Source organism: Alnus glutinosa, chromosome 2 (genome assembly GCF_958979055.1).
Source record: "Alnus glutinosa chromosome 2, dhAlnGlut1.1, whole genome shotgun sequence".
Taxonomy (NCBI): Eukaryota; Viridiplantae; Streptophyta; class Magnoliopsida; order Fagales; family Betulaceae; genus Alnus; species Alnus glutinosa.
This window is the reverse complement of record NC_084887.1, coordinates 30,724,843-30,828,450: the sequence shown is the minus strand read 5'-3', so window position 1 is coordinate 30,828,450 and position 103,608 is coordinate 30,724,843. Positions and strand designations below refer to the sequence as shown.

The 103,608-nt window shown below is 36.1% G+C and overlaps 9 protein-coding genes and 1 non-coding gene across 14 annotated transcripts; 2 read left to right on the top strand and 8 right to left on the bottom strand.

The window, feature by feature from the left end:
* Positions 1 to 1,689: 1,689 nt before the first annotated feature.
* On the top strand, positions 1,690 to 16,031 carry LOC133859395 (DNA repair protein RAD4). Its single transcript, XM_062294790.1, has 14 exons — positions 1,690 to 1,839; positions 2,579 to 2,650; positions 2,784 to 2,905; positions 3,129 to 3,434; positions 3,536 to 3,628; positions 4,435 to 4,527; positions 4,643 to 4,744; positions 7,557 to 7,606; positions 9,097 to 9,870; positions 11,875 to 12,247; positions 12,338 to 12,532; positions 12,639 to 12,791; positions 14,536 to 14,745; positions 15,502 to 16,031. The coding sequence occupies exons 1-14, from the start codon at positions 1,797 to 1,799 to the stop codon at positions 15,898 to 15,900; spliced, it is 2,985 nt and encodes a 994-aa protein (XP_062150774.1). The 5' UTR covers positions 1,690 to 1,796; the 3' UTR covers positions 15,901 to 16,031.
* A 1,956-nt stretch (positions 16,032 to 17,987) lies between these two features.
* On the bottom strand, positions 17,988 to 20,230 carry LOC133859394 (HMG-Y-related protein A-like). Its single transcript, XM_062294788.1, has 2 exons — positions 20,057 to 20,230; positions 17,988 to 18,668 (listed from the first exon to the last, which is right to left on the bottom strand). The coding sequence occupies exons 1-2, from the start codon at positions 20,105 to 20,107 to the stop codon at positions 18,165 to 18,167; spliced, it is 555 nt and encodes a 184-aa protein (XP_062150772.1). The 5' UTR covers positions 20,108 to 20,230; the 3' UTR covers positions 17,988 to 18,164.
* Positions 20,231 to 26,599: 6,369 nt separating this feature from the next.
* LOC133859392 (myosin-binding protein 2-like) lies at positions 26,600 to 30,425 on the bottom strand. 2 transcript variants are annotated; one of them, XM_062294786.1, is made up of 4 exons: positions 29,132 to 30,425; positions 28,842 to 28,982; positions 27,306 to 28,760; positions 26,600 to 27,201 (listed from the first exon to the last, which is right to left on the bottom strand). In XM_062294786.1, the coding sequence occupies exons 1-3, from the start codon at positions 30,204 to 30,206 to the stop codon at positions 27,343 to 27,345; spliced, it is 2,634 nt and encodes an 877-aa protein (XP_062150770.1). In that variant the 5' UTR covers positions 30,207 to 30,425; the 3' UTR covers positions 26,600 to 27,201; positions 27,306 to 27,342. The 2 variants fall into 2 exon arrangements, with proteins under 2 accessions (XP_062150770.1, XP_062150771.1); XM_062294787.1 differs by having other exon boundaries at positions 28,842 to 28,967; positions 29,132 to 30,424.
* A 5,359-nt stretch (positions 30,426 to 35,784) lies between these two features.
* Positions 35,785 to 45,257, bottom strand: LOC133859391 (senescence-associated protein SPA15, chloroplastic). 4 transcript variants are annotated; one of them, XM_062294785.1, is made up of 14 exons: positions 44,988 to 45,255; positions 44,820 to 44,867; positions 42,098 to 42,499; positions 40,689 to 40,838; positions 40,224 to 40,297; positions 39,788 to 39,864; positions 39,610 to 39,681; positions 37,827 to 37,895; positions 37,592 to 37,638; positions 37,360 to 37,489; positions 37,204 to 37,272; positions 37,002 to 37,105; positions 36,427 to 36,502; positions 35,785 to 36,098 (listed from the first exon to the last, which is right to left on the bottom strand). In XM_062294785.1, exons 3-14 carry the CDS (start codon positions 42,433 to 42,435, stop codon positions 35,925 to 35,927), a joined length of 1,380 nt encoding a protein of 459 aa, XP_062150769.1. In that variant the 5' UTR covers positions 42,436 to 42,499; positions 44,820 to 44,867; positions 44,988 to 45,255; the 3' UTR covers positions 35,785 to 35,924. The 4 variants fall into 4 exon arrangements, 3 of the variants coding, with proteins under 3 accessions (XP_062150769.1, XP_062150767.1, XP_062150768.1); XM_062294783.1 differs by having other exon boundaries at positions 45,072 to 45,255; XR_009898740.1 differs by having other exon boundaries at positions 36,025 to 36,098; positions 37,002 to 37,077; positions 45,072 to 45,257.
* A 1,303-nt stretch (positions 45,258 to 46,560) lies between these two features.
* On the bottom strand, positions 46,561 to 47,505 carry LOC133859390 (protein RSI-1-like). Its single transcript, XM_062294781.1, has 3 exons — positions 47,334 to 47,505; positions 47,072 to 47,102; positions 46,561 to 46,935 (listed from the first exon to the last, which is right to left on the bottom strand). The coding sequence occupies exons 1-3, from the start codon at positions 47,409 to 47,411 to the stop codon at positions 46,754 to 46,756; spliced, it is 291 nt and encodes a 96-aa protein (XP_062150765.1). The 5' UTR covers positions 47,412 to 47,505; the 3' UTR covers positions 46,561 to 46,753.
* Positions 47,506 to 51,614: 4,109 nt separating this feature from the next.
* LOC133859389 (uncharacterized) lies at positions 51,615 to 59,696 on the bottom strand. Its single transcript, XM_062294780.1, has 10 exons — positions 59,029 to 59,696; positions 58,735 to 58,872; positions 57,955 to 58,143; positions 54,126 to 54,263; positions 53,890 to 54,011; positions 53,590 to 53,722; positions 53,369 to 53,498; positions 53,121 to 53,200; positions 52,647 to 52,781; positions 51,615 to 52,180 (listed from the first exon to the last, which is right to left on the bottom strand). The coding sequence occupies exons 1-10, from the start codon at positions 59,527 to 59,529 to the stop codon at positions 51,956 to 51,958; spliced, it is 1,791 nt and encodes a 596-aa protein (XP_062150764.1). The 5' UTR covers positions 59,530 to 59,696; the 3' UTR covers positions 51,615 to 51,955.
* On the bottom strand, positions 52,868 to 53,011 carry LOC133862157 (small nucleolar RNA snoR136). Its single transcript, XR_009899177.1, has one exon. It is a non-coding gene; the product is annotated as a small nucleolar RNA snoR136 (small nucleolar RNA).
* A 6,872-nt stretch (positions 59,697 to 66,568) lies between the features above and the next one.
* Positions 66,569 to 67,462, bottom strand: LOC133860498 (probable transcription factor At5g28040). Its single transcript, XM_062296089.1, has one exon. The coding sequence runs from the start codon at positions 67,460 to 67,462 to the stop codon at positions 66,569 to 66,571; it is 894 nt and encodes a 297-aa protein (XP_062152073.1).
* Positions 67,463 to 69,929: 2,467 nt separating this feature from the next.
* LOC133859388 (heterodimeric geranylgeranyl pyrophosphate synthase large subunit 1, chloroplastic-like) lies at positions 69,930 to 71,130 on the top strand. Its single transcript, XM_062294779.1, has one exon. The coding sequence runs from the start codon at positions 69,996 to 69,998 to the stop codon at positions 71,046 to 71,048; it is 1,053 nt and encodes a 350-aa protein (XP_062150763.1). The 5' UTR covers positions 69,930 to 69,995; the 3' UTR covers positions 71,049 to 71,130.
* Positions 71,131 to 83,706: 12,576 nt separating this feature from the next.
* LOC133859386 (glutathione S-transferase DHAR3, chloroplastic) lies at positions 83,707 to 97,471 on the bottom strand. The gene is made up of 6 exons (XM_062294778.1): positions 97,099 to 97,471; positions 96,110 to 96,200; positions 95,743 to 95,886; positions 90,215 to 90,332; positions 85,229 to 85,369; positions 83,707 to 84,000 (listed from the first exon to the last, which is right to left on the bottom strand). The coding sequence occupies exons 1-6, from the start codon at positions 97,334 to 97,336 to the stop codon at positions 83,914 to 83,916; spliced, it is 819 nt and encodes a 272-aa protein (XP_062150762.1). The 5' UTR covers positions 97,337 to 97,471; the 3' UTR covers positions 83,707 to 83,913.
* Positions 97,472 to 103,608: the final 6,137 nt, after the last annotated feature.

Below are 103,608 nucleotides of genomic sequence, written 5' to 3'. Positions count from 1 at the left end.
ATGTCCCCGCCTATAAAATTGATATGTATACACATATGTACATGTATACTCATACATTTCACGTCCCTTTTAGTGTATTTTGATGCCGTGGGCGTTACTCATTCAGTTTAGAGTAACGTTAATGTTATTTTGTTATGTGAATAATTTCTCAAACAAATAACAGGATAAATTGTCAAGTTCTGATAAAATTTAGATCTTAGATTCTAAGAGAACTTAAACCTTTTCAAATACCAGGCTTGAGATTAATTTTCTGTTTTCTTTTTTTATTATTCATTCAATGGCATCGTTTAAATATAAATAATATAAGACTTAGACTTGGAGTATAACTCATTAATAACACCTACTTCGAGATAACTCACATTCGGTTAGGAGATAACTCGTACACAACTTACAGTTTTACTCCCTTACATACAAATAAATGCATTGTAGTGTTACAACCCAATTGACTATAACATTTAATTATAATACCTCACCGACACTAATAATAAAGATAAAGCAAGCTACAAGACTATGATATGTAATTAACTACGTGACTACCATATGCAATCTGATTGCAACATTGACATGTAAGAATATATACTAAGTACTCCTAATGAAACACTAACTTCACAACAAAAATAGTTACTATGACATGCTAATCCCTTGCACTTTATTATCATAACACATTCCTCTTGGGCTACCCACTGCTATGCGTCTTGTATTTTATTACATTTTTTACTTATGTTCATATTGACAAATAGACAAGGCGACCACTAAGCATATCTGCAGAAAAAATTGGAAGCAATGTACAAAATTTTGTAAGCACTAACATAGCAACATCTTTATATAAGTATCTCATTATGCCCTGACTCATTTTGTCATATCAGATTAAGCACCTTTAATCCATATTGAGTCCAATATATTAGAGCAATTCATAGCCTCACAAGTCCCAAAGGAGTAGTCCAATCAGTTGGGGACCATATTTCATGAAGCGGAAGTCACTAGTTCGAATCCCCCATACCTTTCTTGTGTGGACATGTAAAAAAATAAAAAATAAATAAAAAAAATCCTGACCTCACAAAGCACGGTGTACCCACAATTATAAAGCAATACAACTTGGAAAGAGTAAGTACAAACATAATTAATGTGTTATCAAATAGTATTTCATTCGGAAACGGATCCTCTCCATTTCAGTTGAAATGGAAAGGAGCCGTTTCCTTGTAAACAAGGGACAAAATTACAAAATTGTTATTTTAAAGAAGGGACAGGCTCCTTGCCATTTAAGTTGAAATAGAGAGGATCTATTTGCACTTATTTCGCCCTTATGCAAGTCGGTTTTGGTCGAGTTGCTTCCCTGCTTTAGGTCTCTTAAGGGAAATTTTGGTCCACATATTTTACCCAAAAAGAAGAACAAAATTTTTTATAATGTATAAAATTTTACACGACCGACATATAAGATTGACATGTATCACTTAGTATGTGAGAATCACATATTGTTTTAATAACATATAATTCTCACAAGCTTTTTTTAATAGTATTAATAAAAAAAATATGTGATTCTTACATGTCTAAAGAACACATATTTTTTTTTTTATGTGAGATGAATGTAATTTACTAAAAATCGATTTGGAAATTTTTGTCCAAAAAAAAAATTACTTTGACCATCATGCCTTAATTGGTGTTTATGCATGGTTGCAAACAACCTCTTCGCGGTTGCACGTGGGTCTTACAGGCTCACACGCGACTCATTTTGCGCATGATTGTTATTTTGGGCGCGCCTCTCTCTCTCTCTCTCTGCGCTCAACAGTTCAGAAAAAATGCGAACAAGGGACGGGTCCAAGCGACCGAAACAATCTTCAGGTACTTCACTTTCTTAAGCTCTAACAATATCGTAGTTTCTTTTTTGATGAATATATCGTAGTTTTCTGTCGTTGTGCTTTCTTTTCAGGGATATGTTTGTTTTCCAAGGAAACAAGAGGAAATAGAAGAAATAAAAAGGAAATTTACATATATATTTGATGTCTGATTCTGGTTTGGTTTCCAGAAAGTGAAGAGACCCCACTTCACCTGAAGCAAATTGATGTATCATGATGTCCTGAATTTGAGACTTGAGAAGTTAATTTCTTTATTTCCCACACTTTATAGGCATCCAAAAAGAGATATAATGCTTGCATTTTTGTGGTTAAATTTGAGTGTAAAAGAATTGCTGGAGTGAGGCAAAGAGATTAAAAACTCCTGGGGTTGCTTGAGATTGCTTTATAATGTTACTGAGTGATTGTATCTTTTTAGTAATGTTATTTGTGGTGGCTGAGAAAATGGGGAGAAAGAAGAGAAACTGAAAATTTGAATTTTGCAATATTGATGGTATGAAACAGGAGAAACAGTATTCTGTACTTAACCTAGCTTCAAAAATTAAGTTGGGTCTGTTGAGTTGTAAAGTTCATCGTCTTTTCCTCACTCTGAAATTAGATGGTTAAACATATTGTTTTTAAGAAATGATAGCTGCATGTGCATTGAGATTTATGTACACTTTCATGGTAAATCCTTTTCCTCTTTATACAGTGACTTTGTCACGTGGTTGTTTGTGCAATTTGAGCAGGTATGAAAAATGCAAAGAAAGCTCTTCATGATTCAGATAGCAGAAGCCGTTCCGAGTTGCTCAATGACAGTGGTATATCTATATATATATATATATATATATATCCTTAAAGCTTTTGTTAGTTCAAGTGTAATGCATCTCAGGCAAGGGTTGCAAAAGCACACCGTGTCATTGAAGTGTAATTGACATTTGTACTTGATTTCAGGAACTCTTGCTGACATATCACAGGAGGCTGTTGGCAGACTTCTAAGACGTGCCAATAACCGCAACTCTTCTGGGAAAAAGAAACGTGATAATAACCCCAGACAACATGATTCAATTGGCACAGTTGGTCCTGTTAACTTCTTTTGTTTCTTGGATATAGTAACGATTTGACTTGATATAATCCCATATGGAACCTTCGGCGTAATGAGTGTGCATATACATCTTCATTCTTCGGAGTTTGATTTGCTGTTTGCGTAGTTTATAGCCATTAGAGAAATTGAATCTTCTCTCAATTTCTAAAATTTAATACTTGTTTATATTTTGTTTTATTATATTTTTATTTCAGCCAGAGAGTGGGCAAAAAAAAAATGACAAACTAGATGTGGATCCAGGAGCCATATTGAGTACTTCAAAGGCTGAAGGTTGCGGTAGAGATGCAATTGGAAAGACTGCAGGGGAAGAGAGATTTGACAGGGGAAGTTTACAGAATACTCTTTCAGAAAATAGGGAAGAATTGAATGACTCAGATTGGGAAGATGGTTCAATTCCTAATTTGGATTCCACAGACAATCTTCCAGTTACTATTGAATTTAGTGAGACAGCAAATTCTGATAGAAGGAAACCTGTGCGTCGATCTTCTGCTGAGGATAAGGTGAATTACACATTTAAAATAGTGTTGGACATGGGATTGTCTCATGAAAACTTTCTCCCACTAAGGATAATTAAGTTTTCAGTTCCCCCCTACTGGTGCAGGAATTGGCTGAGCTTGTGCATAAGGTTCATTTGCTTTGTTTGCTTGCACGAGGCAGATTAATTGACAGGGCTTGTGATGATCCTCTTATTCAGGTTGTCTCTTGTTTATTTTAATGATCGACATCAGCATTGTCATTTTGTATAACTACATTTAAGGTTCTCAGAAGTCCATTTCCATCTGCATATATCTTATTTCTCATTCTACTGTAATTATGTTACTATTACATCTGGACAAGGACCCATGTTTCTTATGTTTTATGCTAATTATTATTCATTGTTGTTGTTGTTGTTATTGTTTTGTATCGGAGTTCATAATACATTGCATCATGGAAGGCAGCGAAACCCTTCCCAAAATTTACCTCTCCCATGGTTGAAACCAAAGCCTCTGTTTATAAGATGTACAGATACTAGTTTGGTTCAAGGGCCAGTTATTCCAAATAATGCTTGTTAGATATGTATGGTCTATAACATTCATAAAAAAAGAAGATATGGATGATCTATAATATTTTTTTTATGTTTTCAGTCTGTTTACTTTTTTTGGATTAGTACTTATTTTTGCCATATCAAGTGTTTACTGTCTTGAGCAGGAAACTGCTTGAAAAGTTGTACTTTTCTTGTAATCGTTAGGAGAACTTTTATACACACTCAGCGTACTTAAGAATTCTACTCTTTTCAATAAAATTCTTATTACTTAATAAAAAAGGACTTGTTTCTTCATTGTTTTTAACGTGTTGCTGTCACCTATCAAGTTTTTTTTTTAACGTGTTGCTGTCTAGAGCTGAGAGTCTCTTCGTTCTTCTCTCTCTCTCTCTCCCCACTTCCAAGTATTAGTTCTCTTATCTTTTTTCATTTTGTGGTCACCCTTTGTTATTTCTGAATAAATCTACTTATTGTGGCAGGCTTCTTTATTTTCTCTTCTACCAACACACTTGCTGAACATATCAAAGTCCACACATCTTACTGCAAATGCTTTGCATCCCCTTCTCCTTTGGGTATGCTTTTGTTCACTCATTCTGTATTTCATTTTCTTGTATAGTATTGGCTGTCTTAGGTTGTACTTTCATGACATGTCACTTGCTCTGTCTTGTTTGATGCCTAAACTTGCAGTTTCAAAATAACTTCCGTGTTAGAAGCCCAACCAGTGCAGAGAGGTCATTTGACTTGGCTTTGGCCTTTGCTCTTGAAACTCGAGAAGGGACTCCGGAGGAGGTAGTTTCTTAATCTCTTATGACAAAAATCTTTTTGAAAGTCTATTGGTTTCTCCTGAATTTTATTTTTTCCTTTGTAGAGTAATCTTCTTGTGTTAATGGAAATTAGTGTTGGTGAAGTACTGGAGTTTATCATCAAGTGCCTATTTAGTAGTTTTTTAATTACTTCTATGGCTGTTTGTTTCTTTTCTTGGCCGCTTTTGCGAGAAAGTATTAAACTTTAGACGTTTGTAAACTGATTTCCTGGAACAAAGTTTGATCAAATTTATCTTGAGGTTTTGAATAAAGATGGATTTATCATGATGTGTGTAAATTGTGAACAATATCATACATGTGTGTAAATTGTGAACAAAGAGCCTGTAGTTTATGAGATTATATTGCAGACAAACTGAGGGCTTAATGACATTAATTAATTTCTTTGAATTCAATTCCTGGTGAAGTACAAATTGGAGAGTTGTCAAGTGCAAATCCTTTTTTGATAAGTAATTGTAATTCAATTTATTAAAAGCGCGGAGGGGCGTAACCCTTATACACGAGAAGTATACAAGAGAGCCCCTAAATGGGACGAGAAGACAATAAATTTAAAAAGTCTACATAAGTAAAATCATTCAAGTAATGATGTGACGCTATCCAAATATATAACATATTAAGCAAATGCTTCTGTAGCTCCACCATTGATGTATCTACATCTTCAAAGAGCCGCGCATTCCGTTCCTGCCAAATACACCACAATAAACACAATGGAGCTAATCATCATGCTTCTTTAGCACGACCATACCCAACTGACGCACCTCAACTAGTCAACAACTCCAACACCGTTCGTGGCATAACCCACTCTACCCCAAATAAGATAAGAATGTAACTCCAAAGATCACGGGCGACTTCGCAGTAAAAGTAACAGATGATCAATAGACTCCTCATTCTTCTTACACATACAATACCACTCAATCACCACGACATTCCTCTTACGCAAGTTATCATGCGTCAAAATTTTACCCAAAGCTGCTGAACATACAAAAAAAGCCACCCTAGTCGGAGCCTTAACACGCGAAATACTCTTCCACGGAAATGAAGGGTCATATTTCCTAAAAAGCACTCCATAATAGGATCTCACCTAAAAAAAACCCCTTTTAGAGGGGTTCCAAACTAACATGTCGCCCTCTCCATGTCGAATCGAAGTGGAGTAAAGCTGTTCGAAGAAAGAAAGAACCATCTTTATCTCCCAATTCTGGATATGCCTCGTAAAAAGAACATTCCATTGAATAACTCCGTTATGAACGACCAAGTTATCCACCACTATCGCATCTTTGTTCCTCACAATACTAAATAGAACTGGAAAGCACTGCTTCAAAGATTTATCCCTACACCACCAATCATGCCAGAAACTAATATGTGACCTATCCCCCACCTCAAAACGAACAAAATTATAAAACTTCTCCCATCCCCTCCTAATATGTTTCTACACACCCACTCCAAAGGAACTCGACACCTCTTTCGAACACCACCCACCCTTTAGGCTCTCAAATTTTGCGTCAATCACCAATCGCCATAAAGCCTCTCTCTCCCTACCATATTTCCACAACCATTTACCCAGAAGAGCTTGATTAAACTGGATGGAGTTGTGAACTCCCAACCTACCTGAATGCAAAGGAGTACAAATCCTGTTCCATTTCACTAAATGAAATTTGGCCTCATCTCCAATACCACCCCAAAGAAAAGCCTTTTGAATATTATCAAGATGATTAGCCACCCTCACTGGAATAGGAAACAGCGACAAGAGATATGTAGGAAGATTGAAGAGCGTACTTTTAAGAAGAGTTAGCCGCCCACCCTTTGACAAATACATTTGCTTCCATCCAGCCAACCTCCTTTCCATTTTCTCAATAACACCATTCCAAATAGACATGGATTTGTAAGAAGCACCCAATGGCAAGCCCAAGTATGTCAAAGGCAAAGAAGCGACCCGACATTCAAGTAGGTGAGCCAACCTATCAACATCCTCTACCGCACCAATAGGAACAACTTATGATTTTCCTAAGTTAATCCTTAAGCCCGAAGCTGCCTCAAAGCATTGAAAGATACACCTCAGATGTCGAAACTATTCTTCTTGCGCACCACAAATAATAACGTGTCATCAACAAACAATAAATGATTCACAACTAAAGCCTTGGACTCCCTGGATCCCACTGAAAACCCTGTCAAATTGCCCTGATCCAAAGCGGCAATTAGCATCCGGCTCAAAGCCTCCGTAACCACCACAAACAATAAAGGAGAAAGAGGATCTCCTTGTCGCAAACCACGAAATCCTTGTGACAGCCTTACCCAAAAAAATAAAGGGGGGGGGGGGGGGGGGTTGTGGAAGACTAACACGATATAGAAAGTTGGCTTAAAATATGTGGTGGATAAATTTTCAGCTAAATCCCAGAAGAGTTTTCCAGTTACCAGCCAATTCTTTGGCATTGGCGTTACTTTGCTTTTTCTTGATTTATTTTATTCTTAGTTAAATAAAATGTTGGAGTCAATTTTCTTGCTTCTTTTTTAGGCAGTGTATGTGCTGTTGGATCTGATGCATCGTTAACTGTTTGCATAGCAGTTGTGAGGTATTCTCACTTTTGTTTGCTTGGATGATTCTTCTATTTTCTGTGCACTTGGATATTGGGAGAAGGGCTTATATATGATAAACTCTACCTTTCACATAATTAGCAATGCCATTTAGATTGGGTTAACTATGCTGTTGGAAGAAGGAAATTTCAGTTTATGTACAGTTAATTCTCTAAAGAAAAGTTACAGGGTCATTTTTTTCTTTCTTGCAGATTGTTGCACTATCTGTGGCACTATTTAGAGCTTTGAATCTTACAACCCGGTATGGCATTTGTTATAATAAAAATCAAAAGAATATATCATGCTTTCTATTATAGATGCTTTTGAAGAATGAATATAACATTGTTTTTATCTGCATTTGAAGAATGAATTTAACATTTTTTTAACTTCTTGATGTGTGAAACTTTAACCTGGAGGTTGTTCCAGGAAAAAAGAAGAAGAAGAAGAAAACATAGCATATTAGACATCCTCTGCACATACCGACCTTGAGATGTCATTTCAGCATCACTTACTCTCCAAAATGCCGATTTCATCAAAAGATGAGGTCCTTGTAGCCATTAATTGAGCCTAACATTTTTAATATGTTAGGGTCACGTTTATTATTCATATAGGATTCATTGCGGAAAAACCCTAACCAGAGACATGATTAATTTTAACCATAACTCTAGTGTAACAATCTAAGTTTGTTTTGATTCAAACCTGTTTTAATACGTACATGTTTTTGAAGAGAGAAGATCTATCTACAACATTTTGATAATTATTGTTGAATAGTTTAATTATGCACTGTATTGGTATTGATTTGAAGAAGCAATTTTGGGGAAGTTAGGAAGTTAATTATGATTTATTATTAACTTCAGATTCCTTAACTATTTAGAACAGTTTCATGCACATGTTTCTTAGTCATAATGCTTCTCATGTAATGAAGACATTGTTTGCTGAAGTATTGAAAGCATGACATGAACCAAAGAGATGAAATGAAGTTTAGGTTATGTCATGCTTGGTTGCTGATTGAGATATATATGTAAGATATTAGAGGTAAGTCTTAAGATATGAGTTTTCCACCTCGTATACATTTCAGATGTTGAGGCCTATTCCCTTATAATATTTTGCTTAAGCTGCACTTAAGAAGCCTTTCAGGCGTAGAGTGCAAAAGTCATGGAGTAAGACCTAATGGATGTGTGTGTAACTTACCAATTAGAAAAAGAAGTGATGTTGATGATTTAAAGATCATGAATTTAATGTTTTAGCTTTTGATTCCATAGATGAACTGGCCAATTGGTTGTCAACAGCCAATAAAAATTAAGCCACTTGTACTTGACTCTCAATGTCACTAACTCTTCCATTAAATTCTGTAGGTGTGTATTTGCTTGATTATCTTGATCTAGATATGTTATTAACCCATGGGCTTGTAAATTTGCTTCTGTGTCTCCATTTGGATTACATATCAAAGGAGTGCTGCAAAACTACTCCTAGTTCAACTTTGTTAAGCAATATTTGTACATTAAGACATAGTAGAGATCTACGCTGTTGTAAGTCCTATTAAAGCTCAGGATGACGTTTTTTTCTATCTCTTGACGTGTGTTGGTTACTTTTCAATAATGATAGTTAGTGAAAAAAAATTTTGTTAGGTTAACTTCTTTTCAATCTTTCCTATTATTTTCTGGATTTTTGATTCTTGGAAAACTTCATCTCTTATGTTAGTTTGATATGTGAAGGGTGTATCTTGTACTGAGTGCATACATTTGTTTTCAGGTTTGTGTCCATTTTGGATGTTTCTTCATTAAAACCAGATGCTGACGAGTCTGAAACTTTCAGTCAAGATGCTAGCAGATCGAGTAAGGGGATATTCAAGACTTCAACCCCAATGGTAGCTAGGCCACAACAGGATTCTGTCTCTCCCATTAAATCATTTTCATGCAATGAGAGAGGCAATATCTGTGAAACTTCTCATAGGGGTTCATGCAAAAGTATGGACCGCTGCTCAACAAGCAACATCACTCAATCCAAAGATTCTCCTGTTATTAGTGAGTTGGATGATAAGATGTCAGATTCATTAGCTTGTGAGGCAGGACATGGTATCTCTGAAACATGCCTTACCAAGAAATCCAAGAGACCAAAGAGGAAAGGAGATCTTGAGTTTGAGATGCAGTTGGAATTGGCTCTTTCTGCGACAACAGTTGTGACTGGGGAGAGCAAAATAGAGCCGATTGCGAGAGATTTGAACAGTAACTCGTTGAATTTCTCTTCTCCTCTGAAAAGAATGAAAAGAATTGTAAGTGAAGAATCTCCAACTTCTTCCCAGGCGATTTCTACTGCAGTTGGCTCAAGAAAAGTAGGATCTCCTTTGTATTGGGCAGAAGTATACTGCAATGGGGAAAACTTGACAGGAAAGTGGGTGCATGTTGATGTTGTCAATGCAGTTATTGATGGGGAGCAGAAGGTTGAAGCTATGTCTGCTGCATGCAAAACATCTTTGAGATATGTAGTTGCTTTTGCTGGGCAAGGGGCTAAAGACGTGACGCGCAGGTTTTGCCTCCTTATGTTTGCAGTTGTAGAGTAGAATTGCTTTCTGATTCAGTTGTATCCTGCTTACCTTTCTTGATACCATCAGCTTTTATAGGAAGTTTTTTGCTGATTGCATTATTTTTCAGTATGATGTTGGTCATGTATCATGCCAGAAAATAAATAAATAAATAAATATATATATATATATATATATATATATATATATATACAAAGGAGAAAAATAGTATGAAAAACAGAAACTACAAAAGTAAATAAAAAAGAGCAGAGGATTTTAGCTGGAAAATTTCAAGTTCTCATAATATAGCAGAATGTGCATGGGTAATTTCAAATTACTGTTGTGCTTAAATCTATGCATTTTGCCAAATAATGTCCATACTTAAGTTTAGAGGTCTCCAGTAGAATGTGGAGATTCATACTTATTTTACAACAATGCCTATTGCCGTAATTTTGAGAAAACATGGGATATTTTTTTGATGAAATCCTCCAAAAAAGAAAAAAGAAAAAAAATCTGTTTATAATGCCTATCAAACACTTAGGTCTTCAGTGAACATTTTAGCTTGGAGACACCAGAAATTATATTATATTAAAATGTTAGCTCTAACGTATTTAGTAACTTGATCTAGAGCCAAATGCAACATTCATTTTTTAAACTATGTACCTATACTGATGTGGCTTAATTGAGCTGCAAGAAGTAAAATGAAAATCTGATTACTGTTTATGTTGCTGTTGACTAAATGACTCTTTTGCATGTATTCTACCGATCCTGAATGTTATAGACAACTGCAATTGGTGGCAGGGATGAACATCAAAAAAGAGTGAAAGAGAGAGCAGGAGGATGGGCTGGAAGCATCTGATTCCTAAAAGAGTTAGTATAGGCATGAATTTGGTAGTTTAGGCACTATTGTGGTGTACGACTTCCATCCTAATGGGTTTTTCACAAATTTCTGGGGTGGAGTAGAATCTGTATTCACGAGGCTTCTATCTAAATTACCACGGAAATCCAAAATCCTTGAACCTGATGATAACTCTGCATTTAATTTACTTGCGAATTCAGGGCATGGTGTCCTAATTGACTTCAGGTAGAAGTAATGTTTACCAAAATATTATTTGCTACCCAACGAAGCTAATTGTTATTTGTGTTCAATACAGGGTTGACAAATCTAAGATGTTAGGTAGCTCTAAGGAATTAATGAAAATAATTTCTTTATCTGCAAACTTTTATTTGAGGTCCAACTCCAAATAGTGTGTTGATTATGTAAAAAAATTTGTTGTGGTGAGCTGGGACTGATCCAAGATGCCATGGTAGGGTTTAGACAGTAAGTTTTCTATGGTGGTTGCAAGTTACAGTAAACCAAGAAACCTGTGATTCCCTGATGAGCAGAGTTACTTGTGAATTTTTGTTTTTATTCCCTCGTGGACTGGATATTTGGTCATCTTTAATTGCCAATTACAATTACCTTTTCTTTCTCTTTTTTTGGTGACAAGAACAAGTCATTCGCAAAATTTAGATTACAAAGGCACTTAATGTTTGTGTTTTACCTCACGTCAATGCCCCAGTGTTTGTCATTGATGATTCTTGAGCTTTCTTTATCAGATACTAGTGTCTCTGCTTATTAACACACACATACGTATGTACCTGTTATACCTCACTTGCCAACATGTGCTATATGCCTGATTCTTGCCACGTAAATGACTAACAGCATAAAAAAGGGTTTGGTTAAGACTTGCTTCAGTCATGCTCATACTGGAATGCTCATTTTCGGAATTTTTATGCATGACTAGTTTCCTGTAGTGTTTACAAAAAACAACACATAAAATTTTTATGAGGAATAATGTCCATGATTGTGACATTATGAGTGCAAATAGCATTACAAGATTCTCTTTTAATCCCTTTACTTAAGTTTATCAAATTGCTGTAATAGTTTTCGGTACAGGTGAAATTGCTTTAAGCAATAGTAATCATCTCATTACCCAGAGGTGGTACTAAATATGAGCATATTACAGGTATTGTTTGAAGTGGTACAAAATAGCATCACGGCGAGTTAATTCATTTTGGTGGGATGCGGTGTTGGCACGTCTGAAAGAGTTAGAGGCTGGAGCCACTGGAGGAATGGTCCATATGGAAAAGCAACAAATTGAGGCTTCAACTGAGCATGAGAAAGTAAAAGCATCAAGAAAGTTGGATAATCCAACTCTGGATGATGTTCCAGGCAATGCCATATTTGGGAAGTCAAGCCTGGAAATCTCAAAAGAGTATGGCAAGAAGATTGGTGTAGAATCTTCTCTTAGCAATTCTTTTGTTGCTACCAGGAGCGCTCTTGAAGACATGGAGTTGGAAACTAGGGCATTAACTGAGCCTCTTCCGACCAATCAGCAGGTAGAGTGAACTGCTATGGTTGGACTGACATGGTGGTAAAGTTTCAAAATTTTGATTTTTTCTTAGTAAAATTTGTTTTACCATTTGCAGGCCTACAAAAACCATCAACTTTATTGTATTGAAAGATGGCTTACTAAGTATCAGATACTTCATCCAAAGGGTCCCATTCTCGGTTTTTGTTCTGGTCATCCAGTTTACCCACGGAATTGTGTGCAAACACTCAAGACTAAAGAAAGATGGCTGCGGGAAGGGCTGCAAATTAAAGCTAATGAGCTTCCTGTAAAGGTTGATTATGGCTTATAGGATTCTACTATTTTTTCTTTGTTAGAGTTTTGAGCTCTTATTCTAGTTAGTTTATATGTTAATTTATTAATTTATTCTCTCTGGCTAGGAGTTAAAACGTTCTATAAAGCTTCAGAAAGTACAGGTTCCTGAAGATGATGAGTGTGGTGGGGTCAACTATGAAGGAACTATTGAACTTTATGGAAAGTGGCAACTAGAACCATTGCATCTGCCTCGTGCGGTTAATGGCATTGTGCCAAAGGTGAATTGCTATTCCACAGAATTGGTTGTTATTGAAAAATGCAAATCTTGTGGAAAAAATATTGAAGTAATATTTTCTGCTTTATAAGCAGTTGGCAATTCTTATCTTGCCCAATTATTTTCTGAAAATTGTTGTTTCATAGCCTTTAGTTTGGATGGGGGTACAATTGCATGTAGACATGCTTTGATATGTCGTGCAGACTTTGAAATGCCAAACCAGAATCAAAATGTAGTTTAATCTCTTCATAATAGCTTATTAGATAATTCTCATATTCATTATAGGAACTCAAACCTGTTTTGCTACAATAACAAACTTAGATTTGTCTAAAAATATAGAAATGGTATCCATTTTGCATTGCCACGGACTTCTTTTTTGGTGATTACAGCCTCTGTTTTGTTATTGGGGTCTTGTAGGCGTAATAGCTTTTATAATAATCCTTGATTAAGTTTGGACTCCCATCAGTATCTAGGGGCAATATGTGGAGGGTGGTTTCTCAAATTAGAATCCTGATAGCTAAGCCTTATGCTTACTGCACAGTGCCAAATCCGTTTTTTTTTTTTTGCCATGCACCTATTCTGAATTTTGTTTTGCTCCCCCTTGTTAGAAACAGTATATACCTTACAGAAGGAAGTTGCTTAGTTGGGTTGTTGTCCCTTTAGACTTGGATTTAGTTCATGGTCAACCAGAACATTAGTTCTTTTTCTCTTATTCGTTCTTTTTTATTTTATAAGCAGAGAACAATTGTATTTCTGTGTTATTTTGGACAATATATTGACGTGACTAGGTTTTTCCAATTGCATAGTCCCAAGTACACTCAAACGGTAATAAATGGTCAACAAGATTATCTGCAGGCTCTACTAGTTTACTATTAGTGCAAATTTGTGAACTAACGTAGTATAGACACCTGAATAAGTTAGGCTTGTGATATGTTGTATTGGCGGGATTGGTTTGGATATTATTCTCAGTTGTCCGGTGTCTAGCCTTTCTTCATTTGTTGCATACGTTTCTGTTGGTGCTATATTTTTTAGTAGGTCCGTTATAGAAACTTATTTTTTTCACTCACTGGCATTAGGCTTTCCCCCCTCTATCCTTTGTTGTTTGTTTTCCCCTTTTTGTTGGTACACTTTTTTATGAGTTATGTACATTAACTTAGCTTTTAAGGGCCCCCCTTCTTGTATATGGGCTGCAGGATCGATTCTTTAGGTTCATGATCGGGTTATAACTTATAAGCATATTTCTGTAGGTGATCTAACTATGACTAACTGAGCAGACATAGTATAGTTTTTCGTTTGGGATGCATCAGACTAAAGTATTTTAAGATGTACTTGATGTGTTTACTTGGGAATTTTGCTGTTGACTTTTATGATATTGGGCAAGGGAGGATATATATTGGTGTCAATTTTAAATCTGATTAGATAAGAATTCTCTGCTGCCTATGTTCTTAGTTGAAAAACAAGATCTAAGGCGTGAAGATTTGTGCTTGAGATTATACGTTGGCTTGCCAAGATTCTCTACCAGTTTATATGTGGCAAAAGTATTTGTATCCTATAATGGAGAATTAGCAGTAGAACATTTTTTTCCTTTCCTATCCCTCTGCCTTTCTCTGATTATCCAAGTTTTTGACTTATGAAATGCTACTTTTGTATGGACCAGCTTCATAAAGCGGATCCATTTCTGCTTGATTCTCCAGCTCTTTATGAAGCTCTATTATCACTTACAGCTAATTTCTGTATTGAACACCTAGAATGAACGTGGTCAAGTGGAAGTTTGGTCTGAGAAGTGCCTCCCTCCTGGGACGGTGCACTTGAGGTTACCGAGGGTGTTTTCTGTTGCCAAGAGACTGGAGATCGATTATGCGCCTGCCATGGTTGGTTTTGAATTCAGAAACGGACACTCGCATCCCGTCTTCGATGGTATTGTGGTGTGTGCTGAGTTCAAGGATGCAATATTAGAGGTAAATATTCATATTGCAGTTTTATGGATTGGGTTAGGGCGCTTGAGAGGACTTAGAAACTTCTAGGATTTATTTTATATTGTGGTGATTAATACTGTTCTCTTTTCCCTTTTCCTCTGTAAAATTCCATGGCATACATTTTTGTTTTTCCGTGAAATATGTTAGTCCAGAGTTTTTAACATATTTGATGGCATGCAAGTTGTTAAATAAACTTATCAAAAAAAAAAAAAAAAGAAGTTAAATAATGTTATGAATTCTGTGTGGAAGATGGTACATTCGTGCCTTTTGTGGTATCTTTGGATGGAAATAAATAATAGAAGTTTTGAAGATCGTGACAGAATTTTAGAGGAGATTAAGTCTTTCTTTTTCTCCTTTGGTGATTATTTTTCAGGATTTTATAGTTCTCTTTGCTCCTAGTAGTTAGGTAGCTTTTCTTGTATATTCCATGTGTACTTTAGGCAATTTACGCTTTTAATGATATCTTGAGTGCTAATCAAAAGACGAGTCCTGCTGATAATATCAACTTTTTTTTGGGACTTAAGACAAATAATTTAGAAGGAAGAGTTCGTACTTGTACATACTCAAAAGATGCTTTTTATTTTTCTTCATTTTCTTCCACTCAAGAGATTTCTTCCTGAATTGCCCGAGAACTTCTCATAACATCCTTACATTTTGTTCCTGAATTCCAAGTTACTAACTCATTTTATCTAATAAGAGGTCTTGAATCTTAATATTTATTGGGTATCTTTTCTGCAGGCATATGCAGAGGAAGAAGAAAGAAGAGAGGCCGAAGAGAAGAAAAGGAATGAAACACAAGCCACTTGTAGGTGGTATCAGCTTCTCTGTTCCATCGTAACTAGGCAAAGGTTGAACAACCGTTATGGCGACAGCTTGTCATCACAAACATCCACTGACATCCATGATATGAATAAAAAATTAAATGCATCAGTCGGTGGATGTCAGGAAGACAAGCAATCTATTGTATGCCAGCAGCAAGAAGACATACATCAAGCTAAGGTGGATGCTCCATCGGCTGCCCTGCCTGAAGAGCATAAGCACGTATTCTTGACAGAGGACCAGATTTTCGATGAGGAGAGTTTGGTGATGATAAAGCGATGTCATTGTGGATTTTCCGTCCAAGTGGAAGAATTGTAAAGCTGTTCTACGTAATTAGTGTTATGTTTGTTTCCATATAAAAAGAATTTATTTCAGCATTATCACCCCACCAACAAACCTCCATTTAAGTTGCTTATGAAATGGGAAAAACGAATTATTTATATCTTAAATTGATGGAAAAAAATGAAATTGGTGAATTGCCTTCAAATTCTAATTCAAAAAATGATGATAGGCATAATGATAAATTATGTACTAGTTGTTACACAAAATAGAAGAATAGGGAGCTACTCAAAGTGATAAAAGAAACATGAATTTTAAAATTGCAGAAGAATTTTGATAGAGATAGAAGAAAAGAGACTTTCATGTGTTTTAAACTGGTCTAAAGTGGGCTATATAAAGTGTCAATTTAGTAGTTTGTGTATATATTCATTAATGGACATGCAACTATCAAAATGTTAAATGTTACATACACGTCTAAGTGAATATTCCTTAACGTATCAGTAAAAATCACAATTAAATTTTGGATGAATCACTATTGAATTTTGGATCCAATGTGATTTTTATAGTCACGTTGAGGAGTGTACAATTGGGAGTAAGTTCTTAGAAGTGGATGTAGCAAAAAATTACTGTTAATTCAACGACCATTAAAATCTGATCATTGATGTTAACATACACTTAATCTTGACTATTATAATAAATTTATAATTAACCGTTATTTAATTATTATCGTTAGATCATAATTGTCAGTAATGATTAGATCAAATTTACTTTAATCTTACAGTTAACTTTACTAACAGTTAAGTAAATTTAATAATTTATTTTTAAAAACAAAAAAAAGAAAGAGAAGAAGAGAATTTAGTGGTTGTTAATTAACTCTTAATCTGTACAGTAGCAGAAGGTTTAAAGGGACTGGAGGGCCAAATTGAAATTAGCTGAAAATAGGCCTGATGCAAATTGAAATTAACCCTTGTCATTCGGTAGGCGGCTAAAACGTACGATTGGAGTTGTGACAAATGGTCAGGCACTTTTGCCTCCAAAAGACGTTTAAAAACTCTCAAGCCCGCAAGTTGCCTCGAGTTCTCTCTCGTTCACCTTGTTAGATATAAAATTAAGCAAAAAATTTCATGATCCAAATTATGGCTGCATTTGCATTGCCTTATTTAGAATATTTAAACGTCATCAAGAAAGAATAGACAATCGAAAGTAGAATGCATTTGAAAAACCTTTAGCTAAAATAGAAAAAAATAACGTGAATTAACTGTTTTATATCAAAATTAGAGAAGCGGATGAGCAGGTCATGAAAATAGCCATTGTATTCGATATCCTATCCGGACAGTTCTCTTCCAAATTGGATCGGAAGAAATTACTTTACCAATCTATTAAACTGATATATGCCAAAAATATATATGATTCTCAAGTGCATTTTTTAAAACACGCATCGAATATCTCAGAGGCCAAGAGAGAGAAGACTTGCATCAAGCTAAGTTGCAACATCTATAAGACTATGCACTATTCCACGAATTGCCTTAAAACGTATACAACGATGAGCTTTCAGACAATGACAAATCTGCAATGGATATAGCAAGTTGTGGGTCAACGCTCGTAGGAGTTGAGAGCGTTCATTCATGGCTGAAATCCAAATTTCCAGGGTCCATAATGCACGTTGAAAGCATGATGGTAAGAAGTTAATTCAAGCGAACTATGCAAAGGTTTATATTGACAGAAACCATTTTCAACCACCTCCGGCCCCCACATGAAGTCACGAATGCACAAGTGAGCCAAAGACCCTTTGACAAAGACACACACACAAACACACCTACGGCAATGGATAAAGACAAGACCCTCACCCTATTAAAGAGGCGGATTCTTCAATTCGTACAAGATTTGGAAAAGGTCCCGTACGTGGTTCTTTCAGTTTCAGATAAATCTCCAACCTTTTTAATTCATTAAAAAAAAAAAAAAAAAAAAAAAACCTGCAACCTTCCAAACCCAGCACCAAAGAGCAAGAACACCATTTATTAGCAAACAAAACTCACTTGCACATTCTCAAATTCTAGCCCAATTAAATGAAGAAATGCATGCAGAATGATAAAAAAAAAAACACAAGTAGACAAATAGCTCGAGCATCATTAGAACCAGCCATATCTTCAATTAAGATTAGAAACCAACAAAGCCTCAACAGCAGCTACATCACATTGTACATGCAATTACACAAAGCGCATAGACTAGAACACACACCAACCCAATTCTACAAGGGAGGAGGACATAAGGGCGTACAACACCACTAACACCATTAAAGAGTCTTATTGTTGAACACTCACTTCAGTCATTGGAGCCTTCACCTTTGGAGGCCGACCCCTTGGCTTCCCAGTAGCCGTCGAAGCTGGCGTTGTTGCTGTCGACCCTCCCAATCCTCCACTAGGCCTTGCCATCTTTCTTGGCCGCCCTCTCGGCTTCCCGCTACCTGTTGAGACCTTCACCTTGGGTGGCTTTGGAGGTGCATTTGGGTCCTTAGGTGGGCGACCCCTAGGCCTTGCCGGACCCAAATCGATGCCCAGTGGCAGCGGAACCTTTGGCTTTGGCGGCCTGCCACGGCCCCGCTTAGGAGGCGCATTTGGGTCTGGCTTCATGTAGTTGTTTTTCAAAAATACCAGATCTCCACTGTCTTTCAATTTGTTGAGGTGGTGTGTCAGGAGTGTTGAGTGCCCAGCAGGCAAGTCCCCATATGTCGACTCAATGTGCTTCGATATCGATGATTTATTCGAGCCATTCTTCTCGTTTAATTCTTCAATTGCTTTCAAAATAATCTGGAATTCCAAAACCCAAGCATTATCAGAACTGGTTATCATTCATTTTTTTTGTTTCTCTTTTGTCTTGCGTGATAAAAAGTTTTTTAAGTGTTGTTGGTATAAAAAACCAAGTGTGCTTCAATATTGACGATTTATTAGAACCATTCTTGTCATTCAATGCATCAAAATTGCTTTGAAAATCATCTGGAATTCCAAATCTCAAGCATTATTGGAAACGATTATTCTTTGTTTCTTTTATCTTTTTTGCCTGGGTGATAAAAAAAAGAAAAAGAAAAAGAAAAAAAGGTGGTGTTATTAGCTTAAGGGTTGGTATCAAAAACCAAGTATGACAAAATTCATTTCACTGCTTCAACTACTTTCAAAATCATCTGGAATTCCAGTACTGAAACTGTCAAACATCATAATAAATTATTAGTCATTCTTAGTACTTTCTTCTCCTCTTGGATGGGTAATTCTAAAAGGTGGAATTATTAGTTTGAGAGTCGGTATCAATTGCCAAAAAGTACGATGCAAATTCAGATTGATGGGGAAAAATTATGAAATCGAGCATGAGATGTGCTAAGAAAATAGCGTTAGTTAAAAAAGACGTTGGATTCTTGAGCAGCAAAGTTTGTTTTTTTTTTCTTGGGAATAACGAAAAATTGAACTAAAGTAACAAGAACGAAAGCATTTAAAGATAAAGAATTTGAACGAACAGTAGCTCAATTATGATCAAGAAAATTTAAATTGAGGGTCTAAAGGGAAAAAGAAAAAGAAAAAGAAAAAGAAAGGATCTTTTATTTATTTATTTTATTTTTCAACTTCATCAAGAACTCCAATTTTCTCTTCAATAATACCCAAGATTGGAAAGAAGTCGCATGAAACAAAGAAATATAGATCAACTGGAGCACATTATGATGAGAACTAGTAGAAAATGAGGGTTAAAAAGAAAAAGGAAAGAAAAAAAGAAAAAAAGAAAAAAGAAAAAAAAAAAAAACGGGAACTTTTTTGAATTCTTCAGGAAACCCATTTCAAAAAAAATAAAATTCAAAGATTAAGCACAAGTAGCAAAACCCAAATCAATGGAAAACCAAGAAAATTTAGATCCTCTAGAGCCCACTCTTGACAAAGAAGATGAAAAACAAGGATTAAAAGGACAATTATTTTTTAAAAAACTCTTCCAAAATCTCCATTTTTTTTAAAAAAAAATTAAACCAAAACCCAAATCATTGAAATCCAAACCAATTTAAATAAACCAGAGCTCAACCCAGATGAGAAAAGTAAAGAACTATAAGTGTCAAAATGAAAAAAAAAAAAAATAATAATAATAAAAAAAAAAAAAATAATAATAATAATAAATAATTTTTTTTTTTTTTTGAAAGATTTGTGGGAGTAGATTGGTGTACCTCTGGGTAAGGAGGGAGTGATTTAGGTTTATTAACCTCTTCAGCCGCCATGAAAATTGAGAGAAGCTTTTGCTTTTGGAGGCTTCACAGAGTCCTACCCCCAACTCAAAGCACAGAGAGCTACAGCTACAAACAACACAGCCTTTGTTCAAAACCCACAACCCAACTGTTTGATTTGAAGGTTGGATTTAAAGCAATAATTGCAAAAAAAACAATTAAAAACAGTTATTTTTTTAATGGACGGCTGAGAATACCAAAGTGGATGACGATCGGACGGCTACGGGTATATCAGTAGAGGTACGCACGGATCGATGACGTGGGGGTTACTTTATTGTTAATTAATTTGAATTTCGTTAAACTTTGAAATGACCGGGCTGTCCTTCTTTAGTTCTTTTCGTTTATGGATGAGGTTTTTGGGTAGCTATCGTGTGGTCCCCTGCTCACCAACAAAGATATTAGGATCGGAAATTTTTGTGATCCTATGCATGTAGGGTCCGAAAATGGACCAATTGGTAAACAGATTTGAAACTGACCCTCGTAAGTTCGAAACTCGTACCTGAACATCTCCACACGTGCGGATTGTTGGGGTTTAGGACCTGTATGGTCGGTCGAGACGTGATTTATAGGGGACGAGAACCCGTCCCCCACCCGCCACTTTTCATTAAATTTTTTTTTTTTTTTTTTTTTTTTTTTTTTTTTTTTTAATTTATTTATTTAAAAGTAACTTCTGATGTACTTTTGATGTTACATCATAAATTACTTTTTGATTAAAAAATTATCTTTTAATCAAAAGTGCCGATTGGAGGACGGAAAAACGTCCCTCCCAAATCATTTTCCATGGTCGATCACATAGATTTTTATCATTATGCTTTTTTATTCTTTTTTTTTTTTTTTTAACAAAATAACCGGAACTACCATACATAAATCTAAAGAGACCCGAAGGCAAATGCAGTGAATGGAGACACATCGACACCCTATCCACTAAGCCAGAAAAATCTGACTTGAGTGCTGCCTACAAATAAACAAATATTACAATGACAGATATTTGAGCTACTCTTTAACAGTAAAGCACCCATAACAAAGAAAAGATGGCTGATTTAATTAACAAGCTATAAAAAGTTCAGTAAAATCTGTAAATTTAATAGACAGATTTTCAAAAACTACTCTAAAAAAACAGAGAAAAAAATAACTACATAAAGCACCCAACACAAGTCGACGTCGAAAGAGAAACTGCGCGTCTTTCAGGAACCGGCGAAAAAACATAGATTTGGCCTCAAAAGTAGATGTAGGAGAAGAAAGCTCAGCCAAACTTTCGCCGATACATTAGTCGTAACAAAAAACGACCGTCTATATTTTAAATATAAAGTAAAATTGACAGTATTTATTAAGATTTTAAATTGATGTATTTAATAGTGTATATTATATTATATTATTTAAAATTTTCAATAAACACTTCAATATTACCGTTGTGTACACACCAAAAAATGAATATTTCTCATTTTTATTTGAACTAGAGATGATCTTTATCCATTGCGAAGATAAATTGTTTATATTTTTTGGGTGAATTATAAAGATACTCATAAATGTTATTAAGTGAAATTACTAATTAGTTTTTATAATTTTATTTTAAAGAACTTTAATTATAACCTGATTAGTCATTTTAAAAGAATAACACTTTTTAATTCTTAAAAAAAAAATGGCTTGAAAAACAAACATGCGCAAATCAAGAAATAGTCCAATCGGATGTACTTGGGTGATATTTATGCTCTGTTTGTTTCGACGTATAATGATTTCTGAAAAATAATTTTGGTATTTTCCGGTGTTTGGTAGGGGCAAAAATAATAGTCAACCGGAAAATAATAGTCAACCATCACCGAAATTCGACAGCATCCGATCAATGTCGCCAGATTCCGACGACGGAATCCGGCCATCTTTGCCAGAATCCAGTCAGCCCAGATTCATGCGACCGTATTCCGGCCATCTGGCCGGAATTTGCCAGAAAGGTCAGATTCCGGCCGACTGGCCGGATCTACCCAGAACAACCGGCCGGCCGGATCTGGCCAGAACGGTCGAATTCCAGCGGTTCTGGCAGATTCCGGCTAGTATGCCGGAGTCCGGCCGTTCTGTGTCGGAATCCGACAGTTTTGGCCTAAATCCAATAACTTTTGGCCAGAATCCGGCCAACCCAAATTCCGACAAAACTGTTCGGATTCCGGCCTTTATCTTGGATTCTGGCTATAGTAGTCGGAATGGCGGAATCTAGTAAAAGTGGTCGGAATCCTGTCGGTCAGTGACGAAATCTCGTCTTCGGTAATTTTTATATTATTTTAGATTAATATTTATATGTTTTGAATAAAAATTGATTTTTATAAGTTAATATGATTGAATAAAAATATTAAAAATATTTGTAATTTTTCATACGCGTCAAACACCAAAAAATGCTTTTGGCGAAAAATATTTTACAGAAAAATGAGTTTCCTGAAATCATTTTACGACGGAAACCATTTTATGTTGAAACAAATGGAGCATTAATTGGACTCCTAGAATGATATCTATGCCCATATTTTGCCTTTAAACTTGTATAGCGGAGGAGAAAATACAAATGTGATCACAATGATATGCAATAAGCTTTATTTGATATAAAAATGTTACAAGAGTTCTTTGTGGTATGCAAAAATAATAATGTTCCGTTTGTTTTGACGTAAAATGATTTCCGTCGTAAAATATTTTCGACGAAATCATTTTAAAAAAAAAAAATTTCTCAAAAAAATTTTCCGGCATTTGGTTCGCACGAAAAAATTATGAAAAGAGAAAATGCAACTGTTGCCGAAATCCAGCAACGTCCGGTCGCCGTTGCCGAATTTCGGCGAGACCGTTTGGCCAGATCCCGGCCATATTCCGGTCGGAATCTGGTCCGCTGGCATCCAGTGACGATGGCCGGATGTCGCCGGATTTTGGCGCCGGTAATATTCCGGTGGCCCGATGTTGCCGGATTTCGGTGCCACCTGGATTCCGACGATCGACCATTGTCAGATTCCGACAATCGGATATTAAACGTGTGTGTAAGGACGAAGAGTTTAATTTCGGAAAACAATTTACTGTTTTTAAAACCGTAAATCGAAAATAATTTTCGTTGACCATTATTTTCGCTCCTACTAAACACCGTAAAATATCGAAATCATTTTTCAGAAATCATTTTACGCTGAAACAAACTGAATATAAATATGTCATTGCACCCAACTTTCTTCTAATTTTTTTTTATTAAATTATTACACGGGTCAGCCCAAATAATCAATGGTGGTTCAGTCGCTCCAAGGCGGCTCCAAGAAGTGGTTTGAGATAATAGCAACTAAACAAGCAATCCACTGCTTTTGAAGGAGGAGAATGTTCAAGCTGATGACACATGTCAACCCAAGTGGTCAAATGATGGTTCAGTCACCCCAAAAAGGCAGCTCCAAGAAGTGGTTTGAGAATCTACTGCTTTTAGTTGTTTGGTTTGAGAAGGACGAGATTGTTCCAGATGAGGCTGTTGAAGGTGGCCACGTGTAATCTGAACCAGTGGGCTATGGATTTCGATTGCTACTTGAAGAATATCAAAGGAATCCATAGCCATGGCTAAGCAAACCGGCGTTGTGATTAGAGTACTCGGACCCCAAGCTCGGTACCGTCACTCATCCGTAAGTTTTCTCTACTTTGTTGCTGTTATAATATTTGTTTTGTTTTTGGTTTCTCAATTGTTGTTTGGAAAAGATGTAAACTTGGAGCTCAATATATAAATTTTTAATTTTTATACATTTACATATTTATAAATTTTTTATTATGAGTGACACGTGTTATAATCTGATTGGTGATGACATGGCATTTAATAGTTTCTATTAAAACGTTAGATGAAAGTTTTGGTGTAGCGACCTATTTGTTATATTTGCATACCACTTGAATCTTTTAGAACATTTTTAAGAAATGCTATAGGTACTTAAACTTTTATAAATAGAGCCTTACTAAATAATGTGTACCTTATTCATTGGAGATGATCAAAACAATTAATAAAAATAAATGCTACGGATACCAATTAATAAATATTTCCATATCATCTTAGTGCCCATCTCTTTTGATACGAAAGTGAAACTTTCATTAATCTCCCATCAATAGATACAATTAACCTCTAAAAGTTTACACAGAACAACACCCTTAAGGTGTGAACTCCAAGCTGAGCAAGAAAGCTCAGACAATACATTAATAAACAAGAAAACATCCAACCAGAGCTACAAACAGAGAAGACACCCCACCAACAAGTTAGCCACCAAAACTACTTGGCGCCACCGAACCACGGCGAAAGGGAACAGAGTGTGGTCCTCACGCGCCTCCTATAAAGACAAGAAAAACTTGGCGCATGATGACTAAGCGCCGAACACAGACCATCGAATCGGCCGTAGCAACCGGCAGCTAACCTAGAAGGCAGCGGAGTTTCATAGATCTGGTCCTCACTACATGCTTGTTTCGCTAGAACCGGCCAGGACCGCCACCGATGACACAAGCGGAGCACCACTTCTCCTTCGGCACCTCATTGGGTGTTTTCCTGCCATGATCCAAAGAAAAACAACAAAATCAAAACCATCATAGTCCAAAATGACTTAAAGGGACATAAACAACCACCAGATCTAAGCCGGGAAAATAAAACACCACACAACCCTAATGATTGGGGGACTCTAGCCTCCACTGGAAAAGCCAGGGAGGAAAACAAAACCCCTTTAGCCCTACAAGGCTAAGAGGAAGAAAAACAATCGGGAGGAAAGCTTAAGGCCTCCTCTCGACAAGAAAGACCAACGGAGAAGAAGAAACTTTCTTACTTAGAGAGAGAAGCTCCGGAATGAATGACGAAAAATTATTCCTTAGTGTCCATCTCTTAGTAAAAAAATTTAGTACCTCTAGCATTTTTCAACATTTTTATATCACATAGAACTTAATACAAATTGATGTAACTATAATGACCGATTTTACATTTTTCATAGCAATTTAATTAGTTTGACGAGGTCCCCAAGGGCCAAGGGACAGCTCAATCGATTGGAGACCACGTCTCATAAAGCGGAAGTCACTAGTTCGAATCGCCCTTCCCCTTTTGTGTGGACATGTAAAAAAAAATTAGTTTGACATTTTTCAATAAATCTTTCATAAGTTTTAATATATCCCTGGTAAAACTGACACATTACTCAATAGTCCATATATAATATTATTACTTTTTTTTTTTTTTAAGTATTGTTTACATTCTTTGGCGATATTTTACTAATAAATATGGTGTATAACAACGTCGGATTTACATTCCTTACATTGTACATCTATATGACATATAAATAGGCATTTTCACTGTATTATCAAACAAGTCAACATAATCAATCGGACATTATAAATGCCTACTTTAATTTCACATTTTTTCATGTAGGACTCTCTTCTTCGAACTCTTTTAAAAACCTTTATTCAAAATATTCCCACTCCATAAACATAGGTATATATATAATTATACTAATTTTCAAAACTCTATTAATAAAGGATTAGTTAAAAAACAAAAAAAAAAGGTAATAAAAGAGATACAAATTGATATTAGTCATCGAGTTATCTGTGGTGTATAATAAAATATGGACACAAATTTTCTAAAAACCGATTTGTAGGAAATTTTATATAATCCACATATAAGATTGATATGTGTCCCTTCATATGTGAGAAACACATGTTGTTTTAATAGCATGTATTTCTCACATGCTTTTTTAATATCATTAATAAAAAAACATGTGATTCTCACATGTTTAAAGGACACGTCATTTTTATATGTGGGTTGTATAAAAGTTTGTAGGAAATTTTTGTCCATAAAATATTATAACCATAGCATATTATTATCATACTGGTTATAACAAGAGCGCTGTTGGCACGTTAGAGGCATTAACATCAAAATATTCAAACTTTATGATCCAAAATATTGGCTCCGCTACTGTTCCTAGTGCTTCACTTGTTCTAGTCAAAGTCCATTGACACATAAAAGTTGGTAATTGTAATTTCAAATAGTCTCCAGTTCCATGGTCTTATCAATCTAGTTTCTAAACTTTGTTGCTTAATATAACAGAAAGTGCACAAGCAGTAATGCTACTTCAAGTCTATTAGATTGATCTGTAGTATACTTTTTCTTCCACTAGTTTTGTGTGTCTTGAATCATGGTTATATCTCTGAACAGTTTGGTTTATACTGTTGATTCATCTAAGCCAAAAGGGGAAAAAAAAGAGAAAGAAAGTGAAAGCACAAAAGATAAAGATATGCATTGGATTCTTCTGGTTTTTGGCCTTATTAAACAAGACTTACTGGACAGACTGCTATTGTGAACTTTGAAGTGAAAAAGATAAGAATTCCAAAGTATAATCACCTTTATTATTAGCATAAAAAATTAACCTTAGCTGCTTAACTACCAAGAACTTTTCATTGTCCAATTAAATATTGTGGAATTACAACTTGATTTCTTCTACATATGATGCAAAGCTTTTGTCCATGCCATGAAACAAATTGAAGGATATAAGCAACTAGAACATTAATGACAACCCTCACTCAAAAATATAGACAGCTGATACATTTGGTATACAAATAACTCTGGCTTCCAGACACTGGAAGCCTATATAACAACAGAAGAGGAGGAGAAGAATTTTCTCTTCTCTTTAAGTTCTTTCCTCCCACATCCTCTAAGAAAGAAACAGGAATAAAACTATAAAAGAGAAGAAAAAAGAAAAAGAAAAAGAAAAGTTGAGGCCCAAGTGTCCTGACCTACACACTAAGCCTAAGGTCAGGCAGAGAAGAAGCTCCTCTACATCTTTCACAGTTGCTTAGGAAAAAGTGGTAATGAGGAGGTCCTGCAAAATCTTAGGCTTCTCACCAAACTTGTAGTAGGCCCAATTCCAAAAGACAAAAAATTGAGGCAGGCTTCAATTCTGAACCCTGCATCTCATGCACCAATTCAAACAAACCATATCAGGAATGTCCCTCTCCATCAAGAGACTTCCTAGCCCTAGAAGGCATAGATTTTGATGAGCTTTTTGTCGTGCTCAGTATGAAGTGGTTTTGCTAACCACTTACATCTGAAGAGCCATCTTACAAACCTCTGAGAAAGCAATCTGCATTTGTCAAACAAATTTATCATATACAAATTCAAATCTGATATTATATGGAGTACAATTTCATTGCAGTTCAAATTCAGAAAGAAAAATAAAGACATTACCTCTTGTCATTCTCATTTGTGGCAGTCATCTGCAACTTCAATCTAGATGATCATCAGTCATGTTCTTCACGCGAATTTCCACAGCCTTGAGATCTCGAAGATGTTGTAAGATTTCTTGAAGAAGATCCACTCCCTTGTCTCCCTTCTTTATGGAGCTCATACAATGCTTGAGAAACTCCCTATCTGCTTCAAGAGCTTGTAGCCGCTCATAAACATGATCTACCTCATCTTCAATGGCTAGTTTTTTGCCATCCAGTTCAAAATTGGATACCAAGGAGTTTTGCATTTCAACATATTCAGATTCACTTTTTTCTTCAAATAATAACCCTTCTTCGTTTTCATTACTGGTAGCATCCAAGAGAGGAAGGAGTCTCTTTGCCATTGAATTCATAGTTTTTCCATCTGGATAATGTTTATCCTTCAAAAATCCATCTGAAATCCCATTTTCTTCTGGACTAGTAAAATCATGATCTTCAAACTCTTTGACACCATACAATGAGGAATTCCCAACTGACTTCCCATCCTCAAGAAATCCTTCATCATCACCTAATGTGATTAGCTTCTCCTCCAGTGCTTTGAGCTGATCCAGAATGGATAGCCTCTCTTCCTCGTATTCTGCCAAGGATTCATCAAGAGAACTCATATGCTTCACACAGTCCAGTGCAATTTCCTCCAAATTCAAGACTGCATTATCAGGACTAGTGTTTTGACTGCTATCTTGATGGCCGGAATAGCTACTGTCTTCATCCTTTGCTTCGCGATTCAGATCAATTGATAATTCATCACTGTCGTCCACATTGCTGCAAGAAGCAGAAGAGTTTCTACTTCTTAAACTTCCATCTTTAATTCTTCTCATCATTCTCATCTTCTCTTTCGTCTCATAATCCAAGACCCTCTTACGAAATATTTCCAACTCTTTCTCAAGTTCTTGCTTCTCCTTCTCTCTCTTGATCATCAGCTCATTCAAAAGTTGCAAGGCTTCCTGGTCATATTCAGCTTGTTCTTCCATCATCCTCTGGTATTGGAACGCTTCCATCTGCATTGCTGCTTTCTCTTCTTGAAGCCTTGTTATCATAGCCATTGTCTGGTTGGCAGCTATTGCTGATGCACTCCTCTCTTCTTCTAGTTCTGCATATAAAGCACTTAAAGCTTTTCGTTCAGATTTTAGTGCTGCTTTCAGCCGTTCAATGGTATTGACTGCATCTCCGCCTTCCATTTCACTCACCACACTTCCATCTAAAGATTCTTCAGCTCCTGGTTCTCTCTTTTCAAATAGTAATAGTTTCTTCTGCAAGTAATGGAGACTGTCAGCCGAAGTTGGTGTATCAGGAAATTTCTCTTCCTCTATTTCGTTAGGCTCTGAAGGCATGGATAAATGATTGTTTATCCCTTCTTGAGTCTTTTCAACCAAAATTGTCTTCTCTTGCAGGGTAGATTTCCCCATGGACTTCAAACCTAGCAAAACCAATTTTGTGTAAGAACCTATCTTTCTTGTGATAGATTACCAATTAATTGGAGAGAAGATGTGAGGCTTACCAAGGTCATTCTGAGCCATAAATACATCAGGGGAAGTAGAAATTTCAGTAACATCATTTTTAGTGGAAGACTGATCTTCTTGTCGGCATGACAACGAAGAAACTGTTTCTTCACACACTTCTTTACCTATCAAGGTGTTGGCTGAAGTTTGATCAGATGACAGATTTAAGCTGTTTATATCTTTCCCAGATGCTTCTTTTTTATCAACAAATTGAAACGCATGACATGAAAAGAGAAGCAATGTTGGGGAAAAAAAATAGATTTCATTAACAACAAGAGTTTGTGTGTACCTGGTAGATCATCTGGTTCTTCCATGGCTACTACTACTTCTTCTTGAGTAATAGCAACTTGTCTACATGCCTCACCGACCATATCTTGTTTTCTTTCTACCACCTCTAGAGTTGAATGATTGTCATTGTCACCCTCACTGATCTCCAAGCTTTCAAGTTGTCCTTCAGCTGCCCTCTCTGCTAAGACATTGAGTTCTGTTTCAATCTGTGCCTCAGAATCAGACGGTCTATTTCGATGATCATGCTCATGCTCTCTCAGATCTTCCTCTTTCAGGTTGTATGATTCTTGGTTTGCAGTAGTTGAAGAATCAATCAACTCAACAGGGATTAAACGATTCAACTCACATGCAGCATAATTCTTGAAATGCATATTTATTATTTCAAGCGACTCATCTTCCTTTGCCACTTCTTTGAAGCTAAAACCTCCAACATCAGAAAGTATCTGATGCTCATTTTCTTCCCTGTTGTCTTCATGGATCTCATTGTCGTTTTCCTTGTGATTTGATGGAGACTCACCTTCACTGTTGTCATCATCCACCGCTTCTATGACAAAATTGTCTTTCTGGGTATGATCCAAAGCTCCCCAAGAAGGTTTTAATAGCCAAAAAGGAGGATACAATTTGCAGCTCAAGCTCTCGTTGCAGCATGAACACCTGAAAATCTTTTCACCATTTTCAATATGGTTATCACTCACCAATGAGATAAAAGCAATCCTCTGCGTCCTTCTTATGGAGCTGTCGGCCAAGCATTCCTCACACATATTATGCGGTTCAGCCAATTTGTGATGAGTTGAACAGTAGCTCAAGTTGGAAATTTCTGTGGCGTGAGTGTCACATACAAGATCTCTGTAAGAGTTTCTGATCTTGTTAGGCTCCAAGAAGTGATCAACTCTAGAACACCATAGGCAGGGTGGTTTAAGGCCAAAGTAAATGGAAAACTTTTTTATCAAATAACTGAACAAAGAGTTGAGGAGGAGGAGGATTATCAAGACCCATTCAAGGAATGCATAGACTAGGGCTACAATGATTTTGTTGGTGTTTCTATGCAACATGGTTGCAAACTTGTTGGTTGCCATGGATTTGCTATCTTTTCTTGTTATTTACACACAAATGCATACACATGGAGAGAGAGAGAGAGAGAGCAACGTAAGAGTGTTTTTGAAGTTTTGAGAGAACAACAAAAACTGAGTGGGAGCAAGAGAAGCAGGGACGCTTCTCAGGATTGTGTATGAGTTACTCTACCAGCATATTGTTAATTAACTTATGGCAATCTGAGTTGTGACTGTAATTATACCACACTGCCATTAAAGTATACATCTTTATCCATGGTCGATATCATGATTATGAAAATATAACATAACCCAAAAATGACGTGAGGAAAAAAAACACAATTGTGAAGCAATGGAATGCAATTTACCCTTGAATACTTAAATTACGAGCCAAACATTCGCTGGTTTGTTACTTCAAATACTTCATTATATTACACCAAAACATGTTTTCTAATGAGGGAAATAAGGTTACTGTTGAAACCAAACATACCCTTGTCCTTGTGCCACATGGGTCCACCCAACTTTATTTGGGCTACACCACGCGCATGAGTTTGGCCCACCACCATCCCTAAAAATGAGTTGGTGGGCCACGAATGTGAAATGTAAAGTAACGAGTGGGCCCTCCTGCAAAGCCACAATTAGACAGACGCTCTATACCAATTAAGCTTTGGGGATTATTTATACAACCCATGTACTCCATTTTCTACTCTGCATTGCTGTCCTCAAACTTGATTTTCTCCCAAAAAAAATTCAATTTTTTTTTTGAATATTTTAATGAGTGTAGAACTACATCAATCATATACAACTTTGGGATACTAATTCAAAATTGAAGTGACTGGCAGGGAATGATGAAGTATGGTTGTCAAAACAATGGCAGCCATGATGGAAAGGCTAGGAAGAGAGAAAAAGTGAGGGAAAAAGGGGAGAGGATTGGATCAAATTGGGAGACCGTGATAGTGATTTGAGACCCTTTGTATGAATAAAGCTGATAATGATGTTTGTGGGATCAAGCTCTCCCTTGTTGCTTTTACTTTTTAGGCTCAGCTTTGGGTTTTGAAAAGTTCCATTCCTGGGTTTAAGAAGCAAAGAGAATATTAATCAAAGAATCTAGCTTAAGCTTATAATAAGCCTTAATTAAAGGAGCGGGAAAAGGCAAAAATAGAGACAATTACTGAATGTTAGCGAGCACCATGAGTGGATGATTTTTAAGACATTTAGATTGGAGTAGCAGTCCCATATGTTAGAGAATATATTCTTCATATATTAGGGGATTTCATTGTCGATGGCGATGAGTGGCCGGAGGTGATCGGGGACAGTGATTAGAGATGCGGCTTAAACTTTAATAGGCTAATTATGAGCCAAAATCAAAGTCAAATATGGGCCAAACAAGGCATGGGTTTTAAACAATACCACAAATGCCAAAAAGTGGGCCAATTATGGGCCAAAATGATAGCCAACTATAAACTGAAATTAGCCTGAATTTTTAATAATACCACAAAAGCTATGTATGTGTATTTAAACAGTACTACAAAGGCCAAAAAAAAAAGCCAATGACCAAAATAATGAGCCAATAAAGGGCAAAAAAAAAAAAAAATATGGGCAATTGGGCCTCTATTTTTTTCTTGAACGAGAATTTTTTTTTTTTTTTCTTCTCACTTTCTTGAGAGAAAGTACACAATACAAATACAGAGATTCAGACTTGCATGAGCGAATCTGGAGAGGTGTAAAGCACGGCCTGAGATGGTGTCTTATGGGCAACAGGCTGACGGAGGGCTGCTGGGGTCTGGAGAGAGATCTGCTGGAGGAGAGGAAATCAAATCTGCCGGAGGAGACGAATCTGCTGGGATTTTAATTTTTTTTTTCTTCGATCTGGTAGCAAGTCCAACCAGAACTTCTTTCTCTCGCTCGGAGATTCGAACTTGCAATTTCCTGGTTGGTGGAACAAAGAAAGTGAAACCCCACAAAAATCCACACACCATTCTTAAAATGTATTGACTATCAAGAAAAAGATAGAAATAAAAGAAATGAAAAAAATTCACAGAATCATTGGATCGAACACTAATATTAGCCTATAGCTCTGATACCATAAATGAAAAGATAAACACATAGAAAAATAAAGATAATAGCAGAAATAATAAAATAAGAACACAAGAGATTTTACATAGTTTGGTTTATAACCTACGTTCATAGGGTTAAGTTCAAAGGGTTACATTATTCTTTTATTGCTTGATATTTTCACAATACAATAGATTTCTATTTATAGGAGGGTTTTGAAAGATAAGTATGGTAATCAAATCATATTGATTGATTAAAAACAAATCAATCAGATTTGATTGATTATAATTACAATAAATTACTCAAATTAAATCCCCTAATATATAGAGAGTATATTCTCTAACATCATATGCGCCTACACATGAAACACAAAGGTTCTATAGTAGGAAAGGAAGATGAATAGCTCACATAGAGTGGGTAGTTTATAAAAACACTCATGGGTGTTAAAGTCTCATATAGCTTACTTACTAGGTGAAACTTAGCTTTATATAATTTTAGAAAAAATTTTAATTAACTAATCTTTTTGAAATGATAATGTAAATATGGTTAGCGCTAATTTCCTTAAGTCGTTACAACAACTCATGTATACTTAGTGACTCACTATTGACAGTTGAGAAATGCCTTAAGCCTAGTCCATGACTAGCATATATGAGTTTAAATTAAGAGAGGAGGTTGGTTCTGTAGTGTCTGGTTCTTTGTCTAGTCTGTTCCTTAATTTACAAATGAATGAGAAAAAAAAAAGAAAAAGAAAAAAAAAAGACCTTTCAACCTAATTTAGGTGAGGAATTTTTTTAACTGGTGTTATTTCAAGAACCATTTGGTTGCCGAAATAACTAAGTTTTTTTTTTTTTTTTTTTTTTTGGTGATGCAATCAAATAATAAAAAGAACAAAGAAAAATGATATGAGCTACTTCGAGAGAGCCGTGATATCCAATGGCTACTTCGAGGGAGTCGTGACCTCCAAGATACCAACAAAGATTCTAAGTTTTCATAATATTCAGCCTCATATTTTATTGATTAGGGTTACACTTATATAGAAGACAACTAGGTCATAAGACATAACCATTAGGTCTAACCATCATTACATCATGCAGGAAAATAATTAGGAATGAAATAAACTAATAGAAAATGCATTCCTTATTAGCTAAAACACTTATAGAAATAATATATGGAGATTATACCCCTTATTCTCTGCCGACTTGAACTTTAGGATTGCCACGTGTGCTGTCACATAAGCCCTAAAAATCTGAATGTATCATCCCTATCCCCTAACATCTTCCTTGTCCCCAAGGAAGAACTGTGGTTTTGCAAAATTCACTCCATGCCCTTCCAACCTTGGCTCCATCTCTTCTTCCTTCTTATTCCATTCGGTTTCAGTTCTGGTTTTGTAAAAATTACCCCATGCTCTTCCAACCCATGCTTCCTCTCTTCTTCTTTCTTCTTCACATTCTGCTCCAGCCTCTCCTTGTCAAGAACATCGTGAAGAACAACCCCATATATATATAACTAACCTGACTTCTAGTATCAATGCAGCTCAAGTGTGAGTTTATGGTTGTATTCCAGAAACGAATACATCGGTCTGCAATTCCTCCCCCAGGTGCAAGAAGTCCATGAACATGGGAAGACCATGCAATAGCTTTTACTGCTGCTGTATGCTCTCAGAGTATCTCAGCACAGGCTGAGTTGAATTTTGATTCCAAACGAAAAGTCTATTGTCCTTGCCGCTGGATGCTAATTCACGATCATCATAAGCCACTTTAATCCACAAACCTCTGACTTGCGTCCAGAGAGTTTACTAGGGACAAAATCTTCTAGAGCACACATATCCCTTAAGAAAATACTCTTGTCCCTTACCTTCTTACAGCGAGATGCATCCTAAAGCTCGGCTTTCTTGTTTATGGTTCGTGTCTCTAACACCGCTTGGGGTGTTGGCATCGTCCGGTCACTTTTTGTTGTCGGTGGGATAGGTTGTATGGGTGGGGCTTGGCTCGCTGGAGAGGTGCGTGGTGGAGAAAAGCTTTCAATTTTGCTTGATCTCCTCCATCCATTTGCTCGATTTCTCTTTCCAGACGAGGAATTCTAACCGCATCTTTTCTATCCTTGCTTGTTCTTCTTCATTCCAGAAAAATCGAGAAGACATGATGATGATGTGGATTGGAGATTATTGTAGAAAACAATCAACCTTTGCTCGGATACCACTAGATGCAATCAAATAATAAAAAGAACAAAGAAAAAGGATATGAGCTACTTAGAAAGAGTTGTGATCTCTAATGATTACTTCAAGGGGGCCGTGACCTCCAAGATACCAACAAAGATTCTAGGTTTTCATAATATTTTTCAGCCTCATATTTTAATGATTAGGGTTACACTTATATAGAAGTTGGCTAGGTCATAAAATATAACTATTAGGTCTAGCTGTCATTACATCATGCAGGAAAATAACTATGAATAAAATAAACTAATGGAAAATACATTTCTTATTAGCTTGAACACTTAGAGAAATAATATATGGAGATTTATACTCTTTATTATCTGTCGACTTGGGCTTTAGGATTGCCAGGTGTGATGCCAAATAAGTCATGAAAATCTGAATGTATAAGAGGGGGTGGGGGTGTTCTCCGGAGAAGTAGTGACTTTTATTCTATGGCAAGGGTACCTCTATTTCCTAGCAAAGATATATAATATAGTTGAAAGAAAAAAGTTACCCTCCAAAGAGTACCAGAATTGTGATCTTTTGCTCATCCAAATAGAAATTATTTAAATTTCTATTAATAGGAACATGATTACTTACTTAAGGGCATTCCTAATGACTTAACCATATTCTATCTGACATAGCTAATCAAAATCTGCTTTATTTATTTTAGCTAATGACTTTTAAAATGCATCTACATCCGATTATCTATTCTTTCTTTATATATATATAATTTTTTTATTTCTTTTCTAATAATCATATTTTTCCGACGGTCATTTTTTTTTTTCAAACAATCATTTTTCTAATGGGGTTTTTTTTCTTTTCAAACTGTCATTTTTTCCGAGGGACATATTTTTCAAATGTCTGTTCTTCACTAAAGAGAGAGAAAGGAGAAAAATCTTAAAGAAATAGAGAGAGAAACTAATAAAAAAATTGTGCATTGGTAAGTAGTGTCAACCCACACGCAGAGTGACTGTTCGTTCACCAATGCATGAAAAATGCAACTTGCACTTTTATTTTATTTTTTTAATTTTTGCATGATTCAATAGAGACGGTTTTTGAAGGAATGGTTAGCTATTTTAACTAAAGCCATGGGGAATGCTGGAAAGGTCTTCAATCTTTCATCTTGGTTAAGGCTTGTTTGCCTTTCTTTAAATGGGGTAAGATACACAATATCTAACTTGGTAGGCAATGGTCATTCTGATTAATCAAACCATTCATCGCATCATATTATGTATGGCTGTACACGTCAGGCCCAAGTTTGCTTCTACTTCAACTTTGTCTCTGTATCATTAAATACAAGGTCACATGCAAGGACAAGCAGATTTGTATGCATAGAGCATGAACTTGGAAAATAAATTGAAGAAAGAAAGGCTAATATAAAATATGACTTAATTTTCCTCTACATCAGCACTAATCACTTTGTGGTTATCAGAGTCTATCCTACAACTATTGAGACCTTCATGTAAATATCTACAGTTAATTGTCTTTTAAGTATTTCAACTTGTATCTGCATCATCATCTTCAACTTCTTGGCTATCTTTCTGCATGGTCAATTGGTTCATCATAAACCTCCAGCTGTCTCCTTCCTCTATCTCCCACTGTTTCTTCAGTTCATAGATAGCTTTGGATGCCGCAGCAGCAATTGCTGGATTACTATCTTCTGCGAGCCTCTGAAGAAAAAAAAGAAAGAAAGAAAGAAATATCAGTTTCTACGATTTTGGTTAAGAAACTTTAAAAGTATGTTTGGGATTGCATTGAGAAGCTTGAAAAGAACTTTTACTACATAAAAAGCTGTGTAAAGCAAAAATGGGTTTGTTTGGTAAAAACTTTAAAAAGTACTTTTGACTTTTTTTGTTCTAAAAACTATGAAAACGCACTTTTGGAAAAAACTTGAAAATGAAGATTTCTCTCGATAGCTATTTTTTACTATAAAAGCTCTATTTTCAAACACAATCCAAGTCATCTATTGTGTTTCTTTAAAAGTTTAGAATCGACTACCTGTAATGCTCCCATGCCGGCATTTCCAAGAGTCCACATGGACGGGGCTGCAGCCAATGCATTGGCTAATGCTTTTCTATACAACAGACGATAACAAGAATATATCATCCAAAGAAAATTATATATATCAACCAGGAAAGATTAAGTGTTGTGACTAAAAAGATTTGGGCTTCTGTTTTGGCGTAATTTGCATATAATCAGAAGTCCCTTCAGAATTTGGTTAGACGCATTATCATTGATTGATATGGATATTAAATTTGTGCTTATCTAAGTAGTGCTACTTCATAGCCATTGGTATGGTTGTTCTTCATATAATGGGATGATAAACATATGTTCAAAAAAGCAAACGAGACAGTGCCTATACATAACAATACAATCTAGTGTTGCTGATCTAGGTGCAGAATCATATACAATCTTACAAGAAGCTGTGATGGGCTAAAAAGGTACTTCCCCTAAAGGAAAATACGTAACTTTTTCACCTAAACCATGCACATAAGATGGACGAATTAAGTATATAACACAATTTGATTGAATTGTTACAATAAAACTTAAAAAACCAAACTTAAATAGCTTACCTAGTATTGACATCGGGAGAACTTGAACACTCTGCCAATAGCGATACACTACTTTTACCATCCATTGCATCAAGATCTATAAGAGTTGCAATCAACAGCTCGAGCTGCTCAGATAGTAAAGAGTGGTAAATAGACAGACACTGAAACATAATAACATTAATGGCTCACTCAATCAGGAGCATGAACACGTGGAAATTTCAACCTCTTCAGGATCAGTATAGTCAATCCCATCAGCTTCAGAGAGAGCTGATGCCATACTCCAGTAAGCTTCCTGCATATAATCAAAGAGAGCACTATGAATATTAAGATTCCTGGTGCAACTGAGAAGTATATAGTTTTAAACAACAAAAAGAAGGACCTGAATAGCAGTAATGCGATCAGCAGACACTTCCCCAGGGAAGTAATCAAAAGTTTTCCCATTTTTTTCGAGCGTTATACTGCCCATCGCATAATTTGCTGACAGAGAGCTTTTTTCCCTACGCAGAGGACTGAATTGCAACGTATCAGAAATTAAGGTTTAAATACTGCTTACTTTTCCCCTCCACTGGGGGTGGGGGGAAGAAGGATACAGAAAGCAAGAATAACCTTACAATTTGTACATCTTGCTCACCATCATGTCATGGATATTTCTGACAAACTGCATACTCACGAAGAGAAAAGACCATAAATTCTAAGAAGCATCATTAAGAGAACATTCAAAAGGGAAGCAAGTGAAGAGTGAATACAAGCAAGTTGTGCATTACTATACATGATTAGAATACAAAGAAGAGATTATCCAACAAATTATGCGATTAATTATCAGGGTCACAGAATAGATCAGTTCACCTCCAAAGCCATGAGGGCGTCTTCCACTGCACGTTGTTTTGCACGGAAGTCGGCAAGGCGCAAATCAGCCTGAAAATAAGTCAAAAGGTAGCATAAATACGCATCATAAACCATGTATTACTTGCGACAGAAGTCCAAAAACAAGGCTGCATCGTAATGTAGTTGTATCACTCACAACAGGTAAAATTTGGTTACATGAGAACACATAGATATGCAGGTATTCTGCTTGCAACAGAAGTTTAACTTTATGAATGTCTTTCCCATTATTGTCTTTCTTACCCAGACCCAGCTATTTCTCTGTATCTCATTCACCTTTAGCCCCTCATCCAAACCAAGTCACATTGATGCTTCTTAAGGCGCTATGTAACAACATTAGAGACTTGCCAGACTTTGACACCCCACATCTTTAAACTAGTAAAACTTCTCTCTCAGTTTCAAGTCATTAATTAGAATCCACAGTAGAATAAAAATTTACGACCTCTTTCTCTTGATCAAAAGCATGGATTATTAAGGAAAAATTGCAAAATTAGTCCGTGTGGTTTGACCTAGTAACAAATAAATTTTTGTAGTTTCAAAATGAACTTATAAATCCCTATATTATGCATCTATAACAAAATGATCACTCTTCATAAATTCCAGTCATTTTTCCGGCAATTCCCTTATAAAATTATAATTTTACCCTCAAAACAAAAAATTAAAAAAAAAAAACAAAAAAACAAAAAAGATGAAGAACTTTCTATCCACCCCCTTTGGCCCGTTCTGGAGGTGGTCCAAGGACCATTGAGGGTAATTTAGCCACCCTCGAACGTCGGTTATGGGGTGGCCAAACCATCCGCAACGCCTTGGGGGTGGTCTGACCACCACCTCAAGTCGATTTTGGGGATGGCCGAACAACCCCTATAGCCCTTGGGGGTGGCGGCCTGACCACCCCTTTAGTTAATTCTAGGGGAGGCTGTACCACCCCCATCTCCCTTGGAGGTGGAGCCACCTCCTTGACCACCCTCAACGATTGGTTCTGAGGGTGGTTTGGCCACCCCCCATCAATTGGTTTTAAGGGTGGCCGAACCATCCCCTTAGCCTTGGGGGTGGTTTGGTCACCCCTGGCGGTCAATTCTGAGGGTGGCCAAACCACCCGTAGCCTTAGGAATGGTTTGACTACCCCAACGATCAATTTTAGGGGTGACCCCACCCAAGAGCTTGGGTGTGGTTCAGCCACCCCTAGCATCGGCCTTCAAGGGGGGTCAAACCACCCCCCTTGGGTGTGGTCGACCACCCTCAACAGCCTATGGGGGTGGTTCGGCCACCCTCAAACCATTTATTTTTGTAAACATATAATTTTTTATTTGAGGTTATAATTTATAATTCATACGGATTCTATCATAAAGATGCTTGAAATTTGTACAGAGAGATCATTATGTTACAAAGGCATACCGAAGAAATTTAGACGTTCATTTTGAAACCACAAAGATCAAACCACATGGACCAATTTAGCAATTTTCCCAATTATTAACAATATATGTAAAAAAAAAATGTAAGATGTACTTTCATTTAACACTTGTGTTCAAAACTATTTAATTTCACCCTTTTCAACCAACTAGAAGAACATAAGCTTTACCGAGCTCAGAATAATGTTAAAATTTATTTAGCTTGCACATTCAATTACATGCATCAAATGAAGCAATAATCACAAGATAATTTATTTTTTTGACAAGATAATTAAATGTTATAATGTAATTGATAAGTTTACTTATTACTTATCAAAAAAATTAAATAGTAGAGGCACCTCTAGGGCTCCATCACTCCAATGCTTATCAGCAGCCTTTTTTAGTCTAGACTGGGCTTTGTCTGTCAAGCTCTGCAAGGGGATACAAAGATCACCAAAAATACTAACCACAAAGAAGCCAGTAATTCATTCATCATCCCAAAGTAAACCAATATTCAAAAATCTAGCAATCGCATACAGCAGCAATATGACTAAGGCGTTCAGCTTTTTCTTTCACACGGCGGTCAATTTTCTCAGTATCCTCTCTTGCCCGAGCTACACGACAAAAGCACAAGGAAAAGCAATAAGTCAGATAAAACCCAATAAACAAATAATTGAACGTTCAGGAATCATGTAAAACGAAATGATTCCATTTTTGTTTGGAAAAAAGCCTCCCCCCCCCCCCCCCCACAAAAAAAGAAAAGAAAACAAAAGAAACAAAAGAAGAAGAAAAAAATAAATCAAGTGATGGTATTATTCTACAAACGCAAGAAAAACAAAGTCCTGTGACGCTACAAATTGGGCTCATGACACATGCTTTGCAGTACAATCTTAAATTATTTCACTAAATTCTAGAAAACAGATATTTAGCATTTAAAAAGCTAGTGAAAGTGGACAGAAAGGTTAAATTTTACCATCAAGCTTAAGGAACTCTGACCCAAGAATAGCTACACCTTGACGTGCTCGGGCGTCCAACCTCATTATCCCACTGTGAAAGAGTGGCACATGATGAGCAATAATCTCCATGTATTTAGAACCAAATAGTTAAAAGGCATGTGTTTATATCATATATTTAACACTTCTAGCTAAGCTAATACCAAAAACCATATAAAGCCATCCAAACAGAACCATTGTGGCTTATTTCTATGATTTTATGAGACAGGTTCAATTTATATATATTTTTTACGAAACCTTACTCAACCTGAATTTGTTGCGTGTAATTCAATAAATAGTGAATCATTCATTGTAAGTGCACATTTTTGCTATCTTTTGCAAGTTGTTCACAAAATTTCTTATACATTGACAAGGCATGGGATTCACGATCATTGCAAGCTTTGTGAACAAATAATCATGCCCAACATTAGAGTGCTGAATATTACCGAGAAAGCAAGAAAATGTCATTACGAGCCCTTTCATTTACGAACTTTGCGTCATTGTAGACAAATTTACAAGCTTCAGCCAAGCCTTGACTGGAGTGAGTACTCTTAGGCATGACTAGATGCTCATCTTCTTCAACTCCAATTTGTGCACTGATTTACAATAGAATTTCAGAAACATAAATAAAATACATCAAAAGCTCAACACAAGTCATTGTCAGAAAGCATGAAATCCCATAATTATTTGGTAAAGAGGCATGGGTGCTTCTCCAAGTTACAACTGGAGTAATTTCAAAAATATAATAAACCATTGTAAAAGATCCAATAAAAGCAAAACGAGCAGGGATTAAATTACAGAAGACAAACTGAAAAGGAAAAAATACAGTGAATGACCTCACTTCATAAGGTGGAACAACAAAAATTTGAGAAAAAAATTTTACATTATAGAAGTGAAGTTTAGGAAAATAAATCTGAGCACACATATATCGCAAAGGAGAAAAAAATGGTAGAGGCGATTTACATTAACAATAGCCATAGTGAAATGCACGTGCCCATGTTCCCTACTCTTGTTACACGAGTGAATTCATTATCTTCTTATCAATAGATAATTACCCTTTCATTTTTTGCTAGTCCTCCAGTAACCATGGAAATGCATTGATGATACTTTTTCCAATTCCTAGCTTTTTAGATAAAAATAATCATTACTGGTCCTTCAGAAAACAGCCAAAATCACAAGCATCATATTAAGCAAACCTAGGAGATTACCTAGATGCATACAGATCATAATGTCCAATTTAGTTATATGTCTTTATTATTTGGCAATCTAAGAAGCCTGCAGACTGAAACGCTTGCATGTTTTAAACAAGGGCGAAATGCTTCAGTCCAATAGCTCATATTAACAACTAGTGGTGCACACCACTAATCCCCATGGATGATCGGTATTCGGACATGTGTTGAGAAGACAACAATGATGCCCACCTGACACATATTGCTTTTACCTTTGAAAAGGCAAAATAATAACTATTATGCTTTTTGCTTAGCAAAACTGTGACTTCAAAATTCTTCACATTTATGTTTCATGGTTGTTGCACATACAAATGCAGTTATATCCATTTCAACACAGTGAAATAAGAAACAGTGACAGATAAAACTGTCTCCCCATGTCTAGATGTCAAGGATTTCCGATCTCCAACACCATTTATGTTAAATACAGTGCCCTTTTCTGTGTTTATGTATCATGGTAAATCATATTCCTTTCAGGCTACTTAACAATACATGCACCATGGTCAAATTTAAAACAAAAAAAGAAGGTTTAAAGTATGTAAAATATTGATATGATAAGTAAGAATTTCAATGTAAGTTCTGCATGTCTAGTCAATTAGAATTGATCATCGGTACTTCCTCGTTATTACCTCGTTACGTCTTCACAATCACCATAGGTTCTAACACATTCCTTTGCTTCAGTCTTATGTGTTCCTGTGGACCGGCATAATAGAGAAGAACCCCGCGAGACAATGAAACTAAGAGGTTTTCGACATATGCGCCACAAACCCACATCAGAAAACCTTGATTTCGCTCCCAAGATATGTCCATGGCTCCGTTGCCTATGTTCAATTCCATGACTTGTAAAATGTGTTTTATCGTGTTGTGGTGACATGGCAAAAGAATATGCAGTTCGAGGTGATCTTAAGACATTTGTCCTCTCAGTCACTACAGGACCACTTGAAACCTTGCTTGCAGTAAGTGCCATGGAAAGGATCAACACAGGAATGAAATGACCTAAACCAGCATCTCCCTTACAGAAGCTCAAAGATCTAGTAAAACCAAAATGGAATTATCAGGCAGTGTTACATATTCATATGAAGTTTTAGGTAAAGGTTCTTGTAGAAAATGAATATCTAACTGCCAAATCATTTTCACATAGCAACTATGATTGCATTGGAAATGGAACATGACAAGAAAAATGAAAAAAAAAAATAAAAAAAATAGAAGTTAACGTCCATATGGTCAACACACTACAAAATAGTAAATTGATGATAAATATAGCACTCTGTCTGACCTTATTGACTGAAAAAAAAGTTATTACTTTCAAGTACAGGTCACTTTTATGGAGAAATACCAACAAATATCCCAGAGAAGTTGTTCATGGCACATATCCACCCTTTAAATTTTTGCAATGGCCATTGAGTTTTAACACGTTTAACAGGAAAAAAAAAATATATCTTGGATATAAGCATTATTAATTCAACCACATATGGCTCGCGCCTCAGGGGAATCTTATAATACTTTTATGTAATTTTACCCAAAATATCTTGCCATCCTGAATCTGAATCTGTATTGAAGCACGACAATCATGTCTGTACCCATAAATCATACCCCAAAAGTGTTTGATCCACTCTGGTGACACTTCCAGATGTTCAAGTTAGCACCACAACAAATATAATGAAGCTTGGTTTATATCAAAGCTGGATTAAGCAAGTAAATCTAGAAAAATGACATGTCTACAATCTTTATAAACCATAGATATCTCTTCCATGGGCTTATAGTCAATTGTGGGGAAAAAATGTGCGTGTCTAAAATATTTTTATAGGTTGGGAAAAGCCTTATTGATACATTTCCAGCAATTTGTAACTCGCTCATCCTTAGCCCCGTTATCGCTACTCAACACAGAAAAATAATGCTTAAGTGGCTACTCTCCACACCAGACACACTGTTTCATCAAGCACCTCAATGAGACGCACATCTCTAGCTGTCCAAGTCTGAATACCTCACCATATTGCACCACAACCCACCTTGTTTTAAGAGAGATTTTATCAGACTTCATACCATCAGATCTACCACCCACTAAATTGTCTCTCACATTGCAACTTTTTTTTTTTGATAGGTAATTAAAGTTTTATTAAGAAAAGAAGCGTAAGGCGCCCCTAAGTACATAGCTGGTATACAAAGGAGAACCAAAGCTAACCCAAAAACCCAACAAACAACCAAAACAACACGAAAAGTAAACCCAAGGACCCAAGAAACAAACCACAAAAACCCCCAAGGCATACAACCCTACATCAAGTGGGTCTTACCCTTACTACGCCTAGAAGAAGTTTTAGAATCGCCATAATTAACGGAGCTTTGCAGATTCAGCAACTCCTTTTTGCCCTTAGTCTTCTGACGCTTAATCATTTCATCCGAAATAGCCCTAATCCTCTCGCCATGCTCCTCAGACACCGTCCATACAAACTCTTGGGACAACATCTCCCAAATCCCAGCAGCCTTCTTCCTGACATCTAACTCCCACTCTGATGTCAACTTCTCATCCACCCCAGATTCTGACCCCAAAGAAATCTCTGACAAAGTCTCCGGCTGAATCTCCGTCGGACCCGAGCCCACATCTCCGTCTGGATCAACGTGCTGACAGCTAGGCCCACCCCCGGAAGAAGACAAACCCAAAATAACTATGTCCCACATAGACCCCTCATTGGGGTTACTATCTGCCTAAGATGTTCTAGCCATAATTTTGATTTCAAATTATAAACTCATTAGAGAATCATACTGTGTCCTGTTTTATGTATCTTTTGCCATATGATAGGTTTAAAATCTGATGAAATTTAACCAAGGCAAAAAGAATAGTTATATACAAACCAAAAATAATATATAGACATGACAATCAAACGTGACATGTTATATTCATCGTCTCCATCACTATTCTTGATGGCAGCCATGCATCAGGTCGAAATCTAACATTTAAATAAGGATCGGATGAGCTATTATTTAAACAACAGTTATGCATTTTTTTTTTTTTTAGAATCACCATCGTTGCGACAATATTTTGCCAGTATCTCCATGTCCCGATTCTTGAAGATCACTTTATCAAGCACCTCAATTAATCTGGTAACCAGCATTTCACTCTTATAGTTTATTACCCAGGAAACGATCTACCTTATAAGTTTAAAATGAAGGGACCATACGTGCCGGTTGAAAATCATTCCACACTTTCTCTCATGAATGGCAATGGCTCAATAGTTAAGAACTTAATTGAAAAGGGCTCCTATTCACCACTCACACGGTTGCCCATGAAACAAACCACAGTGATGAATTGCTCCTGAAACTATAATTCAATGTACTCTAATACTATTTACTTACCATGCATCATCACTTCAGAAGTATCGAAATAAAAGTTGAAGCGGGTTCCTATGCACAAATTACAGCAAACAAAACCTAGAAGCATCAGAATCGTGCCACATAAAGGAAAAGTTTTGCACCTCAATCTCACTAACTAAAGCTTAAACAAAGAAAATAAAGAATACCCACTAAGTAAAAGTGTAGAACAACAGCATAAGCCAATTGAAAAGCCAGTCCAGAAAGCAAGAAAAGCAATGAGACTGAGTGAATAACCTGTGGAATGCAGCACTCACTTTCCACAGAGAGAGAGAGAGAGAGAGGGGAAGAGAACTGTGAAGAAAGCTGGTATATTTCTAATCTAATGAGAGAGAGGGAGCCAAGAAACTTTGAGAAGAGAATTTGCAACCACAAGCTCAGCCTGTGGCCCCGTGAAGGCCAACGCTACCAGACAAGGAGTGGGAAATTGGTAATGGAGAGACATATATCAGCTCCTCTGCATTTATTGGTTTGCAGTAGCTTACAGTTACCACATCTCATGGAGATAAGCGCGCCACGTCGCTTATTAATTATTTCGGTCGGTTTTCTTTTCTTTGTTTCCCATTTTTCTTGCTAAGCGACGGAAAAGCCCATCCATTGTGGATAAATATGTCTGAGAGTACGTGTTTGGCATGTGGATTAGCGTACTCCGCTGTTTGTAAGGTCAAGCTTAGGGCACATTGTTTCATTTCATTCACAAATTGTGTGATTGGAGTGGCGCTTCAAACAAACATGAGCTTTTTATATAAAACTAAATGAGAAGTTCATGTATCGAATTTTTAGAAAGAATATATTTAAACTTCAAATTGTCTTAATTTAGGATATTTATTTTTTAAAAAGTTTCAATTAGAGGTCATTCGTTAGGATTTCCGTTAAATTCTATCAAATTTTTCAAAATACCCTTCATTTTTTTAAGGAAAAAAAGAAAGAAAAAAATTGCTAAGATTTAAGAATTGGTTAGAATTTAACGAAATTTACAAAAATACCCACACATGAATCTTTGAAAAATTTTATTTTCTGAAAAAAAAAAATAAACACATGGGTATTTTGAGAATTTTGATAAGATTTAACGAAAAATCTTAACGGATGACTCCTAATTGAGGCGATTTGAAATTCATGTATCTTCTCTAAAAAATGGTGAAAAGTACCCTTAAGTGAAGTTATATAAACCACCCTTTCAAGTTTCAACCAATCCATTAAAAAGAACAATTTCTCAAACCACATAAAATTTCTACAAATTTGATTATAGAAAAATAATTTTAATCCATTTTTTAAAACTTAAAAGTGTCATGTATATCTTGAATATGTGAGAAGTACATATTTTATTTTTTTTTATTAATACCGTTAAAAAAAAAAATATGAGAAGCACGTACTATTATTGATTAATATGTAGAAATTTTTTTTCCTATTACTCAATTTGTCGGAAACTTTTGTCCTGGCCTCTCTCGAATGGCCAGCTTGTAATTGATGGCATAAAAATATATATGGAACTGACTAAAGACATTTTAAAGGTAGGATTTATAAATTCAATTTCTCTTAATTATTTTACGAATTATTAATTATTACGCATTAATTATCAGCTAGATTTTTATAATGCGAAATCAAAAATCAATATAAGTAATATATATATATATATATATATATATATATATATATATATATATATATATATATATATATTTGATCGAAGTGTACGTCCGCAACGCAACCTAAAAAACATGGCATATATAGAAGTACTATCCCTTCACAAGGGATGAAGGGAACAAGTAGATTGATCATGTGGGGCTTAAGGAAAACTGCGAATAGAGAAGCATATATATACTGTCTCTTATGAAATTAAATTGCTGCCATTAATGCTACACAGTAGCATAACATGGATTGCAGCTGGCTTATTACAAATGTGGAAAGAATATATAGTTTTAAGGGCATTTGGGTCCTCCTTGCTGGGTCTTCCAGTTGTTGTAGCAAGGGCACACTTGCTTGTTGCCGTAAGTGCCAGGAGGAACACACAGACACTTGGAGCAACACTTTAGGCAGAAGAACATGCATGGCTTCTTGTGAGATGTCGCCGAGCAACGATAGGTACACTTTGGTTTGCAATCTGTATGCATATATATATATATGCCACATTCATCATATCACCAAATTTCTTAACATGAAAATGGAGCCAGCACATATAAATCATGCTCTTGATCACAATTATGAGCAAAAAAATATTGTGCACACAAATTATGTACCTGAAGGACGAAGCTTTCCACTACTAGAAGCCTGTTCCAAGAATTAAAGACAGAGAGAAGTTAAGTCAGATTCACATAGATTCACATGAAGCATTGGGTATAAGGTTCTCGAAAAGTCGAGCTTTACCCAACCCGCGCTTGTGGAAAGAGCGCTTAATTTGCACGGTGTACGTCTCGGGGATCTAGTCGGGATGAAGCCCTAGATATCCCAGTTATTAAAAGAAAAAAAAACAAAAAGAGAGTAAAGTAGAGCCTCTTATACCTCAGCAATAGTAGAGAATGTGAGTAAAAGAAGCAGAGAGAACAGCAACAAGAGGGAGGTGTACGAACGTCCTTCCATATCTAATCCAAATAAAATACCTCTCTCTCACGAAGCACAAGGAGATGGATGTTGTGGAAGTGATGATGAAGGGTTGTTTATATATAAAGGGGATCGTGGCCGGGGATGACCAAATGCAATCATGCATACAATTAGGAGTAGACTGGCGGGCTTTGAGGCGAGAAAAATGGGGGTGGGATTAAATCTCCATGTGGGGACTTCACGAGGACATGATCATGATGATGGAGCGCTATAACCGGCGTGTCCATTGCATTGTTTGTTTTGCGTTTTGTCAACTTTGTCAAGCTGGTTAAGATCTTTCTTAACTGTTATCTTCCCTTTTTAGATACACTTGTAAAAGGTGGTTAATTATATTTTTTGTTTTGAAGATTGTAATAGGACGTGATGTGATCTCTTATGTCCTGATATATGGTACGGTTGGTTTGGTGTGACATGTGAGAGAGCACATGGCCTTCGTTTTCTTGGAGGAGTGAGAACATGGCTTTCATCATCGATCGATCCTTTACGCAATTGATATACTAATTAATCGCAAACCATAAGTTTTCTCTAATTAACTTGTATCGTCGATCTGCTCGATGATCGATCTCAAGTCTTATGTTTCACGTACAAGGACAACCAATATTGTATTCCTATGAACGTACAAGATAACATTTAGTTAGTACATAACAACTGGCTTGAAGATAGGGTTGTCGATTTCTGACGAGATCCGTAAACTTAACACAAACCTAATCCGAAATTAATAGGTTAGAGTTGAGGAGTTTGATCGATCTGTTTAATTAAATTAGTCGGATTAAGTTGACCTATATATATAGTCTTATACTTATGCTTCGATACGACTCGAACCTAACATGCGACATTTAAGATTGTCAATTTTTTACACGACTCGCGAATCTAAAACAAACTCAACACAAAATAGTGGGTGGTTGAGGGGTCTAACCCATTTAATTAAATGAGTCGAGTTATCTAAGGCCCCCAATTAATTAAAAAACATTAATGGAGATTTGTTTCCGAAAAAAAAAAATATTAAGGTCTTAATTACCATCAATATTTATTAATTAAGGCCCCAAATTATGGTAAAAAAATATTTATAAATATTAATGATATTTATGGTAGAAAATTAAGGCCTTAATTAATGTCAATATTAATTAATTAAGTAAGATTTTAATATCATTGCAGGAGATATAGGTTTTTTCTTTTCTCTCTCTTACATGTGTTACTTCAGTACACACACAATGTTAAAAAATAGTACATTTATGATTGGAGTCCATCGTTCAAAATAGAAGGGACAAAAAAAATAAAAATGAAGTAAATGTTAAGAAGATAGAAAGTTTTTAAATATTTTATTCAATTACAAACCACTCTCTTTATAAATTTTCATTTTTTTTCTTTCAATTTCTCTATTCAAGTCTTATTCAAATTTGAATTCCTTTCTTCTTTTCCAATTTCATTACTTCTCAATAACTTACTATTCAAGTCCTTCAAATTATTCCATATTTGATTAGTGATAAAAAAAAAAAAAAAAAAAAAAAAAAGAAAAAAGAAAAAAGAAAAAAGAAGAGGTTAGTTACCAAAAACTCAATCAGTCAATTACATTAATTTTTTTTTTATTCGATTTTAGGAAATATTTTTACACTAATTTGCCTTTTCTTGTGCAAGTTAAAAGTACTAGATAATCCTATCATAAAGATTAAAGAGAATTCGAAAATAGTTATTTTGACAAATCATGTTTTATTGTTCAATTTTAAAATTTATTTATTCTAGTCATAATATACATTTCTTATTATAAACCGTGTTTATTTAATTTGTAAATATTTTTAGTTATAGATTCTACTAGAAAATATGCTTCTAGATATGAAAAACTTAAAATAATAATAATAATAATAAATGTATCTTAATCAATTGTTTCAAATATTTATGACCGAGGTTAATGAAAAAAATATTGATGCAAAATTTATTAATAGAAAAGGGTCTAATAAGAGATAGCAATATAAATTTTCCTAAAAATGAGAATTATAGACATTTTTTTAGTACATTTTATATACGAAAATTATTAAATGGAGAGAAGCATGATAGAACATGGCTAGTCTATTCAAAAGATTTAGATATAATATTTTGTGTCCCTAAGGGGGTAGCTCAATCGGCTGGGCCTCATAAAGCGAAGGTCACTAGCTTGAATTTTTCCTTCCCCCTCTTGTGTGGACATGTCAAAAAAAAAAAAAAGATAAAATATTTTGTTTTTGTTGCAAGTTGTAAAAAAAGAAATGCTAAAAAAACTTAAATATAAAAACGTAAGCAGTAATTTTACATCCCAAAAAGCGAGAAGAATGAATTTTAAATAAAAATATAATATTTAATTTTAAATAAAATACATCACTTAAACTTTTCGTCTTAAGCCTCAAAATTTTGATTGGCGGTCGTGTGTGCATGGCCTACTTCAATTTCGGAGGTGCCTACTGCCTAAAAGTAGTCTTTCCAAAAGTTGGAAAAATAAATAAATATAGGTAAGCAAAAATTGGCGTTTTCTTGGGTTTCCTTTATTTATTTTTCTGTGGGCAAGTAGAGAAAACAACCAAAACAGAAAAAGGAACACAAAGGAATCGAAATAGTTTGGATCAGATGTAATATTAAGAAATTGCGTAATTCTTCATCCAATACAAACGAAGGTCTGTCCGGATGAGAAGTAACTTTGGTTGCCATTCGACATACAAACAGAAGATGCCTGCACCTGTTGCCTGTTGCCTGTTGCCTGTTGCTGTTACCCAACCAAACTCATTTACTCTCAAAAGTTTTTACCTTTTGTTCCGTCATTTTAGGATTAGCTGCTCCTAGAAATTTAATACTATTACACGGAATGGAACCCTCGACAAGATCCATGAAAAATTAATCTTCTTCGAAATCTTTCTCGTCTTTTTGATAAAATTTCCCGTTAAATCAACTTTGACGGAGCAATATATATATATATATATATATATATATATATATATATATATATATATATATATATATATATATATGTTGGTAGCTAGGAAAGAGCCAAGTGAAGTGGGTCACCATTTTCAAAGACTCGTGGGAAAACTTCTTGCTAGTTGCAAAGATTTGATGCTGCTACCATGAGATGAGGCCCTAGCTTGGGCCGTCCCGTAATTCAAGGATGATAAGATGCTCTTATTTAATTACTAAAACAAAAGTACCCGAGTGAGGGAGTGAGTGTAGTGCTCGATCTACAGGGTTTCCCATCAATCAATTGGAAGATTTTGACATCTGATTGAGCATTTGATTCTAACGGGCTTGATATTTATCAATTAGCACAAATGACGTGCCTATGACCTATGGCACCTGCACCGCTAAGCAAGAAAAGCGTCCAGGCCCCACTGCAAACTGTCTCCCATTATAAAGCAGGTCGATTGGGAGACTGCCCTGAGCAGCTGAGCTCATGGATGGCTCTAGTTTTGCTGCCGATAAAACTTGACCTGCCTGTAGAGTGTAGGCTCACCTATTTGTTGCAGCGAGCATCCTAGAAGCCGAAATTTCTTTTGGTGAAATGCTATTTAGTATTATTTCGTCATTCTTCTATCATTCATTCTTGAGAATTAACTATAAAATCTCTACGACCCAAATAGGTGAATGTGTAAGTTCTAATCTTTTGAAACAGTAGGTCCAGCTTTTGCGTCGTCAATCCATGGAAGTAGGAACCTCGGCCTGGTCTAGTAAATGTTTGTATAATTTGAAAGTAGTAAAAAGTGATGATGTGGTATAAAGTAAAAAAAAGTTGTATAAAAAAGTAAAAAAAATTTGTATTGTAGTAAATTTTTTTATTTGAATAATAATAAAAAATTATTGATGTGATATAAAAAGTAAAAATGTTTAGCTTGCTTATGCGAGCAAAAATCAAGATAGTCAGGAATTGTGTCTTTGAATAATAATATATAATATCTCAAGCTAAAATTAGCCCATTCGACGCTTCTTTCATTGTATAGCCCCTCCATCCTTCGGAGGTGGGCATAGCTGCTGGCCTGAAGAGTGAGGCTGATCCGTAACATCAACAGCAGAAGAATGAGGTTCGAGTTGAGAGAACATAAATTAGTGGCAGGAATTAGAAAAGGTCGCATTAAAAAGAGCGCATTCATTTGGAACTTCCTTTGAAGCATTTATTGATCTCAACATTCGTTTCCATCTCTGTGTAGTCATCATGCACGTTAAAAATTTAACATAAAAACAACCCACTATAGATTAACCATTATGAAAGGAAAACAAGTCATTGACCCGACCCACAAATGAAAACCAGGCACAACACCACTCCGTAAATGGTCAGCCCATGCACTTTGGGCTGCAGGTGCTGCTGCTGCTCCTCATCCTATTCTAATTTCACTAAAACCCAATAGAATTTGGTCACAGTATTGGAATAAATTACTCATCCTCGGCCCATTTAGTTACAGGGCTTCCTGCAGAACTGACCTATGCCGGACATAATTAAACCTATATGGCAATAGAGTGCGCCACTTAACTGCGGCCAATCCTCTGCACGAGACTAAACTCGGAATGTTTCAGGGGAAGTTCAACAATTCTGAAAGTTTCTTGTAGTCCCAAGAATGCATGTTTTGGGACGTAATAACAGCACCTACAGCCAGGGCAAGAGACACAATGACCATGCTCTTCATGCATCCATGGCCCTGCGACAAATGCCTCGAAATCACCTTGCAGTACTTGTCCGCGTCCTTCAATGATGCATAGTGTGCACCGTCATCTCCCTTTGCCAATGCTTTCTCATTCTAAATGACCACAAAAGTGAAACATGTGAGCAAGAGTAGTACACTTCCATTTACACATGATAGTAGGTACAGTGAACTTCAAGTTTGGATCAGATACATCCCAAAGTCGGCATATTTTTCCGGTAAAAAATACACCAGATGAATTCTATGTAAGGAATCATTTGGCAAAGGACATTCAGAACTATTCAAGAGAATCCTTAAGATGCAAATCACAAAACAAAAGTTGACGAGCTTAAAGTGCTTTTCACTTCCCACACCCCCTTGGTAAAAAGGGTAGGGGGAGTGGTGGGAGAGGTGTGCTTGGTGGTTAAGGAGAAGAAGACAAGGGACATGCTGGCATGCTGCTGTTCTAGGGCCACGTTTCTGAGCAGTTTTCTATGAGAAGGAAGCATAGAATTATGTAACAGGGTTTCAATGTGCTTAAACCAATATATTATCTTGTCTAGAATATCTGAGAAAGGCTTACCTTCTGCTTGAAACTCTGAAGAGTTTCCCTCAAAGTGTCCAGAGTAGGATGTTTGGCAGAGTGCTCCTTCCATTCATGAGACAGCTTTCTCAGAATAATTACACTTGCTTCAAGATTATCCATGTAAAGCATGTCCTGTTTCCAAATCAAAGACAAAACTCAATGATGTGAACATAATTGGATATACTATTTAATTGAAAGATAATTGGAATTAAAACAAGGAATGTAGTTCCCCAACGTCCTAATGCAACATAAAGGAAGCATTGGATAGCGAGGAGAACAAATATCTTGGGCTTCACATCAACACAGCCTCATACAAACAAATTTTAGTGCAAGCCAAAGAAAAAAAAAGGATTTGAAGCCCTCAGGCCTCAAAATAGGGAAATTAAAAAAAAAAAACAAAAATATGTTGGGAGTGCTAAAATTCTCAAATTGGAAAATAAAATAATGTAATAATGAGTTTCAAATGCTCACCCATTGCCTGTAACATTCAGGGTTTTGAGTCAAACACCAAACAGAAATGTCACTTGCTTCCCTTGATAGGTCAGTGATGCCTGCAAGTGAGTTTTAAAGTCAAACTCTGATACAAAGTCACAACCATACACTCCTGTATTGCGAAAGTAGTCTATATGTCGTAAAACAAGAGAAATACCCCCCCGCCAAAAAAAAAGAAAAGGAAAAGAAGATTTAGAGTGGAGTGTCTACTATGAGTTTGCCACTACCTTCTCCAACAGCTTTGATTGTAATGTCCAAAATCTGTTGTGTAAGTTGCCTCATTGCTTTGCTTCCCGGGGAACCAGCAAGGGCAACCTCTTTCAAGGTCGGATATACAACTTCAAACCTTTCAGTTGCCTAAGCAAAAGATAGATTACAAGTAAACTTTTTTAAAAAAAAATACATACCATATTGGAAATATATAGCAGATACTCCAAAAAATACCCACCTTTAGCCGAGCTGATGGTGCTGGGAAGGTGAATCTCATCAAAAGCTCAAGAGCTGATGGTGGCACCACGCGCTCCCCCTTTCTGACAGCACCGTTTAATAGAATAGGGCGAGCTTTTGGGGAAGCTAAAATTCTGATTTCAAGGGATGACAATAATAATGATAAAAAAAATTAAGTGAGAAAGAGGAGATGATAAAGTTCCAGAATTAGGAACTAAGCTATAGTTTAGATCCAAAAAGTACAAGAAAAAATGTATAAGATAACAAATAAAACTTATGTTCAATCTCAAAAATGTCTAACCTCTCAACCAACTGTAAAATCAAGTCTCTGGATAGCGGATTACAGCCTGACTTGCTAGCCAGTATAGGCAAGAGACAATAAACCCACATGTACAACCCAACAACTAAATCTCCTTGAGATGCCTATACAAATCAAAATCCAATTTCTGGCTTTAAATTCATATTATATTACTTATTTTATATTATTTGAAATGACCATACTGGGAAGATTAGATTATCACTGAAACCAAAATTCACCTGAGCAATCACCCAAATAGTGACTGGAAGCTTATCCTGTCCTTGATATTTCGGGTTTTCCTTAATTGTAGGCAATAAACTGATCAACGCATCAGGCTTTCGTCGTAGTGCCATTGCTAAAACGACAAATATGGCAACCTGCAGATCCAACATTATACCATTTCCAAATTATTGACTCACTTGGCTGACCAGAAGATAGGAAACTCATGAATTACCAATTCCATTCACAATTCCAATTTTTTTAACAAATATTCTCGTAATATACAATAATTATTAGTGTTATTAAAAATTCTTGGTACATCAAAATGTTTTGCTGTAGTATGATGATATAGACAATCATGACAATCAGATTGAAAGGAATCAATCTGATAACCATACTTTTTTTTTAGTAAGTAATAAAACCAATCTTATTTAAAGCGTAAGGTGCTTCTAAGTGCAATCCGATTACCATACTAACCTAATACTCCTGTAAGGGTGGTCTAAAATCTAAATTGATCTCAAATCCATGAACTGCAAGGTTGGGAGAATAAATACTCTTAATCCACGGATCAATATTGATTCACTTTCCACAAGGTAGTTTCATCAAACGCTTTTAGTATTCCTTTGAAAACTCTAGTGACTTATGGACTTCTGGGGTCGTGTATTCCTGAACACAAGCAAGTTAACCACTCTACTTTCACACTATATATGCTTACTTGTGAACCTTTTATTTATTGATCTGAAATATTTTCATGTATAAATATTTTATTTATATACTGACAGGCACTCTTTGACACCGTGTGCCTCAATGTTTACTTCAATCACAAGTTTTGAAAACCCTTGAGCTACAGCAATAAGCCAAGGAAGGTCAAAGAACATAAGGATAACGACCTGTGGGAATGGTGCCAAAGCTTGAACTGCTGAAGTTGGCACATAGAGCACGACAGTGTGCACCAAATGATTGTGCTGAAAGGATGGGAGAGAGAGAGAGAGGAACCTCTCTCTCTCTCTCTCTCTCTCTCTCTCTACAATTGGGTTTACTTAGATAATGAATTTAATGACATGAGGTCAATCTTTGCACCTTTATGGGTTAAATAACTAATATTTAGACGTTCAAATTAAAATTCCTCATTTATTATCAAGATAGTTGTAATGTGATTTACTAAATCAAAGTCAACAAAAATGCAGTTTCTATTCCTCCAAAAAAAAAATGTGGTTTCTATTATCAGCATGTCTAGTGAAAGTTGGCAGCTTCTTTTTTCTTTTTTCTTATGGCAACTTCAGCTAAAGCAATCAAAGTAAAAAAAGACCAAAAGATTAACATAAAAACAGCCGTTTTCTTACATAGTAAGTGCATGTGCACCGCAACTGTCTAAAGCCATGTATGGCCAAGTAATGTCATTTAGCCTAGCACTTGATATGACAATATTCAACACAGAATTCAAATGAAGGAAAACTATGAAGTGAGAAAGGAATCCCGATCCCCTCTTTATGGTCTTTTTGGAGTTCCCATTAAACCCTAAACTATCTTCAATGGTTATAGCCCCAAAATTTCGAAAACACAAGGACAAGCCTTTTTATAAAAAAATTTAACATGCTAAAAAAGTTATGGGTGGCAATTAATATTCACGTGTCGGATTCGAGTTGAGTTGAAGCATGGGTATATGACTATATAAATCAACCCTAACTTAACCCATTTAATTAAATGGGTCAGATCCCTCAACTCTAATACGCAAATGTTGTATTGGGTTTGTATCAGGTTTACAAGTTGTATCAAAAATTGTTAGTCTTGAATATTGCGAGTCGGGTTTGTGTCATGTCAAGTCATTATTATAAGACTATATAGGTCAACCCTAACCCGACTTACTTAATTAAACAGGTCAAACCCTTCAACCCTAAGGGCCCGTTTGGTTCGTCGAATAGGTCTTTGGAATGGAATGGCTATTCCATGGAATCAGGGCCGGCTCAACCGTAAGGCGAGTTAAGCGGTCGCTTAAGGCCCCCTAAGACAGGTTTGTTAAAAAAAAAAAAGAAATCAGTGGAATAAGGCCCCAAAACAAGTTTGTTTGAAAAAAGAAAAAAAAAGCCTAATCATAAGCTAAAACAGTTTTTTTTCCAATGGAATAAGGCCCCCAAATATGGGTTTGTTTGAAAAAAAAAAAAAAAGCCTAATCATAATCTGGAATGGTCTTGAAAAAATAAAAGAAGCATGATTTCTTATTTGGAGACTTTTTAACTTCGATAGAAAAATAAATAGTTAAAGGTCCAAGAACACAACAATTAATACCAACAAAAAAACAGTACATTTTCTCTCCTATTAAGAGACTCAACTAAAATGATGTAGACTACAAGAAAGCCAATGAAGAGAGTGGGACTCACAGAAAAAGACTCGTTGAAATACAAGTCATAACTCTACAAAAACAACAATCATTGAGAGTGGGGCCCACGAAAAAAGGTCTCGTTTAAAATTCTCGCCTTAGGTCCCAAAATATATCGAGCCGGCCTTACATGGAATATCTGTTATTTTGTTTGATTGCACTTCATTCCTAGGAATAGCTATTCCCATGGGAATAACTCTCCTATGAAGATGAATAGCTATTCCCAGATGAATAAACTATAGTGTCCAAAACAAATCCCACATCATTTTCCTTTTTCAAAAAAAATAAATTAATTAAAAATTAAAATTGAAGGAATCATTTTTCTCGGCATTCCAAACCCAGAATGCAAAACATGAGAATCAGAATCCTACACCCCTGGCTTCTTCATCTTGAAAGACGTCACAAGCAAAAATTTCATCCTCATTATCATTGGCAATTCGCTTCTCCAGCAACTCTATTACATCATTAGATGATCAATTCTGGATTGGGGACATCAAACAATTACAAAACAGTGCACCAGTGGCCTCTGCAGCCGCTCAACCAGCACCCTGATCTGTCACCGTACCTTACCTCATAGCACACCTCTCTCGCTCCAAGTTCACTTATGTATTCCCACGGGTCACTGCAGGCAAAAAATTCATCCGACTATGCTTCTACCCTACTACATACCAAAACTTTGAGCAGTCTAAAGCCCTCTTCTTTGTCAAAGTCGGTCCCTCTTCCGGCAAGATTCTTGGTGGGTTTGGTGCCTTCATCTCTGTGGGGTTTTTTTTCAATTCAGTTTTTTTTTTTTTAATTTGGGTATTTTAGTAATTTTGATTCAATTCTACTAAGAACATAAGTGTTATCACCAAACTGAAGAATAAGAATAACTATTTCATTCTACTATCCTCCATTCCCAGTACTAGCTATTCCTTTTTCTAATGGAATACCTATTCCGTATACCAAACAAGGTCTAACTTGCTAATTTTGTGTTGGATTTGTATCAAGTTCGCAGGCCGTACCAAAAATTGTAAGCCCTCTAAAAGTTGTTCAGCCGCTTATAATGGTCTCCACCACCAACTATCTTTTCAAAATTTAGAACAAGAAGCTTCATGTGTTTTAGAAGAGCATCCATTATAGCACATAATGCTCACAAATTGATGACCAAATGATGCCTACGGAAACATGTCATATATGTATAATGGGCAAACGTCAATGGTTCATCTAATAGAAATTCTCTAAGTTTTCAGATTTGTCTTATCCAATGCTTCATTTATTTGTGAAGAGATGACTCCCATGTCTGTGTCCATGAATCTCAATGAACACTAGCTCTTTGCACTTTGACTGTACTCTAACTTTTAGTACTTTGTTTGTCGTACAATTTTGTGCGAACCAAAGCATCGGATATGCAGGAGTAAACTACAGAACACCAAGCTCTCATACCAAACCAACATCATGGAATCACAAAACAAGATCCAATGGAAAGCTACCTGAGACTTTGAAGATGCTTGCTGAACCACCTTTTTGGATCCCTTGGCAGCTGCTTGGTGACTGGCAAGGTCAGCGAGAATGCTATCTAATGACCATAACATAAAGGAGCTAAGTGCTTCAGAAGACCGCTTGCCCATCCAGTCAACAGATGTCTTATAAACGTCTTCAGGTATACTGGAAAGAGGAATCTGTTGGAGAATCAAATAATGATTAAGAATGAAGACATTCGCTACAATTTAAAAATTGAATTCCAATTTGAACAAAAGATAAAATAAATAATGATTAGACATTACAAAAGTAAAAAATCAGTAAACGAGAGACCATGGAAACAGAATCGTAAATGGATAAAGAATAATTAGACAGCATACCCAAGATCAAGCTAAATGAATCATGTAAAATCAATTTGTCGAACATCAAAACATATCAAGGAGCAGACATCATAACTTTGCTGAAAAGGCTTACAATTTGACAGAAAACAAAGTCACAGAATCACAAGGTACACTTCACATTCTAACCTAAAACCCACATGCATGCACATAAATTCATCATAGCATACATCATTTCCATCATTGAATCAATCTCGCACGAAAAATGCATACATCCACATATTATACGCCTTAAATCGAAAACTGCTATCTCTACAGTCCTTTTGCCCTGAACTCTCTTTTCAACTATAAATATCTCTATCAATTTCAAGCTACAGATCCATACGTTCAACATTTTTCTCATCGCACAAATTCAAAGCGAATTAGAAAATTAAAATTGCAGCGAAAACTTACATCAACCATCTTTGCAACACTGGACTCTTTGAATGTCTTCAACCACGGAAATTGAGCCGCACCCACCGACGCGAATCCGCGGCCAAAATAATCCGCGAATCGCGTTAGCTGTATATCTTGTTGAGATTCGTACGAAGCCTAAGCAAAACACCGAAAACGAAATCAAAAGCTAAAATTGCTTTCTTTTATCACATCATAAACGAAATTGAATCCGAATTTTATGAAAACGACCAGATCAGAATTTGTGGATGGGAAATTCGATATTGTTTTTTTGGAAGAATAGGTGGCGCTTACGGTGATATCAATTAGAAAAGCACCGAGATCAGCGGCGTCGATCTTCGAAGCTGCTTCAGCGACGGTCACCTTCGGCTTCTTCGGCTTCTTCGGCTTCTTAGGCTTCACCTCGCCATTCTCGACGGCGCCGGGGGCGCCGGCGGCCTCCGCGTCGCTATTCTCATCGTCGTCAGAATGCCGCTTCGATCCCTCTCCGGATGCGGCCGCTTCGGCGGCGAGCTGAACCTCGAGCGCGCGCCGGAGGCGCTCCTCAGAGTGCTGCTCGATCGGGCGGAAGATATCTGTTTTGGCGGCTCCGTTGGGCCGGCGGCTCAGCGGATCCGCCGAATTCTCCCGCGGCGGAGGCTTGGACGCCTTTCTGTTGCGCTTCTGATACGACACCGTTTGCCATCCGATTTCGCTGACCTTTTGGGCGTCCTTGTTCTTGTTCTTGTTCTCTGCCAGTTCTACCTCCTCCTGCTCTCTCAGAATCGCTTCGATGACTGCTGAATTCTCGTCCATAGCTTCAAAGCCGCACAAAACGATGAAGATTCCGCTCTCCGAAACGGCGCGTTCGGTTTGGTGGGGTTTCTCGTTCTCACGTTGACGAGAGTGAGAGAGTGCGAGCTAGAGATCACAGAGACACAAATGGGAGTGCGAGTCGGGTTTTGAAGGAGATCACTGGCACAGGGACTCTCCGTGTAAATCGACACGTGCGTTGCTGAGTTTCTTTGGTTCCGTTTTGTGACTTTTGTCCTTATCATTTCATTTAAATAACGGAAATGCCATTTATGCGATAATATTTGTAATCCTAATCATTTAATGCTCCCTTGATTCGACGTAAAAATATTTTTTTGATATTTAGAGCGTAAGAAAAATTATAAATATTTTTTATATTTTCATCTCAACTATATTAATTTATAAAAATTAAGTTTTATTCACAACATAATAATATTAATGTAAAATAATATAAAAATCATAAGTGATGAGATTTCGTCATTAACCAATAGGATTCCAGCCACTTTTATTAGGTTCTAGCTATTGTTGTTGGAATTCTGACAGTTTTATCGAAATCTGATTTGGCCGAAATCTGGCGACAATGACCGGACATTGTTGGATTTCGGCGCTGGCCAGATTTCGGTGGTGGTCAACTGCTTGAACATGAAGGTCCATCATTTAGAAGATGGACAAATGCGCTTGCCGTATGGGAAAAATTATTTACACATTTAAAAAGCGTAAATCATTTTTCCAAAGTTACTAAGTATTTTTTGTCAAATGAAAATCATTTTTCAGTTGACTATAAAAGGGATTATAGATATTATAGAATATCTTCTTTTTTTTTTCGTGTAATTTTCTAGATTGAAGCTTGTTATGATAATAAAGTGCAAGGGATTAACATGTTATAGTATTTGCTTTTGTTGTGAAGTCAATGTTGCATTAAGAGTATTTAGTAAGTATATATTCTTATAATTTTTTATATGTCAGTGTTACAGTCGGATTACATATGATAGTCATGTAATTGATTACATATTGTAGTATTGTAATTTGCTTTATTTTTATTATTAGTGTCAGTGTGGTATTAGAATTAAATGTTAGAGTTAATTGGATTGTAGCATTACGATGCATTTATTTGTGTGTAAGGGGTGAAACTCTAACTCCTAGCCAAATGTGAGTTGTCTCCAAGTATGTGTCATTAATGAGTTCTATTCCAAGTCTAAATCTTGTATTATTTCTATTTAAACGATATCATTAAATGAATAAAGAGAGGAAGAAAAAAAAAAAAAAATCTCAAACTTTGTGTTTGGAAATATTTAGGTTGGCTCAGAATCTAAAAGGTATAGATTCTTTCATAATTTAAAATTTAAGTTCTCTTGAAACTTTACAATTTCAATTTATTGTGTTATCGAGAAATCACTCGCATATCAAAGCTATGAAAAATTGGATTACTTGTAAATTGGTATAAATATTTTGGGTATTTGGGGCAATAGCATTCAGATAAAGGTAACATTTAGTGCAGTACAAACTGCGTGAAATTTAAGTTCGATTTTCTTTTTTTCCCTTAAATTCTTTCATTTGCTATTCATTTTGAAAGTGAGTGTAGGGAGGATCTAGTCTCTAGATCCATATATTGTTCAATGGCTATGACTCTTCCCTAAAATAAATATTCACAATGCAAGCAAATATTTGATTTTAAGTTTGTAATTGGTATATGACAAACAAAAACTTATCATCAAAACTTGTATTCCTAGATTTAGCTTAGGTGATGTAAAAAAAATAAAAAAATAAATAACATGAGATTTCTTGTAAAAATAATGAATGGACAAGATTAAATTTTACAATATTTACACATTCTGAGACAAAAAAAAAGGGTTTGCACAATGTCGAGTACCGTTCCAAATTCCAATGGTGTAGACTGTTTCAATAACTCTCGAGAAACGTTCGAACGTTTTTAGGGTAGAATGTATAAATTGAGTTTTTTTTTTTTAAGCATAGATTAGGGTTTTGCATAGAACTTTAGGTAATATTATAGTGTAATGCAAAGTAAGGAGCTAATAACTTTGCGAGAAGCTCATGTGTGGAGTTGTGGCGCTCGAGATAAGTAATCGCCCCTAAAAATGCTAAAATAAATTATCATTAAACATGAATATTTTCACATATAAATTGTATATATTTTTGTGTACACGTTTCTCTTGAAAATATATTGTGAACACTAATAATTTTACAGTTTACTTTATTAATAGTCAAGTAAATCCAACCATTGGATCTACCTTACAAGCATCATATGATCCAAATCAAATCACTAGATCGTATGATAATGATCTTCAAAAAATAAACGGTTATGATCTAATTGCTTCGAGCAAGTGTACCATTAGAGCTAACTATCTCACACACATGCACACGTGGGTTCGTTTCTTCACATCGTGCTAAAGCATACACACAAACATTGCTTGCTTTAAAACAATAATTTGGTGTAAATTGGGCCTTATAAATGCATGTTTTAATTTCTTTTTGTTTCATGTGAGACTCTTGTTTCAAGACTCTTTAAAAACTTTTCATTTCAAAATACTCCTAAATTGTAAGATACTAATTTCTAAAATGCTTTTAACAAAAAATAGATGAAAATTATAAATATCATTAATGAAATAAAATAAACAAATATTAATCTTTTTCGGATTAAAAAACAAAAAAAAAATCTCTAATTTTAAACTAACTACTTTTTGTTCTACCGTAATTGTCATTTTCAATTTCCAGTACGACAACTACAAAGTCAAAGGCGGCTATTTCCCTAGCGGAATTGTGACTGGGTTGATACACGTAATTTGAAGGAGCTTGAAGGGTAAAATTGGAATGGAACTATTCCCGATATGAACGAGGATTTCTTTCCCTGGTTTTCTATTGGGACCCAACGCCAACGGAGCCAAATGGCGAGACTATTTCTGTTGGCTCATGCTGATCACCCATCACTTTCTTAATTCCATTCCTGGGCCCACAGAAGATACCACCTATGCAATACCACTCAATCCACTTGCCGTCCGATCTCCAAATTATGACGTCACCCGTACGTAGCCCCAGTGCCATGATATTCAATCCCTCGGTTTAAAAAGAGAGATTTTTATTTATTTATTTATTTATTTTGAAAGGAAAAAGAGAGATTTTAATGTTATTATCTTACATATATTTTTTAGGTATCTTTAACAAATTTATTATTAATTCAGTTTTACATATTCGGTGATAAATTGGTATATTTCTTATACGAAAAATGGGCAAAAAAAGAAAAAAGAAAAAAAGAAATATTTACCGTTTAAAAATGAGTGCCACTTTATGGCATGCGATGGTGTCATTTTCTTTAATTTAGGAAGAGATATGGAGACAAATGGTTGGTGTTTTTTAAATTTATTCTCCAAATGATGTATTACAATTTTATGAAATGATGATATATTTTTTAAAATAATAATTTACTTAAGATAATGACATTATTTGGAAAGTAAATTTGATAGAAATTTTTTGAAAAGTGTAGCATTTTTAGGGAAAAAAATGAATTTTGAGAAAATGTTTTATATATTAGAAAAAAGTTTTCTGCTTTGGCAGTTGTATATTTTGGATGTTATCTACAGCTTTGGGAAACACAATAAACTTTTTCTAACCAAAAAAAAAAAAAAAAAAAAAAGAGTCCAAGTTTGAGGTCCACACACGTAATGTGAACTGGAACCCCTTTGGGCATGTGAAACAAGTGGCAAATATTTGTGTTTTGTAGTCGTTTTGTTTCTTATGCATTGCTTTTTGTTTTTGTTTTGTTTTTTTTTTTAAAAAAATAAAAAATAAAATAAAATTTTGACTTGAAGTAAATGTAAAAATAGTTTTGTGTTTTGGATTATTTGTTAATTTTTTTGTTTCCAAGAAAAGAAAAGAAAAATGTTAGAAGACAAAGTCTTAGTACAATGTCAATAACCTGTTTCATCTTCTCTTTGTGGGTATGATATTGTGATTGGTTTAAAGTTAGGGATGTAAGATTTAAACATGAGACATATTAGATATTCATCTCCTAGTTATTTTTTATTTATCTCTATTCAATTAAGTTTTAAATTCACTATTGAAATTGTAGGATTCAGTGTGAGTCTTACAAATTCAATGATAAGAAATGGATAAAAAATAGATTTGTATCATTTTTTTTTAAAACATGGATTAAATAAAAAAGAGAAGAGAGGGAGTGATGAAGACACTTTCCATATGCATTGCGGTTAAGCTTTGATCCACAAAGTAAATAAAAGATTACCAAAAGAAAACAAAGAAACTTCCATATGTACAAATAAGCATATGATCTCCCTACCAAAATTGGAGATCCTACTTTTCAACCATTTCCAACAATAGAAATATTTTATATATTAAAATTTTAGAAATATGAGATTAAAAAAATATTTTATTATATATTAAAATTTTATATATTTGATGCCCTAATTAAATAATTGAGTCTACATTCAACTCGGGTGGGAGCTTAAGTCCACAAAGAATCTTAACTAAAGATAAATGTCAACCAATATCCAATGAGGTCGATGCATGCACCCATCTGAAATAGTGAAAGGAGAAAGGGAAACAGGGAAGAAAGTCAACCTCCAGGACAATCGATCTGTCTGATTCCCAATCACTGCTCTCAGTCCCATATATATATATGAAAGGACATCTCTCCCCTAAATAGGGTGCGTTTGACAAAGTCTTATGATGTAATATAAATGTGAAATGTGTTTTAATTTTTTTTTTTAATTTTTTTTTTTTATTTTGAGAGACTTTTTAGATTACGAGAGAACCTAAACATTTTCAAACACAAAGTTTGAGATTAATGCTCCGTTTGTTTTGACGTAAAATGGTTTCCGTCGTAAAATGATTTCAAGGAAGTCATTTTTCTGAAAAATATTTTTCGCCGAAAGTATTTTTCGGTGTTTGGCACGTACGGAAAAAAAAATCACAAATATTTTTAATATTCTTATTCAATCATATTAACCTATAAAAATCAATTTTTATTCAAAACATATAAATATTAATGAAAACTAATATAAAAATTACTGAAGACGAGATTCTGTCACTTACCGACAGGATTTCGGCCACTTTTACCGAATTCCGCAATTTCGGCTACTATTGCCAGAATCCAAGATGAAGGTTGGAATCCGAACAATTTCGTCGGAATCTGGATTGGCCAGATTCCAGCATACTGGCAGGAATCTGCCAGAATCGTCGGAATCTAGATTGGCCGGATTTCGGCATACTGGCAGGAATCTGCCAGAATTGCCGAAATTCGGCCGTTCTGGCCTGATCCGGCCAGCCAGCAGATCTGGCCTGATCTATCCGGCCAGTCGACCGTTCTGGCCGGGATGTTCTGGCCAGATCCGGCCAGCCGGCAGGAATCCATATATTTCGGTACTAGCAAGATTTCGGTGACGGTCGACTGCTTGAAGTGAAGGTCGACTGTGTCGTTTAATAGGGGTCGAATGCGTTTGGTGTCTTCGAAAAATGATTTATGATTTTAAAAAGCGTAAATCATTTTCCTAAATTTACTAAGCATTTTTGGTCAAACAGAAATCATTTTCCGATTAACTATTATTTTTGCCCCTACCAAACACCGAAAAATGCCGAAATCATTTTACGTCGAAACAAACGGAGCATAATTCTCCTTTTATTTTTATTAATTGATCACCATTTAAATAAATGACTACATGACTACACAACTCACACTAAACCAAACTAAAAACTATCATTATTTAATTAAACTATTTATACCCAAAAATAAGAGCAAATATAACTTTTTATGAGATATTTTTTCATGATAAAGTTATCTAACATGCAAATTCTAATACCATCAGTTTTGTGATGAAAGTTAGTTTTTATTGTTTCGACTTTTTTGGTAGAAAGAAAAAGAAAAAGAAAAAGGAAAAAAGGCATTAGCAAAAGGGGAACTTCTTATTTAAGAAATCTCCAAATATATTCTCTCGTGTTTCCAACAGATGTTCAACTTATAATTGCCCTTTGTTTGTTTGAATGAAAGAAAGAACCGAGGAAAGTAAAGGAAAATTATCAAAATGTTTTCCTTACAAAACCAATTATTTTCAAATGCAATTTTATGATTTGTATATTTTCTTGGATAAAGCATTGCTTTAGTTTGTTCGGTGGGCATATTTTCAACTTTTGATGAAGTAAGAGTCTAGTTAGGAAAAATTATTATTATTGTTGTCGGTGTTATTATTTCTATTATTATTCTGACATAATCTATTAAATGAGACACTGCCTCAAGATTGTTGATATTTTTATTTCTATTTTTCTGTTGTAACTTTGAATAATAATAATAATAATAATAATAATTAAAAACCAATCTATCTACCCCGGCCACTTTTGTGTAAGAGCATGGCCCATACATACTTTAAAATCTACGCTAATAAATAATGGGCTATTGAGTATTGAAAAAGTCTATCAAAGCCTAGAGGAATTTATTCCACCAATCTTAAATCGCCGGTGACCCATGTCACTGCACCTTTTTCAACAAATTTTAGGCTGTTGTTGGTAAAATAAGTGGGAAGGGCCTATCCACGTAATGACTAGTTGTTAGGACAACTACAAGGATTAATGCTATATGTCACCTTTTTTTTTTTTTTTTTTTAATTTCTTTTCATTCCAAGCAGCTTAGATTTTTCAATTAAAAAATCAATTTTCATGTAGTAAATATTATGAAGAACCACGTTACATAAGCGTTTGGAGGATCAAAAAAATTATTCAAATTTTAAACACGCGAGTGTATCAAGCATCCCTTCACACGTGTGAGTCACTCACACTCTCTTTGTGGGTGTGAGTCTAACACATTTTTAGATATGGATTGAATTAGTATAATTGTGACCTTTGATATAAATATGTGTATGTATATACATATGAATGGGTTTATTAATCTGTTGGCCTTCATATATGATTGTGCCTATCATATTACAAGTGCCAGCATACCGTGGCTTCAAGCTACACAAAAATGTTCGTCAAACTACACAATATCTACATGGGCCATGGCCCATTTTCCTGTACAAGTGAATCATAGTGATTGGACATGAAGAGAGTTGTCGAGAACCAACCTCAAGCGTCGTGCCAAGACCTCCAATTCCGCCACCCGTTGCTCGTGCCACCGCAGTGCCTTGGAAGACCCGACAACAACCATCCGAACCTCCTTCAAACACTCATCAAACACATCCAACGCGGCTTTCGCTGCCACCCCACCAAGCCCACCGCTTCTCCGCCTATCAAACCCCTCTTCCTCCTCATACTCAGCATTCACACCACCAGCGTCATCATCATCATCGAATTCCTGGAAACGATGGTTTTGATTCGAGTGAGAACTCAAAGTAGGCAGGGCCGGCAAGAAACTAACCCTAACCCCGACCAAACTGCTCTCGCCCTTCTTCTTCACATTGCTACCGTAATCGCTGGAATTGTTACCAAACGGCGACGAGGACGATAACTCGGGGCTCCAGAGCTTCTCGGAGAGCTCGTAGAGCGCCTGATCGTGCTGCGAGAGCCACGACGGACTGAGCCCTCCGGCGAGCCGCGATGAGATGTCCCGGAATTTCTTCCTCAGGCGGCGGAGCTTCTCGGAGAGCTGGGACTTGGCGTAGGGCTGCGACATCGTCCCGGAGAAGCGGTCGTAGAAGACTTGGAGGTCTCTGGGGAAGGAGAGCCCCCGGGACGCGCAGTCCAGGAGGCCCTGCAGGAACCGAGTCTCGTCGGGCTCGGTCCAGATCCGGGGGAACTTGAACGGCGGTGGCTTCGCGACGGCGTTGCTTTGGTCGAGGGTGGACTGTAGCTTGGAGGAGAGGAAATTAGGGTTAGGGTTGGTCTTGCGTTTGATGGGGAGCTTGCTAGGAGAGGATTTGATGGAGACGAGAGAGGGACCTTCGGGTTGGCGTTGGGGGCTGGTTGGGGTGGAGTCCATGGCTACGGTGCGGGTGCGTGTGTGCGGGTGGGTCTGTGACTTTGGTGCTTCAAGGGTGAAACAGTTTTTGGATTTCGCTTAATTGCTGGGAAAAAAAGAAAGATTTATTTATTTTAGTTTTTTAAATGGTCTAGATTTAATCTTAAGATTTTTTTTAATAGAAAAAGAAAAGAAAAGAAATTTATTAAGGGTGCGTTTGGGAATGCGATTTCATAGATAATAAGTGCGATTTTAAACCAAATCGCAGAACATAGATCGTTTGGAAACTGTGTTTTTAAAAATTGCGATTTGAAAACGCAGAAAATCTGCTTTTTCAAATCGCAGATAAGATGGTGCTTTTTTGAAAATGCATAATTTTAAAGGTAAATTCACGATTTTAAAGGCTAAACTGCGATTTTGCCAAATGCTTAATTGTGTTTTTAAAAATCATTTTTTTCAAATCGTACATTTTAAAATCGTTATTTTAAATCACACTTTTTCAAAATCGCAAACACAAACAGACCCTAAGAAACCATTCATTAATAACATCAAAAAGAAGCTGTAAAAGACGGTAAATAAGAGCTAAAAGCCTAAAACAGGTTAAAACAAAAATAAGGCCGGCAAAAATATTACTAAAAATAAAATAAAATGAAAGCACTCGATCATGTCTCAATGTTATCCTTAATTCCTCTAATGAATTAAAGTTAAGAAGCACAAAATCACTCGCCCAAGACCCAACCTTTCTATAACTTAGATGTAAATACTAAATAATTTAGTGTCAAATTTTTCTAACAATTTCACAACAAAGATATATATATTTTCTAAGTTTCTAGTGTTCTTTCTTTAGAATCCATGCTAAGTATGCTTGTCGGGCCTTTGGGAGGGTTTGTAAAGGACAATTGGGATGCGGCTGTGGACAAAAACAACCGGAAGATGAGTATTGGAAAAGTATCTCAAGATTGTCAGGGTGAGGTCTTTGCTATTTTGTCTGCTCTATAGGACTATATTATTGACCTCTTATTGTTGAAGCCACAACCGCTCGGCGAGCCATTTTGTTATGTTGTGAACTGGGACATCAACAAGTGAAGTTGGAAGGAGATACTTTCAAGGATGTGCAAGCTCTGCGGAAAGAAGATTTTAATTGGAGTAAATATGATCATCTAATTGAGGAGGTTCGTAAGGTTTTAAGCGGTCTCCAATAATGAAAAGTCACTCATGTCAGACGAATCGCCAATAAGACTGTCCACAATCTTGCGAATGAAGCTCTTTCTTAGAGGAACGGGTTTTCATTGAAAATATTCCTTATTTTATTGCTAATTTTATCTCTATAGAGCACTATGCTTAATTTGTCTTAATTTAGGGTTAAATGCAATTTACCCCTCAAAGTTGTCACTTGTTTTCAATTTGGCTACCAAAGTTTTAAAATTTGCAATGTGCACCCACAAAATTTTTAGAATTTTCAATGTCGCCATTCGATCTACCTTATCAAGGCTTTTGTGCCACCAATGACAAATTGACACGTCATCTCAGAACAAAAAATCAAGTGTTATTGAAATAGCGTATCATAGCAAATGTCCCATCCATTTTTCGTGAAAACATTGTTTTATCCCCATTTCCCTCTCAGACAAGTTGAGAGAAAAGAGACCACCGCCCCTGCCCAAATCCGCACTACCACAGCCAGGCTGGACGCTGCCGGACCACACCGCCACTGCCCGGGTCAAAACACACCACCACAGCCAGACCAAACCCCAACACTACCGAACGTTGCTCCTCCTACGGTTCAACCGCTGCTCTCCACCTGTAAGTTCTTAATCTACTTTCTCGAACTTTCAATATTTTTCTCTGTGTCTCTCTCGAAATTGTTTTGCCAATTTTCTCTAATTTTCCTTCACTTTCCCTCATTTTCTCGCTCTCCAAACAAAAATCGTTGGGATGGTATTTTGTATTCAAATTCTAAGCTTTACTCACATTTTTTAGTCACCCATTGGTAATCATTCTTGCTCTTCGTGCAAAAAGAAATAGCCATTGGAGATGACATTTAGACTCAGGTATTGGAACCTATTGCCACCGAATGTTGCTCCTCTAACGTGGTTCGGCCTAGGCGGTGCCAGCAACCTTTGGCTTGGTTGTGGTGGTGCGAATTTGGGCAAAGGCGGCGATCAATTTTCTCTCAAGTGCTCTTAGAGGGGAAATGGGGTAAAACAAGATTTTCATGAAAAATGGGTGGGACCTACGATATGGTGTTTTAGCAATATTTAAGTTTTTTTTATAAGTTTTTTTTGTTCTAAAATGACTTGTCAACTTTTTATTGGCAGGCAAAAAGAGGCCTTATTTTATGCCATGATCTAACTGAATTTATACTCAAAGGGAAGGCAAAATATGCTTGAAGAATAAGACAACGGGCGCACTAGAGTCCGAGTCATATGGAAGGAATAACCATAAGCTATAGGTTTGGACAGCCAAAATAGCATCTCCAATCACCTTTATTAATTACTACTACAGTCTACAATCAAGGCTGGCCACCAACATCAATCACGTACCAAACCTCATTCCAATGGCCTTCTCTTCAACCATCTCACCTTTTCACGCTTCAGCCCATCTCAGCAACCCCAACAATGGCTTCAAAAATCACACAAGAACCCCATTTAGAGCAAAATCATCTTTGTTCCAACCATTCCTTACTGAAGAAGTGATGACCAAGTCACTCCAGAACCCTTTATCCACATTTCAATTCGAAGAATACATGGAAACGAAGGCGAAAACTGTGAACAAAGCTCTGGATGCCGCCGTGCCCTTGCGACCTCCATTGAAAATTCATGAGGCAATGAGATACTCACTCCTTGCCGGTGGAAAGCGTGTCCGTCCGATTTTGTGCATTGCTTCATGTGAGTTGGTAGGAGGGGATGAGTCTTCAGCGATTCCAGTTGCTTGTGCTGTTGAGATGATCCACACAATGTCACTAATTCATGATGATCTCCCTTGCATGGACAACGACGATTTTAGGCGCGGCAAGCCGACGAACCACCGGGTTTTCGGCGAAGAAACTGCCGTCCTAGCCGGCGATGCCCTCCTCTCCCTTGCCTTCGAGTATGTAGCGGCCAAGACCGCGAAAGTTTCTCCTGAACGTGTCATCCAAGCCATTGCTGAGCTTGGTTCCGCCGTCGGCTCGGAAGGGGTTGTGGCGGGGCAAATTACGGACAAATGCAGTGAGGGAGCACAAGTGAGTTTGAGTGAATTGGAGTACATTCATCTCCATAAAACAGCAAAGCTCCTAGAGGCTTCAGCGGTTTGTGGGGTGATTATGGGAGGTGGGAATGCGATTGAGATAGAGAAGGTGAGGGCTTATGCAAGGTGTATAGGATTGTTGTTGCAGGTGGTGGATGATGTTTTGGATGTGACTAAGTCGTCGGAGGAGCTCGGAAAGACGGCCGGGAAGGATTTGGCAAGCGACAAGGCCACATATCCTAAGCTTATGGGCGTTCACAAGGCTATGGAGTTAGCCGGCAAGCTGGCGGATCATGCAATGCAGGAGCTTGCCTATTTTGAACCTGCAAGAGCTGCCCCGTTATTCTATTTAGCTGACTACATTGCCAATCGACAGTATTAATGTGGACTTTGACGGCTCCTTTGCATGTTATTTGCTCTCTTTTTTGAGCACTCCTCTGCAAAAATCTTGTGGATTTGATTTATATATTTATTATTCGTTAGACCATATAAATATATTATGCCCAACTAACATGCACAACGAAAAATAAAAGATAAGGATCTAGGCTTATCTCTAGCCATCTTTGCTCAAGCGTTTTCACGATCTATCTGAAGAACGAAAAAATGTTATTTGAGGGATCTTCTAACCTATGTCTTACTATTTTGTTGTAATGATGGTGTACACAGACTATATATTTATAGGCTATGTCAGAGACCCTCAAATATGGTAAACACTGTATTGTTCCTCCCATCAAAGAAATAATATTATTAATTGATTTTAAAATCCAATTAAACGATTTCATAACGGCAATTTAAATTAATAGAAATTACCATAACCGTAATATTGTATATTATATTTATTTATTAAATATAATAAATATCGTATATGTGGCATATAGGCCATATATGGAGATAATATCTTACATTCCCCCACTTGGCCTTTATGAAACATGACCTTAAGGTATTAGGTTCTTTAGTTTGGCCAATTACTTATGGAATCCTCCTACTCAGATAAGAAATGTTTTACGTGAATCATGACGGTAAAACCATTATAAAATTAGGTTGTCTCTTCCATGTATCACAATGTAAAACACTTCTTACATGAGCACTTTATGGATAGTAAAGCTTTATGAATAAACTTCTTATAAGTCATTCGGGTCCAACTTTATTTATCCTCATGAATAAAATAACAAATGTGCACAAAATTTTTATTATAATAACTTCATGTCTATATACCAAAAAGAGACAAACCAACTTAACCAAGCAAAAAATGAATTAATGAGTTTCATATACTCCGCATGACTTTATACTTTCTTTATCGGTAAACTTTTGTCATGGGATCCGCAATCATCAATTTAGTACTTATATGCTCAATAGATCATTTATGTCTCTTAATGTTATCTCTCGTACTGAAACACTTGATGTCGATTTACTTTTGCTTCTACTATTTATTCTCATAAAAGAAAGTTATAGTAGAATTACCACAGAGTATCTTTATGGTCTAACTGTAAAATCAACAATATTGGGACTTTTAACAAAATGTCTCATCCATCATGCTTGTGTACTAAATTCATAGCATACAAGAATTTTAGCTTTCTTGGTAGACGTAGCAATTATAGTCTGCTTTCTGCATCTCTAGGATATATCCCTCAATAAGAAAATATGTACCCTAAAATAGACTTTCTACTATTTACACAATCAGCAAAACTCAAATCTAAACAACTAACCACCTCCAAATGGAAAGTGTATCTTCTTTTTAGTTCCTTGTGTATACCGCAAGACTTTATTTGCAGCACTTTATTGACCTAGTATTCTTATTGTCAGTCCAATAGTTAAGTCTAGTGCAAGTCTATACTTGCATTAGGTTGCATAATGTAGATGCTTATAAAAGACTTTTCATCTGCCCTTGTTCCAATACATTAATGTCCCTCTTAGTTGCTACTGAAGGTGCAAAATCCTTCATTCCAAATCTTCTCAAACATTTTCTTTTTGATTGTAGGCATTTTGAGACAATGTTAATGTACTTTATGTCTCTGTGAATCTTTATATCAAAGACATAAGAGGTTTCACCCAAATCCTTCATCTCAAAGTTTTGTGAAAGGAACTTCATGTAGCAAACCTAAATCACCACTTGCAAAAATAATATCTACATATGAGTTTAGAATGATTAATTTTCTCCCACTGACCTTAAGGTGTATATACTAATTAACAAGGTTTCCAATAAACAATGAAGCAATAACCTTGTAAAAAGTATACCACCGATAAGAGATCTGTCACAGCCCATAAATAGAATTATTTAATTTGCAAACATTCTGACTATTATTTATAAAACCTTTTGATTGTTTCATGTAAACCTCTTACTTAAGATCCTCATTTCGGAAAGTTGTTCTCACATCTATTTGATGTAGCTCTAGGTCAAAATGAGCTACTAATTCTATGATTATTTTAATGAACCATTCTTAAGCATTGGAGAGAATATTTCATGATAATCAGGCCTTCCTTATGAGTAAAACAATTGACTACGAGTCTAGCTTGACTTTTTAACCATGGATTTATCTCTTACATCATGACATTGAACCACAATGTGGAGTTATCTCCACTAATGGTGTAACGACCCAAGGAAAAACGCAAGCCAAATCTGCACTATCACCTAAAAAGCACTAGTCAATTTTATGTGAGTTATTTATCTATTCCCAATATGGGACCTGGGTGTTACAAATGACTTGTGAAAACAATTTGGATCATTTTTAGGTCCGCATCAAAATCAGACTTTTAAGGTATACAACATAATCACTAGAGATTGTTGATCTTCTTATTCTATAGGATTTTCTTAATTCTACTTCCTCTGCATTTTGCAAAGTCTAAGTAGATTCAAGCTAAACTTATTCTTCATGAGTTGACAATTCTAAAACTGATTGTATCAATTTGGTTTTCCGTACGTACAATCAAACATATTTCATATGAATGAGCTTCAGTCAACTCTCGTGTTTCCTCTAAATAAAACCTTTTGAGGATAAACACTCTTACTAGGTTCAACATCCTCCAGAAATTTTATAATCAACAACTCTAAGATTATATGAAGGATAATAAAACATAAAAACCTCTTAGAGTTTACTGGATAGCCTATAAAAGATCCGTTAGTTGTCATTGAATCTAATTTCCTTAGGCGATGATTCTAAATCCCATCTTTAGCAAGGCAACCCTATATGTGTAAATAATTTAAACTTGGCTTCCATCTATTTCATAAAATGTGTCTTAAAGACAACCTTAAATGGAATCATGTTTAATATATACACAACGGTCTTCAAGGCATTACTCTATAAGAGCAATAGCATATTAGTATTACTAATCATTTCTCTTTTGTGTGTACCTATCATAATACTGTTTGCCTATATTAGATCTTATGATCTTCATGTTGTTTCTCTTCTCTTCCTTATAAGTATTGAAAGCATTTATTACCTCAGATTTATTATTTAGAAGGTAGAGATACATAAACCTTATATGGTCATCACTAAAAGAGAAAAAATATCTTTGACCATCTAGACAATGAGTATGAAAAGGTCAACACCTATCAATGTACATGATCTCAAGAATCTCAAAAGGCTCTCTTTTGCACCGTTAATAGTCTTGTTGGTATGCTTTCTCTTATGCAGTCCACACAAGTACCAAAGTCAGTAAATTATTATTTATTGACTTTTATTTTCTGTATGGAGATATATTTCAATCTCCAATGCCATAACAAAAGCATTTTTAAATTCACAAAGACTACACTTTATGTTAACATCAATATGCAAAAATAATTTTTATTTCAGAAATTGGGATATAGGACAATTTTAAATAGACTTTAAATAGACCCTCAACCAATATTCCACCCAAAATAAGAAAAAATTTCAAGTTTAAAATTGAAATTTTTAACTAACTAAACTAGAAAATAAATTTTGAAAAGATTATGGAATATAAAATATTTTTTAGGTCAAAATAATAACTGAATTTTAAAATTAACCTATAGATCCCAACAACCTCCAATTATAAAAACACTTGTTCTGCATTTGTGTTGACAATGTGGATTGTTATACCATAATCAATCCACAACATATTTGAATGAGTCATTAAAAGAGATTCACGATACACTATATATATGAGATTATATTTATTTTAAGTTATTTATTATACTTCATGCAATCTTTCTTTATATGCCCTTAATTTTTCTTATTGCAAGAGAAATAGATATCTTGATTGCCATAATACTTTATTGGCACCTTATTCTCATGCTTATCTGTTGGGCATGATTACATTTATCGATCTTTTCCTTAACATGAATAATCATGTAAATACTTTATGGATTCTCTCATCTTCTTGAACATATATGGTCAGAAGTTTATTTACTAACAAATTATCCTTATGTATGCCTCAAGATAAAATTTCATATTTAAAAGAGATAATTCAAAAAATGAAATAGACCAATAATGACTCAAAATCTCAATCTTTAGGGACTTAAACTAAGTTATAATATTCTTTATTCCCATAATGGGATTAGAAACACTCAAATGAAAAAAGCATATTAATCTTTTTCCAGTCAGAAAAAATATTACCATAAAATATTAGAACATAAAACTATCAAAAGGTATAGTAATAAGAATAGCTGCAATCATCAAGAAAATTAAAATAATAATACTTTAATACTATGAAGTAACTTTATTTTAAATTAGCCAATGAAAATTTAAACAGTAAATTTCATGTTACCTTTGGGTAAAGGTTGCATCACGAACGGAATTTACTCTTTATTAATAAGACTAATAAATTTAAATATTAATAAATAAAATTCTCCGTACCTTTGGGCAACCGAGAGAAATTTTACTTTTAATACTAAATTTGTTATCTTATTCTAATTAAGCCATAAAAATAAAAACTTCCCTTTGGGTATAAGTAATTAAATTTATGAATTAATTACAACACGATATTAATTTTTCTATATGAAGTTCATATGTACGATCTTTATGCAATTATTATAAAATTATGATGCTTTGGCTCTTCCAAAATCATAATAATCACGCTGCAATTCATAAACATCTAATAAAATTCTTTATGAGGTTCATTCGTGTAATCTTGATGTAATTGTCATTAAATATGGGATGCTTTGGCTTTCCTAGAATTATTATGATAATTATGTATGTGTAATCTTGATGTAATTATCATTCAAAAATTGGGATGCTTTGGCTCTCCCAAAATATTTAATAATAATTGTGACTTTATTAACATCTAATAACTTTATAAATGCCCACAAATGGTCCCAATAATATAACAAGTCAATACCTAAATGGGGTAAACAACATTTTTTAAGGTGCAACCAGGTGAGTTCCCTGGAAAGTAAGGGGATTCACTTGGCACTCTTAAATCTTAAGACTTTTATAGCCAGAACTTTTTTAAACATTGCATTCTTGGATATTACTGTAAACACGCTATCATATATGGTATTGTTAATTATTCTTAGGTCTAGGCATCAAGCAATTTATATATAAATAATATAAATTAAACAATCAAATATATATCCAAGATCATTTATTAAAGAAACAATAATTTTAATACACAACATTGTTAATAATAAAGGGAGTAAAATCTTAATGTGAAAGCATAAAATTAAGCCTAACTTAATGTTTTGAAACTTGTCACTTAATGAATTCAAATGTCACAAGTTCAAATCTCCACCTAAGCCTAATTTTTCTTTATTTTCACAAAATCAAAATGGGCCACTGTATTGGGTTGATCCAATCGAGTCAACCCACGTAATCGGGTCGGGTCAGTACATTTAAGGCAAACCAGATTGGGTTGAGTTTCTGGGTCTCTGTATAGGGCTGCCCAAACCGGATCAGCCCACTTACATGGGCATTTTTTTTTTTTTTTTAATATTGGATCGTTTCTCATTGGGCTGGCCCATTCAGGTTAGCCCACTTAATGGCCCAAAACTTGTATGGGTTTTTAAAAAACCCTACTCGGATTCCAACCTATTAACTCGATTTATGACCCGAAAACTGAAAAATCCTAACCCGAAATTCCTTTATCCCTATGTCGCCACCCTCTTCCTCTTCCTCTTCCCAGGTTTTGGTCGCCACCGTCATTCCTCATGCGCCGGCCACAAAAGGCCGTCGCCCACTGTATGCGACATCACGTCGCTGTACCAGCTAGCCAACATGCAGCTTGTATAGGGCTGCCGTTGCCGTCCAAATTGGTGGCCCCAATGAAACCCTAAATGTCGCGCCACCGCCTCCCGTAACTTCATGCGGCGGCCATGAGAGGCCGCCACTCAGCAGGCCACAGCGACCCATGGGGTCGCCGTTTACGGGCCGTCATTATCAATGACACTGGCCTCTCCCACATTGAATGGCACTGGCCACGATGGGCCGGCTCTCCCACGCGGACGACGCCGCCTACAGCGAGCCGACGTGTGCTGGCTGCTTGGGTTGACGAGATATCCTGCTGGTGGAGGGAAAAGGGGAGGAGAACGGCCACTGATTTGTTGTGTTCATCCATGGATCTCTCGGGTATACAGTAGGTTTCAAGGGCAAACCAGTAAATAGCGAATTGAAAATGCCCATATCAAATTTCACAGCAATTTGAAATAGACCATATATCACAATATTGACAGAATATTGGTAAAAAAAAAAAAAAAAATACTTGTATCAAATTTTCATGGTTTTTCAACGGTGTCTCCAGAATGTGTGAAAAAAGAAGAAGAAGAAGCTATTTTTCACAAATATTTACTAGATTCAATGCAAACCAAGAATCAACAAAAGCTTAATGTTGAACAAAATAGCATAGAGACAGGCTCTGATACCACATGTTAGAACGTATAAACATATTATGCTCAACTAACATGTGCAGCGAAAAATAAAAGATAAAAATCTAAGCTTACCTCTAGTCATCTTTACTCAAGCGTTTCCACGATCCATCTAAAGAACAAGAAAATATTATCTGAGAGATCTTCTAACCTATGCTTTATTGTATTGCCATACTGATGGTGTACACATGCTGTATATTTATAAGTTAAGTTAGGGACCCTCAAATATGGTAAACACCGTATTGTTTCTTACATCAAGAAAATAATATTATTAATTGATTTTAAAATCAATTAAACGATTCTATAACGGTAATTTAAATTAATAGAAATTACCATAACCATAATACTGTATATTATATTTATTTATTAAATATAATAAATATCGTATATGTGGCATATATGTCATATATAGAGATAATATCTTACATTATTGCCATAGAAAAATGTTTTTTTTTTTGCACAATATAAAGGTGCACAACAAGGCAAATTGGTGGGACCCATGCATGTAGGTCCATATTTTTTTTAATAAAATTTCTTTCAACTTTGTCTCTATTATCAAAAAAGCATGTAATTTTCATATGCTCAAAGAACACCTGTCATATTTATAGATTGGGTTAGAGAGACTTTCTCTAGCCCAATTTGAATAAAAACTTTATCATTTCAAAAGGAATGATGTTTAGAGACGAGTCTCATTTTTTATTAGCACCACCAAATTATTAACCCTTATCAACAAAGCATATATGTAACGACTTAGAGAAAAACATTAGCTACATCTGGGCTATCACTTCAAAAGGATTAGTCAATTTGGATCTTTTATACAATCCCTTATAAAGCTCAGTTTCACGTAGTAACTAGGTAATGTGAGACTTAGTACCCATGAGTATCTTTAAAAATCACTCACTCTATGTGAGCTATTCATCTTTTTCCAATATGAGACTAGGGTGTTATAAACTCTCCCCTTAAACCTCTGATATCTTCATCAGGGCCATGTCATGTGGTGCTCCAATACCTGATAAGCGTCGAATGTTGCACATTCAAGCCCTTTAACTTATATATGTTAATTCCTTAGCATTGTTATTTATTTGATTTTGTGTTGTTTTATTGTTTTCAGGTTTTAAATAAAGATGTAATTAATTTCATTGATTTTAGGCTTAAAGCACACTTTGAGAAGACTTGGAAGATATGTTTAAGCTTAACCAATCATAATAAAAGACCTATATGATGTGGTTAAGTTTAATCAAATCAAGTGAAGGATTAAATCGAAATTTCTCCACTAAGAGTCAAAATCGGATTGGATTTAAATTTGGATTCTGCACATGTCTCAGTGTTTTAATCATAACTTTTGCATCAGATATTGGATTACGATGAAATTAGTGGCGTTGGAAAGCTAACAAAAAAATCCAACAAATATATCAGAAATAGCTTTTCCCAAATTCGGACGTTTACTATATCAAAATCGCCTCGCAATAAAGGACCGCAATTCTGGCCGAATTTGGAATCCTTTTCCTAGTTGGATTGAAGTTTCAATCTCCTACATGGACAAGAAGACTCAAAAAACGATTTTTTCTGGAATTACAAGAGCTTCTAGGCCTCTCCTAATCTCTATAAATAGGCCTCTAAACATTGAAGAAAGACACACTGCTACCTAGAGCAAATTCAGAGAAAAACTTCTTGAAGGCTTGAAGAGTTGAAGAGAAGTAATCATGGCAGGAGGCCATTGCAGCAACTTCATGAGCGGCTAAAAACCTTTGTAGAGTATTGATGTAGCCCTTTTCCAAGTAACAATGGTTTAGTTGTATTTTAGTTTGAGATTTTCTCTATGCATGATGGTTGTATAACTGTGAGAATTGATTTTAATGTTTATATTCAATCATTATGAATTTCTTATCTTATCTTAGAAAGTCTTTTATATTGATTGAACTCAATCTTTCATATTTTCTGTGATTATGTGAATGATTGTTATACAACTGTTTTAATTGATATATGATCAAGAGGATTCAATAGACCATGCCTAGGGAAGACGAATTGTACTACACCCTAGTTTAGTGTAATTTAGGTAGACAGTCCGTGCCAACCGAAGATGGGTTATACTATTCCATTGATTGTGTGTATATCCTATTAAAGACGTAGCTAGTTCATGCCTAGGGAAGACGGGTCGTACCGCATCTTAGTGGTTAGGTGGACGGTCCATGCCAACCAAAGATGGATTATACTTATTCTTTAGAGGTAATTTCTTGACTACTCGAGTGAGACGAGCCCTTTATCATGCATAGTATGAATTTTCCTTGTTAATTTATGATTAACCATTGTTATGCGGTGAGTGGTAAAATCAATCTCCTATTCTTAATCTCATCCCTACTATCTTTACTTTTATGTCTTTTACTTTTATGTATTTCTTTTTATAAAACAAAAAACCAAATCAAACATCTTTTTAATTAAGTTATATTTAATCTTGAAAAACTTGATAGTAATACCCCTACAGTCCTTGAGGTTCGACACCCTCTCTATAGCCTTATCCTACAAGGATTCGTCCTATTGCGAGTGGTTATTTATTATTGATATATTTTGGTAAACAAAAGACCACATCAGTACCACATGACCTTGTGTTACTAGGTGGTTCTGATACCATTTGTAACGACTAAGGAAAAAACGCTAAACACATCTGCGCTATCACCTCAAAGGACTAGTCAATTTGGAGTTTCCTAGAATCCCTTATAAAGCCTAGTTACGTTTCACCTAATAACTAGACAATGTGAGACTTAGCACCCATTAATATTTTTATAAACCACTCACTTTATGTGAGCTATTAATCTCTTACCAATACGGGACTGATTTGTTACAGTATTTACCACCTCTCACCTCCCACTTATTAACAAAAACATAAAAAGATGAAGCCTACTTTTCCGCAAGTTCAGCTGCCCGTTGTTAGGGGTTGGTATCCCAAATCAGTAATGGTAGGGGGTATTCCTCCTACCATTCCGATAAAGTTGGTGAAGTTGGCAATTTCACTGACTCCATTTTGATAAGGGCATTCTAGACCACTATCGTCACTGCCAAGTTGGTAAGCGGTGGCGGTCAATAGACTGAGTCGCAAACCAGGAGAGAAGATGAAGGTGGCACTAGCGGCAACTTTCAGTCTTCGATGGGTCATCAAGTTCAATAACATCAATAAAATAAACCAATCATTAAAACTTACTCACACCAAAGCCATCAATATCCAATACCAACAAGACAAAATCAATCATGAACAACACTAGCAACCAATTAGAAAAAAGAAAAAACACTAACAACCAAAACTGAAACAAAAACCCAAATGAACCAGTAAGAACAAAGACGTGGTTACACCCACCGGATTGCTTCCGAGAGAGAGAGAGAGAGAGAGAGAGACGGGCTAACTCCGAGAAGTGAGAGAACGGTAGAGTTAGGGAAGAAAGAGATGAATATATACTGGGTTCAAAACGATGTCATCTCATGTCAAATAAAACGACGTTGTTCGGTTTAAAAACTGACTTTTCAATTTTCATTTTTGACTACCTAACATAACCGACTTCGGTAGAGATTTTTTCTACCGCCTATCGGTCTCCCAAAGTTAGTTGCAGGCTAGTGACGATTGAACGTGGGAAATGATTTGTGGGGGACCGGACCGTCCCCAGTAGCCTATTTTGATTAAACAAATTGATTTTAATTAAAAAGTTATTTATGATGTCACGACGATTGAACGAGGGAAATGATTTGTAGGGGACAGTAACACTTCATTTATATTATAAAATTTGATTTTAATTAAAATAGGTTGCTGGGGACGGCTTCCCATCCCCTATATATTAGGCCTAATTGAATGATGGTCAGTGGGTGGCTAGTAGGCAATGAATGGCCATAAAGCTAAATCCCAACTCTTAGATGTATTATCTAAATCTGAAGAATTATTACAAATTAATAATAGCAATATTATATCTCAAAATGATGAATATTTTAATAGTAAAATAAGATTATGTTTCTACAATAATAAGAATGCGTGTAGAAAAGATCCAATCCTCTCCGTTGTCATCTTTATAATGTTTCAGTAAACCTCGTTTCTTTTCTTTTCTTTTTTTTTTTTTAAAAAAAAAATCTAAAGTCAAAATCTACACAGGACACCTTCTTCTTCTTCCTTTTTTTTTTTTTTTTTTTTTTTTTTTTCACACCTAGGACACGGGCCCCAAGAATGTTGGGAAATATATTCCGACTGGACCACTTTGGGATGCAACTTGAATTATTTTTGTATTTAGTCGGTGGAAGTTTCACCAACAACCATAAAGTATGGTGCTACAAGAAAGTCGATGATAATTTTGGAATTTTTTTTTATGCAAACATTCCGTCTTGCCAAACCTAGCATTTTGAAAGCCCAAGTGAAGGATTTTTTATTTATTTATTTTTAGATAAGTGAAGGATCTTTTGTTGTGGATGCTTTCTTCCATTTGGGTGGAAATCCGAGACTGGGAAATAGACTCTAATTTGATGGCAGAAAATTGTAATGAATAAACTATTGCCCCCATAGCCTATTTATAGGCCCCCTTGCATCTCTTTATGAAGGGTTGCAATCCCACGAAGGGGTTGTTTTTTTTTTTTTGAAATGACGTCGTTTGGTTTGTTGATGGACGCGAATCCAAGGTGTGAAATGACATTATTCATTTTAAGTGAAATGATGTCGTTTTGATCTTGAAGAAATACACCTATTTGACTATTTGTTTTATTTTATTTGTCAAAACATCGTTTTCACCAATATGAATGTCTTCATTCTCAATGCGCACGAATGAACCAGCAACATAGGGACTATTAGAGCTGTAAATAAACAAGTCCATTCGACGATGCACTCGTATAAACTTGACTCGAATTCTGTTTGTTTAATGAATGAGTCGATCATAAATACAAAATTAAATTCAATTATTAAATAAGTTATACTCTTATAAATTCGGCACAACTTGTATAACCACTCACCATGATTTGCAGAGGTTTTTCATCCAGTTTGGCAATGGATTGATGAAGATAATAAAATGCTATGGTGGAGGTCGAATCAAGGGTTTGTCTGTTAATGGTCTTTTCAATCTGTTGCAGGACGTCCCTGTAATGCTCTTCACGTTCTTCTTAACTTCCCCCTCCAACCTAGCTATTATACCAATTGAAAGATCTTTAAATGTTTTTGTTGTGGATAGTTTCTCTCATTAGGGTGGAAATCCACGAGGAAAATTGGCTTACAAGAACGAATAAACCACTATCGCCCATAGCCTATTTATAGGCCCCATGCATCTCTTCACGAAGAGTTGCAACCCCATGAAGGGTGATTTCTTTCATAAAGAGATGCACCTCCTCAGCCTATAACTTTCATGGAAGTTATTACCATCTATGTAGATTATAGAGTGCATGGATGACTACCATTGTTATTGTTGATGCAGTTTTCTGGTATATGACGTGCCACTTTGTCATTCATCTTGTTCTTCTCTTCTCTACAAAATAAAAATAGATGAGTCGGAGGATGCTGACAATCCCACTCCAATGCTTAAATCAGTGGGCAATTCCAGAGAGTATTCAATATAATTTCAAATAGACCAAAATATAGCCTCAGTTTGATACCTGGTGTTCTCCTATATTTTTAAATGTTTTGGTGCGGTTAAATTGCTTCGGGGATCCCGATTTTCTCGGGATTTGCAGTTGAGGGTGAGGTGATCTCAGGTGTACGGATCTTCCGGGATCCGTAACTCGTCGATGTGATCTTGGCTGCACTAGGTAGAGCGAAGAATCTGGGATTCATATCCTGGGTATTCTGGTTGGTTCCGTGATATCCATTGGTCTTAGATATGACGATGTGCCCGAGCGATCTTCCCAGTCGGTTGGCCGACTGGGCCCAAAATTCAGAGATGGGCTTATTGACCGAGAGGAATGATAATTTCTCCGACAGTTATAATGTAACAACCCCTTTACACTATCACAAGTAGCTGATAACCTTTTAACATTCTTCCTTCATGGTCATGTTCATAGCAACACTGACATGACTGCATCTTTACATCATGAATTAAACCACAACTGCATGAGCCCCTACATCTCCATACACTCCTCTTTATGCCTTCCTCCCACACGGTAATGAGGAAAGTCATACGCAAGAGTCGACCAATTGCTTTTGTATGTATATTTAGTGTAAGAAATCTATAATAAGTCCATTCCTAGAAAATGCACGATTTTTTAAACTTTAGAAGGCCTGCAATACTTTCAACTTTCATATGCATGATCCATTGTCACTAAATTCCAGTACCCTCTACATTTGGGCAACGTAAATGGAAAATAGAATCTGACAGTCAATAATAAAGGAAGTGTTTTAATCGCATTCAAGTATATAATACATAAAGAAGGTTACGAGTGTAGACCTGTAGAGCCCTCCTATACAGAAGAAGCTAAAGAAAATTTAACCCACGACTTTTGGACGCCAACCGGCAATTACATCCTCTGGCTGTGCACGTGTTTTAATAAACGAATCCCTTGAGAAAATAGCCTGCATGTCCAACTCCACAATATTATGAATAAAGAACTTACAATCAACCTAAACAAGAAATTTTACCAATAAATTAGTGGTCGTAAGACTTTCTAAACATGGGAAAATTATGGATTTAAAAGAAACTAGCATTCGTGCGAGTTTAAGACAAAAAGCTGCCACGTATGGAAGGCAAGAAAGCGATAGGGCGAGGATCTTAATAGGGTTGCTAAAAGGATCATTTGAGGTCACATTCAAAGGCAGAAAAAGTACTTCATATAGAAAGGACATTGTAATTTTGATATAAGGCCAGTGACTGCATCTGATCCAATGAGGCTACCATTGGAAAGGCTAGGGAATATTTTTTTTCTTTTTCTTGGGAAACTTTTGAAATATATACATGCATACAGACACACAGGAAAAGGGTGGACAGTTAAGGGCTAAGGCATCAATCTAAGAAGAGTTAACACAACATTGTCAGAATCATTGGAAGGTGAACACGAGTAATACCTAGCACAAATCTGGTCATATTATTTTCAGAGTTATTACAATAGAAATTGGAATTCTGAGGAACTAAGAATTTCCAGTTTGAGCTGGAGAAAATTTACTTTCTATTTTGAATCGGAGATGTCTTCCAACTTGAAATTTTTTAAGTCTAAACATTCATAATTGGCTTATATATTTGTGAGTGTGTTGTGTGAAATTTTGTAAGCTTGAGCATTTATAATTGGTGCTTGTGTGACAAAGTTTAAGCGCTGTGTAGAAGTGTAAGAGCAATTCAGTTTCAAACTTGCTTGAATAAGTGGTCCGATGTTGAAACATAATCAAGCCTATTCTAAGATTCCTAAAGTTTTGATTTAATAAGAATAAATCACTCCTTTGGAAAACCTTTAATCTGAAATCATATATTTCTGATAGAGAAACACAAATTTACCATTCTGGGGATCTTATTTCAATTTTAGTTGGAATCAAGCACATTATGACCAGTTTCTGGGCTATTCATACCCTCAGAGCTCTCCCCACCCTCCCTACTCCCCAACAGAAAAAAATAAGGTCAAAGAATTTTAAAATGAACTAAACAAAATAGATAGTAATTTTAGCTGCCTTTGGAGACAAGTTTTACTTCTTCCTCCAAAGGTGCAGGACTGCAGGTCCTCGGTTCAAGCCATTGCAGGAGTTGGGAATTGTGAAAAAGCTATGAAGCACAATTACTAGCTAAATAATAACAACTTAAAGTTTGCTCACATACCTTCATGTAAGACTTTACATGGGGAAGAGACTCTGGAACTGACCAATTCTTGTAATGCCCCAAAGCAATCTCTAGATGATGCAGCTTGGGTCCAAGTGACAAGTCCACAGCAGAAACCTCTTTTCCATTGATAAAAGGACCCTTCATGGGCGAAAACAATCACAATAAAGTGTCATGAGATATCATTTATTAATTAAATTTGGTTTATGTACACATGCCACCAAAACAAGTGATCAAATTTCACAATTGAGATTGCATCAAAGGGGTTCCTCTACACAGAAACCGTGTGTTGTGCGGAATGAAATTCTTCCGCTGGTAAAAAAGTTCTGCTTAAATTTTCAGGCATGTTTGAAAGTGACTAAGCTTGATTTTGACTACTGAAAATTGGGAAGCCATTAATATCCATGGAAGTGAAGCTATCCTCCTTTGATTTTCATACCAATTGGTAATCCCATTTGGGTTTCATATAAATCGAAAAAAGTCATTTCCATAGTATGCATAGATTCAGTTTTAGTGATGTAGGATTTAGAAGTCTTTAAACAGGGAAAAAAAATGAAGAAACCAAATTTAGTGAAAATTGGACTTTCGTTGTGGCAACAAAGCATGCAACACCCTAGACCCACCCAAGGGTAATTGTAACATTGTTTGCTTCTTCTTTTCTTTTTTTTTCTTTTTTCAAATTTGTTGTGTGGTGGTTGTTTGTTTAATTGTTTCTTTTAATTTCTTTTAAGACTTATAAAGGACTAAAAAGGTTAAAAAAAAATAAAAAATAAAAAAGGAGATTCAGTTTCACAAACTAAACCCTGCACTTGCTGCCAGTCTTACAGCCCCCAAAATAACCCTAAGTTAGTTTGAAAACTCATCTCTCTCTCTCTCTCTCTCTTTCTCCAAACCAAGACCTAAAAACTACATCACTTTGCATAAAACATTCTCCCTCAGAGCTGTACCAAGAAACAGGAAGGATTCTCCAGATTTTTCTCAAACTTATCTATTGAAAACTTTGCATATAGCCTGCCTAAAATTTCTGTATTGTTTCTATGCAAAATTAGTTGCAAATTGAACTCCAAAACTGATTCCTAGAAGCTGTCACTCGCTGTACAACTTCTAGTCAAGATTGTGGTGAGTATTCTCAACGATTCTTTCAAGTTTTTGTGAATTCCTTTGCAAGAAATCTGAGATAAACTACGCCTTTGTGTTTTTCCTAATCCCTATGTTCTAAATCTTACAAAAACAGTAAGAACCTTATTCTTGCACAGAGAACTCTTGGTGCCCCAAAGAACAGACTCTGTCTCTTGGATTTCTTCTAGTTCACGGCCAGATTTTGCTTAGGTATGGTCACTAATAAGCCTTGTAATTGATGCTTAGTTATGCTATTATGAGAATCATAATAGCCTTGTCTCTGCTGTAAGGATTCTCCTTTGCCTATTGTCCTGACAGTATGGCCCTTTGCCATACGATCCCAGCGGCATAGGGCCAATAACAAGCCCGTCGGTAAAGTTCTTTCTTGAGTAACCCCGTCGGTAGTAACCTTGTCGGGAGTAATCTTGTCAGTATGACCTTCCTGTCCTGCATCAGATGGGAAATATTGACGGCATCAATAGTCCTAGACCCAACAAAAAGCTTGATAAGAGACCCCCGTTCACTATAGCAGAAATCATTTTCCATAACAATAGCAAACAATAAGGGAGACAAAGGATTTCTCTATCTCAAACCACGAGAACTATTGAAAAAACCCGTAGGAGTACCGTTCACCAATATAGAAAAGCGCACCGAATAAATACATGCACTATCAAAGTACACCATTTCTCCCCACACCCACATCTCTTCAGTATATAAAGCAAAACGTCTTAATTGACATGATCATAAGCCTTTTTGATATCCAGCTTGCAACAACACATTTGGCTCCACAAATCTAATCCTGCTATCAAGACTTTTTGGTAACAAGGACAAAGTCTAGAATCTGCCTACCCCTGATGAAAGTATTTTGAGGCTTGGAAATGATCTTCTCCACTACCATTTTCAACCTGTTAGCTAGGACTTTGGCTACAATTTTGTAAACTCCACCCATTAAGCTAATAGACCACAAGTCCTTCATATCAATGGCCTCGGGATTCTTCGGGATAAGAGTGATGAAGGTGGCTTTGAAACTTTTTTCAAAAAAACCTTTAGCCTGAAAATCATGGAAGACATTCATGATATCTACTTTAAGAACATCCCAACAAGCTTGAAAAAATGCCACAGTAAAACTGTCCAGGCCTGGGGTTATCACTATTTAGAGCTTTCATCACCCCAAAGACCTCATTTTTGTCAAAAGCTCTCTATAACCATATGGCCTACTCCTCCCCAATGGAATCAAAAGTAAGCCCATCCAACTTTGGTTGCCGGCTAAACCGTTTAGTAGACAGGTTGTCATAGAACTGCACCTTGCGATCTATGATCTTAGACTAGTCTAAATAGACTGTCCCATTTACCACCAACTGCTCAATGGAGTTATTCCTCCTATTCGAATTGGCCACTCGATAGAAGAACTTTGTACACTCACCACCCTCTCTTAACCACAATACCCTTGATTTCTGCCTCCAACTCACCTCCTCCAAGAGAGTTGTCCTCCCCAAGTCATTAATAATTGTATCCTTCCTCAATTTCTCCTCCTCACTTAATACTCTCTCTTCTTCCAAACCCTTAAGAACCCCCGAAAATAATCTTTTTCTTTCTCTCAACAATTCCAAACATCTCCTCATTCCATACTTTTAAATATGCTTTCAAAGTCTTCAATTTGCGAACTATGTAACTTAGAGAACCCTAATAAGAATTCCCCCACTGTCTCACCTTGTCTACAAAATCCTCTGACTTTAACCACATAATTTCGTACTTAAAATACCTTCTACCTCCATGTAGCCCTTTTATGCATCCAATACAATATGTTTGATAAAGGGTTTAAATATAAATGATTTTATGTGCATGCTTCCGCTATGTCATGAATATATTATGAATATTTTATGACACTTGATGAAAATTAAATGAAAAGAAAGAAATGAAAAAGAAAAACAATTGTATGAAAGCATGAAAGGTATTTAATTGTTTTTGGCCCCATAAAATGATGTGCAGTGGTACCGGAGCTAATGAGTGGGTGCAGCCACCTCGTATGGTCCGCTGCGAATGGCTCACTCGAGTACACCATCGTTTATCAAGTGATATCCATATCCTGGACATGGCTTCACCTGTGACCATAAGAGCAGAGTCGAAATCCTTCTGATCGCCAACCCTTACACACAAGGTGTAATTGTGTGTCGGCCATTCAAGAAATTGAAAGAAAAAGAATGTTTACGATATGTGTGAATGATTTACTTGTACTTTTCATGTATTTGAAATGAAACTCGCTTCCAATTTTTCATTTATTGTATGTTGTATCTACTTACTAAGTATTCAACTCACCCTTTGATTTTATGTTTTAGAACAACCTAGATAATGTCGTGGATGGTTCTACAGGCCAGGGAAACTAGGGTCGGAAGTCTTCACCTAGAAGCGGATTAAATAAGCGCATGTAGAGGTTTAGCGATTAAGTTTTAATGGGTTGAGTTGTAATAACAATGATACAATGGTTGAAGTTTTAATTTTTATAAGACGTTTGGTTTGCTTGATTTTTAGTTATGGAATTCTTGTATCCTAATATTTTTTGTTCGAGCGATGCAAAATATTGTCTTCCTACAGGAACGGGGTGTTACAAAGCAGCTCTCTACAAGTAGTGAAAAGTACTTGTTTGTGAGTCTAAAATAAGAAACCACAGGCTTATAGCCCAAATAGAGGTATTTTGAAAATTATGACCAGTTTAATTTTGCCACAGTAGCTGCTTAGTCCGCCTAAAACTTTTATTTATTGAGCCTAGTTATTAGTCTTGTCAAATTTGGCAAGTCTTGATAGGTCCCAACTCTTAGAGTTGGCTTGCCTAGCATGTTGCTGGGCCACCAAATTTACTTGCTCATCAAGCTCATCCTCAATAGATATGATGCACTAAGCATAATAGTAGAGACAAAAGGAAGAATACGGAAAAACCAGCTGCTTTGCTTGATGCGTGATGCGTGATGCATCTTTCACTTTGGTGTGATGCACAAAACCCATAGGTATGGTGCTGAGAGACACAAGTATGATGCTCGGTCTGTCTCATTCATTTCTCTTTCCATTTGCTCTATTTTAGATCTCAAAAAGTTGTCCATCAATCCTATTTCTTTCACAATCATAGATACGATCAAGGCCAGATTATTTAACTCTTCAAACTCTTTATTTCCTTGAACTTGTTTAGAGAGCCATCTGAACCCCAGTTATTTATTTATTTACATTCTCATCACCTCTTTCCTTCTTCTTCATTTTTTCCTTCTCTCCTGTTTCATGTTTTGCTAATACCTAATCAGGGTTTTGGAAGACCATGCTCTGGTATAACTGACCCTGGATGACAAAACAATAAATTTTTGGGATATCTTCTACCATTAGGTTTCACAATAGTAGTCTTAGTATAACTGTATCATTACATTCCACATGACATTTCAAGGATGTATTATGTATATTGTAAAAAACAGAAAAAGCGTCGGGAAAAAAATGATTTCAGTGGTTTTGAAAATGCCCTTGGTAAAATAATTGAATTTCCTAATAAATACTGCCCTGTTACCATTCTCATATGTAAGTCTTGATGGCCAGATAAAAAAGCAACCATACTGAAACATCTCAATAGCCTGTTCTCGGTGTTTGGTAAGCACTCCACGTGTGCCATAGGCCTCGAGGATTGTGGCAAAACTCTGGGTAAACCATAACTAGACATTTCTTTTCCTTCTTCAACAACATCATATATAAGGGACAAACAAATTCTCATTGAAGGAAGCTAATATAAATTTAATGCAACTATTTTCATAAGAGGTGATTGACAATCTTTTGCCCTAACCAACAAGGAATTATGGAAAGATAGATAGGGAAAAATAAGGATAAAGAACTTACATTTTCTTTGAGATAATTGTTTAAAGATCTTAGCTCGTTCAGTAATGCTTGCTCTGTTCCATCACTGGGGTTTTTGCTCTTGAGGAAACCAATAAATGTGGAGAAGATCTTTGATCCACTACAAGACAGTGTTTAAAATAGCTACCATTTATTTCAGTCTTTAACTCCAAACAATTTAGAAACACAATAAGACATAAAACTTAAACCATGATATAGACATCTAACGTCTAACAACAATGGACTGATTTACAGAAGTTACTTTCTCCAAACATCAAACACACATGCATGTGTGCACTTGTAGGGCCAGGCAGAAAACCGAAAAAAAATGATCCAACCAACCAAACCGACCATAGACCGACTGAATATGTCGATTTCTGGCCTTGGTTGGATCACTGTCAGGCAGGATGCTAAAAAAACTGATAGGGTTCAGGTCGGGGGTGTGTTGGAAACCCAACCATTACCGACCAGCCCAAACTTCTTCTTCCAAAACCTCTTTCTCCCCCAAATTCTAGTCCTCACTCACACGGAAAATGCAACATTCGCCTTAAACTAACCAGCCCACCGACACTTGACTGACCGGCACACTTGTTGGTGTTAGTGCAGTTTGAAAGCTATGAATTGACCTATCAATTTGGGGTCTGATGAAACATAGGAATTATGGAAGTTGAAAACCGTACTCTTTACCGAGCATTCATTGATCTTATATAGAGTTTGATTACAGAGTTTAAGCTAAACACTAACTCTAGTCTAGCAACCGGTTTCTACCTCTAAATACATTCAAACTATAACACTTGGAATCTTTATCTAGTTATGAGACTATTGCATTAGGACTCTATAACATATCTCGGCTTTTGGATAGAATTAGAGAACTTCTTAGTAGAGTCCCGGTTGGACACCTCCACAGATTGAGCTGCACAAGACTCCTGCTAAGACTTTGAGTCTTGTGTGAGAGGTGTTCTAATACCCTCCCGCAAGCTCAACGGGGGAGATCGCACGTTGAGCTTGAAACAGAGTTGTTGAAACTTGGCCGAAACAAGTGGTTTTGTAAGGACATCGGCAAGCTGATCGGAGCTAGGAACAAACCGAACCACCAATGACTTATCAGCAACGCGATCTCGAACAAAGTGGAAATCAATTTCCACATGCTTGGTACGCGCATGGAATACCGGATTAACGGACATGTAGGTGGCACCAATATTATCACACCAAAGAGTTGGTGGTGAGGAGGTCCGAACACCAAGAAAAACACAATATGCACCGGTGGAATGACGATCGTCTGGACATCCAGCCCAATCAGCATCCGAGTAAGCTTGAAGAACATTGGAAGATGAGCGATGGAGAAGAAGCCCATGAGACAGTGTATACTGCAGGTATCTGAGGACTCTTTTAACGGCCTGCCAGTGTGGTTTAAGTGGACGATGCATGAATTGGCACACGCGGTTTACAGTAAAGCTTAAGTCTGGTCTTGTGAGAGATAGATATTGTAGGGAGCCGACTGTACTGCGATAGAGAGACGGATCTTCCATTGGATCCCCTGAAAAAGCAGAGAGGACGGACGAGGAAGCCATTGGAGAAGTAATAGGCTTTGCTTCATGCATGTTTGTCTTCTTTAAAAGATCCATAATATAGCGCCATTGAGAGAGAAGAAGACCTGAGTTCAGTTTGTGAACTTCAACACCAAGAAAATAGTGTAAATCACCCAAATCCTTAACTGCAAATTCAGCATTAAGGAGATGAAGCAAGTCTGGGATGGCCGCTGGATCTGAGGCTGTGATGATGATGTCATCAACGTAAATGAGCAGGAAGACGGTGACTGACTGTGTTTTGTAGAGAAACAGGGATGAGTCGGCCTTGGACCCGACAAAACCAAGTTGGATGAGCTTTGTACTTAACCTGGAAAACCAGGTTCGAGGCGCCTGTTTGAGGCCATATATAGCCTTGTGAAGCTTGCACACATGATGAGGAAAGTTAGGATTGGTAAATCCCGGTGGCTGAACCATATGAACTTCCTCGGACAAAAGACCATGAAAAAAAGCATTTTGTATATCGATCTGTTTCATTGACCAACCAGCAGAATATGCAAGGGACAGCACTGTTCGGATCGTTGTGGGCTTAACAACTGGACTATAAGTTTCTCCATAGTCCACACCTGCTTGTTGATGGAATCCTTTGGCGACCAGCCGAGCTTTGTGTCTCTCAATGGAACCATCGGCCTTCCTTTTCAGTTTGAACACCCATTTGCAACCTACTGGATTTTGGGAGCTATGTGGAGGTACAAGAGACCACGTCTGGTTATGTAGAAGAGCATTAAACTCAAGTTGCATTGCATTTCTCCATTCTGGAATACCTACAGCATTTGAGAAACAGGTCGGTTCCTGAGAGGCTGAGGCATGTTGTGTTAATAAACCCCGAGGAGCAGGGTATCGGACAGTGCCATCTGTGAGCTGTCGTGGCTGAACTATATTGTTCATAGACCTGGTATGCATGGGATGTACTCGGGCAGGAGGAGTTTCCTCATAGGAACTGGAACAAGAGCCGTGTGGTTCTGCAAAATTGGAAGAAGAGGAATCGGAAGAAGAAGGTGGTGATGCAGAAGGTTGTGGTGAAGATGGAGCGGGTGGAGGGACAAGAGTAGGAGGAAAATTAGGAGCTTGAACAGAAGTGAAAGTGGAGGTGGTAGATGAGGTTGAGTGGCTATGGAAGCCACCGAACTGGCAGAAGCACTGGATTCAGAATCGGAATGAGCCATAGCTCAAGACGTGTGTCTTTGAGATGGCTCTGATACCATGATGAAACATAGGAATTATGGAAGTTGAAAACCGTACTCTTTACCGAGCATTCATTGATCTTATATAGAGTTTGATTACAGAGTTTAAGCTAAACACTAACTCTAGTCTAGCAACCGGTTTCTACCTCTAAATACATTCAAACTATAACACTTGGAATCTTTATCTAGTTATGAGACTATTGCATTAGGACTCTATAACATATCTCGGCTTTTGGATAGAATTAGAGAACTTCTTAGTAGAGTCCCGGTTGGACACCTCCACAGATTGAGCTGCACAAGACTCCTGCTGAGACTTTGAGTCTTGTGCGAGAGGTGTTCTAATAGGGTCGATTCCCGTTTGTGAGGTGACTTCCCAAGAACCTCGGTTGATTCTCGTTCAACTGAGGTGCTGCATCACACATTAACCTGAGGCATTTGGTTGAATCTCGGTCAATCGAGGGCTTTCTTGCAATGTCTCGTTTCAAACGAGACCTCAACTCATTCAAAAGCGTTTCGAAAGAGTCGGTTTATTTTGCTTTTCTAGTAAGGTTTGACTTCTTTTTCTATATAAACTCAATTAGGACAGCCTTGGCCGCATTGTGTATTTTTCATCAATTTTCAATAACAAACTCCTTACAGTTGAGTTTTCTCTTATTTGCCCTCAATTTCTTGATTTTTGTTCTTGAATTTGGAAAGAGTTGTGAGTTTAGTATTTTTGTTAATTTTGCGACCCATTGCACCACACTACATCACTTGCAATCACCCCCAACAGAAGGGGTGGGTCGAGACCATCCTGTCTGTTTTTTCTTTTTCTTATCTTCTTCTTCTTTTTTAATTTTTTAATGGAAATGACATAATAGTATTTTTCATGTCATTTTTGTTATTTATTTGAGGGAAAATTTATAGAAGTTTTAGATTTAAATCTTCGCAAACTCGGGTCTTAAATTGGCTTCCAAAAGGCAAAATCCATAAAAGCAAACTTTATTAAATTAAACCTCGTCTTTTCCCTTCTTCTTATTACTCCTTCCGTTTTGCTTTCGAAAAATCCAACCTTGTCTTTTCAAAAAAATAATTTATCAAAATTCCGCTACATTTAATTTTTAGACATTGAATTTCCTCTTTTCGAAGGTGATGAATACTTCGTTAATTAAAGATAAATCTTGCACTTGGTATACAAAAATTAACTTGAGATTCAAAGAGTTGCAAACTCCAAATATGCATTATGACTACTGATCTAAAAAGTGAGAAGGTACCAAGTAAGATTGCAAGTAGTGACATCTAGAACCATAAAAGAAGAGAAGCTCACAGTGTGTGAAACAGAAATCGCACTACAGAAGAAAGAGATTACTCAATGGGGCCTGCAATCTCGTCTTGTTTTAGTGTTTGAGGACAAGACCCAGTTATATGTGGATACAAGACGAAGGAAATGATTACAAATATGAAATGGAGCCCCAAACTACCCTCATCTAAGAGGCAGACCATAAAATGTGGGATAAGATGGGGTATCTGCTAAAGAACGGTGTCTAGCACTTAGTTGCACAAGACTGTCAAAGTTGAAGAAGAAGAAGAAATTGTCATCTCCAGGACTTGGCGGTGAAGGCATTGTTTAAGAGAAAAAAATCAGGGTAAGAGATCAATCAGAGAGCAAAAGTAGTTTAAGAAAAAAGTGTTCGGAAACCAGGATATAAAATCAACCCTTAAAAATTGTTGTTTCAAATACTACAGAAAACCAGTCCAAAGGGATCCATGATTATTTAACATTTCATGGTGAATTTCCATGGTTAATCAAAAAAATGAAAGTGAAATGGAGTAACCATGTGAGGGGAAAACCGGAAAAGGTGGAGTTGGAGGGTTCTTTTGGGAAGGGGGGGAGTTGAGTTGAAGAAGAGATAAGAAAAATTCATCGAAGAGAAAACTATAGATACCACCTACAATGTTTCAAAAGGAGGCGGGAACCTTCCTCAAGGACCTTAAGAAGTCCTTCAATGACGCTACCACAAAGCTTGCCTCCATTAGTTTTCAGTTAAATCCAGTCTCAACAACCCAAAAAAAAAGGCTCAGCAACATTTTACTTCAAAATGATATTTTGTGACACCTTAGCAGCTAAAGTCCCAGCTTCATTCACCCTTGAACACCAAACCTGGAACCAACCATCCACCCTGTAGTTGGAGTCGACCATCCTCACCTTCGATCAGATGTTCACCGATGATTTTAAATGTTAAATTTCTTTAGTAATGAGGGTTATTATAGGTTTCCAATGTTCTATACGTCCACCTAACTTAATGCTAGGATTTGGGTACAATTAACTATTTGAAGAAATGAGAGAGAGAGAGAGAGAGAGAGAGAGAGAGCTTCAGTAATGAGGGTTATTATAGGTTTCCAATGTTCTATACGTCCACCTAACTACAATTATTCTTAATGCTAGGATTTGGGTACAATTAACTATTTGAAGAAATAAGAGAGAGAGAGAGAGAGAGAGAGAGAGAGAGAGAGAGAGAGAGAGAGTTTCTACTGCTATGGTAGCATGCGTATTTTCTTGCTACAACCTATATACAAGTCTAAACCAAAACGAAATCTGACCATCCAGTCAGAGACTTCTGAACATTTACATTTTTAAGCTAGGAAGCTAAATCCAGGTTTCACAACATTGCCAATATGCACCATGGATGGGTGAAAAGCACTCAAGCTATAAGTAGTTTCAAGTGATGAGCATGTATAACCATATGGTTGACGCATAAAAACCACTGAATATAAAACATACACTGAAGCCTTCTCAGGTGGGGTTCCCAACGGTGGAACAGGGTACTTTTCTTCTAGTGCTTGTGAAATAACATCAGAATCTGGAATCCACTTCTCATCAAGTTTAAGTGCAGGAACTTTACCGGCTGGATTGATTTTTAAGAACCTAGATACCAAAAAAAAAAAAACACATTAGCAAACTTATAAAAGATGAAGACAAATCCTGAAACAAAAGCACTTGATGTTTATTAAAGTGCTACTAGAATATGTAATTATGAGTGCATGTCGTCTTTGTGGTTATGCAGCTGGTTTTTGACCAAACAGATGGGTCCTATTCACTATATGAAGAGAAGGAGACATAATTCAAAGAGATGAAATCAGATAATTACCATTCTGGTTTGTTGGCCAAATCTACCAACTTCAAGTCATATGGGAGATGCTTCTCCTCCAAGGTCAGCAATACCCTCTGGCAAAAGGGACCTGAGAAAATGATATAGAAATATCAACAATTAACTTTGTTTGCACCAAGAATCGAAATCTGCACCCCTGAAGAAGCTTAAAATATTACACCATCTTTAACCAAAATAACTTTTCATTAATGTATCATTTTCAAAACAATAAAAGGATGACCATTCTACAATCCTTGATAATTTTACAATTATTATTATTATTATTATTTTGATAACTAATTTTTTGTTCCCAAGGAGAGGGAAAAAAGGAAATTTGAATTAATGAGCTCCGGTTCATGAGGCATGGTCCCTAGCTGATTGACCTAACCCTTAGAGACACGAATTTTACAATTATATGTTAGCAATTCTCTATAATTTGGTGGGCTGTCATAGTCTTTTTTCTATATATATACACTTTTGGGTGTTCTATAAAACCTGGATTAGATGGAGTGTACTTTGTAGGCTCTATAGCAAATAGTGATCACTGCATATTGTAATTGTTGGACTCCTTTTGTTGCACCTTACTGATTAGGGATGATTTTTTGTATATGCATGTGGGGGCTTCTCTTGGTTTTGGCCTTGAAAATGTGTCTCAAGAACTTGATCTAAACATGGCAATCAAATTTGGATTTATGTCTTGCGAGTTACAACCCAAAGAGAAAGGAACGAAAAGACTTAGAGAATGGTAACAAAAAAAAAAAAAAAAAACACTTTGTCTGATGGGTGTGATTCTTTACTACCTATTATGGCTTATAAATTACTTTTAGCTATGTTTCTAAACATTCTGATGTTCGTTATGACGATGAAATCATTTTTATTAATGATTTCAAGGTTCTCAATTCCCAACACTTTATAATGATTTCCAGTATAATGCAGTATCTTATTCCCAATTAAAAGGAGAGAGAGAGACTGAGAGAGAGAGTTCTCACAGTCGCCGAGCTTGTTGGGGGTAGTGATGGAAGCTTTGACGCAGACTTCAAGAGGGTTCGACTGCGAAGCAGAAGACATTGACACCGCGAGGGCTCTTCTGGTCCCGTAGCGTCTCGACTGGTTGAAGCTCTTGGAAGAAACGACGCCGTCTCGGGGCAGCCGGAGATTGAAGAAGCCGATGTGCCTGACGGTCGAAGAGAGCGCACACGCTGTGGGTTGAATTTTGACGGTCGACATTGGCTTTGGTTCGTGAGAGAAACTTGAAACTTTCTTCTTCCGCAAATGAGAAACTTGGGACTTTGTTCGTAATTTGCTTGGTTGTGCCAAAAAGAGTGAGATTTTAGCAAGGAATTGATGAGGTCCTTGTCTTTGTGAGGAAGGTAAGAGTAGAAGAGCCTGGATTTTACCGTACAAACGTCCATGTAGGCACGTACCAGCCTCAATTGGTTTGCACGTGGCACGGTTAGTTTGTAAGAAAAATGATCCATACACTCATTTCTCACAACAGACCCACAACAAGCTGACGTGGCTGGTAATATTTTATTATTTTTTTGTTTTGTTTTCATTTCTTTTTGTAAAAAAATAATAAAATATTACCAGCCACGTCAGCTTGTTGTGGGGCTGTTGTGAGAAATGAGTGTAGGGATCATTTCTCTGTTTGTAATCACCCTTTTTCATTTAAAAAAAAAAAAGAGGGAGAGAAAAACTAAAATATTTACTCATATTTTTTATTTTGTTTTCTTTTTCACTACAAAGGAAAAATAAAACATAACATAACTACAAGCATCTTTTTCCTCCCAAAATAGTTTTAGGGACAAGAACTAGTAGGGAATCAAAATAAATAATAGACCTTCGATATCCCTTCTTGCCATTTTTCACTATCTCTAACCATAAAACATAAAATTTTTGCTTCCCAAACCTATATTATAACTTTTTAATGTACATGCATTAGGCATCACATTATATTCTAAAAATTTGTAAATCAATTCATTTACACTATAATTCAAGTTTGGTTAGTTAAGAAATACCGAGTGAAATAATGTTTTAAGAGTGCATATGAGAGATGGTATCAATGGTAAGTGACCTAAGAGCCTTCGATCTTCACTGCCTTTTGCATTGTTATAGTCGATGCAACTAGTGAGGTTTTCATTATCTTTCGGTCCATAATCATCACCATCGGTACAAGGCTCGTCCCAAGGTGCCCATGACCCAATATCATCTGGGTAATATAACCAATAATTCAGGTAATACAAGTACGGAACTTCCTTAGGCTCCTTATCCATGATGTCTTAATTCCCGACGTCTTCCATCATATTCAATGTTAATGTCGATGTCTTCGTTATAGTTGATATAATTAGATGTATTCATTATCTTCTGGTCCATAATCATCACTATTGTTCTAAGGCTTGTCCCAAGGCATCCAAGGCCCAAATATCATTTGGGTAATATAACCAATATCCGAAATTCGAGTAATATCAATACGGTACTTCCTCAGGCTCGCCCAAATCCCAGCCAATACCTTCATCTTCGGCTCCATCCTCATTTCCTCCATTTTCATTTATGGTGTCACCTCCAACCATAACTTCTCCTCCATTTTCATTTCCCGCGTCGCTTCTGACTATAGCTTCTCCCCCATTTTTGTTTCCCATAGTTTTTCCTCCATTTTCGTTTCAGGTGCCTCCTCCAACCATAGCGTCTCCTCAACTCCGTTTCCTGCTTCTCAACTTCCGTTTCCTACAGATTTAGTTTTTCGAATGCACACAGTATTTATAGAGGTATCCAATGGAGGGAATTCATGAAGTGTTATAAGCGTGACTTCAGTCTGACATCACTATGACTCCACCAGCATACGTCACTATGACTCCTCAAGGACCGCAAGGCAAAAGCTTATGAGATGAGAATGGGCTCCAGTGACGTGCTTTGTTTTCAGGTTGAATACGAACAACTATTATTTTATAAGGAAATTTGTTAAGTAATTCATCCACGTCTATACTGGAATCTCAATCAGAACTCGTCAAAATTGAGATCTCAACAAAACAAACGTTTGTTACATTTTTATGTACGTCTTGCAATTTATGTGTGTTTTGGGAAGGATAAATTATTTTCTAGGTTGCTGAATGTTTTAGCGGAGCTTAGTGCAGCATTAGGGCAGTTTTGGTGTACGACTGATATGGCATTTCTTGTATTGTGTAACATGTATGTTTTTTTCGTACTGATTTTCTCTCATTTTCTATAATCAAAATTCCTTAAAGATATATAACATTATTTGCTTCTTAATATTGACTATCATCATCTTTCTCTATTATGACTCCAATGCGAAGGAAAAACAAAAAGGTAAAATAGACGAACAACTTGCTTAACTGTTCAAAGAAATTTAAAGGAATGAAAGAAATAACAAAATACTATGTATTAAACTCTTAAGATCATTAGAATACTACAATTTTGATAAATATAAGTACTATTGATAGAACTTTTGTTCTTTTCTTTTTTGCAATAATAATCATACAAGTCTATCATATATTATCACTATACTATCTATATCAAAATTAAATTTTTTCTTGGACAAACTCAAACTTTATTAACAAAGTAAGAAATATAAAGTTGAAGAAAGGTTGCATTAGTTCAAGATGTATTAAAAAATGAGAACACAAGCTCCAATTTATTAACAAAGTAAGATACTCAATCTACTCATCATCATCAGACTTCGATCTTCTTTTCACCAGATTTCGACCTTCTATGGGTAGAGTCCTTGGAGCTTCTTGCTGATCGGGTTGGCCAAGTTCTTCGCCTCCAACATCATTTCCATATCTGCCAATATCTTCAACTCCGACTCCGCACTCATCTTCATCCCCGATATCTTCATCATATCAACGTTCATGTTGACGTCTTTGTTATAGTCGATGTAATTAATGACATATTCGTTATCTTTGAGTCCATAATCATCACCATCGTTCCAAGGCTCTTCCTAAGGCGCTCAAGGCCCAATGTCATATGAGTAATATAGTAAAATGGAGCAAATACTTTACTTTTCATGGATAGCGAGTTCAATAAACTGGTGTGAAACAGAAAAATTCTCTCAGATGTATATATATATAATATATATATATATATATATATATATATATCAAGTTTTACTGGTACGTATCTCTTTTGATAAAGCAAAAATGCAATGGCTAATCCAACCCGAGAGGCTCATAGTTTAGTCGATAAAGAGCATGTATAGAATTGCGTTAAGGAGTTTAAAATATGTTTTTAAGACATAAAAAGCTATGAGGCAAAAATTTTGAAAAAAAAAAAAACTTAAAAAACAGTTTGTGATTTCAAAAAGTGCGATTTAAAATAACGAGTTTAAAATGTGCGATTCGAAAAAAGTGATTTTTAAAAACGTAGTTAAGCATTTGGCAAAATCGTAGTTTAGCATTTGGCAAAATTGTAGTTTAGCTTTTAAAATTATGCGTTTTCAAAAAAACACCATCTTACTTGCGATTTGAAAACGCAGAAAATTTGCGTTTTCAAATCGCAATTTTTAAAAACGCAGTTCCCAAACGATTTATGTTCTATAATTTAGTTTAAAATCACACTTATTGTCTATAAAGTCACAATCTCAAACACAACCTTAACAAGCTTAAAGTCGTATCTTGTGACCCTTGTAAAGTTGTAATGGGAAAAATCGAGTGGACAAGATGACAATAATCAAGGATACAACACCCAGCCCAGGTGAGTAATCTTCCATGGTGTTATGTGTAGAGAAGTGAAGAGCTTAACCCCAAGGGGTTGGTTCAAATGGTAAGATGTTTAGTCTTTGTGGCATCCCCATCAGGTTTAAGGTTCGAATTCTCTCGGGTGCAAACAATTTCTTAGGGTCACGTCCGTCAAAGAAGCCAAAATCTTACCAGATCTGTGTAGAAGAGGCGCTTTGCTTGGGTCCGGAGTTTATCCGACAGGAGTAGGTACACAAAATGATCATGCCTCAAAAGAGTTCCATGTCATAATAACTATAATAATAAAAGAAAAAGAAAAAAAAAAAAAAAAAAAGTGTGAAGATCTTGGATAGATCATTCAGAAAGGAACGAACCCAAAGACCTCTCTCCTTTGGGCCCGCCAGTCCTACACAACCCAAACCAGCAAACATTTTGGATTAGTCTAGCCAATTGACCAAAACAAAGAGTATTGGTTTGGCCCAAGCGAGGGATATGTTGGGCTATTTTAGCACTGTTTCTAGGCTCAGTGGAAGTCTCCCATTTCACCAAAAAGAAAGACATATTGGGATCAATTGTTTCAAGAATTGAAAAGAAAAAGAAAGAAGTCTTTTAACTTATAATAAGAGGTAGTAGTTTTCACTTTTGGCCTTCATCCAGATTCATTTATAGGACTTGGGATCCTATGCTCAAAATCACGTGGGAGTTGTTTGGATCAAGCAACACCTGCCCTTTCACGGAAAGCCCACCACCATACATGATAGATACATCTCTCTTTCCCTTTGCCAAAGGGCAAACCAGCTGTCTCAAGAATGGCTATAGATAAAACTGGTAAAGACGGGCCAGATATGAAAAGGCTAGGGTTTCAGATTCCACTTGATGTTTGTACTACTGGCCGGTAATAATATGTATATATTAGCCAGGGAACATGATACACGTGGGAGATCGAGATTGTGTAAATTGTATTATGGCCCCTACCAAAAGACGTGTAATGATATGTATGAATTGAAAGGGGTTTGGAAGTTGGCTGAGAGACATGTAATGATATGTATGATCGAATTCATCTCGAGGTAAATCTTGAGGAGAGAAATGATTATCAAAAAGACTAGATCATATCGTTTAAAAACAAGAAGAGACAGCAGTTTACACACTTTCTTCTCTCACTGTTCTTTTTGTTAAATTAATCTTGGGTCAATTTTTCTCATTTCACCTCTAGCTAGCTCTATCAAAATCAGTTTACCATAGAGTAATCATTGACACCATAAGACTTTACCATAGAGTAATACACCGTACCACAAGCTGGTTGCAATTCGATCGTTTCTAGCTATGGCCAAAAATCTTTGAGAGAGGACGCATTGGATCCCGGCCACTGTGATTCTTCAGTGCCAGACCCCCCCCTCCCCCCTTCAACCCATGATGGACAACTGCAAAAGCATTACCAAAATGTCCAAATCCACCACACAGGGCCTCCCATCACATGCAGGCCTTCTCATCATGGGAAGTTGTTGTTGTCGATAGCAGCGGAACTACGTTGAGATTTGGGAGGCTTTAGCCCCACGCTGGGCCTCCCATCACATGCATGCCCTTCTCATGCCGGGGCGGAACTACGTTGAGGTTAGTTTGGAGGGCTCCAAGCCTCAACGTGCATGTTTCCCAAATTATTTATTTATTTTTTTAAAAAAATATCTCTCTATAACTCTTTAAAAATTAAAATTTTTAAATCCTTATGCATTATAAGTAGGATTAGACAGTGGCGTGTTGGAGGTAAGGGCCAGACATGGGCTCCTCTGTCTCTTCATTTAAGCATTTCCAACAGATTCTTTATAGCCCGGGCCCTTTCATTCTCTACCTATAGGAAAAATGTAAAAAAAAAAATATATCAAAAACCACCCACAACAAATGTACCATTTTTGTTCCTTAAGTATTGGAAATGTTACAGTTTTAACCAATGTGTAGGGAACCAAAATAGTTCCTTATCTATTATTTTAATACAAAATATTTTTTTTTCCTCTCTAATCTCTTTGACTTTTATTAGAAATTGTGTTGAAATTTTGTAAAAAATGTGAAGGTAGGTAGAACCTAGCTTATATTTGTAAGAAAGAGTATTTAATTGATCATACATGGAAATACAAAGAAAGTTATTGTGCAATGTATTTAAATAGAGATGCTATAAAAAAGTAGTTTCATTTTGTAAATTTAAGAAAAATAAAAAAGAAGCTGTTGTGAATGATATTAATCATAGAAAAACCACACCAAATTTTAGAGATAGGGTATTCTTTGTTTTTTTTTTTTTACTTTTTACTTTTTCTCTTTATTATTATTTTTTTTTGTTTTTTAATTTTATTTTATTATTAATTTTTTTTTTTTTGTGCGCGCAATCAAGATATAGGAAAAGGGGGGCTACAAACAAGAGATGGGCACTTTGAGTCCACATTGCTTTCACTTTGTCATCTTTTCTTTTCCACCACTACCAGTCGACTCCTTCTTACTCCTACAATTCTATATCCCAAAAGAAAGCACTAATTGAACCCTTGGTCGATCAATGGTTTATTATGTAGTTGAGTTACATTGTTGTTATTTGTGTGAGAGAACTTTACTTATAATTTTTGATTTTTTATTACTTTTAAAAAAAAATGTACTTCAATTTTAAAAAGTATAAATTTAAAGTATTTATCTTTTAATTTTTTTTTTAATTTCAACCTTTCGTTAAAATTTTTCATTACATTCTATTAAAATTCTCAAAATACGTACCCCTTTGTTTTTGTTTTTTTTTTTTTTTAAAAAAAATAGATTATAATTTTTTATAAAGAT

Coding starts and splice junctions, on each gene's coding strand:
- LOC133859395 (XM_062294790.1), top strand. CDS start 1,797: ATGCGAACAAGGGACGGGTCCAAGCGACCGAAACAATCTTCAG. Junction 7,607..9,096: donor GCTTTGAATCTTACAACCCG/GTATGGCATTTG, acceptor ATTTGTTTTCAG/GTTTGTGTCCATTTTGGATG. Junction 9,871..11,874: donor GCTAAAGACGTGACGCGCAG/GTTTTGCCTCCT, acceptor AGCATATTACAG/GTATTGTTTGAAGTGGTACA.
- LOC133859394 (XM_062294788.1), bottom strand. CDS start 20,107: ATGGCGGCTGAAGAGGTTAATAAACCTAAATCACTCCCTCCTTACCCA. Junction 18,669..20,056: donor CACTCCCTCCTTACCCAGAG/GTACACCAATCT, acceptor TTGGAATTCCAG/ATTATTTTGAAAGCAATTGA.
- LOC133859392 (XM_062294786.1), bottom strand. CDS start 30,206: ATGGCAACCAACAAGTTTGCAACCATGTTGCATAGAAACACCAACAAA. Junction 28,983..29,131: donor AGAACCAGATGATCTACCAG/GTACACACAAAC, acceptor ATCAAACTTCAG/CCAACACCTTGATAGGTAAA. Junction 28,761..28,841: donor TATGGCTCAGAATGACCTTG/GTAAGCCTCACA, acceptor TGGTTTTGCTAG/GTTTGAAGTCCATGGGGAAA.
- LOC133859391 (XM_062294785.1), bottom strand. CDS start 42,435: ATGGCACTTACTGCAAGCAAGGTTTCAAGTGGTCCTGTAGTGACTGAG. Junction 40,839..42,097: donor GATTGTGAAGACGTAACGAG/GTAATAACGAGG, acceptor ATTGTAAATCAG/TGCACAAATTGGAGTTGAAG. Junction 39,682..39,787: donor GCCTTAGTCATATTGCTGCT/GTATGCGATTGC, acceptor ATCCCCTTGCAG/AGCTTGACAGACAAAGCCCA.
- LOC133859390 (XM_062294781.1), bottom strand. CDS start 47,411: ATGGAAGGACGTTCGTACACCTCCCTCTTGTTGCTGTTCTCTCTGCTT. Junction 47,103..47,333: donor CATTCTCTACTATTGCTGAG/GTATAAGAGGCT, acceptor TTCTTGGAACAG/GCTTCTAGTAGTGGAAAGCT. Junction 46,936..47,071: donor TGGAAAGCTTCGTCCTTCAG/GTACATAATTTG, acceptor ATATGCATACAG/ATTGCAAACCAAAGTGTACC.
- LOC133859389 (XM_062294780.1), bottom strand. CDS start 59,529: ATGGACGAGAATTCAGCAGTCATCGAAGCGATTCTGAGAGAGCAGGAG. Junction 58,873..59,028: donor CTTTTCTAATTGATATCACC/GTAAGCGCCACC, acceptor TGTTTTGCTTAG/GCTTCGTACGAATCTCAACA. Junction 54,264..57,954: donor AAGCATCTTCAAAGTCTCAG/GTAGCTTTCCAT, acceptor TTGGATCTGCAG/GTTGCCATATTTGTCGTTTT.
- LOC133860498 (XM_062296089.1), bottom strand. CDS start 67,462: ATGGACTCCACCCCAACCAGCCCCCAACGCCAACCCGAAGGTCCCTCT.
- LOC133859388 (XM_062294779.1), top strand. CDS start 69,996: ATGGCCTTCTCTTCAACCATCTCACCTTTTCACGCTTCAGCCCATCTC.
- LOC133859386 (XM_062294778.1), bottom strand. CDS start 97,336: ATGTCGACCGTCAAAATTCAACCCACAGCGTGTGCGCTCTCTTCGACC. Junction 96,201..97,098: donor CCCCAACAAGCTCGGCGACT/GTGAGAACTCTC, acceptor TCATTTTCTCAG/GTCCCTTTTGCCAGAGGGTA. Junction 84,001..85,228: donor ATGTAAAGTCTTACATGAAG/GTATGTGAGCAA, acceptor TTGGACATGCAG/GCTATTTTCTCAAGGGATTC.